Source organism: Theropithecus gelada, chromosome 7b, assembly GCF_003255815.1.
Source record: "Theropithecus gelada isolate Dixy chromosome 7b, Tgel_1.0, whole genome shotgun sequence".
Classification (NCBI taxonomy): domain Eukaryota; kingdom Metazoa; phylum Chordata; class Mammalia; order Primates; family Cercopithecidae; genus Theropithecus; species Theropithecus gelada.
In genome coordinates, this window is record NC_037675.1 from 70,641,704 (window position 1) to 70,756,447 (window position 114,744).

The window sequence follows — 114,744 nt, forward strand, 5'->3', positions numbered from 1 at the left end:
GAAATAGATGGGGAGAGGCTGGTACTTGGGTTGTGGTAATAGTCAGGCTTGCCACAAGAGGGCACTCATAGATTTGTTTTTATATTCATTCTTGCGAAAAAAAGCGACTGGTTACTGAACATAACCCATGACTTATGTTTCAAATTTTGTATACCTGATTTTAAGTCATTTTGATAGCTTTGCAAGAAAAATTTTTCCTTTGAAACAAGGGAGTAGGGCGGTTTCATTTTCTTTCCTTCTAATCCTTGTGCTAAGAGGTAAGAAACACTTAGGTCATTTAAGGTGCTAAGGAATGGGTTTTCCCATGGAGCTTTCTGTAAGGCGCAGTAAAATAGAGCCAGCAGCAAAGTAGAGGAAAAAGCCAGACTGCGTCACACAAGATTTCTCATCCTTTTCAGGAGAGAGTTACTGTGTAGATTTGAATCTTTTTTCTTTGAGTCTGCTTTGAACTTCAGCAGGCTTTTCCTAAGACTGACAATTGTCATCGTAAATGAGAGATTTGAGGGTAGACTTATTTTATGGTAAATATCTATTTTTCTGATATAAAAGTAACAATGCTCATTACAGAAGAGTCTAAACAAAGAATAAAAATTAGCCATCTTCTCTCCATCTAGAACAGAGCTAAACTTTGCTGATATGTTTATGAATTTCCTTTCAGTATTAAAAAGTGCATATAAGGTGTATAATATTTAAACAAAATTGAAGGTCATACATATATACAGGTTGGTATCCTAACTTTATCCTCTGATTAACATGGTATTACGAGTAACTTCCTATGTTTTTAAATCTTTGAAAATAGATTTCTAGTGGTTCTACCTTATCCATCCCCATACTGTTGAAAATTTTGGTTGTTTCAGATACTTTTATTATCAGTGATGATGTGATAAAGTTTCTTGTGTATATCTCTTTGGCTCTATCTTTGGTAATTTCTTAAAACTAGAATCTTAGAATTGGATTGTGAAGAGGGGAACTCATATTGCCAGGGTTGAGTACAAATTGACATCACCTTTTAGGAATGAAATGCTTCTCTTTGACCCTTTAGCTGCAGTGTCCCAGCATAGTCACTGAGCTCCATATGAGTAGCAGTGAGAGGACGGTGCCACAGCCAGGGCTTCTCTGCATGCTCCCTGATCTTGTGTTTGCAGATTCAGCATCTCTTCTTGAGTCCTTCCCGTCTTCCAACCTTATTGCCTCATTTCCCCCTTGTAGTCAATGTTTTTTGGAAATACTGTTTATATTTATTTTAAAATAAAAATGTAAAAAAGTAAAAAAATAAAATTTTAAATTTTAAAATAAAGGCTATAGGCAGATGTTTTTTTCCTGCTACGTAAACAATTAGTGATTTGCCATCCCAAAGTGAATGAGGCACAATATTCAGGGCTTTGTTACCGCTTAAGAGCACAGCCGTAAGTTACTTATTCTTATCCATGTCACGGATAGAGATGAGATGACAAAATGTATTCTGTTGAAATAAAGCCATTTTAATCCTGGATTTTAGACTCTCAAGAATCCAGCAGACAGAAAGAGGTTTTGTTCACCTTCCTATTCTGCCTGTTAGTTTGGGGCCCTAACATTTGACTGTGAGTTAAGTTCTTAGTTTACCCTGCCTCTCAATTTTTCATTCATTCATTTATCCTTTCTTCCTTTTTTCCCCTTCCTTATGTCTCAGCCTTATAAGAAGTATCATTTTTTTCTTTTAAAGGAGATATTTTCTCAGTTTGCTAGTTTACTAATTATTATGTATTTTAAATGAATCTTTTTTTCTGGTCTTTTATGTTTTCTATTATAAGATGGTCATTTTTCGAGCGTACCTAATCCCCTCAGGAGTACACTAAGCATCAGTTTTTGTGGAAGAGATAAACTAAAAGAGGGCATAAGAATGATTCTTGTTTTGATTAACTATTGATTGATCTGAATAACATAAAAATAATACATAATCTCCCCAATACTTTTTTTTTTGACAGGGTCTCACTCCAGACTGGAGTGCAATGGTGCAATTATGGCCCACTGCTGCTTCAACCTCCAGCGCTCAGGCAGTCCTCCCATCTCAGCTTCCCAAGTAATTGGGACTACAGCCTGTGGCACCATGCCTGGCTAATTTTTTTTTTTTTTTTTTTTTGTAGAGAGAGGGTCTTGCTTTGTTGCACAAGCTGGTCTCAAGCTCCTGGCCTCAAGCTGTCCTCTCACCTTAGCCTCCCAAAGTACTGGGATTACAGGTATGAGCCACTGTGCCCAGCCCCCAAATACTTTTGTTTCGGAATTCAGATACAATTTTCAGGCATTCACCAAGATGTCCCTTGTGCAGAAGCCCAGCGACTTCTTCCTGTCCCAGTCCTGGAGCAGTTTTGCATCAGGCGATGGAGCAGGGATGACATGCAGCCACACAGCCTATGTGTTCAAAAGTACCTATTCCACCAGCCTGCTAGAAAGTGTGTTAGTCACTCCCTTTGCTTGAGGAAGCAAGGCCTTGCTTAAATGCTAACATGTTATTTGGAAAGGTGGGAAGTACATTAGATCATTGGTTTTTTTTCTAACCAGCTTTATCTGTGGCCAATTCTGGTTGGGGGGCCTTAGAAACTGGGTAACTGGCCGGGCGCGGTGGCTCAAGCCTGTAATCCCAGCACTTTGGGAGGCTGAGACAGGCGGATCACGAGGTCAGGAGATCGAGACCATCCTGGCTAACACAGTGAAACCCCGTCTCTACTAAAAAAAATACAAAAAACTAGCTGGGCGAAGTGGCGGGCACCTGTAGTCGCAGCTACTCGGGAGGCTGAGGCAGGAGAATGGCATAAACCCGGGAGGCGGAGCTTGCAGTGAGCTGAGATCTGGCCACTGCACTCCAGCCTGGGCGACAGAGCGAGACTCCATCTCCAAAAAAAAAAAAAAAAAGAAACTGGGTAACTGGACCAAATGGTTAATCATTTGAGAGAGAATCAAGAACGGCCTTTGCAGAGGAATAGAGTTGTCAAAGGACCTAGTTCATGCATCCTGGGTTGTACCCCCTTCTGATATGGTGCAGGCTGCCTCAAAGGTCATTTTGTGTTGTGACTGAATGGAGATAATGTCATACCCTCCAGACTGAACTCAAAGCATTTGCTTTCTGTTATTTGTTATTCTCAAATTTTTTCTCTCTTGCTGGATGGGTAGCCTGTTGCCTTTCTCTCAGCATAAGCTTCAAAAGCTGCCGAATTTATAGGCAGCATTATTATAAGCATGATGTTTGGGTTCAGAATATTCCTGAGTTGAAATGGCTACTTAGAATCTACTGCTGCTGCTGCCTTTTTTTTTTTTTTTTTTTTTTTTTGAGACAGAGTTTTGCTCATGTCACCCAGGCTGGAGTGCAGTGGCACGATCTTGGCTCCCTGCCACCTCTGCCTCCTGGGTTCAAGTGATTCTCCTGCCTCAGCCTCCCAAGTAGCTGGGATTACAGGCGTGCGCTACCACGCCCAGATAATTTTTGTATTTTTAGTAGGGATGGGGTTTCGCCATGTTGGTCAGGCTGGTCTTGAACTCCTGACCTTAGGTGATCCACCCGCCTCGGCCTCCCAAAGTGCCGGAATAACAGGTGTGAGCCATAGCGCCTGGCCCCTACTTTTGCTTCCTAAAGATCTCCCTTCTCAGGCTGCAGCATGCCAAAGTGGAGTTAAGATTCTAGCTACTCAGGCCACCAGGGTATCTATTAAGTCCTGGATAAGAAACAGAATTTTGAGCTTAGTAAGCTACAGGGGGCGAAAAGGAATGAGATTGAAACATGGATAATTTTAAAGGAGGTACATTTATTTGTTTAGTGGGGATGGAGTGGGCTGGGAGCTTGTTCATGAACTGAACTTTAAATTTTTCTCTTTCCTGTACCTAGTTCTGTCATGTATTGGAGGATCAGAGAAAAGTGTGCTGGTGACTGAGGTTCTGGTTCCAGCCACCAGCTGTGTGCCTTTGGACAGATCACTCTTCTGGGCTCCTTTCTGTATCTATAGAGGTTTGAATTAGATGTGCCGTAAGGGCCCTCCTAGCTGTAGCATTCTGTAATCCACCCCACTGTTACCTTATGTGGCCCTTTCCCTTGAGTACTGTGTACTTTCTGCTTTGTTGCACACTCTCGTCCTACCCCCAGCACTGGGAATGGAGACTGCATGGAAAGAAGGGTAATGAGGGAAGCAGGATGCCACACCATGGCCTCATTGGCTAGGGAGAAGCCTGCTCTCTCCATCTGGTGTCAGAATACCTGTCTCACCGGAGATGTGTGGCTCTAGGGAACTCACATTTCCCTGTCGCCCAGTCGACTGAATAATCAGAAAGAGAGAAGGGAAATCTGTATGTTTAACCATATTGCCAGTGCTGTAGGATTTAATAGGAGATAAGTGTAAAAGGGAAATGAGGCAGGTGTGCCAGGTGTTGTAGATGGGAGGATATTGAGTGGGGAAAGACTTTCTCATTTTAAGGGTAAATAAATTAAGATTATATGTATATATGTATATACACACATATATGTATATATACATATATAACATACATATGTACACATACATACACATGTATACATATATACACACATATACATACATATATACACATATACACATATATACTCCATTACATATATACACATATATACACACATACATGTATGTATATATGTGTGTATATATGTATGTAATGGAGAATTGAATTGGGTACTTAAAAAAAAAAAAACTTTAAACCAGTAAGTAAAAATACTCTTTCTGTGTTTTGTGTGCAGTGTTGTGACAGCCCAAGAACATTGGAGGCATCCATAGTGTTAACACGTTCTTATCCATCCGTGAGTCCTAAGACATGAAGAACTCACAGGGAGACAGGGAAGCATCTCTGGAGCCTGTCTTGTATAACCCTGACTTGCCTTGGACTTTGTCCCGCTTGCCTTTGCCTTTGCCTGGGCATCAGCTAGACAGACATGTGCAAAATCTAAAGTTTGCATTTTATAAGCTGCTGAAGACATTTATCTCTATATATCCATCCCCTATGACCTGACAGAAAATACAATTTCTAGTCCATCCTTGTGCTTAGTTTCAGTCCCAAAGTGGATTGGCTTTTCATTGTGTAACACAGATTTGTACCAAGTGTGTTCATCTTGGAGCTCTTTTCACAATAGTCACCTAGATCTAGACATGAGCCCCTGCTTTCTACCAAATTGGGGTCCTTTTGTTGTTTGTTTCAGAAAAAGTAGGCAGCTAGCCAAACAGGAAGCTCAACTACATTTCTCTGCCCTCTCCTCGATGGACCCTAACTTTATCTAAAATTCTGAAATTTCTCCTTATATCCCATGGAATCAACTAAAGCCCTGTTGGCTGGCTTCATTTCTTAATCAAGATATGTATGTTTGGCCCTGGAGGTTTGGTAAGCCTGAGCTGTTGCACATATGGCTCCCTCTGAGTTCTTGGACACAATGAGCAGGACAAAAGTTGGCTACGAAAAGGAACAGAAGATGACTTAGGTTAGTTTTTCTTTTTTCAATGTTATACAAGTGCAGAGCACTTGGCTGCCATCCCCCTCTCACACCATCAGCAGAGCTTGACCTTGGCCAAGATTTTGCCTCATCCTCTCGGCATTTCAGCAAAGAGTTGCATTTCAGTCATGGAATGCTTAACCAAAAGCACATGCTGTCGTGGTGGTTTCCAAAGAGTAAGTTTTTGCAAAAAGTCCACATAATGTTTCCTCATAACAGCAGCTTTCTCTGAACCACCAACCCAACAAACCTCTTAAGTGGTGAGTTTTTGGCTTCTTTGTCCACAAGGACTGGGATTTTTTTTTTTTTTTTTTTTTAGCAATACTTTATAAAGTGCAGTATAAGTAACATATGATAAAGTGCACAACTCTGAAGAACCCAACTCAATGAATTTTGACAAATGCATATATCCGTATAACCACCAGGGGCTGGTAGTGGTAATATTATGTGAAACACCTATTCTAATGATGTACATTTTGGGATTGGAAGGTTGTGCATTCATCTAGCTGAGAAAATTACTATGAAACAGTAAATCCAGATCAAAATGTGATGAAGATCCACCTGCCACAGAGAAAGTATTAATAAAATATAAGGCTAGGGTCTAGGAGAAGTGGCCCAGGAAAGCCATCCATTCAAATTTTGTTTCCTTCCTACTTGAGAGGGTTGGGGATGAGAGGTCCGCCCTTCCCTGGCTCATAAGCCCATGAGTTGTGTAAAACACTGTTCAATAAGGCAGAATATAAGTGCTCTTATATATTGAGTCCAGGCAGTTTTCCCTTTTGTCACATCTAGTGGATTTGGTTATTGCAAAGCTTCATGTTTGATTTTAATACGTTGATTTTTTAAAATAGGTAAAACGTACACATAGTATGAAATTTTAAAAAAATATATAATGAAAGGAAAATCGCTCCAGTCTTTCCGCCCTCCTTGAAAGCAACCAGTGTTACTATTAATTTGTATCCTTCAGAGAGATTGTATGTATGTGCAGTTTTGTTTTGTGTTTTAATTCCCAGGTTTCTTATTTGGTCGCGAACGAATAATATTCTTCACCCCTTTGTTTCATACTTTAGACTCTAGGGCATTTATACAGAAACGTTTTGGATACTGCAGCCTCAGTAGGACTAATTCTTTTTGTTCTGTACCATGAAGTTCATCCTCTGTATCTGTCAGCTGGTTCAAAAGTCCATGTTTCTCACAGGATTGGCCATGGGTTGAGAATCATTGAAGCTGTGTATGTTGGGCCCTCTCTCTCTCTCTCTCTCTCTCTCTCTCTCTCTCTCTATATATATATATATATATATATATATATATATATATATTTGAAATTTTCCATTAAAAATGTTTTTTTTAAAAAAAACTCAGTCTTCTGTTTGTTTTAAAATAATGCTTAGTTGCAACCTAGAAGCAAACTATAGATTAATCTCTAGACAGAACCCCCTGCCCCACCATCCAAGTCAGACATTCAGAGTTCCCAGTTTGCAAATGTGACCTAGGATGGTTATTCACCTTCACAAGCCATCCTTCTATTTAAACATAGGATTGACTCCCAATTTAGTTTGAAAAGCCAGCTTCTCTGGCAGGTAAAATTTGATTTATACACTAATTCTTTCAAGAATATGAATCTCATGCAGAAGAGGGCTTATATTCTGCCTTCTTGAACAGGTTTTACACAACTCATGGGCTTATGAGCCAGGGAAGGGCGGACCTCTCATCCCCAGCCCTCTCAAGTAGGAAGGAAACAAAATTTGAATGGATGGCTTTCCTGGGCCACTTCTCCTAGACCCTAGCCTTATATTTTATTAATACTTTCTCTGTGGCAGGTGGATAAGGAGTCAGATCTTCTCCAAATTAGAACTTCCCGAAGATACACAGTTCAGAGAAAGGAGCGAGGCTCTTGGTGTTTTCCAATTCAAGTCCCGTATGGTTTCCCTAGGGCCATTTTACCCTTGGTGCCCTTTCATGCTCGCTCCTTGGTCTTGCCATAGTCTTAACACCCAAGGCCTCTCAGTCATCATTAAGAATATTCCCACTGGTCAGGGAGTGCCCTTTGAGTGTGCCCTTAAGAGCAGCTATCAGATTTGAGCAGTATCTGCTTTCTGACAAGTTTGAAGACAGGATGAAGGAAGCCATTGAGTCTTTCCCAGTGGAAATGGATACCACAAGCTGCCTTTGGGACTGTGTTCGATATGCGAGGAGTTTAGTGGCCTGGCAGCTTGGGTAGGGGTGGGGATGTAAGTGTGGGTCATTCAGGATGGGGCAGGGATCTTCGTGGTCTCAGCCATGTCATCCATTCAGGGTCCTGATGCTGGAATCCTTCCCTCAGCCTTTGGCTCCAGCCTTTTCTGGGCAGGGAAACAGAACGAGGCAAGATGCCTGGTGTGTTTTAAATAGATTCTGCTTGTGGCAGCCAATGAATCCAACAGCTTGGAGGGTGAGTGACCCTTCCCGACACTTACGTTGTGCCATTTCTCTTGCCCCTAGCCCCTGGAATACTGACCACCCTGGCCCCTCCTGCTGTCCTCCCCTCCGACCTAAAGTCCAGTGATGTTAGCCATCCCCCTGCTGCTCCCTAGATGGACTCTCTTCAGGCTTTTCTGGTTTTAGTATTTATTACACTTTCCACTTGGCTTTTTCTGTCCGCAAAGCTGATTTTCCTCGTGCTATTTGTTCACTCCACCCAGTGCACATCCCCATCTGCTGCTGCTTGTCTGACTCTCATGGCTTCTCGATTATCTTCTTGCCTCCACCTTCCCGTGGCCTGCTAGGGGACAGCCCAGCCCCATCTGGGCCTGTGTGCAGTTGGACAGGCAGGGGAGTCTGCTCATTGCAGTGACAAACATTGGGGCCTGCAATGTGAGGTCAGCAGTCAGTGCTAAAGTACAGCCAGGATACCCCAGATTGAGCATAGGCAGCATGTAAAGCCGTTTTCAGAAGAGTATCTTTTAGCAGAGAGAGGACTTCAGAGGACCAATGTGGCCTCTTCCCACCCTATCACGGAGACCACTTACAAGACCTAAGCATCATGATCTCTGGTTTCCCAGTAAGGGGTCATACAAAGGAAGGACATGAATATTTTTTACTTACTAAGGGGAGATTGGCTATGTTGATTCCGGAAAGAGGTAGGGTGTGGGGAAAGTGAATGGAGGGTAGAGGCTCCTACCTCGAACAATCTCGGTTTTGGGGAGAGGGAGAGCTCCAGACTAGGAAGCAGACCTCAGTGATGACGGCTATTTCTTGGCAGTGTGGCAGTGCCATAAGTTGGCCAAACAGGTAATGGGGGAATCAGAAATCTGAGGAGGGGCATAGGGAAGTAGGACACACAAGTGATGGGCCAGCACCCATTCAAGGTTAGAATCAGAAAAGGAAAGTCAGGTGGAGGCTGGATGTCATGAGGGAAAGCTGATGAGGAGCCAGCACTGGGGAGACCAGGGCAGTGGGACCCTGCCAGAGACCCTGCAGCCCAGCTCTGCCACATGGAGGCAAGCAGTTTGGGGATGAGGCGAGGAGCAAAGGGATCTGTGAGGACCCTGTCTCCTACTCATCTCTCGCCCTTTTATTCTTTTTTATGAGCCTGTCCTCATGTTATATTAGTAGTAGAAAACAAACAAAGGCAGTCTGCCTTTGAAAGAGGGTGGCACAGCCTGGAGAATTTAAGGCTGGATGTATTTCCCCCTTTGCTGAATTCTTAGGCCTCTTTGCCCATCTGGTGCTGGAGCTATGGGGCCGGCCCCTTACTGGAGCACTCTGTGGAGTCCCTACACAGCTTGACAGCTCAGATAAGTGCCGGTGGCAGGGGTAGCCAGCAGTGGGTGTGCACACACAGAACCCCTCCAGGCCCACGGGGCAGCCAGGGGAGCAAGGCTGTTGGCCAGCCTGGCTAGAGAGGGGTGTTTGCCTTAGGGAGGGCCTGGTCTGAAGGCAGCTTCTAGTGTGTGAGTCCAGCTCAGTCACTGGGCTCCTATTCCCCTAGGCACTGAGCTGCAGAGAGACATGTGGTAGAAGAAAGAGGAAGGAAAACTTTTTTCTTGCTGGAAAAAAATTTTAGGTAAAGTGGTAAAAAAATTGAAAAGGCACAAAAGGGTATACAATGAAGGTCTCTCTCCTACTCCTGTTCCCCTCAAATTCCCCTCATCAGAGGCATCCCCGGATGTACCAATTTCTTGTACATTCTTCCAATTTCTCCTTTTTTAGTCTGCTGTAATCCAGAAGTTTCCAGATTCTTGATCAAATGGACTATTTTAAGTTGTTGGGGTGTGTGTGTGTGTGTGTGTGTGTGTGTGTGTGTAAGATGTAGGGGGGGAAATCAAATGATAATAAAGAAAATTGTATCCTAGTTGATTGCCCATTATTCTTGCTGAGGCAGGGGATGGTTTAAAACATTAAAACAAGTAAATAGAATTCTAAAATGCTAGCACTTGAAAGGACCTTCCAAGTACCTCTCCTCTCCTCTCCCCTCCCCTCGCCTCCCTTCCCATCCCCTCCCCTCCCCTGCCTTCCCCTCCCCTCCCCTCCTCTCCTCTCTTCTTTCTTCTGTTTTTTTTTTTTCCCAAAGCCCTCCCTATAAACATGAGGAAGAGGCCCAGATAAGTGACTTTTTCAGGGTCACCGTGCTAGCTGACAGCACATCAGCTACTAAAGTGGACATTAAAGCAATGTTCCTGGGATTGGTATATATTTTGAAGCTCTCAGCAAGGCTGAAGATATTCATTGATACATTCTGAAGTATAATTTCTAAAACCCAGGTTTCCCAACTCCCAATTGTCCCAGTTGCCCAAGAAAATACTGAGTGCTCCATCTTTAGGTAGTGGTCTTTGTAAAGATAAGTGATGACTCAGAGGTGGAAGGAAAGACAAATGATCAGACATGGATTTAGAAATTTCCTCTGGTGGACACAAATAGGAGAAAAGAAATTAGTAATTCCAGGAAAAGCCCGAAGTCAAATGCCAATTGAAAACAGAGCATGCGCACACATGCACCCACCCGCCCACCCATACACAAGTACTGGCAGAAGACAGAAGATGACTGCCGGCAAAGTCTATTGTCTGTCTATCCTGCTGGGCTCCGGGCTGAGATTCAGGGTCCAGGCAGAGGCTGTGAGAGGCAGCATAGTGCCATCCCTCTGCCAAAAAACCTGCAGCCCTCTGGCTTACTGTCACTGGGCAGGTATTTTCTTGTTGGGCGAAAGGGAGAAATGTCAACTTAGACTAGACAACGAAGAAGACAAGCTGTGCGTGGGGAGGATGTGCCTGGCCATGCCACCATGGAGCTCTGCCACCACTGGCTCCATGAGCACTGACAGACAGCCCCAGCTGTTTCCTACCACCTACCAGGAGGAAACACCATAAGATTTACATGCTGATAAAATGGCAGGATGATATTTTAAAATCCTCCCTGTTTTGGCATCAGCTCCAGACACTGTGAGCAATTTCAGTGTCCAAGCCAGACTGATGGGCCTTTTGATGGCTTCAGAGGGTGGCTTCAGTGAGAAGGGGACATGTAGGACTGTAAACATCGGCTGTAAAAGCCTTCAATTGCTTTGAAATGGTAAATTTCCAGGCAATGTGGATCTGATGTTATATGCCTCCTGCATTAACAGCTTTTTCTTCCCGTTCAATTATTTTGACTGGTAAGGGAGTAGAAATTACACTTCAAAATATATCGATGGATATTTTCAGCCTTGCTGAGAGCTTCAAAATATGTACCAATCCCGGGAACATTGCTTTAATTTCTACTTCCCAGTTTCACAAGGAAAATGGAGATATCAATTATAAGCACCATTAGACTGAGGGAAATGCAGGACCAGGACTATGGATCTCTCTTCAAATTCTCTTTGGTCTTGTCACCTGACCTTTTTGATATTGAGCCAAATCTTATTCAAACCCTAGGTCAAGGGGTCCATCCTGATATGTACCAGATGAGATGCCCAATAAAGCAATGAGTATTCCTAAGAGCCTGGGTCCAGGGACTTGAATTAAGGCATTTGACAGAGGCAGAAAAAAATGCCAGTTTTCTGTCTCTCCATCTTCACACGAGGCATCCGGAAGCCCTCATCTCTGACAACATGGCCTTTCTGCCATGCCTAGGTGCTGGGTACATAGGCAGCCACCCAGCAACATATTCGCCCCAGCTGTGTTTCTGGCTTTCTCATCTCTACCTGACTGGCGCCATCTAGTCTCCCTGAGCTCCAGATCTGGATTTATAGATGCCTTCCTGGACCGACCACAGAGAACTCAAGTTCACTGAACACACCTCCCCAATTGGCTCCTCATCCTATATTCCCCATTTCAGTTAATGGTTACATTACACCAAAGCACTAGTCTCCTAAGCAAGAAACTTACATGCTATTCTCAAATCCTTTCTCTCAATCCACCTCCAACGCACCACCAAATCTTACCCTCTTTCTCTTCTGCTTCAGCGTTACTGCTCTAATCTGTACTTCTGTGGAGCTCTATTATATCATCTTGTGATTTTTTTTTTCTTCTGAGGCAGGGTCTTGGTCTGTCACCCAGGCTGGAGTGCAGTGGCATGATCATAGCTCACTGCAACCTCAGACTCCTAGGCTCAAGCTATCCTCCCAACTAACCCTCGTGAATAGCTAAAACTACAGGCATGCACCACCATGCCCAGATAATTTTTAAATTTTTAGTGGAGATGAGAGTTCACTATGTCACCCAGGCTGGTCTTGAACTCCTGGTCTCAAGCATTCCTCCCGCCTTGGCCTCCCAAAGTGCTGGGATTACAGGCACGAGCCACCACACCCGGACTCATCTTGTGATTATCTGTGTTTATTTCCCCATTGTCAATTACTGGACTCTTCAGAGGCTACAACCAGATTCTATTAATTTTTGTATCCCCAGTACCTAGAATTGCCTGGCATGGTAGGTGTTCAAGAAGGAAAGGAAAGGCAGGGAGTGAAAATTCCACGCCAATGGGCAATCAGGCACTGGCTTTACAGTCTGAGTGGGCTATTTGGCATTTTCATGGGACAGAATGGGGAGTAGCAGCAGCTGCCACCCTCAATATTCATTCATTCATTTACTCTGCCTAGATATTTAGTGAGTGCTGCCAAGATGCCCAACACTGTGCTAGAAACTCATGATACATAAAAGGAGGCTGCCAGGCTCTGCTCAGAGGAGCTCCCATTCAAGGGAGAGACAGGCATGTGGCAGGCACTAACCTGGCCTCTTGGGTCATGTAGTCTGATCTGAGGACCTTGGCCACTCAGCTCTGCAGAGGCGACGGAGAAGGGGAAGGGGCTCAGGAGAAGGTAGTGGAGACAGGAAGGTCAGAGAGGCCTTGGAAAGGGCTCTGCCTCTGGGATCAGTTCTGCTGAGGAGTGGTTTTATTTATTATTTCTCCTTTGTACAAATTCCTTGCTTGTTAATGAAAATCATTTGACACATTTCTAATTAGCCTGCAGCCTCTGCAATGCTATTATTCTCAAATGCAACACCTGGGTTATTTCATGATCCCTAGTAACATTTATGGTTCTTGCAGTTGTCCACCAGAATTGGGGTCATTCCTTCTGCTACTTCTGATGGGACCACAAAGGACTTTCTCTCCCCACTTATCCTGGGGCAGGAGGGCTTGGCCCTGGCTCCATGACTTGGGGAGGAAGCACTGGCAGGGGACTCACTACACTGGTCCGTCCTGGTCCTAGATGAGTCACCCGCTTTGTCTGTGCTCTAGTCCTGTACTCATTTCTCAAGTGCTTGGCTTAAGAGAGAAGTGCATTTTTCATGAAGCTACCCTGCCTTTTCTCCTCCCTCCCTCTTCCTCTCCCTTCCTTCCATCAACAAATACCTATGAGATCGCATTCCAAGGGCTTTAGACAAACAAACAAAAACCAAATACTGCACACTAACAAGCATGTACTATTTGCCACTACTATAAGCACCGGGAAAACAGTGGTAAACAAAATATACAAGAACCCCAGTCCTCTTGGAACACATACTCCAGTGGCAGAAACTAATAAGTAATAAACCACGGTTATCAGATAAATAGGAGGAGGAAGATTGACAATAAGAAAGCTGCCAAGTTCCTTTCAAAGAGCTCAGTCCTTTCCTCCATATATAATGGTTTGTAGAAACTCACCTTATAAATATCTTTTCCTTAGAGACGATGGGTGCGTTGAGTGCGCTCAGCTGGCAGTGGGCAGCGGGCAGCGCATGCTCCACTTTATGCTGGCACCTCCGTGGGCATCAGTATCCTCCCCTGTGGAAAGGGGATGATTGCACCTTCTTCACAGGGTCGTTGTGAGTATTCTGAGATCCTGTGTCAGCACATTGTCTGTTGCATGGTAACATACATTCTGTCCACCATCCCTGCCTTCTTTCCTGCTTAGAGCAGATATGGGCCCGTGAGGGTATCCAGTCAGGTCCCTTCCCTACCTTCTGGGCCCTACTGCTGCAGACAGAGCAAGAGCTTCTGAGCTGGCCCAGCATCTCAAAGGTAATGAATGGGAGGCTGGGGCCCTGCTCTGTGCCTGTCCCCTGCCTTGCCTCCAGCCTGCTGAGCAGAGGCTCTGGAAGGGGCAGCCACCACCCACGGGCAGGACAGTCTATGAATGCTGGACATTAGCCATGGCCAAAGAGGCTCACGTCAGATCTGTTCTTGGCAGCAATAGTGAGCAATCCCTTTCAGGAGGCCCCTTTCACCTCCAGCAGCCAGCAACAGCCTGCGGGAAAGAGCCCCAGGGGACTGGGGTGCTTACTAGGCACTGGATTTTATATGACTTTATTTCATCCTATCTTTCCCAACAAAGTTGTGAGGTAAGAGCTGTCAGTGCCCCATTTTGCAGTTGAGGAAACTGAGGTTAAGAATTTGCCTAAGCCACTCTCTTAATTTGTGACAGGATCAGCATTCAAGTTCAGGTTGTCCAGCCCCAGAGCCAGGGCCTTACACTGAGCTGTACCCTTTCCCCCTCGGTTATCCACTCCTCTACAACCCCCACACCAAAGGCACGGAGGCGGAGGCGGAGGCGGAGAGCTCCCTGGGGCATCTGGGAGCCCCAGGGGCTTGTGGAACTTTGCCCAGCTTACCCTGAGTGCTGGCTTTGACAGCTTTAAAACAATGTGCCTAAGAGAAATCCTGTGCCTAAGAGAAATCCTGAAAGGGAGGAAATGCAAGTTCTAAGTGGCACAGTTGGTGGGACCCCCGCTTCCCCCAGGACATCTCGTATCCCTCCTTTTATGGATGAGAAAACGGAGAACTGTGGGCAGGGGAAGTGAGGCTCCTGCATACAGAAATTCAGACCACACTGCAGATTTCCCAGTGGCGTCAGAAGCCCTGCACTCGTACCCAGACACAAGCGTTGAAAATGGCACGGAACTTAAACTGAGCTTCACCACTTATTTGCTGTAGAATTCCAGGCAAGTTGAGTAGCCTTTGGGCTTCAGTGTCATCGTCTGCAGTTGGGGATATGATCATCCTTAGCTCAGGGTTGTATGGGCTTTAGAGACAGTATAGGTGAAGTGGTGGCACAGTGACTGGCATCTGGTAGGTACTGAGTGAACTGTAGCTATTATGATGACTCTTGTTTTCAAAGTTCAAAGTACGTGAAGAAACAGTGAATTCCTTAGGTGTTGCTTTGAGTCTATGATGCTGCTGGAATCCATTCCTAGTACCGGAAAGGAAACAATACTCATGGTCATTTCTGAGCATTGAAACCTATCCCAGGGAGGGCCAGCTGTGCACCCACTTGGGATTAGAATCTGAAACAAAGACCACAGACTGTGGCCAAGGTGGCAATTCCTGGTCTCTAGCTCTGCCAGAGTGCCTATGGCTTCAGGCACATTACTCCACCTCTGTCTATGTGGAATTCCTGTAAGTCAAATGAGCACGGTAATTACTTGCTGTCTTACCCCCACCCCACCCCTGTCATCCCCCAGGGAAGTGCCCAACTAAGGAAGAGCTGTGGTAAAGTCATCTAGAGAGGCTACACTTCACTTCTGTGCAGTCTTTCTGGTGGTGGGGGCCAAGGAAACCTTCTGTCAGGGACAGAACTACCAGGAGTGACCATTTGGGGCAGAAATATAGCATCCTCACCACTGAGCCCTGGGCAGTAAGTGGTGAGATGTGAGAAACCCTGCCACATTCTAGCCCATCCTTCCCCTCCCTCCTTCTCCCCATGGAGCCTTCCTTTTGGAGTCACTAGAAGCCCCATCCGCCTGGTCTCAGTCAGCATGGTCCAGCTTCATCCCCATGCTGAGGGGTGAGTTTGGAGCCTTTCACCAGGAAGTGATAGGTGATATGATGTCTTCGGATCCCACATCCAAAGGCAACTAGATATGCACACACCAGGCTGGGATGAGGGGAGCAGCCTATGACAACAGGGCTACTCCCCAAGTCTTTTACCTGGCTCACCTGAGAGATGTGTGAAAATGGGGGCACCAGGAGATTACGTAGTTCCCTTACATTTTCTTGGTTGACCTGAGAGGCCTGTGGAGCCTAATTACCAAGGAGCAAGGTCTTTCCTGGCCTCCCACAGATGGCATGACCACTGGATCTGCCCCATGATTCCTGCAGAAACCAGATGGTGGCTTGGCATTGGTTTTCTCCATCTATGCAAACGAGCCCTGGCCCCTGGCGCACTATTAAACTCCCCAGGGGAGAGACACCACCTGGGAGAGCATCTGGTGTCTCCACACCCCTGCCCCTGTTGCTTGTGACTGCCACACCTTATGCCTGAAACTCCCTGCTACTTGTGTAGACCCTTTTGGGGCCCTCTTTGGTGCATTCTCTTCTTTCTAGGCCCATTCCCACTTGGGTCACTTTTGGACTTATCTCAGTGTCCTCGTAACTAGTCTTCTGAGTGAGGATATCGTATTGCAGCGATGACCCTGGGTTTTCCGCGGCAAAAACCCAACTAGGGGTTTCTTCACCTCAACAGAAATGTATTGAGCATCTATTATGTGTGCAGTTTAGTCTCGAGTGCTGGAGAAATGGAGAAAAGCCATCTGATTTTACCTCTATCTGTCAGGGTGGTGCTCATGGGATGCTTGTGGGGGGCATGATGCTGTGACCTCAGTTTGCCTGATTCCCCAGGTGGCTTCATTTAGAGGCTGGACCCTATGTGGGTCTTTGGAGAAGCCATGGTGTCCAGCAGTGCCAGCAGGAAGCAGACTCCTCACCAACTCTGCCCCGGCATTCAAGGACCTCCTGAGTTCAGACCCACCCAGCCTGGCCAACCTCAACTCCCATCAAATCCTAGGCCTCCTGCAACGCCCTGCAGCTCTCTCTCTTGAACACATCAAGCTCTTCCATCCTCTGGATCTTTGCAAGGCCTATTCCTGCATTCCCTCCCCTTTCCTCACCTCCCCCTTCCTTGCCTCTTAAGTGATTCATCCACCTTTCTGGGAGCTTTCCCAAAGACCACTTTACAATAAATTATTTCTTCCTCTGTTGGATCCCTACTTTGTTGTTACACATCTATTCATTGAGCGTTCTGTGCCCGACACTGTGCTAGTCTCCTAAAACTCATCTAAGTCACTTGCTTTCTGCCTGAAGAGTAGTTCACGCCTGATTCCCAGTGCCTCTAGGGCTGGAGCGGAATCTCAGCGTCTGTGTCCTCGTCTCTCACCACCACGTTTTGCACTTTGTCGAAAGGTGTCAGATGGAGAGATGGCTTCCATACTGGGCTCTGCCCACTAATTAGCCGTGTGGCCTTGGGAGAATCATCCGGCCTCTCTTGCTTCCCTTCTTTCCGATGAAATAATGCTGACGATGATATTTCAGGGTTGTCCAGGGTCTATGGGGCGGGATAGGGGGAAGCATCGTGAAATCTGGGAGCCCCAGGCCAGTGAAAAATGTGGAATGGCTGTACCCCCACTCTCCTAGCACTGGTTGTGAGGCAGCGTCGTTTCCCCTTCGCTCTCCTCGAATGTCAAGTGCACCAGCTTCCAATCCCTCCTCTGGGCGGGCCCTGTCTGGCTAATCTTGGCTGCAGATTCCAGTACAAACTCAGGACTCTCCCCCGCCCAGCCGCCCCTACCCAAGGACTCGCCGAACACACCTTGAATCGCGCGCCAAAGCGCAGCCCGGAACTGCAGCTCCGCGGCGCTGGCCCAGGTCGGGGGTCGCGCGTCTCCAGTCGGTGACTCAGGGCCGCTCGGTCCGGGGGTGGGTGTGGGTAGGCAGGACCGACCAGGGCCGCGCGGGGGCAGCTGCCGGGCGTTCGGTCATCTAGCGGTGGGAGCCGAGGCTGGCTCTGGCCAGTCGCCATTCCGCCGCGGGCGTCTGTCTCGCCGGGTTCCCGGGCGCGGGAGGAAGGCCCGCGCCGCTTCCCACCCGGCGCGCTCCTCTCCCAGTGCGCAGTGGCCGGGTGGGTCAGCCGGCGGCGGCTGGAGCGCGGGGCCGGCCCTGCGCGCGAATGAATGGGCGCCCGGGGGACGCGCGCGCTCGGGGCTGAAGGGCATTAGGACCGTGAGGATCGCTCCGCGATCCTGTCTCTCCCTATCACCCCCCCGCCCCCCCGCCACCTCTCTCCTTTTTCTGCTCTGCAGGACTGAGCAGCTAGGCGCGAGCGAAAACAAACAGCTGGGGCTGCGAGCGCCCCCGCCCCGGCCCCGAGAGCACGCCGGCCCCGGCCCCCACCCAGGGCGCCCGTCTGCCCACCATGAGGAAGATCCGCGCCAATGCCATCGCCATCCTGACCGTAGCCTGGATCCTGGGCACTTTCTACTACTTATGGCAGGACAACCGAGCCCACGCAGCATCCTCAGGCGGCCGGGGCGCGCAGAGGGCCGGCCGCGGGCCGGAGCAGCTCCGCGAGGACCGCACCATCCCGCTCATTGTGAGTACGCCCCGAGCGTCGGGCGGCCGGCTAGGGAGCCGCGGCGCGCGTCCAGCCCCTGCGCGGCGGCCGGGGGCGCGGGGCCCGGCCAGGGGCTGAGTGCCCGCTGCGCCGGGCCGGCTTTGTATATGTTGGAGCATTCCTGCCCGTTGTTATGGCAACCTCTGCTGGGCGGCGGGGCTGGGGCGCACCGACTAAGGGAGGGTGACAGAGGGTGGGGGCTGGGAGAAAGTGCTGCAAGTTTGGTGGGCCCGGCGTGCGCGCGCGGCTGGGAACGTGGCGGCTTTCCCGGCTCTGCGCTACCGGGGCCGGGGTCCTGGGGGCTGCAGGAGCCTCGTGTGCCCCGGAAGGCTGCCGGGCCCAGCGCGCAGCGAGCGGGCTGTGGGAGCCACTCGCAGCCGAGCGCGTAGGTGGCAGTGCGCAGCCCCTCTCCAGCCTTCTGGGGGCAAAGGACATCGGGTGGGGGCGTGCGTAGGGAAGGCTCTCTAGGCGCTGCGCCTAGCTTCGAGGGCCCTTCTGAGCCCGGGTCAACTTGAACCCGCTTCTTCGGCGCGGACACTCAGCTCCCTTAGAGTTCTCTGGGTTGGGGAGAGGTCTCTCACTGTACGCGTCCCTCACTCCCAACATTAGGGTCTGCCACCACGGGTGGGCGGGCAGTGTCAGCGCCCCAGCTTGGCGATACCCTTGCATGAAGTCAGCCTCGCGACATCTAAGCGGGCGGGGAAACAAAGGCGGTGTGGCACAGCGGGGGCGGCGGCGGGGCTGCGGGGGCCCTTGGCGCTCTGGGGACCCGGGCGGGGGCGTGCGGAGCCGCAGCCGCCCTGCAGGGGGCGATCCTGTCGCTGTCTCCGTCCGAGCCCCAGGTGACAGAGCTGTGTGTGGTCAGGCAGGGGCACCTGTTGAGGCGGGAGGCTTTGGCACCCGCCGAGAGCGCGCTCGAGCGGGCGCGTTCTTCCAGACGGGGGCGGTTGGTGGACGGGAGCCTCGGGCGACCCTCGGGACCTACCAGGGCGGGGCAGCCTGGCCGGATGAGGACCAGGAAGAGGAGAGCCGAGTGGGGCGGGGGTAAGGGAGGGAGAGAGCGTGGCGATTCCGACAAGGAAAGATCTGGGCCTGGGAGCGGGGGAGTGAGGAGCTCTGCAGGGGAGGTGCAAGGTCCGGAGGGTTGAGGCTTGTATGGAGCCGAATCCGAGAAACGCATCCAGACGCGGATCTGAACCCCAGGAATATCGGGAAGTTCACTGGAGAGTGTCCCCTCATATTCCCATCCTACCCCAGATTCCGAGTCCCCTGCAAAGGAACCATTATTTCAGGGCTTTGCCTGAGGAGACCTGGGGGGTGGGGGGGTGAGGTTGTGGGTTTTGTCCTAGTTACCAGTCTGGGTGAATTCTCTGGGGGCAAGCCTGATTAGGTTCCCTTCTGGGCTGTCCTCCCAGGACAAAAAGCTGATGAGGAAAAGCCTCCTGTGCTGAGACCCCAGAGTGTTATGATCTGAGCAGAGGAACAGGTTGGAGCTGGAACTGTCCAAACCAGCAGTGGCCTCCAGACCCCAGGGAGCTTCCTCCCCAGGAGCCCAAGCTGCCACATTCATACTCTGTGACAGAAACAGCCCTAGTGCTGTGTCCCTCTTTCTGGTGAGGTGATGGGAGGAGGGTCTGAGTTGGAAGGGGAGGAGAAAGAGGCTGGGCAGGGAGGAGAAGAAGGAAGAGAGCACAGGGGACTGCTGCTCAGAGCCTCTGCTTCGGAACCCGGAACCTAAACCCTGACCTGGCCCATGCATCTCTCTCCCGCTCCTTCCAGAGTCCTGCAAGATCCATTGGGAGGGCCGCTCACATTTCTCAAGAGTCCCAGAATGGTGTAGGGGACCTGCTGGAAGGATTCAGCACTGATTTTGAGGGATGGGAATTGGAGGTCATGAGAATCACCAGTAAATATCCTCTTGTCCATGCTTATTCCCACAGGGTTTGACTTGCTGCAGGTAAGAAAAGGTCTCAGAGCGGGAAGCTAAGTTTAAAGTATGAAGGAGTATCAGGGAGATACTTGGGAGCTGGGAAGTGAAGGTGCAGGAAGAAAGGGAGGATGGAAGTCCCTGGGAGTGGCAGAGCCTTCTGTGGCCACTTAGGGGCACAGCCAGCTCCCTCTTTGTTCTTAAGCTTTAGATGCCTGTTCCACCAGCACTGACCCCCTAGTCATGCACCACTTTTGACAACTGCCTTGCATTGTATCATTGTACTCCTCTCTTCCAGTTATTTCACTTCCATGTGATTCACAGCTGAATGTAAGTAACGCATGCAGGAACTATGCTGGAAGCTCCTTGCATCTCCACATTGATGCACACAGCAAGACTTCTTTTATTTTTTGAGATGGAGTCTCTCTCTGTCACCCAGGCTGGAGTGAGGTGGCATGATCTTTGCTCACTGTAACCTCCACCTCCCGGGTTCAAGCAATTCTCATGTCTCAGCCTCTTGAGCAGCTGGGACTACAGGCATGCGCCACCACTCTCAGCTAATTTTTGTAGTTTTAGTAGAGACAGAGTTTCATCATGTTGCCCAGGCTGGTCTTGAACTCCTGACCTCATGTGATCCATTCGCCTCAGCCTCCCAAAGTGCACAGCAAGGCTTCTTAAAGGAGTGAAATAGGATTCTCACCCATTTCTGGGAGCAGTCAATGCTTCACATGCCCTTAATATTATTATATTGTATTCATATCACCTTAATATTTTATTATCAACTGTAACCTGGCTCTAAGTAAGGAGGTAGGGGGATGTATGCTCAAGCTTCTGCAGGCATTGAACCCTTTATTCAACTTAAAAGGGGCAGGTGCAGCTGAGAATTTACTTTCTCCCTGCAGTTTGTGGTAACTACTTATTCAGAAACATTTCTCTGTCTAGTTGGGCCAGGACGCTGCATGTGGATTTTCAGATTCTTAGAGAATGATGTGGCTAGCCCTGCTGTCAGAGACTGGCAAATTCAGACAGGCGTCATCCTCACTCCCTTGGGGAGTCAGAGAGCTGAGCTGGGAAAGGGAGGGTCTGCAGAAGCGCCTGGACCTGGAGGCAGCTCTGCTTTCACAATGTCTGGACTATTCGAAGCCAGCCAAGTTGCTTCTGGACCTTGGCAATGCCTGTTTGGCATTATAGGGTGTCGGCATGGCAACCGTATGGCCAGATTTCTCAAGGAGGTCTTGATTTTTAATATTCTGTCCTGCTGTCAGCCCATGTGTCACCAATTTTGATGTGAAAAATTTGGCTATGGAATCTGTAAAGCTAAAGGGAGATACTGATTCCATCCCTATATGGCTGCTTACGATGTGGCAAGGTTTGTGATTTTTCTATGCTGTACTTGATGGGCAAGGCAGTAGATCTGGGGACACCCCCTTGAATCTACACTGATGCACGCTGGGACAGGACCGCAGCCAAACTGGGAGGCAGGGCAGACACAGCTGGCCTTGAGTCTTCAGTCCTCACAGTTGGGAAGAACATTTGTGGTTGTTTTGGTTTGGGACTTAGGTTTTCCATATGCCAGTTCGCTAACAGGCATGGGTGGGAGGCTAAGGTGTTACATGGAATTTCACTTTACAATTTTTAAAAAGGCTATTCATTTTCGGTATAGGTGCACTCATTTGCGTCAACAGTCTCCTATTTAGAATTGTGAAAGATTTAGGCAAGAGTTTTCTTAAACTGGAGTTTCTTAGCCTGAAATTGGGATACTGCTGAATAACCATGGACACAATACTTAACATCTCTGGACCTTGGTTATTTTGTCTGCTGAAGATGAGTTAATGATGTGCAAGGTTTGTTGATCCTGAGATAAGCAGATGATAGCTCCATTTCTAGATGTAAATACATGGCTTTAAGGGAGTTCTCCTGAAAGGTGTTGTGAAGTTTCTGCTTATGGAGGGACATGCTCCTGTCAGGGGAAGTTCCCACAGGAACTCTTGGGGCCTTGTAGGAAGCCCCCGCTTACCTAGCAGAAGGGGATACAAATGATGGCTTTTCTGGTAGTGTTCTCAGAGAGCAGATGCTTTAATAAGATCTAGAAGAATTTGTATTTTATTTATAATGTGTGCATTTTGGAACTGTGGGAATATGATTTGCCTAAATATAATAACAGAACGTGATTTCGTATTTAATTGGTTTAGGTACCACACTCGAGAAAGACAGTGAGGAGGAAGAAGCACAAACACCCACAATTCCCTTTGTCAAAATGTTCGGATTTTTTTCTTTTCTTTTTTTTCCTCTTTTCTTTTTTTTTCTTTTTTTTGGACACAGGGTCTCACTCTGTCACCTAGGCCGGAGTGCCGTGGGGCACAGTCATGATTCACTGAAACCTTCTGGGCTCAAGCGATTCCCCTGCTCAGCATCCTGAATAGCTAGGACTACAAGTGTGTGCCACCACACCTGGCAAATTTTTATAATTTTTGTAGAGACAGCGTCTTTCCATGTTGTTCAGGCTGGTCTCGAACTCCTGGACTCAAGGGGATCCTCCCACCTTGGCCTCCCAAAGTGCTGGGATTACAGGCATGAGCCACCGTGCCCAGCCAAAAATGTTCAGATACAAAGGGCCTGATTTCCTGTCAATGGGGTCTGTTCCTGGGCCCTTTTGAGACCTGCCTCTGGGACACGGGGTCAGCCCAGAGGCAACAAAGACTGGGGGTGGGGAGGTCTTTGTTGGTAACTCTCGGCTGCCAGCCCGAGAGTTACCTTCCTGGAAGGCCAGAGATCCAAGGGTGCAGGACTAGTTTTAGGGTGCTGCTCATTCTTCTGCAGGTCTTCTACTTCTGTGCTGTAACAGCATTTCGCCCCCACCCGCTGCTCTAAGAGCTTTGGGAGCATGGCTTCCTTCCCTGGTGGCTGTGTTTGTCCTCTCTGCAGGCAGAGGAAACCCTTAGGCCTGGAAATGCCATTTAAGGTAGAGGTAGGGGGACCCTGGTAGACCAGGACCAGGCTGAGTTGCCCACGGGACTGTCTCACTGTAGTGGAGGAAGCTTGCCTGAGGTTAGAGGGGAGCCTATAGCCAAGTCGTCATTACAGTTACAAGATTGAAGATTTATACCCTGTCTGCTTCTTGAGACCTTAAGCACCTTCCCCATGAACAGTAAAGCAAAGACACAGGAGGCTAAACAGACGTGGAGAGAAACAGAGGAGCCAAGCTTTCAGACATAAGTCAACGCTGATTATACTTGGGCAGTAAATTCGGTTCAGTTAATCAGTGTGCCTGCCTGGTATGGTCACCGACTGTGTGTAGCCCGCTCTGAAAATGGTGTCAAGTGGTTTAGTCCCTCTTCTCTGAAAGCTTACCTGTCTAGCCTCCATAGTCACTGTATACTCTGTTATGTTGATAGTGACAACATTCATTGGAGACCTGGATGCTGTGTGTTTTACAAGCTTACCTCTCTGAATCCCCTCAACAACCTAATGAGATAGGTGCCATTGTTAAGTTCTCATACGAGTAAACACACTTACTCATGCTCTGACAACTAGTAAGTGTGCCTGACACTAGGTGTTTCTGACTCCAAAGCCCGGGCTCATGTCTTCCTTCCCCTGGAGCATCTTCTGGGCAAGATCCAAGCCTGGTCTATCAGTGCATCTTTTCTGGGGCACCTGAATCAGCACCTTGCTTTGTATTCACTCCACAAACATCTGTTGGGGAAAAAAATGCAAAAACCATACAGAACAAAATGTTGGCAGTAGGGAGGCAGGATTATGGGCAATCCCTCCTTCCATCTTTTGGGTTTTTACCCCCACATTTTCTGTAATAAGCACCCATTGACATGACAGTGTTCAAACCAACAAAGATAATTATTTTAAAAACATATTTGATGACTGTTTAAGATCACTCTTGACTCCAAAATCAAAGTATAACCTTCTTAACCACATCTCACACTTCTGACTCCCCATCAAAACTTAGCATTGAGCCAACTTTCAGAAAAGGCAAGAGACTTTATTTGAATTATTCTGTAGGGTTCCAAGGAATAGAATTGGAGCCAGGAGGTGAAAGATGCAGGGAGAGAAATTTCTTTGCAGCAGAAGGAAAACATTCTCACAGAACCATCCAACATCGGAGCAGTCCAAAGGCCAGCCAGGGTTTCTCTCCACGCTCCCCGTTGGCCCTTAAGTGCACCCAACAGCAGCGGGAAAGGGAGAAAAAAGACTCTCTGTCATGAAATAGGGCCCAATTATTGCACAGCAAGAGCCCTGCACCCTGGGAAATAGGCGGGCCCCATGCACTGAGGCCAGCCCAGGACAGGGTAACGACCAGAAATGCATAACTTCTGCTGTACTCCTCTCTGCCCTGTTCCTTTGGAGCTGCCAAGCAAGGACAGAGAGAGGAAGCCAAGGCTGGTCAGAGGCAAAGCTGCAAAGTTGGAGGCACTGGTCTTTAGCATCTTTCCTCTCCCAGGACTGAGGCCTGCATACGTGTTTCTGCCTGGTGGAGGCACCTTGAGTCTGACCTTCCCATATTCCACTTCTATTTTCCCAATCCAACCCAGGTGTGATTTCCAGGTTACCTGTCCTGTCTCCCAGGACCCTGACTGTTGCTGCCTGGGGTGGCGCTGGCTGGCAGTGCCCCTGAACTGTGTGCTTATGGAGAAGCCACAGCCCTGGCCTGCCTGTCTCCCCATACCCCTAAACTTCAGCTGCACCCTTGAACTGTATCTGGCTAGAGAGAGTATGGTCATCCAGGGGACTTTTGTGAACATTTCACACCAGACAGGAGTGGCAGGCCAGAGGTACTTTGGGAAAGAGGGGGCGACTGGAAGAAGCTTATTGATCATATTATGTAGGGAAGATAAGGCTCAGGCAAAATTTGAGGCGGCATTGGGGCAGGTCTGCCCAGGTACTGCCTTCCCACTTTTCCAGACCCATTAGGAATAACTTCGCATTTCGCTGAGGAGCACCAGCTCCTCTTTCTTGCTGTTTCACAAAGTGAGGTGTAGCTCTCTGTAGAGCAGGGACAACATTGTCTCAGAGTTAGAGGCGGGTGACATGCCTTCATGTGAATTGTGCTGTTGCAGGATTTTCCTAGGCCCCCTAGGTGGGCCAGGCAGAATGGAGTGGCTCAGGATGGAAACAGATGTTGGCTGTCAGCAGGGGATGGAGAGAGGGAATGGAGAGAGGATGTGAATGAAGGCCAAGGGATCCCATTTCTAGGCTCAGCCCTGCCCTCAAGGGACTGTGTTTCCTTAGGTGAGTCACTTCCACTCTGTGGACCGTAGTTTCCTCATCTGTCAGGTGAGGGTTGAACTACAGGATGTCGGAGGTCCCTATCAGCTGAAATCATCTTGGACTTTGTTGAACTTCTCACACAAAAGTGAGGTGGCCTTCAGCCAGGGCTTAAGTCCTGATAGTGCTTGAATTAAGGAGACTAAGACCAGAGAGTGAGGTGTACAGAGACCTCGACCACATGTGTTGAGAAGGGCTGTAACCTTTAAATTCTCATAAGGAATAAACTGGCCCTCCTCCTTCCCCTTTCTCTTCCCTTGAAACACTGTCTGATGGAGTTACGCAGCTCCCTGCCTGCTGTACTAGAAGCCTAAGATATTTGTGAGTGTGTCTGAGAACACACAGGCATGTATACAGAAGTGTCTACAAGTAGACTTCAGATATCTTAACAATCTTGGAAGACCAGAAGGAAGCTACAAAGACCCCTTTGCAGAGCATAAATAGCCACAACACCCGTGGACTTTACTCAGAAGACAGGCATGGAATCGCCCATAGGCCACAGTCTGGAAATTAACATTGTTTATAACAATTGATTTCAGTAGTTCAGGGGGTTGGTCATCTCCTGGCAACTTTCAGTTTTCCTAGGTTACAAATATAGTAGATTGGATGAAGCAAGATGAGGGAATTACTAGGAGCTGCTGACACACTGAGAAGTGACAGCTGACAGCAAAGGCCTAGCCAGGAAGGGCTGTGTGAGGTAGGAGTGGCCCTGGCCCCTGCTGCCTCCACATACACACAAGATCAGAATGCTGAAGGCAGCATCTATTCATTCTCTTGACAATTATTTACTGAGCACGTACTATGTTCTAGGACTGTTACAGGCCTGGAAATAACAAACCAGGTAAAATCCAAGCTCTCAAGGGGCTCATATTCTAGCAGGGAGAGGCAGAAAATAAACAGAGAAAGATATATTAGGTGGTGGCAAATACTATGAAAGTAAAGCAGCATAAGGGGGCAGAAAGATGGCAAAAGGATGGCCAGGAAAGGCCTCTGGTAAGACTTCATTGGAGATGGTATTGGCATGCAAAGAGAGTGAGCCATGCGGACCTCTAGGAAGATAGTGTTCCAGACAGCCTAGGCCAGGGCGCCATCCCTGGAGAGTGTGTGCTTAGAGGGGCAGCTGGAGCAGGAGGAAAAGTGCCCACAGCAGAGGCCAGACCATTAGGGCTTGCAGACTGTGGTAAAGATAGGCTCAGAAATCCGTCCCTGAATCATCAGGAAGTGATAAATTCCACTCGGTGCACAGGCTTGGTAAATCAGGGAACTGTGTCATTCATTTCAGAAAATTTTCCAGCAAGATGCTCAAATTTAGTTGTTAGTGTTGGTTCTTTTTTCTTTTTTTAAGACTTTTTTCCCTTCCAGGATATGTGTGTGTATAAAAGTGTTGGTTCTTAAGGAGGTAAGTGTAAGTTCGTTGGAAAATGTTCTGTGTCTTGGAACACTTCATTTCCTTATAATGTGGGATCAATGTGTGTTGTGTGTGGTATGTGTGGGGTGTGGTGTGTGGTGTTTGTGGTATGTGTATGTGTAGTGTGTATGTTGTGTTGTATGGGTATGTGTGGAATGTGTGATGTGTGTGTGATATATGGGGCTTGTGTGTGTGTGTGTGGTGTAGTGTGTGTGTGGTATGTGTATGTGTGGTATGTCTGGTGTGTGTGATGTGTGGGGTTTGTGTTTGTGTATGTAGTATGTGGTGTGTGGTATTTGATGTGTGGGGTTTGTGTGCGTGTGGTGTGTGTGATGTGAGGTTTGTGTGTATGTAGTGTGTGTGTGTGATTTGTGAGGTTTGTATGTATGTGTGTTATATGTTTGTGGGGTGTGGGTTGTGTGTGTGGTATGTGTGGTGTATATACGATGTGTGGGGTTTGTGTGTTTGATGTGAGGTTTGTGTGTATGTAGTGTGTGGGTGTGATTTGTGGGGTTTGTATGTATGTGTGTTATATGTTGTGTGTGTGTGGGTGTATGGTATGTGTGGTATGTATATAGTGTGGGGTTTGTGTGTGTGTGTGGTGTGTGTGATGTAGAGTTTGTGTGTATGTAGTGTGTGTGTGATGTGTGAGGTGTGTGTATATGTGTGGTGTGTGAGATGTGGGGTTTCTGTGTATGTAGGGTGTGTGTGTGTGTGTGTGTGTGTGTGTATGATGTATGCGTGGGGGGCGTAGTGTGTGATGTGAGGCTGGTGGAGGGTGCTGGTGCCCTAAGCGATGTAAAAGGGAACAGATAATGGAGGCCTTGTTGAAATATCGGAGTGGGGCAGGCTGGGGAGGACTCTGTCTGGAGGGAGAGTTTTGTGTGGGATGGAGAATTCCTCTGAATGGTGGTACCTGATCAAACCCGCCTTTGCTCCTTGTCTGGTTCGTGGTGTTCTCTTCTGGTACAGTTGGGACTCTGGAAATTGTTTTCTGGCAATGCAGGAACTTGGAATCCCTGCCCCTCCCCACAGCTTTTCCTCTGTTCAAGCAGACCCCCTGCAGGCTGAATTTTTCTGGGGCCTTCCCTGAGACACGGAGCAGGCACTCGTGTGGGGCGGGTAGTCACTGCTGGGTGGGAGTGGGCACTGTGCAGCTGTTTTTCGGGCAGGCAGTGGATAAAAGGGGCTGCCCTCAGGAGGCAGACAGCTCTGCCGGGCCCTTCTGAGGTGTGTCCTCTGAGGTTCAGTGGCTCACCCAGTGCCCAGGTGACTGGTATGACACAGCGTCATGTGTCTCTGGCAAGCTGCAGGCAGCTTTTTTCTGTGGTTTGGGTCACACACAGTTCCAATCCCCTGGCAGTCGCACCCTGTGAGATGCTGCTTGTCAAAGTTCAGATTTTCATCCCTTCATCTTCTCACAGCAGCTCTGCCTGTAGCTTCTTTAAACAAACTGTAGGGGAGGGCTTCTGTTACTTCAAGGTCTTTCATGTCAAGTAAGGGAAGCTGGCCTTGGGCTGCCACAGCCCACTGAGGCAACCTGAGTTGCCTTCCAAAGTTGCCAGGTGAGCGGTCTGCTCCAGGGGGCTCCGCTTCTGACGCCTCACACGTCTGTGACCTGATTATTTGCTTGGAAGTCATCTTTTCCCCTCCCTGTGGAAGTTCTCACTCGATAGGGAAATGCAGGGAGTGTGGGAGGCCTGGGGTACTATCCCAGGGATGCGGGGCAGGGCAGCCTAGGGCTCAGGGAGAAAGAACATGTGATCGCCTAGTGATGGCTTGCTGGGGATCTGGTGGTTTGAAGGGGCGAAGCAGTCAGGACTGAGCACAGCCCCCACAAATACCGCACCAACCTGGAGGCCGGATGAAGAAGGAGAACCAAAGGTCAGGGTAAACACACCGCAAGGACCAGGGAAGGCAAGGGAGCAGCAGGCCAAAGCGCGTCTCCAAGTGGAAAGCAGAGGCTACCCACGGTGATGGGTGAGTGCAGTCTTGGTGGTGCCTTGTGGGGGCATGAACACGGCAGAGGCCTTCTCCCAAAACAACAATGGGAAATGGCTCATCGCTGGATGTACCCCAAGACTGCCGACTACAGTTTGGTTTTTTTTTTTTTTGTATACCAGAGAACACAGCATCACCCAACTACCTCTTCCAGACAATGCAGGGTGCCTGAACCACACCGGGGCCAGAGCTCTGGGGCTGGGACTCACAGCGAGGTAAGGATGGGCTAGCTCAAGGCCTATGGAGCTTGGAGATCTGAAGGCCAGTGCTGGGGCAAAGCTGAGGGCAGGCCAACCAGAGATCCCAAGAAAGATCCCTGGCAGAGAGGAAAACTGGGCATAAAGTGACAGGTCTGAAAGAGTGCTCAGAGGAGCCAGTCCCTGGGATCCCCGAAACCAAGCCGAGTCATAGGAGCTCCAATGGGAGGCTGGCATCTGCCCAAGGCTGGGGAGAGCCCTCCTCGGCACAGGGTCCAGACTGTGCTCACCAATGCAGTGGTCGCCAGCCACAGGTGGCCACCGAGTGCTTGGAATGTGGTTAGTGCAACTGAGGAACTGAACTTTTCATTTTGATTCTCATTGATTTAAGTTTTGAAACAACTCTCATTTTAGCTGTGGGAAAATATTTGGGAATGTTTAGAACTTCGGTGTGTGGAATCTATACTTTCAACTGTAAATTTTTGTGAAATCTCAATACAGATCAAGTATCTGTACTGAAAATTTAGTATCTGAATTGAAATCTGCTGTAAAATAGATATCGGATTTCAAAGACAGAAAAAGAACTAAAATGCCTTGCTAGTATTTTTTACATATTGAAATGATAATTGGATATATTAGGTGAAATAACATATTATTCAAGTTAACTTCATCTATTTCTTTGTATGTTATGTGGCTACTAGAAAATTTTAACCTGCATACACAGCTTGCAGTCTATTTCCACTGGGCAGTGCTGGCACTCACATTCATGCATATGCCCTCTCTTAAGTGCTAGGAGGGACCAGGTGCTGTGGCTCATGCCTGTAATCCCAGCACTTTGGGAGGCCGAGGAGGGCAGATCGTCTGAGGTCAGGAGTTCAAGACCAGGCTGGCTAACATGGTGAAGCCCCATCTCTACAAAAATATTAACCGGGCCTGGCGGCATGCACTTGTAATCCCAGCTGCTCAAGAAGGGGAGTCACAAGAATTGCTTGAAGCTGGGAGGTGGAGCTTGCAGTGAGCCAAGAGCGCACCACTGCATTCCAACCTGGGCAACAGAGTGAGACTCCATCTCAAATAAATAAATAATCAAAAAATGCTAGGAGATTATCCAAGGAAGGTTATACAGTCATGTGCTGCAACGATGTTTTAGTCAACCATGGACTACATACACGACAGTGGTCCCATGGGATTATAATGGAACTGCAATAGTCTTCACCTACTGACCCTATAGCCATTGTAATGTTGCAGCACCATTAACTTTATTTCAAAAAATCAATTTAGTGTAGACTACATATACAGTGTTTATAAAGTCTACAGTCATGTAACATCCTAGACCTTCCCATTCACTCATCACGGACTCATTGACTCACCCACAGCAATTCCCAGTCCTGCAAGCTCCGTTCATGGTATGTGGCCTGTACAAGTCTACCATTTTTTGTCTTCTGTACTGTATTTTTACTCTACTTTTTCTAGGTTTAGATACCTACAGATATAAAAATACTTACTGTGTTACCGTTGCCTACCATTCAGGACAGTAACATGCTATCCAGGTTTGTAGCCTAGGAGCAACAGGGTATCCCATATAGCCTAGTTGTGCTGGAGGTTATATATACCATCTAGGTTTGTGTAAGTGCACTCTGACGTTTGCACAGTGATGAACTTGCCTAATTACGCATTTCTCAGAATGGATAAGGAATGCATGACCATATATAAAGTGAAGAATCTGGCTGTGCATCCTAGTTTACCTTGACTTCAGGATTAGATCTTTCCAGTCCAGCTGCTGCTGAGCTATTGGTTCCTAATTCACCATTATCTGTGAGCATGGGATACCTCCCAGCATGGGCCCTAGTCCTCATATCATCATTAAAAACAAGGTCAATATTTTTTGCAGTGTCTTCTCTTTTAGAAATCCCTTCTAAGCTCTTGCTGTGATGAAAATGGGTTTTGGAGGAGGGGTAGGAGCAGTGGAGGCGAGAAGCCTTTTACTCCCCTGGAAGGTAGAGGGATTAGTTCCAGTCTGTTGCTTTTGGTGTTTTGTCTTTGTCCTGTTAGAGCCAGAATGACAAGTAGGTCTCAGCTCTAATGCCAACTCAGAACCTGTGGAAGTGGCAGCCTGGAGCACTGCGATGAGGATTCTGGAGCTGCCTCCAGGCCGAGCGGGAAAGAGGCTATGATCGATTCGCCATGTCTGTAAAGGGCTTGGAAAGGGACCCTAGGACATGCACCTTGTATTTACTAATCCTGCATTAGGTGAGGATGTCTTCTTGGAGTGATTTTTCTCCACTTTAGAGATCTGATATGCTTTAAGACATCGGCCACTTTGAAGAAGCAGAGATGAGGCTTACATTGAGCCAGAACATGTGCAGAAGACACATTCTCATCTCCTTGGGCCAGAATCCTAGCTAAGGAGATGTGTGACATTTTAGTAAGCATTCCTATCAGGAAAATCTCAATACCCCCTTCACCTACTTGGTGAGGGTGAGCTTGGCTCTGATCCGGGGTCAGCTTACTGGCAACATAGGACATCGTTAGAGCCATAAACCCAAGAAGGGTAGGAATCTGCAGGGTCTGGGAGAAATGGGAGGGGGTGGCTCTTTTTCTGTCTTTCCTCTTCTTCACTTAAAAACAGGAGCTGTGGATTTGAGAACATGTCCTGCTTCTTGGTGCTAAATTTCTGATGATGGCTTTGTTCAGGATGCAGCATAGCATAGTGGACATTGGAGCCATAGACATTGGAGCCAAAGTGTCGGGGTTCTAGTTCTGCCACTTACTAGCAAGTTACTTAAGCATTCTGTGCCTCTGGCTTCTCGTCTGTAAAATGGGGATACTAGTAATCCTCATTTTAGAGGGTTACTCTGAAGATTGAGTTAATTCCCATCTAGAGTCTGGAATTGTGCCTAACTCATAGTAAATGCTGTACAAGCATTTTTTTTTTGGAGATGGAGTATACAAATACAAATTGTTATACAAATTAATATACAAATTTGTACTATAAGTTATTATTTGTTAATTTGTGTATTAGTTACCTAATTCTATGTAACAAATCACCCCAAAACTTAATGACTTAAAACAATAATTATTTATTCTCTCTCATTGGGTCAAGGAATTTGGGAGTGGCTTGGCTAAATGGTTCTGGGTTTTCTCATGTGGTTGCAAACAGATGTCAGCCAGGGCTGTCGTTATCTAAAGGATTGAAGGTGTTTCTCTCATATGATTGGCAAGTTGGCGTTCGCTGTTGGCAGAAGACCTCAGTTCTCCACGTGGGTCTCCACAGGCCTCCTTGTGTGTCTTGTGTGTCTTCATAGTATGGTGGTTGGCTTCCTCCTGAGTAAGCAATCTGGGAGACCAAGGCAAATATTGCAGAGCCTTGTATATGTGTGAATGTAGTCTTGGAAATCTCATAAACAGAAGAGTAATATGATTTTGAGAGATTACTGCAGCTGCTGGTTTGATAATAGATCAGAAGACAGCAGGGATAGAAGCACTTTTTGACTGTCCGGTTTGTTCTGGTACTTTCCCCCTTGACCAGCACAGCAGGCCTCGAGCTGATTATTACTGTCCTCATTTTACACATCAGAACCTGACTCAGAGATGGTAGGTTACTTGCCAACAGAGCCAGGATTCTACCAGGACTGCCCGGCTTCAAAGCCGTGGACACACCTACTTGTCAGGATACCCACCACCCACAGCTTACAAGGGGAAAACAGATTCTGCGAAGGATCTTAGTTCCCATATACCTTCAAGTCCAGATGGGGAGCCTCAGAGGGCCGAGAGGTACTCATGGGTCAGACAAAGGATTGGAGTGAGGAAGGGGTGACCGTAGCAGCTGCCATAGCTGTGGGAAGATAGAGGGACGGGGGCAGAGTTTGGAAGGTGTTAGGGAGTAGAAGGATGCAGCCTGGGGAGAGCCCCTGCAATTGACTTAGGCTTTCCAAATTAGAACCTCTGAGGTCAGGGAAATTCTTGGTGTTATTTATTATACCCTAGAGAGCTCCATGCAAAGGAAGCGGGACCACCCACTTGGGCTGGAGTACCTTGCAGGAGTAAAATAAATGAAATCGATCAGTATATATATCAGTATGAATGGAGCTAAAAAATATGATGTTGGGGGGAAAAGAACTGCATTGCAGAATTGATTGTTTAGTATGATACCATTTATGTAAATTAAAATAATACAAAACAGTTCCGTATATAGTCCTTGGGTGTGTCTGTGTGTGTGTGTGTGTGTGCACGCACGCACATAAACATCTCAAAGTATAAAAGTGGAACTGGCCAGGCACAGTTGCTCATGCCTGTAATCCCAGCACTTGGGGAGACTGAGGCAGGAGGATTGCTTGAGCTCAGGAGTTTGAAACCAGCTTGGGTATCATAGTAAGCCTCTGTCTCTACAAAAATTTGTTTTTCATTAACCAGGCATGGAGGCATGCACCAGAGTAGTCCCAGCTACTCTGGAGGCTGAAGTGGGAAGATTGCTTGAGTCTGGGAGGTCATGAGGCTGCAGTGAGCTGCGATCATGCCACTGCACTCCAGACTGGGCTACAAAGTGAGACATGTTGTATTAGTCTGTTTTCACGTTGCTAACAAAGACATACCCGAGACTGGGCAGTTTACAAAAGAAAGAGGTTTATTTGGACTTACAGTTCTACATGGCTGGGGAAGCCTCACAATCATGGCAGAGGATGAAAGGTGGTGGCAAGAGAGAATGAGGAGGAAGCAAAAGTGGAGACCCCTGATAAATCCATCAGATCTCGTGAGACTTATTCACTATCACAAGAATAGCACAGGAAAGATGATTCAGTTACCCACACTGATTCAGGTACCTCCCATTGGGTCCCTCCCACAACATGTGGGAATTCTGGGAGATACAATTGAAGGTGAGATTTGGGTGGGGACACAGCCAAACCATATCACCTGTTTCCAAAAAAAGAAAAAAAAGAGGACCAAAGAAGATACACAGCACACTTATGACAGTGAGTGTCGTGGAGAGAGATGGGAGAGAGGATCAAAAGCGAGTAGGACTTTATCTGTAATGTTTTGTTTCTGTTGTTTTTGTAGTTTTGTTTGCTGTGGTTTTTTTTTATAAGAAAGAAGCTTGAAGGCCGGGCATGGTGGCTCATGCCTGTAATCCCAGCACTTTGGGAGTCCGAGGCGGGCGGATCACAAGGTCAAGAGATCAAGACCATCCTGGCCAACATGGTGAAACCCTGTATCTGCCAAAAATACAAAAATTAGCTGGGTGTGGTGGCGGGTGCCTGTAATCCCAGCTACTCAGTAGGCTGAGGCAGGAGAATCGCTTGTACTTAGGAGGTGGAGGTTGCAGTGAGCCGAGATCGCACCACTGCACTCCAGCCTGGGCGACAGAGTGACTCCGTCTCAAAAAAGAAAAAAAAGAAAGAAGCTTGAAGCAAATCTAACAAAATAGAAACAGTTATTAATTCTGGTGGCAGTACAAGTAATTGTATTCTTTGTCTTTGTCCTTTCTGGAATAAAAAAACCTCTAATTTAAAAACATGTTTAAAGTAAAAGGAAAGAAAGAGTTTGTGACTAAGGTTGCTGGATCTCAGCTGTATGAAGGTTGAGAAGGAGGATGCAGTGGAGGACTGAAGGCAAAATTCCTGTTCCCCCAAGCCTGTCACCCATGTGGCACTGTGGTCACCTGCCTGGAGGACAATCAAAGTGATTCTTGATTCTTCTGAACCTGAAGATCAACCCTGATGGACTGTCGTTGAAGGCACTGGTCATGGAGAAAGGACTTCCCTGCTGAGAGCCAAGGCAAGAGAGACGAGATCCCAGGACCTGAAGGCCAATCTGTAAAAGGGCTGAATTGTCAAAATTGGGTGTGTCTTCACAAAGGACAAGTGACAAATCCTTTTGATAGAAAGGTATGAGGTCAAAGACAAAAAGCCTTTATTATTATATTTTCTCCTTTTTTTTTTTTTTTTTTTTTTTAAGAGACAAGGCCTCCCTCTCTCACCCAGGCTGGAGTGCTATGGTGCTATCAAAGCTCACTAACCTCCAACTCCTGGGTTCAAGCAATCCACCCACCTCACCCTCAGCCTGTAGCTAGGACTAGGTGCACACCACCATGCCCGGCTAATTTTTAAAATTTTTTGGGAAGACAGGGTCTCACTACGTTGCCCAGGCTGGTCTTGAACTCCTGGGCTCAAGCAGGCCTTCCACTTTGGCCCCCCAAAGTGCTAGGATTATGGGTGTGAGCCACCACACTGGTCATGTTCTGTCCCTTTAGACATAATATGTGTTTAATACACAAGACAGGAAATCAAAAGGAAGGAAATAAAAATCACCCCAAATCCTATCATTCAGGGTTACTGCTATTAATGTTTTGGCAAATAATTGATTCAGATCTTTTTTGATTGATTTTTTTAAAAAGGAAATTATAGGTTCCATACTGTTTGTAACTTGTTCTTTTTATTTAACACTATATCATGAATACTCTTCTGTATCATACTCTTCTTTCAAATATTTTTAAATGACTGTCTGGAATTTCACTGTTGTCTACTGTTCCATAGACTATATAATCACAGTTCATAAATGATGAATGTTTAGATTAGGTTGGACTATATGACGTTGTATTTTAGGTAAAAAATTGTCAAATTGGCAGTTTCATATGGTCTAACCAAATATGTTGTCCAGTGTTTCACTGTTATAAACAACACAATGAGCATTCCTGAAGGCAAATCTTTGCACGTAGCCTTGATTAATTCCTTAGATAAATACCTCGAAATGAATTGTTGAACAAAATAACAAATTTCAAATAAAGACAGGATCTGACAGGGTCGGAATTAGGGTGAGGCAAATTATCTATGCACAGAGCCAAATCCTGTCTTTATCTTAATTTTTTTTTTTTTTTTTTTTTTTTTTTGAGACAAGTCTTGCTCTTGTCACCCAGGCTGGAGTGCAATGGCGCGATCTCGGCTCACTGCAACCTTCACTTCCCGGGTTCAAGTGATTCTCCTGCCTCAGCCTCCCGAGTACCTGGGATTACAGGCGCCCGCCACCACGCCCGGCTAAATTTTGTATTTTTAGTAGAGATGGGGTTTCACCATGTTGTCCAGGCTGGTCTCGAACCCCTGACCTCAGGTGATCCGCCCACCTTGGCCTCCCAAAGTGCTGAGATTACAAGGGTGAGCCACCACACCTGGCCATTTATCTTAAATTTTAATATTTTGTTCATTAAGAATTTTTTGCATTAATTTTGATTTGTAAAAATACTTCATTAAGATATTATGTACTTAATTACTGAGTTTTTGAGGGTCCCTTTACATTTGCACCTGAGGTGACTGCCTCACTTGCATTACCCTGAAGGTAACGATAGCACTACCTTTTAGAGTCGTTAAGATGAGTCAATCTTTTGTAAATCTCAGAACACTGTCCATAGTAAGTGTGTTCAATAAATGTTATGTACATCTCCTAAAACAGCATTGATTTTCTTTTTTTTTTCTTTTATTTTGAGACGGGGTCTCGCTCTGTCGCCCAGGCTGGAGTGCAGTGGCGCGATCTCAGCTCACTGCAAGCTCCGCCTCCTGGGTTCATGCCATTCTCCTGCCTCAGCCTCCCGAGTAGCTGGGACTACAGGCGCCCGCCACCTCGCCCGGCTAGTTTTTTTGTATTTTTTAGTAGATACGGGGTTTCACCGTGTTAGCCAGGATGGTCTCGATCTCCTGACCTCATGATCCGCCCGTCTCGGCCTTCCAAAGTGCTGGGATTACAGGCTTGAGCCACCGTGCCCGGCCAACAGCATTGATTTTCTTGTGTGCAACAAGCACTAAGCTAGAAGCTGGTTTATAAGGATGAGTAAGATGCAGTTCCTGCCCTCAAGTTGCTCAGCCCTGTAAGGGACCGAGTGAGTGTGGGAAGGGCTGTGGGAGCCATGGCAGGGCGTATGCCGAGTATAGCATAGTCTTGGTCAGCTTCACTGAGGGCTGAATCTTTGAAGATGAGCACGTGCTTGGTGGACAGGGGAAGGAACATCAGGTAAGGGGTGTGGCCTAAGCAAAGGCTTGGCATAGTAACCCCAATTACATCTTGTAGGGTCGTCTCATAGGGTCATCTCATGGGGTCATAGCCTGAATGGAGGGGGAGTAGGCCGAGAAATAAAACTGGGCTGTTGGGGAAAGAGACTGCAGCTTCACCCTGAAGCTGGTATTTATTCTGTTCCCAAGCCACGCAGACTACAGGACAGTCCAGCCTAGAATAACCTACTCATGTTCCCAGGGGCGCCCCCCCGCCATGCAACAGAAATAATGGTGCCTAGTATTGATTTATTTTTCTTATTTTTAAAATTTTGTATTGTAGTAAAATACATATAAGATAAACTTTACCATCTTAACCATTTTTAAATGTACAAGTCAGTGGCATTAAAGACATTCACGTTGTTGTGTGACCATCACTACCATTCATCTACAGAGCTCTTTCATCTTCCCAAACTCGAACTCCATGCCCATTAAACACTAACTCCCCATTTCCCCTCTCCCTAGCCCTTGGAGGCCACTATCCCACTTTCTGTCTCTATGACCGTGACTACTCTAGGTACCTCAGATAAGTGGAATCCTGTAAGGGGTGTCTTTTGTGATGGCTCGTTTCATGTAGCGTCGTGTCCTCAGTGTTCATCCATGTTGTAGTGTGTGTCAGAATTTCCTTTTTTTAAGGCTGAATAATAAATACTCCTATGTATGTCTATACTGTATTTTGTTTATCCATTCATCCATCAGTGAACCTCCTGGGCTGCTTCAACCTTTTGGCTAATGTACATAACGGTGCTGCAAACACGGTGTACAAATATCTGTGCAAGACACTGCTTTCGGTTCTTTTGGGTGTATATGCAGAAGTGGAATTCCTGGATTGTATGGTAATTCTATTTTTAATTTGTTGAGGAATCACCGTACCTTTTTCTTACCATTTTTTGCTGGATAAGGGAGCTGAGGCATCCAGCACAGTGCCCACACCTAGAAAGTGTACAATGAACATTGTTGACTGGATGAGGCACATGGAAGTTGAGTCACTTGCCCAAGGTCCCAGAGTTGGTGCCAGATTCGGGGAACAGCCAGATTAGAATCCAGAGGGCAACTCTAGGGCCCAAAGGCTCTTTACCTCCAGGTTGTACAGCTCCCTGAGAGGGCCTGACTCCATCAGTTTCATGATGTCTTCTCTTCCCTTTCCTCCCCTTGGGGAAGAAACTGAGGTTACAGCCCTTAGGGGAGCCCCCACTGCCTTCGCTGCAATGAATTGCAAAGGTGGCCAAACTGCTCATGGCTAATAAAAACACGGAGTCTTCACCACATGCCCACAGCAACGCCCAAGACCAGGGCAGCAGCTGCTGTGCACCAACCCAACTGTGCTGCAGATTGCTTTTCGTTAGCTGTTCCTTGTATACCCAGTGGACAGAGTCTGTGATTGTACTTGACCTCCACAGTGCCTGGTCCATGGTGAGCACTTGGGGACTCTGCAATGATTGAACCTACAGGGCCTACTGTGTGTCATACCCAGAGCAAAAAGCTTGACACATTCTCTGATTTAATGCAGTGAACTAGGAACTGTCAGTATCTCCATTTTGCAGATGAAAAAACTGAGACTCAGAGAGGGTGTGACAGCTAATCAGTCACAGTGCTAGGATATAGAGCAGGCTTCTGGGTTCCTAACCACACAGGCATATTAAACAGGAGGAGGACCTCATTCAGCTCCAGACCTTGTTAGGTGTGCAGGATCCCACTCAAAGCCCCTAAAGAACCCTGGATTGGGATGGAGGAAAAGGATGAGAGGAAAAGAGGGACAATTGCAAAGCTGGTGGACCCAGTGCTCTGCTTGTCTGCCCTCCCCGCTTTCAATGTTCTGTGAGCCTGGTGGTGGAAATCTCTCTCCTTTGTTGCCAGCAGGGCTGGAGGCTGCATCCCTATGTAGTCATGACACCAGCCGAACCCTCCACTCCTGGGTTTCATGTGCTCACGTGACCCCAACGAGAAGTGGCTTGTTAAAGAACTCTGACGTCAGCCTTTCTCCATCCCAGCACACAGGCATGTGCCATTTCTGAGACCTAATATTTTACAAGCCTGTATTGAAGGACCCAATACAGTCTCCCATTACTCCAAACACAGTCCTCTGCCCAAGGGTGGGCGCTGGGTAGGAGCTGAGACTGTCCCCAGGGCCTGTCTAAACCCCAAGTAACCAGGATGGTCATTAAAGAAACAACACTCATTTTGAAATTGCCTCCTGCTGGTATTTGCATGCACAGAGCACTTCAAAGACTAAGTGTTAGGATTATGAATTTTCATATGTTTCGTTGTGGGGTTCGTCCCAAAGAACCTATGAGAAACGTCAGACTTGATGAAGAGGATGTCTGCACTAGCTGGACTTTGTTTTCTTTATGTGAAGACAACTCAAGTTGCATGGTGAGGTTTCATCACTTTCAGAGGGGCTTGTAACCTGGGACCACCCGCGTCCCCTGGAGGCGATTCCTTGCATAGTTCCCTTGCACGCTGCCTGCGTGGACACCGTGTTGAGTGGCACTGGAGTGCACAGGCCTGGAGTCAACCAGATCTGGATTCGAGTCCTCGACTTTCCTCATCTCCTATTGTTCCCTCCAGTCACTGTGCTCCTTCCACACTGCTCTCCTTTCTTTCCAACAGGACCAACAGGACCTCAAGTTGTCCTGCCCTGGGCCCTTTGCACAGGCCATCCTCTCTGCCTACAATACAACACCCCCAGCTCCTCAGATCTGACCAAGGTTGGCTCCTCTCCCCAATCCTCTCCAGCCTGTACTTTGCTGTATTGCCTTCCCCACAGTGATCACCCTCGGAAATGATTTTTTTAGGGTTCCCTTTTATAAAGGTAATATGAACGTGAGCCCTGTATCTGCTCTAAGTGCAGGCTTAAGAATTTGTCCTATTTATTTATTTGAGACAGAGGCTCCCCCTGTTGCCCAGGCTGGAGTGCAGTGGTGCTATCTTGGCTCACTGCAACCTCCGCCTCCCGGGTTCAAGCAATACTCCTGCCTCAGCCTCCTGAGTAGCTAGGATTACAGGTGCACACCACCACACCCGGCTAATTCTTGTATTTTCGGTAGAGACGGGGCTTCACCATGTTGGCCAGGCTGGTCTCAAACTCCTGACCTCAAGTGATTCTCCCACCTTTGTCTCCCAAAGTGCTGGGATTACAGGCTTGAGCCACCGCGCCTGACCAAAATGATTTTTATGTGTTCTTTACTGCTCTCCATCCCACCTCTTCCACTAGCATTACAGCCTATGAGGGGCAAAGCCATCTGTGGTGTTCACTTCTGTACCACCAGATCAGCCCCTGCCATGCAGACACCTGTAAATTTGTGCATTTACCATGGAGCAAGTGATCTCACTTTTCTCAGACTTGGTTTCTTCATCAATAAAATGAGCATGATTATAGTCACAGAATTACATGAAAAGAGACACTGTGCACACATTAGTACATCTTGGAACAGAACAAGCACATCACAAATGATGGATCATTAATGTCATTCACCTGAGTTCCTTGAGCACATCAGGGAGTGCACCTGTTTAGCTGCATCAGGGCCTGGACAGTGCCTGGCACTTGGTGGGCACACAGTAAATGTTGCCTGAATCGGAGGGAGGCCAATATTGATATGGCTGCAGTTTCTTTGCTCACTTGGCCCTTCATAGTCTGCATCACCCATGTCATGGTTGCTAGGATGTTGGTTTGTCTGCCATGGTCACACTTGGCCTATTACAAGTCCTGACTCTTGGGCTCAGGCTGGCGAGTAGCTTTGCGTAATGTGCCAGGGAGCTTTTCCAAGGTAGGAAAGATAGGATGGTAGTTATCACAACGATGAAGACCACCAATGCTGGAATCTAGCTGTCTGGGTTCAAATTTAGCTCTACCACTTACTAGCTGTGTGACCTCAGGCAAGTTACTTAACCTCTCTATGCCTCATACCTACATCACAGGGTAGTTAAGAAGATTTGATTATTTACTCTAAGTGGTGCTGTTAGAATGGTGCCCAACACTTAGTAAGTGCTGCATTCATTTTGTTTGTATTATTATTCCTCTGCTTTCTCAGCTTCCCTGTGTCATGTATTCATTCATTTAAGATATATTCATTATGCACCTACTATGTATCAGGAACTGTACAAGGGACTGGCAAATCAAAGATGAACAAGAACAACATTCTGGCTCCTGTCTTCAAGTTGCTTACAGTAAGGTGGGAATTGGTGATAACAGAGGTGTGGATAAATACCAGGAGAGGGTGTGCTTAAGAATGATGTGGCACATCCTTACCCATCCTGATTTGGAAAAATGGATTCCTGCCTTTTGGTGCTCACACTTGCCCTGCTATACAATCTTTGACCCTCTCCTGAGACTAGACTCGACTTCTCAGGGCTGGACATCCTCCTTATCTTCCCCCAAACACCTGCTGCAGTTCCTCGAGAAGGGGATGCCTGCTCTTCAGGCACAAAGAAGCAGAGGCACCACCTCAATGCCAGCAGCCAGGCCATCCTGCCACCCTCCAGACTCCAGAGGCAAGTGGGCCCATCAGCAGCAGCAAGGAGAGAGAGATCAATGCACCTGTCTCAGGAGCTGCACACAGGAGCTCCCAGCAGCGGGTCAGCTTTGGGGCTGTAACTTCCAGTTAACTCACCCCATGTGGCATGTGCAGATGAAGGTGACATTGGGGAGCCAGAGCCAGGAGGCTTTTACACGTGGCTGCTCACTCATGACAAATAATGCTCCTGGGCAGAAAACTTGCCACCCACCCTCGGCAGGACTCTGGGGCCTCCACTGAGCACCCGTTTAGGTACAGGAGCCTCTCATTCAGCAAAATGCTATGACTTGCGGCTTCATAATATGGTGAATTCTGGTTCCACAACTTACTAGCTGTGTGAACTTGGGCAAAGTATACCTCTGTTCTGTTTCCTCAGTCGCAAAATGGGGACTGATATGGTTTGGCTGTGTCTTCACCCAAATCTCTTCTTGAATTGTAGTTCGCATAATCCCTATGTGTCATGGGAGGGGCCAGCTGGGAGGTAATTGAATCATGGTGGTGGTTCCCCCATGCTGTTTTCTTGATAGCGAGAGAGTTCTCATGAGATCCAATGGTTTTATAAGGGGCTTTTGACCCCCTTCGCTTGGCACTTCTCTCTCCTGCCGCCATGTAAAGGACGTGTTTGCTTCCCCTTCTGCCATGATTGTAAGTTTCCTGAGGCCTCCCCAGCCATGCACAACTGTGAGTCAATTAAACTTCTTTCCTTTATGTTACCCAGTCTTGGGCAGTTATTTATAGCAGCATGAGAATGGACTAATACAGGGACTATAAAAGTGCCTGCTGTGGGACTAGGATTGTTGGGAGGATCAAATGAGATTACACCTCTGAAATGTGTAGTATTGTGTGTGCCTTTCTCATCATTACTGTTGTCATTATTGTCATCTTCCAGGAGCAGTGAGGTCGTGCCGATAAACCACACATGGAAGTAGGATGACTTCCATTTAAGAAAGATACTTTAATTTTCATGCCACACTGTCAATTTTGCACCTGCACAATGTACCGCCGTCTACATTTCCATTGTAGGCACCACTGTAGCTGGGGCTGTGGCAGTCACATGGAGGAAGGGCCTGTTTGACCCTCAGAGAAAGAGGGTTTTGTGAGGACACCAGAGAACTGGAACTGCAGTTGAAAGGGGAGGAAGCTGAGCCCCCATCTCCATCTGTCCCTCAGGGATGGTGCCATCTCTCACACAGAGTCTCTTCGTCTTCTGGGTACACACCCCCTACCCCTCACTAGCCCTGGCTTTCCCACACTTCTGCTGGCACATGGCATGCAATCATAGTGACCCCAACCCAGATCTGCCTCATGGCCCCTCAGCTCAGCATCCTGGTCTGACTCCCGCACCCGCCCCAGTGCAACCAGTTTCCCACTTCTTGAAAGAGCCTCTGGTGGCTGTGGCCTACCCTGCTGAGCCAGGCCAAAGAGGTTAAAGATCGCTCTTTAACCAGCACCTGGCTGGGTTGCCTTTGGGTCAGGTGCCCAGCCTGGGCAACTCGCTCTGGCCAGGTACTCAGAACCACAGGGCACAGAACTCATAGGGTAGGATAGCAAAGAGTAGGGCATGGGGGACAAGTGCAGAATCCTTTAAGAAGGGATAGATGAGGGAACTTTCTGGAGTGATATTACTGCTCCATTTCTTGGTAGGGATTTGGACTACACAGGTGTATGCACTTACCAAAATTCATCCAAAGGCACTCTTTTTTTTTTTTAGACGAAGTCTCACTCTTGTAGCTCAGGCTGGAGTGCAATGGCGTGATCTCAGCTCACTGCAACCTCTGGCTCCCAGGTTTCAAGTGATTCTCCTGCCTCAGCCTCTGGAGTAGCTGCAGGCACCTGCCACCACGCCCGGCTAATTTTTGTATTTTTAGTAGAGATGGGGTTTCACCATGTCAGGGGTCTCAAACTCCTGACATAAGGCAATCCGCCTGCCTCGGCCTCTCAAAGGGCTGGGATTACAGGCATGAGCCACTGTGCCTGGCCAAAGACACTCTTAAGATTTGTTCATTTTACACACACATATTATAACTCCTACTTAATAATATGCATGCGAAGTGTTTAAGTGAAATATACTGAGATCTACAGCTTCCTTTGAAGTGCACCAAAAAATCAAGATGGGTTGATTGACAGATGAAAGGGTGGATAGAGGAGAGTTGTATGATCAAGCAAATATAGCAAAATGTTAACAGTGGAATCCAGATGGATGTTCACTATACAACTCTTTCAACCTCAGAATGTTTGAAAAATTTTATAATAAGATATAAATGTTTTAATAAAAATGAAAGGGAGTGTGAGCAGACAGGTCTTGACTGGCATCTCCACACGATTTGCCCTTTTTCCAGTCAAAAACATAGGACCCTTCTGCCCCAGGCCTGCCACAGAACACTCTGCATCTTCTTGACCAGTGTAGCTCCCATCAGTGAATCAAGAGACTTTCCAGGACATATGAGTCACTCACCATTCCTGGTTTTCCAGATCAAGTCCCCACACACCTCACCATGGTTTGTGGCTCTGCCCACTGTTGGTCCATCTTTGTGCAATTACAACTCTGCACCACAACCTTCACTTTCATAGGGCCCCTTTGAGCATCTTTTGTACAATTGCCATTGACATCATTGTATCTCCACTGTGTGAAATACATCCCAGAGATAAAATCCCTGTTGGTTCCCTGGGCACAAGAGCCTCAGGTCTGGTGGTTGTTGCAGGCCCAGCACAGTGGCCTAGCCAGATGCTCAGTAAGCGTTTACTGGCTAAATGCAAGGATGAGTGAATTGTAGAATTCAGTGCAAGAAAGAAGCGTTTCTCTCCTGGCGGATGGGTAATCTTTCTTTTTAGCAAACAGAACTGAGCAGCACACAGTGTTTCCCTTTTGGTGCAATATAGCAATTACAACTGCTCCGGTAGCCTGAGCTCCCTCACTGGAAGTGGGAGGGGTACCTGCTCCCTCCCTTACACGTCTCTGGATTTTTGTCTCCCTGTGACTAATGCTCCAGGGAATACATAATAAGTGAACAGAAATCAAGTCCAACCTCCAGAGAGGTTAAGTGACTTGTCCAAAGGCAAACAGCCATCTGCTGGCCAGCACAGCCAACACAGAGTCCACCTTTCCTACCCGCACTTCTTTCTCCTGGACCACACTGCCTCTTGTGTTCAGATTTGAGGTGAAAACACAGCTTGGAAATGATGCAGCTGCCTCTGAGTGAGATATGCTAACCAAAAATCCCAACTGCAGGACTTAAAACCTGTAGAAAATTCTCCTCTTGATCCTCGTCTGGGTATTTGGTGACTAATTCTGAGGACTCAGAGAAAACCCTCCATAGCACCAGGAGCTCTGAATTCTCCCTCAAGCTTCTCAAGTCCTCAGAAACTGATGTGCTAAGAACTGAAAGTGTTTCTTGGGATCAGTGACCCTCCAAGTCCAAAGCAAACTAACAGTGTCTGCCACTGCCTAGCTTAATTCTTTGTGCACTGCTTTCCAGCAGGGACTGAAAGAAGGGCCAGTCAAATCTAGGAAGTGACCTGGACAGCCGCCTGGTGGCCTAATTTACAGGGGAGGAAGTGAAGGTCAGGAGAGAGTATCATTTGTTTAAAGTTGCACAGCTTGTTTGGACAGACTAGGGCTGGAATCCAGGCCTCCTGGCTTCCAGCATCCCGGCAGGACTCTTTCCACTACCCTCTGCTGCCTCTTTAAAAAACCACAGGGCACTTGTTCTGCATTAAGGCAAACCAGAAGGCAGTTGGAATAGGCTGACAGCCCACAGCAAAGAAACCTCTGATGCAATTGGTGGTGAATGAATTTTAGTGGGGATGCTATCAAACCCGACCCCCGCTGACACAGGAGGCCCATGTGAAACAGCGGCTCTCCCACCAGTAACCCTGGCCCCCATGCTTCCCCAACACCCAGCAGGCTGGCCACGTTTCCTTCATTCATTTTGCATTGACTGAGCACCTAGCCAGTCCTGGTGAGTTGCAGCCCCAGACCTCACTAGTTTACCACCTGGAATTACTCAGAGAAAATGAAATTAATGGGCCCTTCCTAGGCTATCTCTTCAAGCATCAGAACTTCCAGTCAGTTTCAATCAACCCAGCACTCTGTAGATTGGAAAATAGTTTCCACAGTGTCAGAAACTTCAAAACTCAATATGAGGTCTGGAAAAGCCAACGCCTAGAGAATGAGAGAAGCCACATGTGGACCAGGGCCATATTTGGGTCTGATGTTGGCATGGTCTGTCATCCTAGTGAGTGGATAGAGGTTTTTTTCTTTTTTTTTTTTTTTTTAGAGACGAGGTCTCACTCTGCCACCCAGGCTGGAGTGCAGTTGTGTGATCATAGCTCACTGCAGCCTCAACCTCCTGAGCTCAAGTGATCCTCCTGCCTCAGCCTCCTGAGTAGCTAGGACTATAGGCACACACTCCCATGCCTGGCTAATTTTTTAATTTTTTGTAGAGACAGGGTCTCGCCCTGTTGCCCAGGCTGGTCTCAAACGCCTGGCCTGAAGCCATCCTCCTACCTCAACCTCCCAAAGTTCTAGGATTATAGACATGGGTCACCACACTCAGTCAAATAGAAATCTCACTGTTTTCCCTTCTGGGGCCTCTGAGGGATGCTGAGGTGCTGGAGAGTCTTGAGAGTGGCAGATCCATGTGGAAGTCATCATGTAACACTTGAACTTGTATGAGGCTCAGTGAATCCATTCTGAAGTCTCTGGTTTTAAGTTTACACAACTAACAAGTCATCAGGGAATGTGATGCAGGGGAGACTGGAAACCAGGATGCTTCAGAAGGTCTCTGTGGCCAAACTTCTGAAGGCTTCAGCTCACTGGAAGGTTCAGACTCTACAAATCTCAGTTGCTGGTCTCAGGCCTAAGGCTTGAGAGGGTCTTGTTGGCTCAGCCTACGTCCTGTGGTTGCCCTTTGGTGGGAAGAAGTGGGCAGTCTCCACAGAGGCCTGCAAGGCCTGCCCCAGCTGCCATGGTGGTGATAGTGGTAGTGGGCCAGACTCCTGCATTCACCCTCCTGGTGACGTTACCCTCAGAAACAAGAGGCAATTCCCCGGAGTGAAACCCGGGTGCTCTTAGGAAGAGGAAATGGATACTAGGCTTCCCAGAACAAATGCTGTCCCCAGAACCCATTGTAGACATTGTTCTGAGTTATTTATTTATTTGGAGACAGAGTCTCACTCTGTCGCCCAGCCTGGAGTGCAGTGGCACGGTCTCACTGCAACCTCCACCTCCGAGGTTCAAGCAGTTCTTGCAATTCTCATGCCTCAACTTCCTGAATAGTTGGGACTACAGGCGCCACCACCAGGCCCGGCTACTTTTTTTTTTTTTTTTTTTTTTTTTGTATTTTAATAGAGACAGGGTTTCACTGTGTTGCCCAGGGTAGCCTCGTACTCCTGAGCTCAGGCGATCCACTCGCCTCAGCCTCCCAAAGTGCTAGGATTATAGGCATGAGCCACCACACCCGGCCTGTTCTGAGTTATTTTTGTTAATGAATGTCATATGAACTATGCTTTGTTGGTCAATATCAATGATCTAATGTGTAAGGTTTTAAAAAGCAAGGGACAGTGCCACGGTGGTAGTTACTGTCGCACGCCACGTATTCATCTTTCTCACCGGAACTGCAATTTGGAGATGCTCTCAAGTTTGCACTTTGACCCACACAATCTTGCCAGATCTTTGCAAGGTTCCTAGGAGGCAGCTGTTGTTTTACTGAATATGTGTTCCCAGGAGAAGGACCCTTTGCCTCAGGAAACCAGCATCTTGGATGGCCTTGCAAGCAAACAGGAAGGCGGGGGAAGAAAAAGCTGTCCCAAGACATCGGAATTGAACCCAGGCTGCCTGCGGCTGGGAACAGCACAGCAGGGACAGACTCCCTGAATCATCTGTGTTTGGTGCCCCTGCAGAGGAGCTGAGACAAGATGTTAGCAGGGGCTTTGCCCTTCGGTTTCACTGTTGATGGTTTTAAACTGACAAAAGCAGTTGAAAAGGTTGCAAAAATAGTAAGGCTCTCATTGACCCCAAGATGCTATGGCAGAGAGTGATTGAAAGATTCACGTTAAGAATGTGACTCTTGAAAGTGCCTCCCAGAATTCAGACTGGCTTAGGAAAATAACTCGTGTACTTCATTCACCTCTGGGCTTGGAACCATCTCAGCCCAAATGGTAATGGTCTCGGAAAATTACCAGCCCTCGAAAATGAGGTTGGAGAATGGAAATGCTATTTCAGCCTTAAATGGGAAGAATTAAGTGCCAAAACCTTCCATCCAGGTTCCATGACTGACAAGAGTTAAACTGTGTTAGAAGAAGGTAACATCGCCAGAGAAGGTTCCCTGAAGCTTCAGGACCCACAGAGCTCCCTTGAGAGACATGGTTCTGGGGTGCGGCAGCCCACTGGCCAGGAGACAGGGTTTGAAGCTCAAGTGTCAAGTACACTTCTTCCAGGCTGGGCGTGGTGGTTCACGCTTATAATCCCAACAGTTTGGGAGGCCAAGGCAGGAGAATTGCTTGAGGCCAGGAGTTCAAAACCATAATGGGCAACATAGTAAAACCCCGTTTCTACGACAAATTTTAAAAAGTTAACTGGGCATAGTGGCATATGCCTGTAGTTCCAGCTAACTTGGGAGACTGAAGCAGGAGGATTGCTTGAGCCTAGGAAGCAGAGGTTGCAGTGAGCCGAGATCACGCCACTGCACTCCAGTCTGGGTAACAGAATGAAACCCTGTCTCAAAAAATAAAGTAAAATAAAATTTTATGTGGGAACATTTGAAGTTTGTCCCCAAAACTCTTATCTAATAAGCGCCCCTCCCCGGCTTATTAGATAAGAGGGAGACTTGGCTCTGACTTTCCGAGTCTCTAGGCTGAGTGGCTCCCAGTAGACCAGCTATTCGTACAGCTGACTTGACAAGGACACAACCCAGTGAGGCCAGGGTCTGTCGCCACCCACCCTGCTCTTGGTCAGAACAGTGGGAAAGGCACCTTCTTCCACAGACATGCGCCAAGCCCTGACCTTGAGCCAGCCTGCCAGGCCTCTCTGCTGCCCTCAGCGACCACCAGGCACAGGCACTCAGGAGGAGAGTGAGTGGGGTGGGGAAAGACAATCCTCACCTCTGCCAGGAAGGGCTCGAAGTCACGTGGAACGGGAGTTCTACCCCCTGGACTTCAGTCCTTCTTCACTGGCTGTGTTGCCTCCCTTGACTGCCCCCATTTCTTCATCTGTAAAATGGCTACCATGAGAATGCTCACAGGCTTATTAGATAAGAGCTCAACTGAGCAAGCGTGTGAAATTGCTTTGCAAACTGTTCAGTGCCATAAAAGCAGTCATTACTATAGTAGGCACCCCAAGCCCTGTAATGGGTGTGACCCCACAGGCACTGCTAACTTGGGAGGGGTTCAGATACCCCTCCTGGGCACAGGCCTGATGGCATCCTGAGTCCTTCCTCAAGACAAGAACCTCAGGTGGGAAAGGGGACCTGTGGGTGGCTTTGTCTTAATTTCAACACAAGCTTAACAGTAGCTGCTAATTATGGAGCATTAACTCTGTCCCCAGGCGTGCTAAGTCATTTTCCTCTCCCCATATCCATGTGGGGTAGGGCCTGGGGCACAGAGGAAATGGGCACAGAGAGGTGAAGTACTTTGTACAAGGTCACACAGCTGGTGAGTGGCAGAGCCGGGACTCCCGTCCAGGTCCCCTCATTCCCAATTTAGTGCTCTTAGCTAGCATGCTGGACCACATCTTTGTTTCCCATTATGAACTCTGCCCTGAGACAGAGGGGAAAAGGTGAGTCAGCTGCTTAATGCTGCTGCCCCTGCTGGGCCCTGCTTCTTCTAGGAGAGGAGCCTGAGGCCAACGCAGGCAGGGCAGGGAATGGGAGTGCCATCCCAGAGCCCTGGGGAAGGAGCACAGCTGACTGCTCCTGAGCGCATCTCCGCCCTAATGACACCAAGGCGGGTCTCCTTCCATACCCTTGCTGGTTTAATGGCCCATGGAAAGTCCTTTAAGGCTAACCTAGCCAGCCTCCTGCCCCAGTCTAGACCCAGTGGCTCTTTCTCCGTTCTCTGGGGAGACGGAGAATCATTCCTTCTACCCACAATAACCTTTCTTATACCAAACTCACAGATCTACTTAAAGCACCTTATCCTTTTCTCGTTAGTCTAGTGATGGTGGCGTCCCCCTACCAGTTTGATTTGCAGTACTCAGGAGCTAAAGTTCCTGTCGTCCCTCCAGGATGATGACAGGGTTGGCCCATTGGGCAGCCTTTTCCCAGTGTGGAGAGTCGGATCACAGTGCTGAGAGCACAAGACCTTTTGTTAACCTTCCTCGATAAAGTGCTACACTTCCTTAATGAGCTGTAATGAGAAATGCATCTGTGGTGACAAGAAAATTAGGTGGAAGATCATTGACTGAACTTGTTAATCCCTCAATATGTGCCATGGCCTATGCTGAGCACTCTGCACGTATTACAATATGTCATCCTTGCAACCTCCAAGCAGGTTTTTTCTTCTTCTTTTTTTTATTTTTCCCAACCCATTTTACAGCCAAGGAGGCTGAGACTGAACAGAAGTTAAGTATCTTGTCACTGATCAGATGGCCATGTTGGTAGAGGGGCCAGGACAAAACGCTGTTCTGTCCTGCCCCAAAGCCTGGGCTTTAAACTCCTCAGCACACCGCCTCACTGCTGCAAAGAAACCCAGGTGCGGTAGGAACTGCACTGACTTCTTACTCCACCTCTTAACATCTAAACCAGATAGAAAAGGGATTTCTTTACAGAGGCTCTGTAGATTTAAGCACTTTTCTTTCAGACAAACTACCTCTTAAACAGGTTTGGCTTTTTTCTCCCCAATCACTTCAAAATACAACTGGACCGATTCAAACCATTTGAGTCAGTTAAGTAGTAGTTTCTTCCCTGACTAGCATTTATTGAGCACTTATTGTATGTCAAGTACTTTGTATTCATTGTTTTTATTTAATTCTCATAACAACCTGAAATAGGTGATGTCATTGTGAGGTGGTGCAGTATGGTGCTTAAGCATTTGGCCCTTAAAATCTGGCTACCGCTTGCCCTACTGCCTGCTAGCTGTGTGACCGCAGGCAAGTCACTTAACCTCTCTGTGCCCAGTTTTCTTATTTGTAAAATGATGATGATCATAGGAAAGTTATGAGGCTTAAGCGCATTAATATATGTAAAGTGCTGGAACCAATGCCTGGCTTTACAGTAAGCATTAGTTATTCCCAGGACCACGTTACTGATAAGGGAACAGGAAGATAAAGGAGCAGCTACACTGGGAGAGCTGGCATTTTCACCCAGTGAGGCCAATGCCAGAACCCACACTTTTTTTTTTTTTTGAGACGGAGTCTTGCTCTGTCACCAGGCAAGAGTGCAGTGGCATGATCTTGGCTCACTGCAACCTCTGTCTCCCTGGTTCAAGCGATTCTCCTGCCTCAGCCTCCTGAGTACTTGGGACTACAGGCGTGCACCACCATGCCTGGCTAATTTTTGTATTTTTAGTAGAGACGGTTTGACCACGTTGGCCAGTATGGTCTGGAACTCCTGACCTTGTGATCCACCCCCTTGGCCTCCCATCTCGCTCTGTTACCCAGGCTGGAGTGCAATGGCACGATCTCGGCTCACTGCAACCTCCACCCCCTGGGTTCAAGCAATTCTCCTGCCTCAGCCTCCCAAGTAGCTGGGATTACAGGTGCATGCCACTGTGCCTGGCCAATTTTTGTATTTTTTAGTAGAGGTAGGGTTTCACCATGTTGGTCAGGCTGGTCTTGAACTCCTGACCTCAAATGATCTATCCACTTCGGCCTCCCAAAGTGCTGGATTACAGGCATGACCCACCATGCCCAGCCCTCTTTTACCTTTTTAAAAAGCCACTTTACTGAGGTACAATTTACATACCAAAAAATTCACTAGTTCTAACTGCAATTCGAGGACTTGTACTAAATTTACACTTGTGCAACTATCACCATAATCAAGTTTGGAACGTTTCTGTTATCCCAAAAGGATCCCGCATGCCCATATACAGTCACTTCCCCTTCCCACCCCCAGCCCTAGGGAACTACTAATTTACTCTCTGTCTCTATGGATTTGCTTTTTAGGGGAGACATTTTATATAAATGGAACCTACAATATGCAGTCTTTCGTGACTAGCTTCTTTCACGTCACCTGATTTTTTTTATGTTTATTTACTTTTAAAGAGGGGGGTCTCATCTTGTTGCCCAGACTGGATTTGAACTCCTAGGCTCAAGGGATCCTCCTGCTTCAGCTTTCCAAGGAACTGGGATTTCAGGCACAGGACACCACGCTGGCTCACATGATATTTTTGAGGTTCACCCGCGTTGTAGTTTATATTAGTAGTCTGTTCATTTTTATTGATGAATAACATTCCATGGTATAGATATGCCTCATATTTTTTCATTCACCAGATGATAGACATTTGGATTTTTTCCACCTTTTGATCTTTATGAATACCTTTTAAAATTTTAATAATCTATTATAAAAAAATTTAAACATACAATGAACCCCCATGGGCCCATCAACCACCTCAACATTTAACATTGGCTGGGTGCCATGGCTCACGCCTGTAATCCTAGCACTTTGGGAGGCTGAGGCGGGTGGATTGCTTGAGCTCAGGAGTTTGAGACCAGCCTGGGCAACATGGTGAAACCCTACCTCTACCAAAAATACAAAAATTAGCTGGGTGTGGTGGTGCATGCCTGTAATACCAACTACTTGGGAGGCTGAGGCAGGAGGCTCACTTGAGCTGGGGTGGTTGAGACTGCAGTGAGCTGAGACTGTGCCCCTGCACTTCAGCCTGAGGGGCAAAGTGAAATTGAGACTCTGTCTCAAAAAAAAGAAAAAAAAAATTAGGCTGGGCACGATGGCTAACGCCTGTAATCCTAGCACTCTGGGAGGCCAAGGTGGGCGGATCACCTGAGGTCAGGAGTTCAAGACCAGCCTGGCCAACACAGCAAAACCCTGTCTCTACTAAAAATACAAAAATTAGCCAGGTATGGTGGCACGTGCCTGTAGTCCCAGCTACATGGGAGACTGGGGCAGGAGAATTGCTTGAACACAGGAGTGGGAGGTTGCAGTGAGCCAAGATCACACCACTACACTCCAGCCTGGGCATCAGAGCAAGATTCCGTCTCAAAAAAAAAAAAAAAAAAAAAAAAAAAAAAATTAACATTAACATTTTGCTATTGTTCTTTCGTTGAAACCACTCGTTTTTTTCTGGAGTATTTAATTTCTCATAGGTAATATATTAATCAGGTTCTAAGTCCAAGGAGTAAAAGAAGGTATTCCTTTCACTCTGGAAAGTCCTATCCCCCATCTGCTTAGTTCTCAGTTCCCTCCAACCACAGTTTTGTTCATGGAAACTTCCAAAATTTCTTTATGCATATTATTACCAGTCCATTCTTGGATTGCTGTAAAGAAATACCTGATGTTAGGTAATGTATAAAGAAAAGAGGTTTCACTGGCTCTCGGTTCTCCAGGCTGTACAGGAAGCATAAAGGCGTCTGCTTCTGGAGAGGCCTCAGGAAACTTCCACTCATGGGAGAAGGTAAAGGTGGTGTGTGCCACTTCACATGGCCAGCATAGGAGGAAGAGAGAAGAGGGAGGAGGTGCTACACACTTTTAGACAACCAGATCTCATGAGAACTCACTATTATGAGAACAGCACAAAGGGGGATGGTGTTAAACTATTTGTAAGAAATCTCCCGCATGATCCGATCACCTCCCTCCAGGCCCCATCTCCAACACTGGGGATTACAATTCAACATGAGATTTGGGTGGGAACACAAAGCCAAACCATATCACGTATGCAAGAAAATATAAATATATAGTCTTGGTCAGGTGTGTTGGCTCATGCCTGTAATCCCAGCACTTTGGGAAGCTGAGGTGGGCAGATTACTTAAGTTCAGGAGTTCAAAACCAGCCTGGGTAACATGGCAAAAACACATCGCTACAAAAAATATAAAAATTAGCCTGGCATGGTGGCACACACCTGTAGTCCTAGCTACTCAGGAGGCTGAGGTGAGAGGATTGCTTGGACCTGGGAGGCAGAGGTTGCAGTGAGCCAAGATTACACCACTGCACTCCAGCCTGTGTGGCAGAGCCAGACTCTGTCTCAACACAAAATAAAACTAGATAGATAGATACATAGATAGATAGATAGATAGATAGATAGATAGATAGATAGATAATAGATAGATAGATAATAGATAGATAGATAGATTGATAGATGTCTTTTCTCACCTTTTATACAAAAGGTAGCATATTACATATAGTATTTTGCACCTTGATTTCTTTTTCACTTAATAGTATAGCTTGGAAATCTTTCCATATCAGAAGACAGTCTTTTATTTGCATTCTTTTATTTACCTTTTACAGCTACATATTATTTCATTGTGTAGCTATACCATAACTTATTCAATCAGCCACCTACTGATGGACATTTGGACTATTTCCAGTCTTTTACTCTTAACAGGCAATGCTGTGGTTCATTGCCTTGTACATACGTCATTTATCATGCAAAACATCTCTAGGATACATTTCCTAAAAAGGAATTGCTGGGTGAGAGAGTATGTCCATTTGTAGCATTTGTAATTTTCACTGATTTGCCCTCTTTGGCAGTTATATCAGTTGACACTCCCAGCAGCTGTACACACTTGCAAGTTCTTGATTTCCTATTGCCTCACCAATAGAGTGAGTTATCGAACCTTTTAACTGTTACATAATAGTTCTGTTTTTCAGCTTTTGCCTCATTTTGTTTCTTTCTTTTACTTTCTTTTCTTTATACATTTTTATGTTAAGAATTTTTGAATGGGCTATTCTTGTACACCTTGACTCATGTTTTAAGGCTTTTTAAAATAACAGCTTTAATGAAGCATGATTCACATACTATACAATTCACCCATTAAAGTGTACCAGTCCATGGTTTTCAGTACTTAACTCACTTTTAATGCTCATCCTCAACCTTTAAGAGTATTTTTTCTAATTACGTTAGTATTATGTGTTCAGAAAAGCTGAAAAAACAAACTACAAAGAAAAACATAACACTGTCACTTAGAGATATCCACTGTTAACATTTTTTTAAAACAAAAATAATACCATATTATAGATCATATGCTGAAGTTTGCTTTTATCATTCTCAGTTCTTCTGTCTCTCAATTATGTGTTCAGCCTCTAGGTCTTCTAGTGACATAATCATCAGTGATGATAACAATAGCAGTAATAGCAAAAATAGTACCGACTTACTGAGAGCTGATTATGTGCCAGGCACTGTATCTTACATACTTTATGTGCTCTACCTCAATTAATCCTTGAAACTGTTTGTTGGTAAGTACTGTACTCATCCCTGTTTTACAGCTACAAAAACTGAGGCTCAGAGAGGTTAAGTAATTTGCCTTATGTTAAACAGGTAGCAAGTGAAAGAACTAAGGTTTGAACACTCATCTATGCAACTTCAAAATCTCTAGTCACTCAGCTACAAATTCAGATTAGAGACATTCAGGACTGGTTAAAGAAAGCAGCCCCTCGCTCAGGAAGAGTCAGGAGGGCAGTGGAGTTACAGCCTCTCAACAGCAACGTTGGGGCCCGCCAATGCCAGTTCCTGATGCCCCCCTCTTTCTCAGGGCTGGTGAGTGCCCAGCGCCCTTCACCTGCACTGGCAGGATTCTGTCCTAGCTGTGTGTGGCCCTCTCTCCGTCCCTGGAGGGCCCTCCCTCCTTCAGCTTGTAGATGGGGAGTGGAGTGGGGAAGGAGGTGTTGCTGGAGAAGTGGCCTGCATTGCGAGGTGTGGGAACCCCTCTGGCAGGAGTCATCTCATAGCTCTTCCAACCTGTTGGTAGCGAATGACAGAACAATTCCAAATCTCTACACTGCACAGCCTCCCGTTCCCTGTCCCACACTTCCCACGTCCTCCACCGTGTTCCAGCCTCACAGACACTCTGGGGGCATCTTCTGCAGTTGCCTAAGCCAAGTAGTCAGCAGGAGGTTCATGGCTGTTAGCTGGAGCGGAAGGCTGACTGCCTGGTTGCCACAGCAACAGCTGTTGTAAGTAAGTGGTCCTTGTGACAGGAGACAATTTAATAAGCCAGATCTGGGGGCCTAGTGGGAAGGTTGCTAGTGGCTTTACTGGGTATCTTCTGTGGTGCTGGAGCTGTAGGCAGGGGTGTGTAACTGAAGAGAGTTGGAGTCGGGGGAGGCCAGGCATCTGCCTTTACCCGAGGGCTGGAGGCTTTTGTCCTGCAGAGGTAGGCGCAGCCAAGAGGGAGCTGCCTCCTGTGTCTTCAGAAGTCCCGACACTCAGCTCTGGACATCACCCAAGGCCGAGGCCTTGCACTTCTGCTCCCAGCTGGAATGAACTAGCTTGTATCAGAGCAGTTCTTCTGCTGAAGACTGCTAAGAAACATCTGTGTGCAGTTGAGACTGAGGCAGATGGGACAGGTGTCCATATCTAGGGCCCGATTTCAGCACGTGCAGTAGCCCTGGGGAAATGGCTTGCTGTTTCTGCATCTCTGTGCTCCTAGTAAAACAGCAAAACTCCTGGAAAGAGTTGCCTACACTTGCTGTGCTGTTTCTCTCCTTTCGTTCTTTCTTGAATCCACTCCAGGGAGGTTTTTGTCCCCACTGTTCCTCCAAAATTGCTTGTCAAGGCTGTTCTCACTTCATTTGCTCCCTAAGGGATCTCACCTCAAGTCTTAGGTTCCCAGGAAGCTGACTCTGAGATGGAGGTTTACGTGCAGCAGGTTTGTTGGGCAGCACTTTGGAATGCATACTTACAAGGCACACAGGATGGCGCAGAGGGAGATGCTCCCCTGCGATGGTGTTGCAGCAAAGGCTGTGGCTGACCTCCAAGGGTGCTCCAGAGCCAGGGCAGCCTCATCCATAAGGTGGGGTGGGGAGTGCTGAGCAGTGTACTGTGGAGGCATTACCTTGAGTCTTCCTAATATCCTTAAGGAAGAGGTTCTGTCATTGTCCCCATTTTGCAGGTGCAGAGGTGGAGGCTGAGTGAATAATACATCTTGCCCATTGTGGGGATCTGAGACTCAAACCCAGTCTTCCTGCCTCCCAGAGCCCTAGCTACGCTTCTGCTTCATAAAGCCTCCAAGAAGCGTGTTGAGGAAACTCCTGGGCCAGGTCTCTGGGAGGCCTGTGACTGTCACTCCCCTGGGCTGGCTGCTGGGAATCTCATCTTCACCATGGAACTGTCAGGCTACAGTGGAGGCTTCCCACAGATTCTGTCCCTATCTCCTTCTAAGACACCAAGGCTTCTGTGTTACAGGGTCTGATGGAGCGACTCTGAGATGTTGCAAGAGTTCGAGCAGCCTCAGAAGCAGGATGAAGGGATGAGGCCCCAGAGCGCCAGGCCTCTCTTCCCTAGCCCCTCAGCGGCTGCATTTGGCACATGTGTATGCACATTTTAGGAAGGGATGTTTCCTAGGGTGCTGCCTGCTTTCCCCACAAATGGCTCTGAAACTTGAAAAAAAAAGTCAATTCCAAAATAAGCAAATCTCTAACCACTGGGTGAACCCCTCTGTGCCCCCTTGAAGAACTTTTGTATTGAAAGTATGTGTGTGCTACACCCGCACACATGCATATGCTCTGATACACACAGACACATCCCTGTCCACAGCAAAGCTTGTGCCTGTGTACACACATAAGCACACTCACATATTCACACAAATATGCAGACCCAGAAATGGAAACACTGAGCAGCATCAACACTGGGGTGATGCCACTCCTGTCCTTGCTGTCACTGGGGCTGTGGCTGGTGATGCTTCTGCTGCTGCCAGGGCCACCTCTAAGAGCTGCTGCCCCCTAGGGAGCCCAGGCAGCATTCTCTGACCTCAGAAAACCATGCTTGCTCTTGCCTATCAGGGTCTGGGGTGATGTTTGAAGCCTGCAGGAATGGTTTTAAATGTTGATTTGAGTCATCTGCAGAATCTTCCGTTTCACTTGGGGTGTGCCCATTTAACCTCTGGAGAGCTACTGCCAAATCGCCCACCCCTCCTGCAGGCCCTCCTCCCAGGTCCTAGCAGTCCCCTTTGCCATGACAGTTGGTAGAGGTCTTGGGGTTTGGTTCTTGGTACAGCTGCTTGAGAGATCTTTCAAAGCAAGAGGACATCCAACTCAGAATTAAAACAAGACTCCTGTTCCTACCCCCACACTCCCCTCCTCGCCCCATCCCAAAGGCATGGGACATAGGAAGTAAGAGGTACCAACTTGGGATTTACCTTCTGGTTCTTCTTCCTGTCCGTGGAGCCCTCCCAAATTGAATGCTTTTCAGCGGTACTCAGAGTACAAGAAATTTTTCCTCTGCATCGTATTCTCTCACACACACTTTGAAAGTGCTTGCTGTGAGGCAGCTCCCTGGGAGTGCTGAGCTAATTCTATCCCTGGCTTTGTTTCTTTTTTCAAAACTCACGTTTAACCAGTTTGGCCCAAAAGGAAGTTGGGCATTTCAGGGCTCCAGGGAGTGCCAAAGGCTTGGGATTGCGCCAGGGATTCTGAATCTGGACTCCAAGCATGGACCTCAGGGGTTTGTGAGCCTCTGAAACCACCTGCAGCTGCGTGCGAGTTTATGTGTTCATGTGTGCTTTTTTCCTGAGGAAAGAGTTCATAGCTTTTAACAGGGTCTCAGCAGGTGTGCGATCACCATTCCCCATATCCCCCAGAAAAACTTAAGAACCATTGCCTCAGGGACAGAGTATTGCCGTGGTGCCATCTCTGTTCACTGCAACCTCCACCTCCTGGGTTCAAGTGATTCTCCTGCCTCAGCCTCCCTAATAGCTGGGATTACAGGTTCATGCCACCACACCCGGCTAATTTTTGTATTTTCAGTAGAGACGGGTTTTCACGATGTTGGCCAGGGTGATCTCAAGAGACTCGCCTGCCTCAGCCTCCCAAGTGCTGGGATTACAGGCGTGAACTACTGCACCCAGCCCAGAGTATGTAGCTTTATAAACAGGCAGAGTTAAGTAATTGCATTCTAGAATCAAGAATCTAGGGAGGCGCCAGGCGTGGTGACTCACTCCTGTAATCCCAGCACTTTGGGAGGCAAAGGCAGGTGGATGATTTGAGCTCAGGAGTTTGAGACCAGCCTGGGCAACATGGTGAAACCTGATCTCTCCAAAAAGTACAAAAAAATTAGCTGGACATGGTGGTGTGTGCCTGTAGTCCCAGCTACTCAGGAGGCTGAGGCAGGAGAATCGCTTGAACCCAAGAGGCAGAGGTTGCAGTGAGCCGAGATGGTGCCAGCTTGGGTGACAGTGAGACCTCATCTAAAACAAACAAACAAACAAACAAACAAAAAGAAAACAGAATCTCAAGACAGATTCTTAACAAGAAGTTTAGCTTGGGGGGCTGTATGCAAAGTTTTGTGTGAATCTGCCTTCTGAGAATAGGATACAGATTTCATTAGATCCCCAGAGCGTTCATAACTCCCTGATTTAATAATCACATATATAAAGAATTAAGGATGTTAAAGTATTAATGTCATCTGAGAAGGTAGATATTTTTAATAGCGATTCTTTTTCAAAATGTGAATGCATTTATTCATTGAAGAAAACTTGAAAAAAATCTTCTGGAAATCTTCCAAAAATCACCTATAATTCCAACACCCAGAAATAATAACTTTTTTTAAAAAAAAAAAGATTTTTCCAGTGTGTCTGATGTCTGTCTGTCTCTCATTCTCTTTCTCTGTGTGTGTATGTGCATGTACACACAAACCTAGAATCATACTGATTTTAACATGATTTTTATCTATGTAGTATCTATTTTATGAGCACTGTTTCCTGTTGTTAGTTTTGTAAAACAGTGTTTTTCAAACTTTGTTTAGTAATGGAACTCTTATTTTTAAACCAAATCTCGCACAGAAGTCTAAAATATAAAAGAGATAAAAGGTGAGACATTCTAGTTAAAGTGCAGGAAGAGAAGAAACACAATTTGAAAGCTACTGCGCTAAAAATATGAATTTTAATGGCTATATTATATTCCATCATATGGATGTATAGGGTGACCAGATTTAGCACATGAAAATACAAGACATCCAGATAAATTAGAGTTTCAGATAAAAATGAATAAAGGTTTTTTTTATTTTTTTTTTTATTTTGAGACGGAGTCTCGCTCTGTTGCCCGGGCTGGAGTGCAGTGGCCGGATCTCAGCTCACTGCAAGCTCCGCCTCCCGGGTTTACGCCATTCTCCTGCCTCAGCCTCCCAAGTAACTGGGACTACAGGCACCCGCCACCTCGCCCGGCTAGTGTTTTGTATTTTTTAGTAGAGACGGGGTTTCACCGGGTTAGCCAGGATGGTCTCGATCTCCTGACCTCGTGATCCGCCCGTCTCGGCCTCCCAAAGTGCTGGGATTACAGGCTTGAGCCACCGCGCCCGGCCAAAAATGAATAAATTTTTAGTATAACTCTATCCCAACTTGAATTTTAGATAAACAAATACTATAAAAAAGAATAATTTTTTAGAATAAATGTATCTTACAGCAATATTTGAGACATACTTATACCAAAAAAATTATTTGTTGCTTATCTGAAATTTTAATTTAACCGGGTATCCTGTATTTTACATGGCAACCTTATGATATGCCATAATGTAACCACTCTCCCATTATTGGACATTTAGATTATTTCTAATATCTTACTATTATAAAAAATATTAAGCCTGTGTCTTTGTACCTACATCTTCATTACTTATTATTTTATAACACCCTAGAATCAAAATTACTAGACCAGAGGTTGTGAACATTTTAAAGGCTTTTGATGCATTTGCCAAGTTGTTTTCTTCAAAGAAATGTACCTTCCACAGCTATGTGTGAGGGCACCCTGACCCGTTGTTAGTGGTTCACATTTGCTCGCCGTTCTGCCCCAGCAAGGTCCTGAGCCTTCAGGTGGGATCCAAGATAGCCAAAATGGGTGGGGGCCTGAAGGTGCTGAAGAACCCAAAGGGAGGGGCTGGTTAGCCCAACAGCATCTGCTGCTTGGGGTCAGGGATCAGGGCTGATAAGAAATAGGGTAGAGATGGCAGAGACTTCACCCAGGGAAAGTCAGCTCCAACCATGTGTTGCAGAGACCATCCTTTCTCCATGAAAGTAACAGTAAGCTGTACACTAGGCCCATGGAATGCGTTATATTTAGTAAGCAGCCTTACTTACCATAAAGACAACCATTCCAAGGAGAGGAGAGGCTACAGAGGAAAAAGTCTGAAAAGATCTGAAAAAAAAATAACAATTACATAAACATAGTAACAACCGAAAGGATGGAAAATCACCCATAATCTTCCCATCCTAACAAATCACAGTTTTTAGTTTTCAGTATACCCTTCTTGTCAAGGTCCGTAATTTTTACATAACTGCAATCACACAGTGTATACAATTTTATCCTGCCCTTTCCTCCCTTTATTGTGCAAGCGTTTTTTTGTACTGCTACAGAGCTTTTATAGCTAATATTATTATTGTTATTTTTTCTTGATTTCAGAGGTATAATTATTCAGCAAGATAAATGAGAACATTCAGATAAACAAAAATGGGATCAAAATGCACATATTAATTTGTAGCTTATTTTTTCCCATTTAACTATGTCTAGTGAACATCTTTCCATGTTAAAAAATGTTGATTTCTGCATCATTTTTATAACTGGAGTATGTTCTATTTAAGGAGTCTTCTATCACTTTTTTTCCAGGCTCTTTTTAGGGGTGGGGGTGAGGGATCAGCTCATATTTAATGATGACATTTTTAAATTGTACAAGTGTTTTCCCATTTGCCCACTACAAATTTAGTCTGTTAAAATGACAGGAAAACACCAACCAATCACAGGTTTAATAAGTTTACCCCTTCAGTTCCAATTTGCAACACCCAATATTCTTTTGAAATATAAAACAGACCAGTAAAGGCCAACAGTAAATTTCTGCCCTCTTGAAAGAGTTGGAGAGTTCAGTCCAGGTTCTATTATGGTTTAATTTTATAAATGAAGAGATGGAGATTCAGAAAATGTAAATAACTTCTAATAGATCATATGTCAATGAGTGAGAAATGTAGGCCTTTTAATTCCATATGTAGTTTTTTTCTTTTTTCTTTTGTATTATTGCAGTAAGAACACATAACATGAGACCTACCTTCTTAGCAAATTTTGAAGTGTACAATCCAATATCATTGACTACAGGGACGATGTTGTACAGCAGACTCTAGAGCTCATTCATTTTGCTTGGCTGAAACTTCATAGCTGTTGATTAGTAATTCCCTGTTTCCTCTACACCTCTTCCCAATAGCCCCTGGCAACCATGAATCTGACATTTTGATGTCTATGAATTTGACATCATTATATTTTAGATACTTCATATAAGTGGAATCATGCAGTATTTGTCTTTCTGGGACTGGCTTATTTCACTTGGCATAGTGTCCCCAAGGTTCATCCGCATTATTGCAAATGGCAGGATTTCCTTCTTTCTGAAGGCTGAATAGTTTCATTGTATGCATCTACCACATTTTCTTTATCTGTTCATCTGTCATGGACATTTGGATTGTTCCCGCATCTTGGCTATTGTGAACAATGCTGCATTGAACACAGGAGTGCTAATATCCCTTCAAAGTCTTGATTTCAATTCTTTTGGATAAATAGCCAGAGTGGTCTTGCTGGATGTTATGGAAGTTCTATACTTATTTTTTTTTAAGAGCTTCCATCCATACTGTTTCTGTAGCAGCCGTGCCATTTCACATGCCCACCAACAACATGCAGGAGTTCCAGTTTCTCCACATCCTCACCAATACTTGTCTGTCTTGTTTTTTGTTTTTGTTTTAATAATAACCATCCTGACAAGTATCTTTTTTTTTTCTTTTTTTTTGGAGACAAAGTCTCATACTCTTGCCTAGACTGGAGTGCAGTGGTGTGATCTCGGCTCACTGAAACCTCTGCTTCCCTGGTTCAAGTGATTCTCCTGCCTCAGCCTCCCAAGTAGCTGTGATTACAGACATGTGCCACCATGCCTGGCTGATTTTGTATTTTTAGTAGAGATGGGATGTCACCATGTTGGCCAGGCTGGTCTTGAACTCCTGACCTCAGGTGATCCACCTGCCTCGGCCTCTCAAAGTGCTGGGATTACAGGTGTGAGCCACCGCGCCCAGCCCTGAGAAGTATTTTATTGTGGTTTTGATATGCATTTCTCGATGATTAGTGATACTGAGCACTTTTTCATATACCTGTTGGCTGTTTGTGTATATTCTTTGGAGAAATGTCTATTCAAGTTCTGAGCCCAATTTTTAAATCAGGTTACTAGTTTTCTGTTTGTTTGTTTGTTTGTTTTTTGTTTTTTTACTGTTGAGTTGTAGGAGTTCCTTATTTTTTTTGGAAATTAACCTCTTATAAGAAATATGATTTGCAAATATTTTCTGTCAGTCTTTTCACTCTGTTGATTGTGTACCTTGCTGTGCAGAAGCTTTTTCAGTTTGATTCAGTCCGGCTTTATTTTTGTTTCTGTTGCCTCTGTTTTTGACGTCATGTCCATGAAATCATTGCAAGACCAATGGTATGAAGATTTTCCCCTGTGTTTTCTTCTAGAGTTTTACAATTTCCAGTCTTATATTTGTCTTTAATCCATTTTTAGTTGATTTTTGTGTATGGCATAAGATAGGGGTCCAATTCCATTATTTTGCATGTGGATATCATGTTTTCCCAGCACTATTTGTAGAAGAGACTATCCTTTCATCAGTGTGTATTCTTGGCACCCTTGTTGGACATCACTTGACCATATATGGATGGGTTTATTGGGGTATCTATTCATTTCCAGTGGTCTCTTTGTGTCTATACCAATTCCATATTGTTGTTTGATGACTGTAGGTCTGTAATACATTTTGAAATCAGGAAGTGTGATGCCTCCAGCTTCGTTTTTCCTTTTCAAAATTAATTTGGCTGTTTGTTGTTACATAATAACTTACTGAGCCAATTCCCTACAGTTGGAACTAGGGTTTTTTCCTACAATCATTTGCTATTATAAGTGAAACCAAATTTTAATCATTTCCTTAGGGAAAATCCCCATAATTGAATCACGTGCCCTTTTTTTTTTACTTTTGATCATACTGTTAAATTTACCTCTAAAAGATTTGTACCAGTTTATACTCCCACTAATAATGTATTAAAGAGTACCTACTTCCCCACAGCCTATATCAAATATTGTAAATCATTGCTAAATATTCTATTCAGTTGAGAGAACGTAATTTATTTACTCTTTTTCCTGCTGTTAACATTTAGATTATTTTCAAATTTTCATTCTTGTAAGACCATTGTGAACATCTTTCTGCCTAATATTTGTCTATAAGTTGAATCATGATTAAAATAGTAATCCTGGGTGAGAGGGCCTATTTACACATGTCGCTTGTACTTTCCAAAGGTTAAATTGAAATCTTCTGGGTAGATGGGAGATTTGGGGCACCCTGCCATGCCTAGGGGAAGGTAATGGACAGAATGAAATAGAAGAGGCCATGTGCCAAAGGATAAAGCACTAGAAATGTACTGCCAGACTGTTTTCCAAAAGGGTACTAATTTAATAATCATTCCGGTGGCTTAAAAACAATTTAATGCAGTATTCAAAGATATTAAGTAAGGAAGAAAAGCACTATCCACCATTAACCTGCAATTATGTCATTCCTCACAGAGCACCCTTCGACCTCAATAAAACACACATCTCTGTCCCTCCCAGACCTACAGCTAGCATGCACATCTGCCTAGCTCATGCACTTGGCAGGAACCACCTGTGGAACTCACAGGGTAGCTCATCTCCTGGGGCTGCTCTGTTCTAGAATCCTTTGTATTTTTATCTCCTGTCCAAAGCTCGAGATCCCCAAGGGAGCAAGTCCCATTTTAGTGACACCTAATCAGAACTGCTGAAACTCCTTCAGCTCCTGTGGAGCCTAGGTCTCTGGGGCACAATGAACACACTTTTTCACGTGACAAACATACCTCAAGCAGCTACTGTGTGCCAAGCAAAGCGACAGGTCACAAAGAAGCTCTCAGCTCTTCAGCTGGCTTGTCCAGAGACCTAGTCCTCACTGTTTCGGCATTTGCTCCATGATCTGCAATAAATATGTATTGAACAATGATAGGATGAGTGGGTATTGTTCCAGCTCATTTGATATTTGAGGTGGAAGAAGACTCAGAGATCATCTTGCTGAAACCCCTCCTTTTATACAGTCATTTAGTGACGGCCTCCCATGACCCAAGGTGCTTGACACCCCGAGGAAGTACCATTACCTTCTTTTCGCAGCTGTGGAAACTGCTTCACTCAGAGGTTAACTCTACTGCCGCTGTGGAGTGGCTGTGATCTAGCTGGAGGAACTTGACCGATACCCCTTTTCAGCTCTCCTTGCCCTGCCTGCCCCCTTCAACTAAGTGACTAAGTTAAGCACTCAACACCAGGCACTTTAGAAAAAGATGGGTTTTTTTGTTTGTTTTTTGTTTGTTTGTTTGTTTGTTTGTTTGAGACGAAGTCTCGCTCTGTCACCCAGGCTGAAGCGCAGTGGCGCGATCTCAGCTCACTGCAAGCTCGGCCTCCCGGGTTCACGCCATTCTCCTGCCTCAGCCTCCTGACTAGCTGGGACTACAGGCGCCCGCCACCGCAACCGGCTAATTTTTTGTATTTTTTAGTAGAGACGGAGTTTCACCGTGTTAGCCAGCATGGTCTCCATCTCCTGACCTCGTGATCCGCCTGCCTCGGCCTCCCAAGGTGCTTTTAATGGTCAAGATGGAAAAGGAAATGGCACCAATTGCCCATGTGCCTAAGTACCTAAGTACCAGCCTCTTGGGAGTGTTCTGTGGTTGATGTCTGCAGTACAGGTGAGGAAAGGCTTGGCTTCTCGGCCCCCACCCCCAGTCCACCCTGTTTTCAGTTGTTAGGCTTGTGCTTTGGGGAGATATTAGGCAAAGTCAAGTTGGGTTGCCAACCATCACATGAATGATGAATTCACCTGCAAAAGCACCTCCCGCCCTGACACTGCAGTTCAGCCTCTATGTCCTGCTCCCCTCCCTCCTCCACTTTCCTCTCCTTCCTGTCCATCGGGACTAAGCTACTCCGGATGTACCTCGGCCCTCAGATGTTACAGCTGAGGAGGGGCTTACTTTTCATCAATGTATTTATCCCTGAGTTTCACTCTGAGGATGATGATGATAATGATGACAGTAATTAGCTCAATCCTTTATCTTAGGTAGAGAAGAATTAAGGTTCACCTGTTTCTTAAAAATTTTATTATAAAAAATAAATCCTGGCAGGGCGCGGTGGCTCACGCCTGTAATCCCAGCACTTTGGGAGGCCGAGGTGGGCGGATCACGAGGTCAGGAGATCGAGACCATCCTGGCTAACACACGGTGAAACCCTGTCTCTACTAAAAATACAAAAAAATTAGCCAGGCGAGGTGGCGGGCGCCTATAGTCCCAGCACTTTGGGAGGCCGAGGCGGGCGGATCAGGAGGTCAGGAGATCGAGACCATCCTGGCTAACACGGTGAAACCCCATCTCTACTAAAAATACAAAAACATTAGCCGGGCGTGGTGGCGGGCGCCTGTAGTCCCAGCTACTCGGGAGGCTGAGGCAGGAGAATGGCGTGAACCCGGGAGGTGGAGCTTGCAGTGAGCCGAGATGGCGCCACTGCACTCCAGCCTGGGCGACAAAGTGAGGCTCCGTCTCAAAAACAAACAAACAAACAAAAATCCTTATTTATATTTTAAAAAGCTGACATATATGAAGGAAACGGTTAAATGCTTCAGTTTTCTTTTTTATTTATTTACTTATTTATTTATTTTTTTTGAGACGGAGTCTCACTCTGTCGCCCAGGCTGGAGTGCAGTGGCGCCATCTCGGCTCACTACAAGCTCCGCCTCCCGGGTTCACGCCATTCTCCTGCCTCAGCCTCCCGAGTAGCTGGGACTACAGGCGCCCGGCACCACCCCCGGCTAATTTTTTTGTATTTTTAGTAGAGACGGGGTTTCACCATGTTAGCCAGGATGGTCTCGATCTCCTGACCTCCTGATCCGCCTGCCTCGGCCTCCCAAAGTGCTGGAATTACTGGAGTGAGCCACCACGCCTGGCCAATTCTTCAGTTTTCTATCTCACCCCCCTGCCATTTTCCAGAGATGACCACTGTTGAGCGGTTTCCTGTGTATTTTTCCAGGTATACCTATGCATTTACACATACATATGTTTATAAACTATATAAAATTAATCATACTGTATATACTTAACTTTTTCCTTCTAACACTCCTTTAGAATTCTAGTATAAGGATAAACTATAGTTTAATCAGTTGTCTACTGATAGACATCTATTTCCACCATTTTTATTAAAAATAATGCAGTAATTAATATATTTGTACATTTCACACATTTACATGAGTTTAATTGTAGGGTTAATGCCTAGAAATATAAGGTGATCATATAATCTATTGCCTAAACCAGGACAAGTGCTCATTGAGAAGGGCTCCACAGACAGCACAGGAATGTACACTGGAATTGTCTCAGGAAATCAAATGTATTTTTGCCTAAAAATGAAACTTCTGCTAAGTCGAAGAGTGAGATTTTTAAACGCTGATGTTGACAAATAGCCTTCCATCATGGTTATACCAATGTATCATTCACCAATGTATAAAAGCTTCTATTTGTTCGAACTGTCAAAATACTGAGCATTAATAATTATTCTTGAACTTTGCCAGATGAATTAGCAAGACATTATGTCTCATTTTAGTTTTTGACTTTTGTTTTTTCAACCAGAATCAACCAGATATGTCTTGCTTTAATTTGCATTTTTATTTAGTCATTAATGAAGTTGAACATCTTTTCATTTATTAATGGCCATTTGCATTTTATTTTTATTTTTTTTCCTTTTTTAACATGTACTTATGTTTATTATAAAAGGATGTAACTCAGGAAAAGCCAGATGGAAGAAATGCATAAGGCAAGATATGGGGAAAGGGGCACAAAGCTTTCATGACCTCTTGAGATGTGCCACCTACATTTCATTTTTCTTTCTTTTTCCTTTCTTTCTTTCTTTTCTTTTCTTTTTTTTTTTTTTTTTTTTGAGACAGGGTCTCACTCTGTCACCCAAGCTGGAGTACAGTGGTACGATCATAGCTGATTGCAACCTTGAATTCCTGGGCTCCAGTGATCCTCCTGCTTCAACCTCCCGAGTAGCTGGGACTATAGCATGCACCATCATACCTGGATTATTTTTATTATTTTTTTGTGTTTATAGAGATGAGGTCTTGCTATGTTGCCCAGACTGGTCTTGAACTCCTGGCCTCAAGTGATCCTCCTGCCTTGGCCTCCCAAAGTGCTGGGATTATGGGCATGAGCCACTACCCAGCCACACATTTTTCTATGAACTTCTTCATATCCTTTACGCTTACATTCCTTTTTAAGTATTGGTTCATTTCTTATTGATTAATAAGAGCTCTTTGTGTATTAAAGAAGTTAGTTCTTTGTCATATTTTTATTTAATATTTTTTCCCAATGTAATGTTTGTATTTTGATTTTATGACATTTTTGACATATAAAAATGTTAAGTCTTTGTATAGTGCTTTATTTTATGACATATGGGCTTTATGGCCAAGATTGAAAATAAGTGAAAAGTGACCAATTTTTTTCTTTATATTTTTAAGTTTCTTTTTCAGTTTAAATATTTGAGCTACCTGAAATTTATTTTTGTTGAAGAAATTAGTCCAGCTTTACTGATTTCCACATTGCCTAGTCACTTTTCCTAACGTCATTCACTGAATGGCAAAGCTCTCCCTCCCCGCTGCCATTTGAAGTACAAATGTATCTTACGCCAATCCTCCACGTGTATTTGGGTCTATTTCTGATCTCTCCTCTGTTGATCTGTTTGGCCTTATACTAGTTAGACATGCTATAAGACTGCCGGTACTACTAGTATAGTAGTATTCTACTATATGCTACTATATAGGATATAGATTTTAGCATCTGTAGTCTTATGGTATGTCTTAAAACCTGGTAGGTAGTTTTTTTCAGATTTTCTCTAATTGTTCTCTCATGTTTAAACTCTTCCAGCTGAACCTCCCTTCCCCCAACACAATTGTTATTTTATCCGAGTTGCATTAAATTCATAGATTAAGTCAAGGAGAATGTATGTCTTTATATCACTGAACCTTTTTCAAGCATGAGCTGTGTCTTCCCTTTAAGGTCTGTTTAACTACAGGGTGGGTGGCCCATAAAGGGAAACATGGACAAACATACCTAATCAGTGGTTTATTTCTATCACATTACAATACATGAAACTGTTGTTTTTACTAACAACGTATTGTTCAGTGTACTGTGCAAAATTGCAATAAATGCCCCATTTCTATTGATCCCTGCACATGCATCTAAAATGTGCTATGATCAGAACGTTTGTGTCTGTTTTCTAATGGAATAAAACTGCCCTTGTGGTATCCCAGAAGTAATCAAAAGGGTTTTTTCTGTCTAAAAAAAATTAGGGCTGGATGCAGTGGCTCACACCTGTAACCTCAAGACTTTGGGAGGCTGAGGCAGGAGGATCACTTGAGCCTAGGAAGTTGAGGCTGCGGTGAGCTATGGTGGCACCACTGCACTCCAGCCTGGGTGACAGAATGAGACCCTAGCTCAATAAATCAATAAAATTTTAATAAATAGTATTATCCCTCTTTCCAAAATTTATGGGTACTTTGTGCGTTGATAAAATACTGGGCTACAGGGGTAGACGCAGTCCAGGGGCATGGTCCTATTGAGGGGACAGGTCACACCTGCTCCAGCAGCGGTCCTGTCTTTGTGCTGCTGTAACAGAATATCATAGACGGGGTGGCTTGTAAACAACAGAAATTGATTTCTCACAGTTTCGGAGGCTGGAAACCCAAGATCAAGGCACCAGCAGGTTTGGTGTCTGTTGAGGGCTGTTCTCTCTGTTTCCAAGATGGTACCTTGTTGCTGTGTATTCCAGAGGGGATGAATGCTGTGTCCTCACATGGCAGAAGGTGACAGGGCATAAAGGTGTGAACTCTCTCTGAAGCCTCTTTTATAAAGGCATTAATCCATTCATGAGGGCGGAGCCTTTCTGACTTAATCACTTCCCAAAAGGCCTTACTTCTTAATACCACGACAATGGGGATTAAGTTTCAACAGGAATTTTGGAGGGGACATATTCGAACCACAGCAGAGCCTCAAAGAAAGTCACATGAGAGGCAGGCTGATTTTTTCCCAAGTTCTCCTTCCCCTCTCCCTTTTCCTTATGTTTAATCTGACTCAAAAAATCTGCCTTTGTCATGCTGTGTCCTATTGGTGGACATTATTGTGAGAGTATAGCCTAACCAATTAATTACAAGTCACAAACCACAGGTAACATGTTTCTAAATTTGACCCACCGTGCCAATAATGTGCCACATCGACCACTACTCTGTTTTTGGCTCTCTCTTCTGAAAAGTGTTATAAACCGAGACACTCAGCTGGCAATCAAAGCCTTGCTGAGTTCTAATGTGTTGAATTGGATTCTGGCCCCCACTGGTCCTGATCTCAGTCAGTGGTGCAGAAGGCTGTCACCATCTTTGCAATAGTCACACTGTACGTGTTCTATATGTTATATGGCCCATTATTACTTTTTCCCCCCTTAATATGTTGGGGTGGCTCACGCCTCTAATCCCAGCACTTTCAGAGGCCAAGGCAGGAGGATGACTTGAGGCCAGGAACTTGAGACCCGCCTGGGGTAACATAGCAAGATCCTATTTCTAAAAATAAAAAAAATAATAATAAAATTATCTATCTATCTATCTATCTATCTGTCTATCTATCTACCTACCTATCTATCTATCTATCTATAATATATATAGTCCTGCTACTATGGGAGACTGAGGTAGGAGGATCACTTGAACCTAGGAGTTTGAGGTTGCAATGAGCTAGAATCATGCCACTGCACTCCAGGCTGGGCAACAGAGCAAGACCCCATCTCTAAAAAACATTTTTTTTAACTTCAAGTGTGATCAGTCCGTGTTGCATAGATACTGACTGTGAAATAGCTGAAGTACAATGGTGGCATGCAGACCTTGACGCTTTATGCTTGTGACTATAGCCGAAGTGGCACCGACCTGAACCCCATGTTGGCCCAGAGGGTGTTTATTGGGGCCTCAGTTGCCTTGAGGTTGTCCTGTCTTAGCAATTCATGCTGCTCATGTCCTTTTCCTCAGCCACAGAGCAGGACCAGGTTGTTTAGGGGACTGGTACCCTGAGCAAGAACGACCGTCTCCCATTAGATGTGACTGCTGCTGAGGGTCATCAGGACCCTGAGAGTGTCGCTGGCTGAGATGACCCAGGAAATCTGGTGGTGTGCTGATTTGGTCTGAGTACACAAACTCTTGTATTTTTCTGTTTTTCCATGTTCTTTTGAGCCATGGTCGAGAAGCGCATGTCCAGGCCAAGAAGTGACAGCACTGGGCAAGTCCCTATCTGAGTCAGGAGCTGATGCCCTGATCCTTGAGCCAAGGAGGGAAGCAACCTCCAGCCTGAGCTTGTCAGGACCCAGCTGTATGCCGGGCACCAGAGGCCAGCCTGCTTTGGAGCTCAGGACTCAGTATTGGCAAGGGGGGATGCCAAGGACATCTGAGCCACGAGCTGGTCTGAAGACACACAGAGAAGGCTTTGTGCTTAGGCTCTGTGGCCAGACAGCCTCAATTTTGGTCCCGGCTAAGCCACTCAGCAGCTATTTGACCTTGGGCATACTATTGTACCTCTTTAGGCCTCAGTTTCCACCTCTGTAAAATAAGGAAAAGAGGAGCATTTGGAGATAGAAATAAGCCCTTGGCATAGCACCCACTGCACAGTAGAGCCTCAACGAGCCGTCAGCATCAGCTGATTCCTGTTGAAGACGCCCAGTCTTCCCTCACACCCTGGGCTACAGCAGCTGTGGCTGGAAGGATCAGGCAAGGCTTTTATACCCCTCACAGACCCAGGGATGCTCGACTTGCACTGGCGAAACTGATAAGCAGGTGCAAGCTGAGCATCACATATCTCTAGCATGGACCAGCCTCACACTCCCTCCATCCCCAGATGGCCTCTGGGCTGGGCAGAGTGTGGGAAATGGAGACATGGGGAGCCTGGTGGGCCTGGAGGGGACCCTGGGGTCTGAGCAGAGACTGCCTGGAATGGCGGGCCTGCTGCCTTGGCCCAGCCTTAGGTAGAGGACGCTGGTTGGCTCATATCCCTAGGGGAATAAGCAATGGGCCTCCCTCCACTTTCTTGGTGAGATCACTGGAACCACAAGCACTCGTAAGGTCACAGGAGCTCTTTCTCAGTGAAACCACTAGTGTTGGAAAGCTTTGCAGTCCTCAGTACCGCTGGAGGAGTCGTATTAGAATGTGTTGGGAAATCTAACTGGAGGCCTTAGGTGGGTTTCCCCAGGTAGCTCCTATCTCGTGTTCTGGATACGTAACTAAACTAGGGCCTCCCAGGCCTGTGGGACAGAAGTGTTGCAAGGTAGTGGATTTCCATAGTAACCATAGTGGCTCTAGCTGAGTTTCAGTTGGCTCTGCTGATGGTGAAGTTTCTGGTCAATACAAAGAGAGGCCAAAAACCAGACTCACGGTTAGTCTTCCTGGGAACGGGGTCAGAGGAGACAGCCTTTAAGGTCCCTTGTAGTTCCAAGATCCTATGATTTCACCAGCCCATGATTAGCCCCTCACCATCATGAGTTTGTATAAAGCAGTGGCTCTCAACTTGGTATCACACTGGAACTGCCTGGAGGGCTTTAGAAACATCTGCTGCTTTCGTCCCACCTCCAGAGATTCTGGTTTAGCTGGTCTTGGGTATGACCTGGATATCAGGCTTTTTGCCATCTTCCCACGTGATTCTAATGCGTGGCCAAGGTTGAGAACTACTGATAAAAAGGCAGATAACATAATATTATAATGATAGTTAATAATAATTCATTAGTTAATAATAATTAATCATAATTCATGTGCCAGGCACTGTGCAAAGCACATTATATACATTGCATTCTTGATAATTTCCATTCTCCAGATGAAGAAGAAACATGTTCAGAAAGGGTAAGTGACTTTCCAAGGCCAGAGAGCAGTAAGAACTGCCATGCTACTCCAGGGCCATAAGAGTTCAAAGCCCTGGCCAGTCGCTACAGTAATTGCCACTTTTGAGGCAATGTGCAGCCAAAGATGGGGACATGTCTGGAGCAGACTCCTGAGGGACCCCTGATACCCCACTCAGCCCACAGCACCTTGTCTGGTTGGATGAGACCACTGGCAGCCCAGTGGGGTTGGCTACTTCCTGAGGCAGGCTCAGGGAGGCCCTGTGGAACCCTCCTTTTCATTTGGAAGAGCTGGAACCTGAGACCTTGGGCTCAGAGTTGTTGAATTGTGTGTTTAGCTTCCCAGCTCTCATAATGAATGGCAGTCTTTCAACTTGGTACAGAGAATCAGGTAAGATTTTACTCCCAGGGGAGAGGGGAGTGGTTGGAAATCACATTTTATTCACCAGGTGTTTTTGGTTTATAGTAGACTCAGGAAAAAAGTCAGGGGCCATCCATAAAATAGGGCCAGATCCTTTTCACTTGCAGTTTCATTGAAATTTAGTGAAAGGCAAACCCAGCAGGTACCTGTTTTACTGGCAGTAAAAGAACACTGGGCAACAATTATTTAAAATGAGTCAGAGCTGTTTAAATCTAAAACTTAGGGGCATGTGTATGTTTTAAAAGAAAGTTTACAAGGCTTGGAGATTTGGACTGAACTGTTTTTGATGAAAATGACATGGAAAATATTTTCCTTTCTTATTTTAAACCTTCTTCTTTGCTGTTTGTTTCCTAAATTTAGCAGGAAGCAATAAGCAAAAAAATAAGCTGGAAAAAAAAAAACTGAAACAAGTCAGGGAAGTTTCAAGGTCTAATTGAAATGATAGACTGAAAATAAAGCTGTCCAAGGTGAGATAGTAATTCTTCCCATTTTATAGAAAAAAGTCATTATTTCAACTTAAACCATTTCAGATGTGATTGACCTACTGGACACGGAAGTGCTGGATTTGGCACTCCCTAAAAGTACAAAGACTGGGGAGGGAGGCAACTGTCTAAACATCAGCCAAGAACTCTCAGCGGGAGGCTGGAAGGATGTGGGAGGCTCATCAGCCTGTCACTCACCATCTCCCCAACCTTCCTTCCTCACCATGGCAACACCAGGGCTTCTGGAGCCATGGTCCAGATGGAACCCCCAGTCTCAAAGCCTGAACACAGCCCTGCCTGCTGGGGAAGGCTGGGAATGCCCCACCCAACTCTGGACTTAAGCCACTGGCCAAATGCCAAAGACGGGCCTGATATTTTGGAATGGAACGTTGCCACCAATGACTGTGATTGTTGTCAGTGACTCACTTGTTGAGATTTGGGTTTGATTTTGCTTTTTACTTGTGGAGAATGATTTTCTATTTATTGAAATAACTGAAGGACTGATATCTCTGAACTTTTGGTCACTAGAGAAGAACATCCAACTCAAATTAGTTTTTTTTAAAAAAATATGTAGGTAGGTAGGTAGATAGATACTTTACATCTCCTGGTTCTGATTGTTTCTTCTTGGTTAATTTTTCAGACAAGGTTTCTCCATGTGATGGACAAGAAGATTCTCATTTTGCACGCTTGGCAGTGCTGGCAAAAAAAAAGTTCATTGTATAGAAAAGTCTCAGGGAAGATTCTGATTGGCCCAGATCAAATCAAATGACCATTCCTGAACCAATCACTGTGTCTAGAGGTGCAGCAATAAGATTGGCCTAGCCAGGGTCTTGTGCTCACCCTTGTGGTGGTGCTTGGGGTGTTGGTGGGGCAGGGGACAGCGAATGACAGTCCTTCCAGTAGCCTATGAATGAGGAAGAAGATCTCTAAGATGGGCAAAAACTACCCTATGTCAGCTTGGCCCACCTCAGTTTCAAGTGTTGTGTTTGGCCAAGGGTGCAGGTGGGGAAAGGAGGAAGGAGAGGCTTGAGATCACAAATGTATTCAGTAGCTATTGTTTTTGAGTGCCTACAATCACCAAGGTTCTGCTCTGGGCTTTGGGATTCAGCACTGGACAAAACAGAAAACCCCTGCCCTGGTGAAGCTTATAATCTTATCAGGAGAAGTAGCCAAAAACCTAAAATAAATAAGTCAAGCACATACAGACTGTGAGATTGCGATGAGTGCCATAGGAGAAGTAAAACAGTGCAAGAGGGCAGGGAATGTGAGGTCGGGTTGGGATCATAGAGTTACATATGGTGGTGGGGGAAGGCTCACAGAGGAGGCGAGGTTTGAGCAGGGCTCTGCAGGAGGTGAAGGAGAAAGACACACAGAAGAGCCTTTCACAGAAAGAAAGTGTGGCTGGAGCCGAGCACATAAGGGGCAATAGTGAAAGCAAGCTCAGCAAGGTGACACCTGCCCAGAGAGTGCCTCAGGCCATTGTGAGCTTGGGGGCTCGTGGTCTGTGAGACAGCGGGTGGGGGTGGGGGTCGGGGGGGGCACTGAAGGTCACGTGATGTATCACAGGGTCCCATTTGTTTGCTGTTGTTTTCTCTCCAGTTGATTACAGGTCCTTTGAGAGCAGGGACAATATTTAGGTATTCATTCATTTACTCATCTATTCCTTGATGCAGCAAACACCTATTGAGTACCTACTATGTGCCAGGTGCGGGGAGCCCCGTGAGGAAGAGCTCACCGTCTAGTGGAAAAGAAAGAGAAGTAAAGCACAGATGTCAGTGTCATGTGACATGTGCCCCTGCCTGACATAAGAATTCCACCAACAACCCAAAATACTCTCACCACCCCCACCAGAGAGGGCAGCCAAGCCAGTCCCATCCAGTGGCTCCAAGCCCAGGATCTCCAGTCTCTTGAACTGGTCCAGATATAGCTCCTCATGGTCCTGCAGCCAAGTGCCAAATGATGCATTTACTCCCTCGCCAATACGCGCTTAGTGAGCAATGTGGATGGAATGCAGGCTAGCAGCAGCACAGTTCCCCTTTAGAAGAGGGGAGGAGGGAAACAGCATCCACTGGTCACATGACATCTGCAGACTCCTGCTCCAGTGGGAGTCGGGGTGGGGGGAGGTTCTGTGGTCAGTTCCCCAGCTGCCCCCGCTCTGAGCTTGGGATTGGAGGTTTCTTCTTCCTGATCCGACATGGCCAAGCCTGGCATGGGATGGGGCATGAAAGGGACCAGATGCTTGGATTCCTGTTCTAGGGGTCATGTTGCCTTTTGTTTATTTCCACATTCCCAGCCTTTTACCCAGTGTATGTACACAGTAGGTTTTCAATCAGTGTTTGCTGAGTTCATACCAGTGGTGTTAAGTACACTGCCTATGAATACACAGGGCAGACGTTGAATCAGGCTATGGAGCATGGGAGGGCATCAAGGATGACTTGGTGAATTCATGACTTGGGTGGAACTGCCCATCTCTGCAACAGGGAATGCAGGAGAAGCAGCAACTTTGGGATAAGTGGGGAATTTGTTTTGAGATGCCAAGTTAGGGGCACCCATGGGACATTCAAAGACCTGAAGTCTCAAGATCAAAGAATGGGACTAAAGGCAAAAGGAGGAGTTCAAGAGCTGGGAGGAAGTGATTACGGTCTAGGCATGGGAACTGGGGTTACATATTAGAAGTAGAACAGCTCTGGGTGGTGACCCGGGTGAGGCCGGAGAGAGCTGAGGAGAGAGGAAATGAAAGCCCTTCAGAGGTCATGGAATTGCCAGGAGCCACAACCTACCCTTCCTCAGGATCCCCTCCACTTCACTGGCTCAGGGCCACTGACATTTCAGCTCCAACCCCAAGGGACAGCAGGGTCATCCTGAAAGGAGAGCTAAGGCCTCTGGGCCTACTGTTTCCATGATACCTGTCTCACAAGCTGTCTCACAGATGAAGAGTCAAACCCCAAACCCTGATGCCACCCGGAGCGGGGTTGGACCACCCAGAGAGTATGGCTTGTGGAAGGGAACAGCAGACTTTTCCAATAGCATCTTTGAGGATGTGTAACTCAATTTCAAGGGTTTGGGAGGAACTCTCTAGAGAAGCCTGGGCCTGAGCAGACATTCTTCCACAACCGTCTCCATGGCCCTGAGGAAGCCTTGAATGAGGTGGGGAAGGCAGCAGGCTGGGGCAGGGGGAACCATCTCAGAAACCTTACTTCTGCTTCCTGGCACATAGGAAGTGCTCGGTGGAGCTTTGTGGAATGAATGCATTAATGAATGGATGAGTGAATGCAAGCATTCATAAACAAATGAATGCATGTTTAGGTGATTCAGGAGGGTGCCCCAGTGTCTGGTAGATGAGTGACTGTCAGTGTTCACTGGGCAATGAATGAGTGTGGGATGAGGACTCAGAGCTTTCCTGAGCCCACAGAGCGGCCATTAGTCCTAAATAAACAAACATGGCTATTTCCCACCGCTGACCTGGAGGATAATGAAGTGCACACTCTCCCTTTGGGAGCCTCAGCAAATCATCCCTCTGCAGTTTTTCTTTAATTATAGCTCCTTTGCCATCAACTGGAGGCTCCATTCCATTTCCCTGACCCAGAGCGAAGAGGGCCTCCATTGCTCTCCCAGGTGGGAAGGACACAAAGAATCACTCTCCCTTTCACTCTCACTTTCAGAGTTGGATGGCTTGGATCCTTCTGGCGATCCTCAAGCCAAAACAATCCTTTTCTCTCTCCTTCCTTCCTTCTATCCTTCCGTCTTTCCTGAAATGGATTTTGAGTTCACCCGGGGCTCTGCCACATCTGTTCAGTCTCTGGCATGGCACCACCTCAACATTCCAGCACAGTCGCCACAGCCGTGTTACCATCATGAGCATCTTTGTCTAGCATAGGGTGGGCCCAGCGGACACGAGGACATCTCCCTCACTGTTCTGCCCTCAGGGAGCCTCCAACTGGCTCCTAGGACAGGAGGCAACCTGAGAAGGTAGCATCGCTACAGAGTGGCAGCAGTTCCAGAGATCAGAGCTCCCTGGACCCTGGACATGCCTGTCCAGTGAGGTTGGGGGCTAGGCTCTCAGGGGAAGGTAGAGACCCTGAGCTGCTGGTGATAGTCCCAGTGTCATACCACACAGCGGTCCACTCCCCACAGGTCCAGCTGCCTTGCTGGGAGCATCCCTCTAGGACTAGCCTGTGATAGCATCCTCAGGCAAGAGTTTTGTGAGTGGGCAATTCTCACCCTCCTTTCTGCTTCCTCTGGGGCTACAGCTTCAGCCCAGGGCTGATGGTTGGGTGGAAAGTTGGAGTTGGGATGTACCCCCAGTTGGTGATATTTCATGGCACTCTGGAGAATATCTAGCCAGCAGTTTGGTTCAAGTAATGAGATGTCAGGTGTGTGCATCCATCCGTGCATTTCAGATGTGTCCTTCCCCAGTGTCTGTTGATGGGGACTCCGGGAGCACAGGGTAGGGTGTGGCTGTGAAGGAAGGGGATGGGCGATGGCATCTACCATCCATCACTGCCCAGTACTTAGTGCCTGGGGACCAGTGGATCTTACAGGGGGCCATTTCAGGAGCAAGCAAAAGTCCCAGAGAAGATGCACCACTGTCTGAGCACTTGAGTTCTAGTAGCTCTGGCTTCAGCCTGCAGGGGTTTGCTGTCCTTACAGGTAGTTCTTTCTGTAGCAGCTTGTCCAAGCCCTGGTGTTTTACTGATTGGTGCCTCATATAATGCCTAGCCCAAGGCTAGGCCCAGGTTTCTCCCTAGGAGACTGTCAATCTGCAGGTGCTTAGAAGGGTCCATTCTGGTTTGTAGTCCCCTCAGGACACCTTGACTTAGAGGTCTAGTGCACTCCAGGACTCACCCTCCCCGTATCCTGCCAAGAGCATTGGTTAAGAGCATGGGCTTTGGAGTCAGAATAACCAGTTTAAATCCAGACCTTGTGACTTACTAGCTCTGACCCTGGATGGTTTTTAAGAAGCCTCTTGATGACTGGGTGCAGTGGTGCATGCCTGTAATCCCAGCACTTTGGGAGTCCGAGGCAGGCGGATCACTTGAGGTCAGGAGTTCAAGGCCAACCTAGCCAACACCACGAAACTCCATCTCTACCAAAATTATGAAAATTAGCTAGGTGTGGTGGTGCGCACATGTAATCTCAGCTACTCAGGAGCTGAGACAGAAGAATCGCTTGAACCTGGGAGGCGGAGGTTGCAGTGAGCCAAGATCTGCACTCCAGCCTGGGTGACAGAATGAGACCCTGTGTCAACAAAAAAAAAAAGAGAGAAAAGAAAAAAAGCCTCTTGAGCCTCAGTTTTCTCACCTGTACAATGGGGGAGATAACGGTCTCCTCCTCATAGAGTTGGCGTAAGGCACAAATGAGGCCACGCGGCTGGCTCCCGCCTGGTGTGTGCTGAGTGCTCGCCATACGGTAGGGTCCTCCTGCCTGTGGTCCTCTCTGACACTGACCTTCATCTCAGGTGACAGGAACTCCCTCGAAAGGCTTTGATGAGAAGGCCTACCTGTCAGCCAAGCAGCTGAAGGCCGGAGAGGACCCCTACAGGCAGCACGCCTTCAACCAGCTGGAGAGTGACAAGTTGAGCCCGGACCGGCCCATCCGGGACACCCGCCATTACAGGTACAGCCTCCATCGTGTCGGTGGAGGAAGAAAGTCTGAGAAAAGGCCAACATTGTTTAGTCTGCCTTATTTTACATGTATCTAAGAAATCAGGATGATTTCCTCAGACTGTGTCCAGTGATTTAGACATTCAAAAACCCTCACCCTCTGTTGTTTTTTTATCTGACCTACTGAGGCCCTGCCAAGACCAAGGAAACTGCTTAGCTGAGGCCAAGGAGGCCCGGAGGCACTTCAGTCTGGCGTCCCAGCAAAAGTGACCTGGGAGGGGACCAAAGGAGGTCCGTGGGGGTGGGTGAGCCAGGCGCTCTTGGGGCCTTACTGGTGGTGCCTAAAGTGGAAAGAGTCACAGCCCTGCCCATTGCAAACAGTGGGGTGCTGTGCCCCACCCCATTGACCTACCTTTCCTCCTGCACCACAGCCCCACCTCCTCAGCAACTCCCAGAAATGCTTCCCAGTCTTGTTCTTAGTTCTCCCCGTGTAGTGAGGTGGGAGAGGCCTTAGACCAGGACCAAGGAAGCCTCCACTCTCATCCCAGCTCAGTGTGAGTGACCGGCCTTAAGCAAGGCATTAGCCCCTCTCCAGGTTTAGGCCTTTGTGTGTTCTGTCTAGAGTATGAAAGTCACCATCTGCAGTCTTTCCTCTTCCTGCTGTCACCTGCAGGAACAGTCTGAGTTCCTGATGCTGAAGCACCACCCTCCCCTCCCCGTGACCTGGCCTTACCCACCTTTCCCCCAGCACTTGATGGTCCAGCAGTCACGGACTCCTCCCTCCTTCCTTCCTTGCTTTCACATGTGCTGTTTCCTCTGCCCAAACACACGTCCTCTGCCCCACCTACCCTTTGAGCTACTTGGCTCACTTCAAGGACACTTGGCTCACTGTCCTCCCTTCCATGGAAGGCTCCTTCCCAACCCCGGCTAGGTTGGGCCCCTCTTCTGCGCTCTATGCAGACATCTCACAGAATGACCAGGGCGCTGTTGGAGCTGACCCACCGCTGTGCCTGCAGCTATGTGCTCAGAGCTAGGCTGGGCCTCCATCTGGTCCTGGTTTGAGGGTAGGAACAATGACTTGGATCAAGGTTGCTTTTAATTCTGAAGCAGCTACTCCACAGCACAAAGGGTATAGGTGAGGTGAGGGTACGAGAGGGCCTGGTTCTAGCACTTTCCTTGTCACTCACAGACGCATGCCTGAAGTCCAGGGTGCTTGGTAGCCCGTGCAAGGTGAGATGAACACAGGGCTGGAGGAGCCCCAGACCTCAGCCTTGCTGTCCTGTAACACCAGCACTGTCAGCCTCCAGAAACCACTCATGCAGCCAAGTAAGGCAGTACTCCTGGTATGCGGCAAGGCCAACACCAGGTCTGCTGGCCGTTTCTGGGCCTCAGAAGTTCTTTCTCACCTAGTCGTGGGCAGTGTCCCCTCCTGTCTGCCTGTGCCACAGAAGAGGTTACGTCCACGTAGCTCCACTTGGAGGCCTTTCGTGGGCAGCCCTAGCCATGGCCGACCTAGTCCCAGGGTCTGGAGGATCTGCTGGCCCCGATCTGTAAATTGAGGGCTTGTCCTGGGTAATCTCTGTTCACCCTTTAGCTTACCTGACTCTGAACCTTCTCAGGTGCTCACTGAGAAACTTAAAGGGGGAATTGCCCTGGGGACTACATAGATTTTTAAATGAGACGCTTTAAATCCAAGGTAGTGGTGGGTGGATGAGGTCCGTATGCTGCTGCCGGGCCCTCTCAGAAAGCTGAGGTGGGCCGGGCACGGTGGCTCACGCCTGTAATCCCAGCAATTTGGGAGGCCGAGGCGGGCGGATCATTTGAGGTCAGGAGTTCAAGACCAGCCTGGCCATCATAGTGAAACCCCATCTCTACTAAAAATACAAAAATTAGCCAGGTGTGGTTGTGGGCACCTGTAATCTCAGCTACTCAGGAGGCTGAGGCAGGAGAATCTCTCGAACTCAGGAGGCAGAGGTTGCAGTGAGCCAAGATCACAGTACCACACTCTAGCCTGGGTGCCACAGTAAGACTCCGTCTCAAAAAAAAAAAAAAAAAAAAAGAAAGCTGAGGTGGCTCACGGTGGGGGGGTGTGTGTGTGCATGTGTGTGCACATGTGTAGGGAAGCAAAGGATGTGCTGGCTTTGGTGGGCAGGCCTCCCACCATGATGGGGCCAGTTCACTGGTAGGAGCTGCTCTTCCTTGCAGCCCTGCAGGCTGTAGTGTCTGCTGGACTCCAAATTGTCAGGTTCATTTCTGGTCCAGTCCTCAATCTAGGGAGCCCCCTCCAGGGAAGCAAAGGGACATAAACCACATAAGACAGCCCAAGGAGGATCACAGAGAAAACCCCACCAGCTCCAAACTCAAAACTCAGGGCTGGGACAAACCCCTTTAGAGACTCCTGGCTCCTGGGAGCCAGATAAACCCCCATCCTCAGGGACATCAATACATCAATCCCAGAGGCATACATGGTGGAAAGGGTTGGAGGGGGCCAGTGGGGAGGGGAGGTCAAGTTCACCCTTCAGATGGGGTGTGGGTGGGTTTGCCCCCTCCAGGGAGACGTTGCTGTCCCGATTCCCTCCTTCCTGGGCACCGGATGGTTGGGGGATCAGGACAGAACGACTGGGGCCCTAGAGGTTAGCACTGGGAGGGTACACACTTAGGAGGCATCTGCTGCTCCCAGCACACCCCAGCTCAGCCAGCCAAGCTCACTCCCACCCCCACAATTCGTAGGCCCTTGAGCAGCATGGTTTCTCAAGGGGCAGAAGGCAAATTTCCCTCAGCCACCACTACCCCACACCCCCTCTCCAGGAGAATTATTGCACAGCCTCTCAAGATTTCCCCCAGGGGGGTCCCAGGCTAGTGGGGCTCCCGCCTGTCTGACCCGGTCTGCTCTGCAGGGCAGGAAACGGGCCTGGGAATTCGGGCTGTAAGCTGCTGTCAGTAGAATGAATGCCATAATGAAAAAATGGTCACTGCTGGAATAGTCAGAGAGCAATTGTAATAAAGAAGATTGCTATGAAAACCAGCCATGGAGGCCGCCTTCCAGCGCCCCAGGAGCGCAAATAAATGCATGCACAGAAACAACAGGGATGAAGTCTGGCAGGAATGAATTGTTTTCACTCCCTTTCTAGAGGAGAGGGAGCCAGTAGGCCAGAAAATGTGGTGTATATGGATGGCTGGGGAGGGAGGGGGTGGCGGGATAGGCCTTTGGTGTCTTATCAGAGGCTTGTTTCTTCCAGGGGACCCAGGACCCCGGGAGGAGCGAGACTGCTCCCCAGTCCATTGTCTGCAGCAGGGCTGTCAGTATTGGGCAGTGAGAGGGAGGAATCCCCTGGCAGCCAGGGTAGGGGTGATTCCTCTGCAGATGCTACCAAATGTCCTGAGGTGGGAGGAGAGAAGGAAGAAGCTCCAGGGTATCGGGACAAACAAAGAGGTGGTTTTCCCTTTCGCATATCCCCCCCATCATAGGACAGAGAGTTCTGTCTGTGTGGTCAGGGCTGTATCCTGGGGCCTGGTGCTGTACCCTCTGGGGGCTCTGGATCCCTGGTAAAGAGCCCTCAGGCTTTGGAAGGTCTCCCAACCTGCTGCTTCCCTTCCAGGACCCCAGGATGGGTGGCATCTGGGCTCTGGGCCAGTGTGGGATACAGCATGGGGGTGGAGGGGCGGGGCCTCTGGCCTGGCTTTGGGTGTGCCTTCTCTGCCTCGCAGAAGTATTCTCGGGTGCAATAAACTGGACAAAGAAAAACCTTGGCCTGCCCTGAGGATGCCCTCATGGCTGGCTCTGACCTCTGCTCCCTGCTCAGCTGCCCGTCTGTGTCCTACTCCTCGGACCTGCCGGCCACCAGCGTCATCATCACCTTCCACAATGAGGCCCGCTCCACCCTGCTGCGCACGGTGAAGAGGTAAGTCCAGCCACAGGACTGTCATCTCAGTGGTGCTGGCAGGGGAGGATATTGGGATCGGGCGCTGTGGCCAGACAGCATGAAGCTCAGCAGGTGCTGGAGGCTGAGTCCTGTACTTCTGAGAAGGTGAAACTGGTGAATCAGGGCCAGGAAGACCCCAGAAGTCCAACTGTTAGAGGAATGTGATAGTCAAACACCAGGTCAGGTGTCCAGGACAAGGACAGAAATGTAGGTGTCAGGAGCTGAGGGAGGCCGGGCTAGACAGGAGACCTCAGGAGGGTGATGGAAGCCCAGCAGTGTCTGTCGGTGTCACAGAGCGGCAGATTGGAGGTGGATTCTTCCTGCTAAGCCTGGGCTTGTGGTCAAGTTGAACTCCCATCTCCCCTTTTCCTTAATGAACTTAGACAAGAATGGGATTCAGGTAGGAGCACCCAGGGTGCTGGCCCTGGAGCTGGGCGGCTGGGGAGTCCCACGGCCCAGGGAGGGGTAAAAATGGGAGGTGGTTCCTAAATCCAGGCTCTTTCTGTTTCCACTGCTACTCTAGTGTCCTGAACCGAACTCCTGCCAACTTGATCCAGGAGATCATTTTAGTGGATGACTTCAGTTCAGATCGTGAGTAGTCACCTTCCTTTTTGCAGCCCTGCATTCCACCCTCGTCTCTGTTTCCCCAGAACACCAAGGCAAGGTTGGTGTTGTCCTGACCATCACAGACACCTTTCTGTCCCCGGCAGGGATCCTGTCTTTTCTAGGACCCTTCCCTGGTCCTGTTTCCTGGTGTCAAAGGAGGGGAAAGAAGGGTGGGTGTTGCTTTGGATGGGACACTTGTGAGATGATTTTTTTTTAAAGTAAAGAAACTCAACAGCATCCTTCATTATTACAACTGCCAAATGCAGATGCTAGCTGGGCTGGTAACCACCTCCAAACGTGCTCTCTGGTGCTCCCTGAGGTGGATTGGAGTACTGCCGTAGGTACAGGCACTCTTCAATCTGGCCTGAGAGTGGGGCAGGGCAACCCTTCGGCCAGTAATGATGACCATACCCCTTCCCCATTCCCATCCCCAGCCCTTTCCTGGGCTTAGTATGGGGCAATTTTCATGGCAGCCAAACCACTAGTGGCCTGATGCCCATGTCTAAATGAGCTTGCCTTCCTCTCTACGTCCTCAGCGGAAGACTGTCTACTCCTGACCAGGATCCCCAAGGTCAAGTGCCTGCGCAATGACCGGCGAGAAGGTGAGTCCTTGCACCCTGGTTCCTGCCGAGGGCCCATCTTGGTGTCATCCTCTGCACCTCCGCACTCTCTCTTGGTGCTGTGGCACACCAAGCCACCAGGGCCCTGCTGCATTCCTGATGGCTGGGACCAGGCTCTGCAGAAGACTCTCCTGCTTCCCAGATCAGCCCCATCAAGGCACAACTGGAGGCAAGTTGCTCCATCTCTGACTGCCTTAGCTGTCTCTCCTGAGAAATGGGATAAGACAGTCCCTTTCAGCCTTGCAAGGTGATTGTAAGGATTACATGAGACTGGCTGTGTGGAAAGGCTTTGAGAAAAATTCAGAAAAATCTAGAAGCATAAAGCAGATGTGACCTCACTTCCAATCCAGACGTGTTTTGGAGTAGCAACTATAGCATGGCACTCTAGGGGACACGAAGGAAATACAAAGTGTGGTCCCTGCCCTCGGAGGGCTACTACATAGCCAAGGGGTCAGAATCCACTGCAGCCACAGGTTGGTTGTGGTTGTGTATGAATAGCATGGAGATCGGAGGAGAGCTGGAGTGAGCAGGGAAGGCTTCCGTGGAGGAATGGGCCTCAACGGGGTGTGGGGGCGTCATGAGACAGGTAAAAGGTAGCAAGGGAGGGCATGCCGGCTTGTGCACTCCGCAAGCAAAGGCATCAGTCAGGGGTATGGGCATGTGCAATACTAACAGCCCCTTTCCTGAGGGCTCCTCCCCTGCGGGCATCCATTTTGTTGCTTTCAGTCCTTGTACTAAGCCCATTGTGCCCGTTGTACAGACAAGGGAACTGGGGTTTAAGGAGCTTCAGCGATTTGCCCAGGGTGATGAATAAAGCAGCCATGGTTCCAACCTGTGGGGCCCAACCCAAAGGCCAGCCTCCTAACCTCCCTCTACTCATACTCCCTTCCTGCGAGACCCCAGGCCTGGTCAGCAAGGGGAATGGGTGGAGTGAATTGAGATGATAGAAGACCTTGGAAGCCAGAAGAAAGCATCGACTTCATAAGGCAGAGGTAGCACGGAGCTACTGAAGGTTTTAGAGTGAGAGAAGGATGTGATAGATATGTTTAAGATAATCCCAGCACTTTGGGAGGCCGAGGAGAGCAGGCCACTTGAGGTCAGGAGTTCAAGACCAGCCTGGCCAATGTGCTAAAACCCAGTCTCTACTAAACATACGAAAATACCTGGGTGTGGTGGTGCATGCCTCTAGCCCCAACTACTCAGGAGGCTGAGGCAGGAGAATCACTTCAACACTTGAACCCAGGAGGCAGAGATTGCAGTGAGTCAAGATTACGCCACTGCACTCCAGCCTGGGTGACAGAGCGACACCGTCTCGGAAAAAAAAAAAGAGAGAGAAAGAAAGACCAGTCAGGCTAAGGGGCCACAAGGATATCAGTGACGGAGACCTTCAAACCGGAATGGAAGTGGCCAAAGTTAAATGCTTCCCAAGCCACTAGGCTGTAGGTACCATCAGGTCTGGGAATATGCTGTCCCTGGATTTGACAACAGTAAATGTAAATTTATGACTAGAGGCTTTGTAGACACTTTTGGGGTGGAAACTGATGGGCTTTTGGCTGGAGGGCGGGCTGGTAGGCAGCTAGAGGCAGAGTGTGGGGCAGAGGCATGACTAGGGAAATGTCTCCAAGGAGCTGCTTATACTCAGAGCTCTAAGAGTAAGGTCCTTCCCTCCCACAGCTCACAGGGCTGCATGGCCACTCTGGCAGGGGCAGGAGAAGCTGGGCCTCCTCCCTCCTGACCAGGCGGGTCCCAGCCCGGGGCACAGTGCTGCCCAAAATGAGGCTGGTGAGGCTGTTGGAGGACAGGCATAGAAGAACAGAATCTGACGTGTGTGGGTCCCCCAGGCACAAGCTCTATCCCTGTCGTCTTGTTTGATCCTGACAGTCAGGGATTATTATCTCTCTGCATCTTATAGATAAGAAAACTGAGGCTCAGAGCGGTTAAATAACATGCTGAAGGGAAGGGAAGGGGCTGACATACAGACTTCAGCCTATCTTAGTCTCGAAGATTATCTCCATGCTACACATAGGGGTATGGCTGGAGGGGACCACCCACAGGTTCTCATGGGAAAAAGTTTTGTTTTCCGGTTCTCCTTTAGGATCAAACTATACTTTATTGCCCTTTCCATGCTCTAAACTGTGACTGTTCATCAGTGTGTCCCTAGAGCCCAGACAGTGACTGGCACATAGAGGGCACTCGGGGTGTGACCCTGGAGTGATGGTGGTTGATGGGTGGATAAGAAGAAGCAAGGGAGGGAGGCAGGAAACAAGCAGAAGTACAAAGACAAATCTAATCACAATAACTCAGGAAACCTCAGCCCCTGAAGGGGAGGAGAGCCCTGGGACTTTGGGGGACAGGTGGGAAGCCAGTTGGCCCAGTCCCAGCACCGAGCCCTGTCTACTCCCCTTGCAGGGCTGATCCGGTCCCGAGTGCGTGGGGCGGATGTGGCTGCAGCTACCGTCCTCACATTTCTGGATAGTCACTGCGAAGTGAACACCGAGTGGCTGCCGCCCATGCTGCAGCGGGTGAAGGAGGTGAGCCGCCGTCTCTGGGGAGCTGGGCGTCCTTGGGGACTCAGCCGCTACATTCCCAGCACCGAGGCCTGTGGGACAGTCTTCGAAGCTGGGCAGGCATCGTAGGAAGCCCAAATAGTCTACTTCCCCCGAGTGACTTCACCTTATTGAGTTTTCTCATCTGAAAATGGGGATAATTGTAATAATTATCCCATTGGGTTATTGTGAGAATGAAATTGGATGAAAGCCTGGGTGAGCTACAAAGCTCCTACTATAAATGGGTGTTGTTTTTCTCCTGAGAGAGTGAGGGTCCTGTGCTGGGAGAGCTTTTGTTCAGGCTGGGAAGCCCTTGCAGGAGGGAGGAGAGGATGCTGTTCTCAAAGAGAGGGGAGGGTAGGAGGGCCCCTGCCACATACCTACTGCTCTCCAGAACGGGGAGGATTGTGGACAGATGGCAGAAAAGGATGAGATGATTACAACCCGACCATAAAAAGACAAATAACCCAATTTAACACTTGGCAAAGGGACCTGGAGCGGTGGCTCACCCCTGTAATCCCAGCACTTTGGGACGCCAACGCAGGCAGATCACCTGAGGTCGGGAGTTCAAGACCAGCCTGGTCAACATGGTGAAACCCCGTCTCTACAAAAATACAAAAAGTAGCCGGGCATGACGGCGGGTGCCTATGCTCCCACCTACTTGGGAGGCTGAGGCGGGAGAATCACCTGGTCCTGAGAGGCAGAAGTTGCAGTGAGCCAAGATCACACCACTGACTCCAGCCTGGGCAACTGAGCGAGACTCCATCTCAAGAAAAAAAAAGTTGGTGAAGGATTTGAGTAGACATTTTTCCAAGGAAGATATAGAAATGGCCAATAATCCTAGGAAAATATGCTCAGCATCATTAGTCATTAGGGAAATGCAACTCAAACACATAATGAGATGCCACTTCACACCTGCCAGGATGGCTAGAATCAAAAAGATGGACAATAACATGTGCTGGCAAGGACATGGAGAAATAGGAGCTGTATCAGGCCATTCTTGCACTGCTGTAGGGAAATACCTGAGACTGGATAACTTATAAAGAAAAGAGGTTTAAGTGGCTCACATTGTACAAGCATGGCACTGGCGTCTGCTTGGCTTCTGAGGAGGTCTCAGGGAGCTTTATTCATGGCAGAAGATGAAGGGGGAGTAGGTACCTCACATGGCAAGAGTGAGGGCAAGAGAGAGTTGGCTGGAGGTACTACATACTTCTAAACTAACCAGATCTCATGAGAAGTCACTCACTATCACGAAGACAACACCAAGCCATGAGCGATCCACCCCCATGACCCAGACACCCCTAACTAGGCCCCATCTCCAACCTTGGGGATTACATTTCAACATGAGATTTGGGTGGGATAAATACCCAAACCATATCAGGAGCCTTCATATATTGCCGGCAGGAAAGTAAAGTAGGGCAGCCACGTTGGAAGGCAGTCTGGCAGTTCCGCGAAAGTTTGAACATAAGTTAGTTACCATATGACCCAGCAGTGGAGCTGCTAGGTGTATACCCTAGAGAAATAAAACATATGCTCACACAGTAACTTCAGAGCAGCACTATTCAGAATAACTGAAAGGTATGAAAAATCCAAATGCCTGTCGACTGACGAATGGGTAAATAAAATGTAACGTATCCATACAACAGAATTATCCCGTCATTACAAAAATGAAGAACTGATTCATGCTACAACATGGATGAACTTTGAAAACCTATGTGAAGTGAAAGCCAATCACGAAAAGCCATACATTATATGATTCGATTCATAGGAAATGTCCAGAATAAGCAAATCTATAGAAATAGCAAGTAGATTGGGTTTCTTATTGGGGTGGTGAGAATGTTCTGGAACAAGATAGTGGTGATAGTTGTATAATCTTGTGAATATACTAAAAACCATCAATTGTGCACTTTAAACCTGTGATTTTATATCTCAGCACAAAAAAGTCTATAAAAAGGATGAGGTGAGGCCCTCCACAGAGCATTGAAAAACCATCAAAGGTCTCCGCTGTTCAGCCCCATCTCAGGCTTCCGTTATCTTGATCTAGGGTGCGAACTGAGGGGTAGAGCTGGATTCCAAGTTCCAGACAAGAGGATTTGGGGGGTGAAAGCAGAGTGGAGAAAGAGAAGAAAGAAGGGGCTCTGTTCCCTGTCCCCCATGGAGGGCGAAAGACGAGAAGGCTCATGAAGGGTGATGAAGTTTTGCATGTGGTATATGACGTAATCTACCACCCAAAAAAAGAGACCAGCAAAATCAACATTATTCCTCAAGGTTTTGGATTTGGATTTGTGTTCTGGGAGGTGATGCAGGGAGTGGTGAGTCTGACCTTGTAACAGTGGATGTGGTATGAGAGAGATAGCACCCAGATTACGTGGGGACCACAGAGCCCCTGCCCTCCAGCCGCTAGTAGTCCTGTTGGGAAGACTCAAACAACTATTATACAAAGGTAAATGATATTAATAAAACAACAGTTCAGACCAGAAATAGAAAAGCCACCTCAGGCAGCACAGTGAGTCACTGTCCCAGGAATCATCTAGGCTGTCATTGTAAGAGCAGTTTAAAAGAGGAAAAAATCCTTCAGCCTGCAGCAGTCAGGGAAGACTTCATGGAGTAGGTGAGATTCTAGCAGGGCTCAAAATGATGTGTGAGGAAGAGGCTGGGAGAGTACATGGGACCCAAATAGGAACATCCAGGAGCTTGGGTGTGGTGATGTGGGACAGCTGCCAGGAGCCTGCCAGGGTTGAGGGGCAGCCCTGGGCATACCCTGCAGGAAGTGCTGAGCGCCCCATGTCTCAGAGAGGCCTTCTCCCCAGAGCAGGCAGCTAGGCCTTTTTCTGCAGAGGAGTCCCAGGCCTCACACCATCTCGCATCTCTCTCCTAGGACCACACGCGTGTAGTGAGTCCCATCATTGATGTCATCAGTCTGGATAATTTTGCCTACCTTGCAGCATCTGCTGACCTTCGTGGAGGTGAGTCCTACTCACAGAGATGGGGCTGTAGACATGAAAGGAGGTAAGTGAGGCTAGGCAGGCAAAAACCCTTGCTTGCTGCTCTTTCCGGCTGTGCCAGAGAGCCTCATGCACACCCCTTCCACCACCTCCAAAGAGAAAATGAAGAGGGATTGGGCGCAGCCCTGGGACTGGGGACAAAGGAGCAGCACTGGCAGTTGCAGGCTTCTGGTTCAATCAATATCAGAGCCAGACTAGTCTCTCATCTTTCCCTCCCTCCAAATATTGACACTTTCTTCCCAAATGCTTCAAGCCTAGGGATCATGGTCACAAGTCCTGGCAGAAGGCCATGATGTGACAGCTGTCTTGAGGATGAGGATGTCTTGAGTGGGGATCCCTTGGCCTTGCATGACTTCCTAACACGTGTGCCCCAGAGATGGTCAAGACCTGTGCTGTGTATGGCAATTATCAGCCACATTTGGCTGTTGAACTCTTGAAATGTGACTAGTCTTGAAAAGTGACTAGTCTTGAAAAGTGACTAGTTGGAACTGAGAGTGCTGTGGGCATAGAAAACCCACCAGGTTTCCCAGACTTAATGTGAAAGAATGTAAGATACCTCATTAGTAATTTTTTGTATTGATTACATGTTGAAATGACAATATTTTTGATATATTACATTAAAAAATTTCATCCAAATTAATTTCATATATTCTTTTTCTGATGTGATTACTAGAGCATTTGAATTACGTATTTGGCTTACATCTGTGGCTTGTATTATATTTCTTTTGGACTGTGCCAGGTTATTCAGTACAGTAGATAATAGCCACCTTTGGCTACTTAAACTTACATTAATTCAAATCAAATAAAACTTAAAAGGCAGTTCCTTAACTGTACTAGCCACATTTCAAGGCTCAGTAGCCACATGAAGTTAGTGGCTACGGTATTCGACAATGCAGATATAGAACATTTCACCGTTGCAGAGAGTTCTATGGAACTGTGCTGCTCTAGAGAGTCTGGTGCTGGGAGCTAGTGGGCACAGCGGATTCCCCGTTTGGGATCTGGACTCCGAGTATATGGACCCAGCCATTAGTTAGATCGCGAGTCTGGGTGGGATTCTGAAGGGAGCCAGGCATTTCCCCTTTGGGAAATCACCTCAGGGCTTTGGCACTGGCAGCTGCCCCTGCCTGGAATTCCCTTTTTCCAGGTATCTGCATGGATCTATCCTTCATTCAGGTCTCTACTCCAAAGTCACCAGAGAGCCTTTCCTGACTATTCTAACTATAATATTAATAGTATGGGTACTCCTCCTTTTTTTTTTTTTTTTTAGTGCTTTCATCCCAGCAGACATAGCCTCCGTTGATTTATTTATCTTTGTAGTTTCTGTCTTACCCAGTAGATGGTACACTTCCTGAGAGGAGGGGCTTGGCTCATTCCGCATGAAGGAGGGGCTGCACGAATGGCCAGGGCTCTGATCAGGGGAGACTCCGAGGGGTGGTGGAGTGAAGGGGCTCAGCAGCCCGCAGCTCTGCCCTGAGCTCTGTCCTCACCTTGCTCTGTCCCTTAGGGTTCGACTGGAGCCTGCATTTCAAGTGGGAGCAGATCCCTCTTGAGCAGAAGATGACCCGGACAGACCCCACCAGGCCCATAAGGTCAGGGCTGCTGTGGGCTCTGGGGGACCCCTTCCTTCCCTGGGTCAGGGGCCTGGGAGGCTCTTCAGAGGCTACATCGGTCGCTTGGGCTCCTGAGGTGCACTGTCAAGTGCCGACTCAGTTCTGGGCCCTCAGAGCCTGTCTGTAGGGACGGTGCAGACAGAGCCATGGGAACAGATGTGGGGGGCCAGGGAGCTGGCCAGACATCCTGCCCCAGTGACTCTGCAGGGAGGGATCTAGAGGCTGGCGGTCTTGGGTCCTGGGGCCATCTAAAGGGCCTCCTTGCTTCTTCAGCTCATGTGTTGCCTCTTCCCTCTCCTTGCTCCCAGGACGCCTGTCATAGCTGGAGGAATCTTCGTGATTGACAAGTCCTGGTTTAACCACCTGGGAAAGTATGATGCCCAGATGGACATCTGGGGAGGAGAGAATTTTGGTGAGTTGGGAAATAGTGACAGTGAAAATAACAGAAGTGGTAAGAACCATAGCTAACCCTGACAGAGCACTTTCTATGCGTGAGGACCTGATCTAAGGACTTCACACACATGAGGTCATTTAATTCTCTCAAGGACCCTCTGAGGTAAGTATCATGATCTCCATTTTACTGATTTTAAAATCCAAGGCACAGAGAAGTTAAGCAATTTGTCCTAAGCCACACAGCTAGTAAACAAAGAGGTTCTATTCAGAGGAGCCCGTGGTCACATGGCTGGACATGTGTGTGGAAGAACACACAACTGTATCACAGACCACAGATTACACACGTGGCTGCTTCCCTACCAGCAAGGCTGGGAGGTGTGTGGTAGAGGGTGGTGGTGAGATGCTAAGTAATGGAGTCAGATGGCCTGGGTACAAACCCTGGCCCTACCACCTGCATGCTGTTTGGCCCTGGGCAAGTTAAAGCCCTTTAAAGTCTGACTTTCCTCAAGAGGTTGTTATGAGTACTAAATGAGGTGATGAGTTAAAGGCAGGTCACAGTGCTGGTGGTCACTGTCATTAGGCGGTCTCTAGACTCAGAAGGCACAGGAAGCTGCCCCTCCCTGCCCTGAAGCAGCAGCGAAGGAGACAGAGGTGGGGGCGAACTGTTCCAGGAGGGAGCTGGAGGGGCTGGGCCCTCATACACTTGCTTCTCAGCTCATGGTGTTGGGACCACAGAGTACCAGGAAGGGTTACCAAGTGGGATCGGAGCCCAAACTCTGGACTCCATTATGTGTGGGCTGGCAAGCCAGTCAACTCTTTGAATCTCAGTTCCTTCATTTGCAAAACAGGGTTGCATGTGAGATGGAAGTTAGATAAGGGTGAGCATCATCAGTTAAGGTCCTGGCAGAATACGGAAGGCGCACCCAACGTGCGTGTTTATTAAAGGCCTTATTTACACAGTGCAGGCAGGATAGAGGGAACCGCAGGGACAGCGCAGTACTGGGCAGGACTGTGAATTCTGGGAGCTGTAACCACCCCGATGTCTGAAAGACAGGGTAAGGGAGCAGCACCCCACGATGGAGCTGTGGTCATGGAGCACATGCAGCCAGCCCATGGCACCAGGTAGAGAGTGTCCCCCTCACTCTACCCCAACCCCATCATCTCCTGCTGGTGCCTCCCTGTCCGCCTAAGGAAGGGAACTCCATGGTGCAGCCCTCAGGGGCAGTCTCACAAACAGCGATGTGGAGATGGGGGCGGTGGGGAGCACCATTCTGGGGTCTCCAGGAGCAGGGGCATGTACTTGGTGGCCTGTTCTTGCCCTCTTGGTGGACCCAGCCCTTCACAGAGCCCTGTCCCACTGCTTCCTTCTTCTTCCTGACCAGGTGTTCTATGCAGTAACTAGGGCTGGTGGTGTCTCACCCATCTGACAGGTGGAAAGACTGAGGCGGATGCTGCCTTCCACATTGCAGTCCGGAAACTCCACGTGTAACGGGCATATGCAGCTCCTTTACCAGAGCCACTTACGTGTTTGTGGGATGTTGGCAAAGTCACAGTCTATGTCTCTGAGATGTGAGGAGCAGGGATTCTTTAAGTCTTTCTCCCTGATCAGGAAAATAGCAGCAAGGGGGCTTGCAACAGGCCTGATCCCGAATCAAAACCAGCTGGAGTGGGAATGGGCATGGGACTGCCCCTGCTTTGTAACTTGCTTTTGGAGGCTGTTTCCAGGCAGAGTTTGGAGGAGTAAATTCTGGGAACTGGGGTGCAGTGACCCCTCCATTCTGACCCCTTTCATGTGTTTTGGGTCCAAGTGACCTGTTTTGTGTCCTCAATCTCGGCCTGAAGGGCTTTGGCAAAACCAGTTTCCTGTGAAGACTTGGAAAGCTGGGAAACCCACAGTCTCCTTGCTCTGCCTCCAGAGGCCTTTTTTTCTTTTTCTTTTTCTTTTTCTTTTTCTTTTGAGGCTAGAGACAGAGAAACAAGTGAATGATCAAATAGCTCACTTCAAACTCTGCCTGAGGCAAGGGCTCCGTGGTTGGAGAACTTGAAAGGTGAACCACAGAGTGGTTCTGGCGAGGGTTTTGTTTCTTAGAAGAAATTCAAAGAAATGTCTAGGCTCGCTGCAGTGCTCAGACGTTCAGTCGCTGGGACGGGTTTTGAGCTGTGAGACTCCTGTCGCCGGCGAGTTTGAGCCTTTTCTTTTGTTCCTGTATTGAAGGAAGGGAGATTCCCACACCAAGATGTGTTCTTTCGTGCCCAAAGAATTCCAACTCGGGAGCCCAGAGGCCACCTTGAGTGTGGCTGGCAGATGTGCAAACTTTGGGATTCATGTTGGGGATCCTTTTCAAACATAAATTATGTTGCTCCTGTGCTCAAAAATCTTGCAAGGATTCTCATGTCACTCAGAGGAAAACCCAAACTCCTTACTGGCTACGAGGCCCTAAGGTATCTGCCTGTCCCTGCAGCCACACACCTGCCCTCACTTCCCACTTACCCCACCTGCCTCACTCCACGTGGGCTGCATGGCCTCCTTTCTTTTTTTGTTTTTTAGATGGAGTCTTGCTCTTGTTCCCCAGGCTGGAGTGCAGTGGCTCAATCTCAGCTCATTGCACTCTCTGCCTCCCGGATTCAAGCGGTTCTCCTGCCTCAGCCTCCTGAGAAGCTGGGATTACAGGCACACACCACCAGGCCTGGCTAATTTTTGTATTAGTAGTAGAGACAGGGTTTCACCATGTTGGCCAGGCTTCTCTCGAACTCCTGACCTCTCAAGTGATCCGCCCGCCTCGGCCTCCCAAAGTGCTGGGGTTATAGGCATGAGCAACCGTGCCCCCGCCAGCACAGCCTCCTTGAACCTGCCAGCTATGCCCTTACCACTAGGGACCTGCCCTTGCCGGCTCCTCTGCCTGGAGTGCTCTTCTCCTGCCAGCCACAGGACTTGCTCCCTCACCTGTTTCAGGTCTTTGCTCAAATGTCCCTTTTACAGTGACAACTCTCCTTATCAGCTGAATTTAAAACACAGTCATAGTCCTCCCCCAGCACCATCCACTGGCCCTCTTCAATTCCCAGCTTGGGTCATTTTTCTCCATGGCCCTGACTACCATCTGATATGCTCTATTTATTTTATTTTATTTTATTTTTTATTTTTATTTTTTTCATTTTATTTATTTATTATTTATTTAGTTTTAGAGACGGAGTCTCGCTCTGTCGCCCAGGCTGGAGTGCAGTGGCGTGATCTCAGCTCACTGAAACCTCTGCTTCCCGGGTCCAAACAATTCTCCTGCCTCAGCCTCCCGAGTGGCTGGGACTACAGGTGCATGCTGCCACACCTGGATAATTTCTTTTGTATTTTAGTAGAGACGGGGTTTCACCATGTTGCCCAGGCTGGTCTCGAACTCCTGAGCTCGGGCAATCCGCCGCCCTCAGCCTCCCAAAGTGCTAAGATTACAGACGTGAGCTACCGTGCCCAGCCGATATGCTACATTTTTATGCATTTTCTTGTTTACTTGTATTTTTTTGCTTCTTATTTTACGGAGTTCCTTTCTCCCTGCTTCGCTGCTAGAGTACAAGGGAATCTAGAGCAGTGTCTGACATATAATGAAAATTTGCTGAGTGAGCTAAAGAATCTGGCTGTGTGGCTTGCTGGACACAGTGTGAACTTGATGCTGCATTTCTGCAACTGAATATTTGAGTGACCTTGGAGAGGTTATTTAACATCTTTGAGCTTCAAAGTTCTCATTAAAAAAAAATAAGGGTAATAGTCCTGACTTCACATGGTTGTAATGAGAATTAGACATTGGATAGAAAGAGCATGGTGTGTAGTAAGTACTCAATAAATGGATGGTTACTGCTATTGTTATGGCCATTGTTGATAATAATAAAAATAGTTAATAATATTATAGACAATCTGGGCTGAGTGGGATGAAGTGACTTAACTAGCATAACAAAGTTGGGATAGCAGAAATGGAACCAGAATGCAGATCTTCTGTCCCCCAGGACTGTCCCCAGTTCTAAACCTTAGTTACTGAGGCCAACACAGACCTCTGACCAGGAGAAGGGATGGATGCCTGGCAGTTTATAGGCAGACCTAGGGAAGCCCATTGATACAGCCATCCTTACATGTAGGTCCAGGTATGCCAAGTGTCCAGTCCTGGCCCTGAACCACATCTGGATGTTGCTTGGTGCACATAGGCTGGCCAGAGGTGGGCTTTAGTCCTGCTTCCTCCACTCTGCTCTTTGCTAGTCACTGGGAGGTTCCTGACCAGCTACACCAGGTGAGAGCCCCCAGGCCTGGCTGGAGACCATGAGTGTCCTTACAGCCAACTGAGGAGTGGGAAGAGACTATAGGGTTAATATGAAGGAAGGTAGGAAATCAAAAGAGATTATGTGAGATTCAGCCAGCTGTCAAGGTGGGTCCTTACCATAAATGGCAACTGGTGAGTGGAGATCAGAGTGGTAACTTTTGAGGTCCCCTTCTGGGCAGCAGGATGGCCACTGCTCTCCCGACACCACTGGGGACCACAGTCATCCACAAAAGCTGGTTCAGCTCCATCGCCACCGTCAAAAGGAGGCATGGCTCAAGAGGGCCAGTGAGAGCCTGTACAAGGAGACCAGCTGGGCCAAGAGGGAGGTTGGGGCCAGCCCAAGAGGTGCCAGCTGGAGCAGCCTGTGGTTTGGTTGGCAGCTGGTTTTCCGACCTCGCGGGTGCACAGAGCTGGCTGATGAGCAGATGTGTTTTTCCTTAGCTCATGTCTGGCCGGGGCTTTCTAGACAGAGCCTGGAAATGATGCTGCTGTTCGGTTGTTTTCCTCCTATTTATGTTCTTGCTGTTCCTTCAAGCTTTTTCCACTGCTCTTCCCGGAATGGGCCACAGGGATCATGTGTATATGTGTGTGTGCGTGTGCACATGCACACGTAGAGTGGGCAGTCAGGAACATTGGCAAGAAGTGGAAGCACTCCATTTGAGCAGGCCCAGGAGCCCCGACTCCAGCATGTACCTCCAGTGAGACACCAAAGGGAAGGGAAGTCAGCCCCTTCCCACCCTCACTTGCCAAGGAGCCCCTTCCTCCTCCTGACGGCTACCATTTCCTGCAGAGCTCTCCTTCAGGGTGTGGATGTGTGGTGGCAGTCTGGAGATCGTCCCCTGCAGCCGGGTGGGCCATGTCTTCAGGAAACGACACCCCTACAACTTCCCTGAGGGTAATGCCCTCACCTACATCAGGTAGGTCACCGAGGAAGGAGCACGGGACTCGGAGCAGGACACCAAGGCCCAAGCCCCCAGCCCTGCCAGTTATCGCTATGTGACTGTGGGCAGCCACTTCACTTCTTGGGCCTCAGTTTCCCCATTTGCCCCCTCTGGTAACCTCCTGGGATTGCAGGTACCTTCAGGGGTGGAGGGATGAAGTTATGGGAGTTGCCACCAGGTCTCTCTTGCCTTGACTTCCTTTGTCCATATGAGTCTCGGAAAATTGGCCAAATCGCCAACTAAGCCATGCTCTCCACTCATTGAGCCCCGAGTGCTGGTCATGGATGCCAGTGTCTCAACCCTGACTTGATCAACCATCTGTCCATCCCTATCCCCAGCTACAGGGTGCACTAGTCTCAAGGGAGAGTGGGTAATGTCCTAGAAGACCACTCCATGGTCTGCTGTCCTGAGGAGGTTGGCAGGGGAGGATGAAGGGCTTGTCATGAGCACCCTCTTACATGTGGATGGTTCTTCACCTTGTCAAGCTCATGCTTATTTGTACAGGGTTTGGAGCAGCAGCTGCCCAAGTCTAGCTGCATACCTACAAAGTCGATGGGTATTGACAGACTGTCTTCCAAAAGGATTGTGCTCATCTATACCATCCAAGTGTCACCTTGCTCCTGAGATTCTCATCGCCCTGCGTTCATGGATCAATTCATCTTGACCCTGACCACTAACCCTGTGGCTTCCCTGGTGACCTTATTTTGCTCTTTCCTCTCCTTTTAGGAACACCAAGCGCACTGCAGAAGTGTGGATGGATGAATACAAGCAGTACTACTATGAGGCCCGGCCCTCGGCCATCGGGAAAGCTTTCGGCAGGTAGGCCCCTCCAACTCCACTGTCTGACTCTCTCTACCCACATTAGCACAACCCCAGCAAAATATGAAGTGGTGTGTACGCCAGGGAACCACCCACAACCTCCCCAGCCACTGAGCTCCCACTCTAATGGGCTTCTTTGGGTCCTGGGAGGGAATGCAATGCAGAGACAAGACTTAGGCTTTGAGGAGCATGAAATCGCATGGGGAGAGAAGGCTCACTTATGAAAAAGAGCTGCCTGTCCACAGCTGCCTGCAGGAAAACAGGCATCTGTGGGAGTGCTTAGGAAGAGGCTGCCTGCAGAAAGCATCTGGGGTTCTGCCTCCACCCCCTGTTCAAAATTGAGATCTGTTAGCCTATTTTCCTGTCACGGACTGTTATGACTACGGTCTAGTTAAGCATTTTCAAAATGCAGCTGGGTTGTGAAATCAATTTAGTGGGTTGTGACCAGCATTTAAAAAGAGAGAGAGAAGTAGAACACTATAGATTAGATTAGCACAGAGCAGGATAGAAAATGAGAGTTGATTGCAGTTAAGGGTTAGTATTGTCCTTATGAAACTCTTATTTCAGTTGTGGGTGCATGTGTGTGCATGCATGTACCTACACATGTACAGTCGCCCCTCTGCATCCACAAGGGATTGGTTCCCGGACCCCCCATGGATACCAGAATCCACAGATGCTCAAGTCTCTGATATAAAATAGTGTAGTATTTGGATACCCTATGCACAACCTCCTGAATATTTTAAATCATCTCTAAATTACTTATAGTACCTAATACAATGCCTACACGTCACTTCATTTGTGTGGATTCAATGTACTACTCAATGCATGGTGAATTCAAGTTTGGCTTTGGAACCTTGTGGAATTTTTTTTGTTTGTTTGATGGAGTCTCATTCTGTCACCCAGGCTAGAGTGCAGTGGCGCAATCTAGGCTCACTGCAGCCTCCACCTCCTGGGTTCAAGCAATTCTCCTGCCTCATCCTCTAGAGTAGCTGGGATTAGAGGCATGTGCCACCATGCCTAGCTGATTTTTTGTGTTTTTAATAGAGATGGGGTTTTACCATGTTGGCCAGTCTGGTCTTGAACTCCTGATCTCAAGCAATCTGGCTACCTTGGCCTCCCAAAGTACTGCAATTACAGACGTGAGCCACTGTACCTGGCCTGGATTTTTTTCCTGAGTATTTCTGATCCAAGGTTGGTTGAATCCATGGATGCGGAACCCACAGATACTGAGGGATACTGAGGGCCGACTGTACATGGGGCATGTTAGATTACAATGTAAGATATTTATCTCCTACTTAAACTTGTGGTCAGAACAGTTTGAAAACACAATTAATGATCATCAAGGAATCGTCTCCCTATTTATTCATATCTATCTACCTTTTTTTGAAAAAAAAAAGTTATGTCACTAAATATTTTTTGTAATGAGGAACTGACATTTACTTAGCACCTGCCCTGTGCTAAGTGCTTCATGTCCCCTTAATTCGCTTGATTCTCACAAAAGCCTTCTCAGACGAGTGGTTGTGTCCCCAGATGAATGTAGAGGACACTGAGGCTCAGATAGCTGGTGACGAGGGTGTCAACCAGTGGCCATTGTGGTGGGTGTACCTGAGGAAGGTGAGGGTGGCAGTGTCCCAAGGACACATCTAATGGTTTTATTTGCCAGCACACCTGAAAGATGTTTAAAGCTTGCTCTTCCTGCTGTTAGACCTTTCTCCTGTACTTCTCGTTAACTCTGCACAGATAAAGACCAATTCATGGTCTGCTAACTGAGGTCTCAAGGAGTGAGACGCTGAGAGAAAGACGTGGTCCCGTATAGTCTGTGCTCACCCTGAAAGGTGAGCTCCAGGCAGGAATTTAAGGAGTGAGGAATAGCCAGGAGACCTGACTTGAGCTTGCAGGTCAGAGAATGACATCAGACAAGTGGCCAGGGCTGGACATGGCAGGCTGGAAGGCTCCTCGTCCTTGCCTGCCTGAGACAGATGGGAAGAGGGGGCTGACTCCTGGGGTTGGGGGACGGGCCTCTGGCGTCCTCCCTGGGGCTGCCTTCCACACTGGCAGGCCAAATCCCGAGCCCTGCCTCCTCCTACAGTGTGGCAACGCGGATAGAGCAGAGGAAGAAGATGAACTGCAAGTCCTTCCGCTGGTACCTGGAGAACGTCTACCCAGAGCTCACGTAAGTGCACCCCTTCTTCTCATCCCCCAGGCAGGTAGGGGGTGGTTGGGGCCAGCACCCTGGTCCCCACCCCACCCTTAGATCTCCTCAACACCGGTGGTCTGGCGCTTTCTAGTTGCCAGGTTTTATCTTCATGTGAAGGCTCTGGGGGAACTGAGAGGGCATTACTAGGAGTTATAAATTAGGTGTGGTGGGAACCAAATTTTTAATGGTCTCAGACCTAGAAATGGACATTATCCCCTTAGGAAACAACATTCATTGCATTACATAGCAAAGGCTGCAGGACATTCGTCCCCTTTAGCCCTGCTCTCTCCCTTCTGGGAGCTTATCCTAAGGAAATAAAGCAACCAAAGCAGAAGCTGTTAACCAGTAGATCAACAGTTGCCGTGAAAAAATGAGAAACTGCCAGGCACAGTGGGTTATGCCTGTAATTCCAGCACTTTCGGAGGCCAAGGCAGGAGGATTGCTTGAGTCCAGGAGTTTGAGACCAGCCTGGGCAACATAATGAGACTTTGTCTCTACTAAAAATCAAAAAATTAGCTAGGCATGGTGGGACACACCTGTGAGTGGGAGGATCACTTGAGCCCGAAAGATAGGGCTGCAGTGAACCCTGATTATGCCACTGCACTCCAGCCTAGGTGTTAGAGTGAGGAAGAGGAAAGGTGCGGGGAGGTGAGGGGAGGTGAGGGGAGGTGAGGGGAGGTGAGGGGAGGGAGAGAAGAAGGAAGGAAGGAAGGAAGGAAGGAAGGAAGGAAGGAAGGAAGGAAGGAAGGAAGGAAGGAAGGAAGGAAGGAAGGAAGGAGAGAGGAGGGGAGGGGAGGGGAGGGGAGGGGAAGGGAAGGGAAGGGAAAAGAAAAAGAAAAGAAAGAGAGAGAATCAACAATAGGGGTTGGGTTCAGTGAATCACCATACATAGATCTAAACAAATATTATGCACCAATTAATATTATAATCATAGAAACTGTGAAGAAAACACAGGGAAATGTTTGCTCTGGCAAATGAGAAAACAAAATGCAAATGGTATGTGCACTCAGGCTGTACTTACCCAGGAATATGTGTCCACTCTCACAGGACTGTGGGCAATAAGCTACGATGGCCTTTTCAGTGTCTTGGTTACATCCACGTGGTTCGTTTCCTTACCTTCCTCAGGTCTTGACTCAAACGTCCTCTTCCCAGGGAGACTTTCCCTGAACACTCTGAGTTTGCAGCTCCACCTCCCTCCGCAGCATCGTCTTCTTCATGTTCCTTGTAGCCGTTATTATCATCGGCATTATCTGGTCAATTAATTTTGTTGTATCTCCCTGAACTTGCCTGTAAGTTCCATGAGGGTGGAGGCTTTGATCTGCTTGTTCACTGCTTTATCTCCAGCACCTGGAACAGTGCCTGTCATAAAATGGGCACTCAGTAAATATTTTTAATGGAATAGATTGCACAGTCCGTACACCTCAGTCATGTATAAAAGCCACATGCTCCCTCTATAGCTGTCACCTTGGGGAACACGTTTCCCACCACTGCCAGCTTTCTCTCAAGGACGCTGCCGTGGCTTTCCGGAACACTTCACCCCTCAGAGCTTGCATATCCTTGAAAGAGGCAAATCTTTGTCCCTTTGAGGACAGGTTTGATTTTTGGCCAACAGCCACCATTAAGTTGTAGCCAAGTGCAGTGAATAAGCTAGATGATTAACCCAGATAATTATAATCCCAGGTCCCAAATACAGCATGACTGTAAAGGAACGAGATTAAACTGACCCTGAGAGCAATTTCCAAGAAGTTCCAGAACAATGTGAGCAATGGCAGTGTCACTGGGAGAAAGTCAGTGGCCTAGATAACCCCAGTTCCCTGGACACTAGCTGTGATGGGAAGAACATTAATTTATGAAAATGCAACTTCCTGAAGTGATCACTTGTAGGGGACAGTGCTCATTCAGATGCATCATTTCTGAGGCGCTGAAGAAAAAAGAGCAGTCACTTCTTTATGCTGTGTCAGCGTTCATACAACATTTGGGTGAAGCCCACTAGTTCCAGTCCTAGGGCATGAGCTGGGCAGCCTGTGGGAAGAGTGGGGGAGGCCTGGGAATGCCGTTCCTCTCCAACCCCAGTGCCCTTCCACAGGGTCTGATGACACCCCCAAGGACCAAGGGGAAGAAATGTCTCATAACTCTCAGAAACCTGGCTCGATCACAAGGCAGGAGAGTAGATGAACCAGCTACGCCGATGAGGAGCAGAAGTCTTCTTCTGTTTGTTCTGCCACTGTGTGAAAGTTAAAATAATTTTTTGTCGCTAAAATGGAAACCCCAGACCTCATTCCTATCTGGATTACTCACCCCCAGTTCCCAGGGTGAGGGGCCAGGAGTGGATCAATTTGTTGATTAGAAAGGGGACCCATAGGCCTGAGTGATACCAACTTTCCTCCAAATAGGGGGTCCCTAAATAGTTGCCTAAACAGTCAGTGGGGAGACTGAGGAGGCTGAAAGAAGAGGCTTTTGCTCTCCTATGCCTGCCATGGCTCTGCCCCTTCTCCAGGTTAGAGCTCTGCAGCTGGCCTCAACAACTGCTAATTTATTACTTGCATTAGGACTGTCAGGAACTGTTGTTCAGGCTGTGCATTGCACAAGCACATCATGTTTGTGAGGGTGCTAGTTGCATAGTAGACATGGCATGTCCATGACAGTAATTCCAAGCAAATGGCAGTAAGCATTCTTCTTCTAACAAAACCAGTATGTCAATTTTCTGTCAAACAGAAAGAAGTAGTGTCTTGGGGAATGGACCTAATGGCAGCCTGTGTACACGGAAGAGACCCATAGAGAAGAAAGTGGATGCAGAGTTTAGAGGTCTGCTGACAAACAGGACAGCTTAGCCTGGCACTGCCGGGGAGCTGGGGAAGGGTGGCGATGACTGCTATCCCAGCTGTTCCACAACTGCTGCCACAGAGCTGCGTCTGATCTTGAGATTGTTCCCAAGCCTAGGGTATCTTCCGTAAGCATCACTGGGCATTACCAACCTTGGTCAGTGTCCACCTCACCTCTGAAAGCTGATCAGCTTGCACAACACCCTAAGCAACAGGGGAGTAGCAGGGTCTGGAACAACCCCTGGCCCTCGTGCTGTATTCCCCCTGAGCAGTTATAAAAGAGGTCTCAGTACCCGTCTTGTCGCTACAGAGAAGGGAAATGTAACACATTGCTCCTAGATGAGGCCGAGAGTGTGGAGCTCCTGCCCTTCAACATGCTTGCACGTGGCAGGGTTTGCGAACTCAAATTCTTACAGTGGTCAGGCAGGTGATGTCAATAAGTCAAATGGGTAGGGATGAGACAATGGAGAGTTGTGGGGACTGTGGCAAACTGTGATGCAAAAGCCCCACTCAGAGGGGCAGTGGCTACTCACCGCGGCGGATTAGTGCCATGCTGGAATGCAAGCTCCTTGTGGCCTGATCTTCCATTTTTCTCAAGAGAAGCTAGATTCAGATTTGAAGGTTTCTATGTAACCTTAAAATCATTCAATATTGCCAACTAATTAAAAGCAACAACCACCACGCTATGCAGGCCAGACCATGTCCAGGGTCCAGGTTCAGCTTGGCAGTCGGCGGTTTGCCACCTCTGCTAGAAAGTTGCACGGCCTCCCAAAGGGAGTCTGGAGAGGCACAGGCTGCTGCCAGGGGTGTGGGAGAGGAATCGAAAGGGTCTCTCTGAGCCTTTTGTGAGCAGATCAGTTCTGGAACTTTGCGGCTTCTAGCCAGCCCTGAGGAAGGAAGACCTGGTTCGGTCTAGATCCTACAGATGTCCACATCAAAGAATACCAAACATAGTATAATGGCCCAACCCCCCAGGCCCAGATTATTTCACCGACAGAGGTAACAGGAGGCAGAGAAGGCACACAGTTAGACTGTAACCCCTCCTGCTTTCCCATAACTCCCAGGCCTGGTGAGTCCTTAATCCAAGAACGAACATAACCTGAACTCAGGTATGCAAGCCTGCAGCAGCTGGGGCCAGCAGCGTCCTCAGGTTTATTACCTATAAGGTGTGTGTGTGTGTGTGTGTGTGTGTGTGTGTGTGTGTGTAAGCATATTTTCCTGTGCATATGTGAGGCAGGCAGGGGAGGGAGCCCCTTATTTTATAAGTGAGGAGACTGAGTGAAGGGAGAGGGAGGAAAGACTGAGCTGGGGCCTGCTGACTCCATCACACCAGGTCTGAGACACAGGAGCCTCTTGGATACAGGAAACTCAGCTTGCCTTGGAAACAGGACCAGCAGGGGACCAAGAAGGACGGCCGGATTTATATTATTAAAACCAATGTTTTAATAATATAATATTGGCCGGGCGCGGTGGCTCAAGCCTGTAATCCCAGCACTTTGGGAGGCCGAGACGGGTGGATCACGAGGTCAGGAGATCGAGACCATCCTGGCTAACACGGTGAAACCCCGTCTCCACTAAAAAATACAAAAAACTAGCTGGGCGAAGTGGCGGGCGCCTGTAGTCCCAGCTACTCGGGAGGCTGAGGCGGGAGAATGGCGTGAACCTGGGAGGCGGAGCTTGCAGTGAGCTGAGATCCGACCACGGCACTCCAGCCTGGGCGACAGAGCAAGACTCCGTCTCAAAAAAAAAAAAAAATAATAATAATAATAATAATATAATATTTTGGCCGGGTGCAGTGACTCATGCCTGTAATCCCAGCACTTTGGGAGGCCGAGGCGGGTGGATCACGAGGTCAGGAGATTGAGACCATCCCCGCTAACACAGTGAAACTCCGTCTCTACTAAAAATACAAAAAAAATTAGCCAGGCGTGGTGGCGGGCGCCTGTAGTCCCAGCTACTCAGGAGGCTGAGGCAGGAGAATGGTGTGAACCTGGAAGGCGGAGCTTGCAGTAAGCTGAGATCGTGCCACTGCACTCCAGCCTGGGTGACAGAACGAGACTCCATCTAAAAATAAATAAATAAAATAATAATAATTATAATGTTTTAAAACTTGCCTGTTTTACTTAATAGTGTGCTGTGAACATTTTTACATACTGGCAAGTATTATTTCACAAAGTCATTTTTTAAAATTGTATTTTATTTATGTACTTTGAGACAGGGTCTCACTCTGAAGCCCAGACTGAAGTGCAGTGGTGGCATTACGGCTCACTGCAGCGTCAACCACCTGTGCTCAAGTGACCCTCCAACCTTAGCCCCACAAGTACTTGGGACTACAGGCATGTGCCACTGTGCCTGGATACTTTTTTTTTTACTTTTGTAGAGATGGGGTCTTTCTGTATTGCCCAGGTTGGTCTTGAACTCCTGGCCTCAAGTGATCCTCCTGCTTTGGCCTTCCAAAGTGCTGGGATTACAGGTGTGAGCCACCATGCCCAGCCATAAGTCATTTTTAATGGCTACAGGGTTTTCCATCCTATGGATGAATCCAAATTTATTTAGCCCAGCTCCTGTTGTTAGATATCTAGAAATTTCTGGTGTTTTCAATATAATCAATCACTCTGAGTTGAATATCTTTTACAACATTTATAATTATTTCTGTAGCATATGTTTCTACAAGGGGCAGTATTGGTCCAAGGTGTTTGCATTTTAAGGGCTCTGAGACGTAATAGCACACTGCCCTCCTGAGAAGCTGTGCTAATCAACACTCTTACCAGGAAGGTGTGAGAAGATTCAATCTCACAGCTGTTTCCAACACTGGGCATTGTCATTAAGAGTGTGTGTGTGTGTGTGTGTGTACAAATGTACATGCATGGTAAATAAACATTGCTGACTCTGATATGTAGCTCTTTAATCATTACTGAGATTAAACACATTTTCATATTTGTGTTTAATTTGCCTCTTCGAAGCGCCCCCTTCCCTGTCATTTTGGGATTGATTATTGAGCATACATTTTGGCCCCAGGCTCTCCTGAGGCTTTCCTTTTTCTGGACTGAGGGGCTCTGTTTTTCCAGCCTGAGCTCCACCCATGGCTCCCCCATCCTCTGTCTCAGGCCCAGCCTCCAGGGCAGAGGCTCCCAGAGCCACTTGGAAGAATTCCTGGGGCCCAGGCCCAGCCTTCCCAGAGGCCACTCCTGCTCCTCCCCTCCCCTGCTGGCCAGGCTGCTCCCAGGCCCCTTCTCGCAGACACCTCGGCGCTTCCAGAGCTGATGGGATGCTGGCGTCTGGCGGAGGGTGAAGGTAAGCCTCGGGGCGCAGAGAACAAGCCTGACTGCTGTCTTTTCTCTCAGGATCCCTGTGAAGGAAGCACTCCCTGGCATCATTAAGCAGGGGCCGAACTGCTTAGAATCTCAGGGCCAGAACACAGCTGGTGACTTCCTGCTTGGAATGGGGATCTGCAGAGGGTCTGCCAAGAACCCCCAGCCCGCCCAGGTAAGCTGCTTAGGACCTCAGGTAGGAATGGGAGTGGGAGAGAGCTGGGGACATTGCCCAGGCGTGGGGTGAGGGACTTCCCCCTACTCATTCTCCTCTGTCTACACCTTACACAAACCCACTTTGCCAGGGGCCCCTAGACTCTGGTCCTACACATTCGTATCCCCTTTCCAGCCTGTCACTCGTGTGCACCACCTGCTTTGTGCTTGCCGAGGGAGAAGTGCTGCCCAGATAGTGCCCAGTTCTCTCCTGAGATCCAGCTGGGTTCAGCTCATGCGACAAGCAATGTTCAAGATTTCTGTGCACACATGGGTCCAACATATGAGTGTTGCACCCACATCGAAACTAAAGCAGGTCATGGAGACTCCAGTGAGGAGCAGCTCTCGGCTGCCCTGGTTCCATGTCTTGTCATTCTCTCTCATCCCCCGCAGTCCCTTGGCACAGCCCTGATTGCCCTCTGGCCAGCTCCAGCTAAGCTCCCCCAACCCAATATTTTATCAAAAAATTCAAACATATAGAAAAATAATAAGAATTGTACAGTGAATACCCATACAACCACCCTAGCTCCTACAATTATTTGTAGAAATCTTACAAAAATATGCCATGTGTTTAATTTATTCCCTATCTACCCATCTCCCCACCCATCGCTGTACTTTTTGACTTGGCCTTTCTGCTCCCTGCCTTGCAGGCATGGCTGTTCAGTGACCACCTTATCCAGCAGCAGGGGAAGTGCCTGGCTGCCACCTCCACCTTAATGTCTTCCCCCGGATCCCCGGTCATACTGCAGATGTGCAACCCTAGAGAAGGCAAGCAGGTGAGTCTCCTTGCCTGCAGCACAGAGGCCCAGCAGCCCCAGGGGACCGTGCTTCAGGGTGGCAGACCTTGGCAGGGGAGCCCCTGGTTGACTCAAATAAGCCCTTCAGAGGAGGATCTGCGGGGAGGGGAGCAAAGTCAGCGTCTAGGTCAAGCCAATTATTCTGCCCATGAGGAAATACTTCTTTGGGTACTTATTCGTTTAATGCCATCCTGCCAGGCTGTGAGCTCCATGAAGGCAGGGACCACTTGTCTTGTTAACACTGTATGCCTGGCTCCTGACAACCACCACAGTTCAAATAAGTGTTAGCTTTTACTGACAGCCTGTGCTAGAAATTTGAAATAGATCATCTCATCTAATCCTCCCAGCCACCCAGTGACGTGGGTTCTAGTACTACCTCCATTTTATACGTGAGTAAGTTGAGGCTCACTGAATCTAAAGAATATAAGTCGGATCACACTGCTGAGAAGGGGTGGAGCTGGGATTCAAACCCAGGTCAGTGTGACTTCTAGGCACATAGTCTTAACCCAGCACATAGTAGATGTTCAATAAGTATTTCTTGACTGCTGGCAGACTAGGGAAACTGAGATCCAGACACAGTGATGTCCAAGCTGGCATGACCAGCCTCACGTGAGCACTGCCTTTTCCATTCATCCGATACTCTCACGCACACTGTCACCACTAATCCTGGGAGACAGGTCAGGGTCAGGGAAGAAACTGATGCACAGAGAGGTGAAGTCACTCGCTCAGGGTACACAGCAACCAGTGACAGTGGAACCAAAGGCTGGATTTCCAGAGCCAGCCAGCTCCCTTCTGTGCTGCTCCCTTCCTGTCTTGGAGGGCTCCCTTGCCACCCAGGGAATGGGACCCAAGGCTCAGAGGCTGCTCCAGCGCTTCCCCTGCTCACGCTCCTCGGAAGCCCTCCCTGTGCCCGCCTCCGTCGGTGCAGGCAGTGAGGACGGTGCTCCCTCTCTGATTTGGCCTGCAGGGTTTTCCACCTACCCCCCTGTTCTTTGCTTGAGTCGGCACGTTTTTTAAAGGATGAACAGCAGTTTGCTGTGCCATTCTGGAAAGCAGCCACATCCTCTCCCTCCAGCCTGTGTGTGTCTGAGGGATCTGTGTGCCTAGCCCACTTGCTGGACCTGTGGGACACTTGAAGCACATTTGGATGGTGGGGGGATGCAGTCCACCCTCGGCCCTGCCCTGCAGTGGGGCTGTTGCAGTGTCCCTTGCATCTAGAGCACCCACCTCTCTGAGGGCAAATCCTTGAGCCCACGCCCACCCTCTCCCACTGAGGAATTATCTCCGAGCAAACCTCCACTCAATTGCCCCTCTGGGGCTGAATCACCCATTTCCCCCCTTGTGCTGACGCAGCCTATGGGGTGTGTAGGAATCTCCCTGGCCCCATTCATTCTGCCCCTGCAAGTCCTGCCAGGCTCCTGATGGCACTCTGGGTACCTGTGCCCCTCTTCTCCCAGGAGGCCAGGATGAGCAGCTATCCCACTGCCAATGCCTTCTGGAATCCGGCCGTCCTTCTTGGTCCCCTGCTGGTCCTGTTTCCAAGGCTAGGTGGGTTTCCTGTATCCGAGAGGCTCCTGTACCTCAGACCTGGTGTGATGGAGCAGCAGGCCCCAGCTCAGTCTTCCCTTCCCCTCCCTTCACTCAGTCTCCTCACTTACAAAATAAGAGGCTCCCTCCCCTGCCTACCTCACAACGAATCTGTAAGAACCAAGATGTGGAGATGGGACAGTGGGTGATGTGATATTGTTTCTCAGACAAGCCCAGAATTGAGCGGCCTGGAGAGTCAGGAAACCCTGAGATTGTGCCTAATAGCACTGATAGTAAGTGAGAATGAGAATCCTGCTGTTTAGGGAGCACTTCCTAATGATTGGGTGATTCAGTCATTCATTCATCTTAAAACAAAATGACAGCCAGGTGCGGTGGCTCACACCTGTAATCCCAGCACTTTGGGAGGCTCAGGTGGGCAGATCATGAGGTCAGGAGTTCGAGACCAGCCTGACCAAAATGGTGAAACCCCGTCTCTACTAAAAACACAAAAATTAGCCGGGCGTGGTAGCATGCATCTGTAATCCCAGCTACTCAGGAGGCTGAGGCAGGAGAATCGCTTGAACCCAGGAGGCGGAGCTTGCAGCGAGCCAATATCGTGCCACTGCACTCCAGCCTGGGCGACAGAGCGAGACTTGGTCTCAAACAAACAAACAAACAAACAAAAACAAAATGACGTTGGGTGCCTACCTTGTACCAGAGAATGTACAGATCATATTGGCCACAAGGATGAAAGGACATGGTCCTTGACCCCCAGAGAATTTGCACTTTAGTGGAAGAGAAAGAAGGGAGTGAGCCACTATATTACAGAAGGCTAGATGCTGAGGTGGCACTAAGCACCAAGACTCCTTGGGGTGAGGATGGCCATACTCTCTCCAGCTGGGCGTTGCTGGAGGTTTGGCCTACGTGAGGTAAATGTCAAGGACTAGAAGAGCATGAAGAAATAGGAGGGGGGATCCAAAGGCCCTTGACCTTTAGGCTTCCTGCGGAGACCATGTGGGCCCAGAGAGGCTGAGTCTTGGCCCTACCCCTCACATCCCTGCATTCCCACTGGGAGCCCAGGCTCCACACCTGCCTTCCACCCTGTGTGCACAACCCCCTGCAGCCCTAGCCCTATCCCTGCAGCCAGGTGGGTTCATCTCTCTCCCCCCAGCTGCTCCCTGTCCACCCACTGCCCTCAGAGCCCTCTGGGCTTCCTCCACATGGTCACGAGCACTCCTGCCTCTAATCAAAGACACAGTGAATGAGAGGAGAAGGAAGAGGGGAGGTGGTTGCATGGGAGGCAAATAGGAGAGAAACCCAAAATGGACCTATCTTACTATTATTTTTCCCTGAGCCTTGAAACCTAGGTCTCTGCCTCTCATCCCTTCTCATAAATGTTCCAAGCAACACTCCATCCTCCACCCGGGCACTTCCCTAATGTTCTACAGGAGCAACTCTTCTCCCCCTTGTCAAACCCGGGGACGGGGAGGCACCAGGAGGTGAAGGCACTGACCAGGAGCCCCTGCATGACTCTGATGCGAGACGTCCAGTCTCCCACCACCCTGCTGGCCCCACACTTCATCCCTACAAAGAAGGCAGCTTCCCACTAGGGGGTGTAGATAACTGGCCTCACAGGTCAGAAGCTTAGGACTGTAGGAAGAAGAAATCATGTTTGCAGAAGTAAAAGATTTACCTAGGCCAGGACTGACAAGCTCGAGTGCCTACAGGGAGCTGGTGGGAAAACCCCAATAGGAGAAAAGTCGGGACCAGGCAGGATCTATGGTGACCTGAAGAACAAGAGCCCATCTAAAGCAGAGGGCAAATCCTCAGCCCCAGCAACTGATGCCATGTAAGAAACTGGGCCCAATAACTACACAGAAGCTAGAAATGCAGATTTGCACGTGGCAACCAAGCTACATTGTAAATAAACACAGGGGACTTCTGCTTTGCCTCATCTGATCTGGACAGGAACTTCTGCAAACTACAGAAGCAAGACCCCTGCTGGGAAGGGCAGGGCTTAAATCTGGTGTTAGGGTAGGATGGGGGCAGCCTCTTACATAGGAATACACAGCCTGATTTAAATGAGGGGCATGACTGGGCATGGTAGCTCATGCCTGTAATCCCAGTGCTTTGGAAGGCCAAGACAGGTGGATCTATCTAGACCAGCCTGGGCAACATAGCGAGACCCGGTCTCTGCAAAAAATTAAAAATTAGCTGGGTATGGTGGTGTGCATGTATCGTCCTAGCTACTCAGAGGCTGAGGCAAGAGGATTGCTTGAGCCCAGGAGTTCGAGGCTGCAGTGAGCTATGGTGGCACCACTGCAAGAACAAGATCATGCCTGAAAAAAAAAAGGAGGGGGATGTGTCCTAGTTATATACAAGGGTTGAGTACATGCATGTGAAATGAAAGTACAACATTATTTTTTTAAATCATTGTTTTTTCCTTCCTCTCTTAACCCATCTCCGTTCCTCCTAGAAATGGAGGAGAAAAGGATCTTTCATCCAGCATTCAGTCAGTGGCCTCTGCCTGGAGACGAAGCCTGCCCAGCTGGTGACCAGCAAGTGTCAGGCTGACGCCCAGGCCCAGCAGTGGCAGCTGTTGCCACACACATGACGGTAGCCCCGGGGCCTCCTGTACCTTTTGCATGAGACTTTGGGACCGGAAGGGGGTTAGGGTGGGGGAGTGCAAAGCAGGCTGTTCCCATCTCCCACATTTCCGCCGGGACCATCAGCAAATACCCACCACAACACACGTTCTCCAAAGCTTGTTCCAGGAGGGCGCAGGCGGGCACGCCCCGATGCCCTCAGCGCTGTCCTGGCCGTACCCCGGGAGAGGAGATGGTCAGGGTGCTGGACTGTTGCTGGGTAGAGACTGAGTAGGTGCCCCTGGCTCTTTGTCCTCTCCCTTGGCGCTTCTTGGGGCCAGGACAATAGTGTGTGGTCTCTCCCCTTGTTGCCTGGAGAGAGCAAGGACAGAAGCCCACACAGGGGTCTGTTGGGTCATGAGGCCCAGCTGTGTGGGCAGGCAGGGCTGGGGGAATTGGGCAGTGTGGATGGAGAGGCTGAAGGGAGAGGGGCAGCCTGCAGGAGCAGGTAAAGAACAGGAAGGAGGTGAGAAGCCTGGTGACCTGTCAGTGATGCCAAGCCCAGGGTGGCACTGGGTTGGGTGGGGACGGATGGTATCTTGGCAGCAAAGGATGGGTAATTTGCAAATGAACATGGATAGAAGAGCAGCAAAGCACCAAAAGAACAAGTTCTCTTACCCAGGGCGCAGTCCCTTCCACACTTTACCAGCCCCGGGGTCTGAGCCCGGCACTGTGCCTCCGGTCCTGTGCCTGAGGGTGCCCACATTCTTAGCAAAAGGCTGCAGAGGGATCTCTAGGGGAAGATTCGGGCATAGTTTATTAAACAGACTCCGCTTCTGTTTGGCCATGTGTCAGGCTGAGACCTCTCTCTTGGAATAGCTAGTGCCCTGTCCCTGCGGGCAGGACCCACTGAAAGGACGGGTAGCCACACACACCCCTGAGTAGCCCCAGCCTTGTTTGTCGTTTTTGACTCCTGCTTTCTCAAAGGTTTTGGCCTCTGTCAATACAGCATCATGGGTCAGGGTGGTTGGAAAGAAGGGAACCTCCTTTCTGGACCATGAACAGCCCCTAAGTCATTAGGGCTCAACATCACCCTTATTCCCCTCCCTGCTACAGGAGGGATTTTCTTGAAGTGTCAGCTATTGCACTGGGCTGGGAGCCTGGCTGTGGCTCCTGTTTGTGTAGAGAACTCCCAGTTCCTTTTCACAGCCGCTGAGAACACATTCACACATCTACCCCAAGGCCTAGTCTTGGAACTGCTCCTGCTATCCCTGCGCCCTGCTTCCCTTGCCCCACTGGCTCTTGGGCAAAGGATTGTTGGTACCAGGACCCTGGGGGTCTCCCCTACAAAGCAGACCAGCCTGGGGCAGATATACCTACCACAGGAGCCCCCTGTCTTTCATAGGCCAAGGATCCACACACCTGTAGAGTTCATGGATTCCAGAAGGTCTAGGAATTTCCTGAAATTGTCCCTAAAATACTGCATGTGTGTGCATACATGCATTTTCCTGGGGAAAGAGTCCATGGCTTCTAAAAGAGGTCCCTGATCCCCAAAGGGCCTGAACCTCTGCTCTGGATTGAAGCCACTGCCTGCCCAAGCTGCCACCCCCTAATCTTCCTCCCTGGTGTGCTCAAACTGCCATCGCCTGCTCCCTCCACGCGGCCCTTGGGGTCGGCAGCCGAGTGTGTGTGGTCCGCAGCACCTGCTCTGGAGGGCTCTCCAGCAGTTTCGCCTCCTGACTCTCACCAGCGCTCCCATGCCCAAGTGCACACCCCTGGACTTGCCAGTGCAGGGCCCTTCGCCCCCAGGGCCACGCTTTGCCCGTCCTCTGTTGTGATGTTTCTTCCACAGCCAGGTGCAGCCTCAGATCCCCTGTTCATCTGGGAAGCCTCCAGCCACAGCTTAGGACAGAACCGGGCCCAGGGCAAAGGCCTCTCCCCAGAGGATGGACTAGAAGGCCTGGGCCACACTCGGGCATGGACCTTTGGGGCTGGGGAGCGGGGGCTTCTCCTCTTGAATATAAGAGGACTGCTGGCCAGGGGGCCTTCAAAAGGGTCTCTCCTTTGCTGTGGTCAGATCAGGCTCTGCACTTATCAGCCAGTCCCTTGTGGCAACTCAGCCCTATTCTGTTTTTGCTTTTCCTCTTCTTGACCAAAGCATGTGCCACTAGCTGTCCTTGAGGACCTCGTCTTTATGAAACACACACCTGGAATAAAACCACTTCTTACATGTCCACACGCACCAGCGCCTTCCTTTCTGCCTCCAGGCCTAGCCCTTCAGCACCACCCTCCGCCGCCTCCTGGGGGAAGTCAGGGCCTCCTTTCTGTAAAAGTGAAACTGTGCGTGCTCAAGTCTAGCCCTCTGCTGCACCTGGTAGCTTGCTCGTCGGCCTCCATGCCCTGTGGTGCCCCAGGAACTCCTGACTGCTCCTGTTGGTGGGGGCCAACAGGTGGCCCTACTGCAAGGGCAGGCCTTGGACCAAAACCAGGAACCAGCTCAGGTCGGGCAGAGTCCAGGCTCCTGTGGCCTCATCACAGGATCCTACTTGGGGCTTAGAAATGGAAAGCAAGGCCAGGCACGGTGGCTCACGCCTGTAATCCCAGCACTTCGGGAGGCCGAGACGGGCGGATCACGAGGTCAGGAGATCGAGACCATCCTGGCTAACGCTGTGAAACCCCATCTCTACTTAAAAAATACAAAAAATTAGCCGGGCGCGGTGGCGGGCGCCTGTAGTCCCAGCTACTCAGGAGGCTGAGGCGGGAGAATGGCGTGAACCCAGGGGGCGGAGTTTGCAGTGAGTGGAGATCGCGCCACTGCACTCCAGCTTGGGGGACAGAGCAAGACTCCGTCTCAAAAAAAAAAAAAAAAAAAAAAAGAAATGGAAAGCAAATTGCTTCTCCAAATAGGTATGGCCCTGCCGCCATGCTTGCCTTTAGCCAGCCCTCTCTCCTTCCCTGAGAGCCAGCCCTGTCCCCTTGGAGCTGCCCTCCCCTGCTCTACCACACAAGAAGGCAGTGGTACAAATTCAGGCAGGACACACTTCCTGGGTAAAAACAGCAAAATAATTCTGAAAAGAGTCTTACCAGACCAGCTTTGCTTGATTGGGTAGCAGATGCTCTGCCTAATGTTCCCATGGAAACCAATGGAAAACCCCCACCATATCTGTGATCAGAAGCTGAACCTACCCAGGTAAAAATAAACGCTGCTTCAACACACATATGAACTGCGGTCGGCAGGCCAGCACACCACTAGCTTCTCCTGGACGCAGCCATTTCTGCCTTCAGCCCCACTTTGCCGTAGGGCTGCTGATCTGGAGTTACCCAGAACT

At 48.2% G+C, this 114,744-nt stretch overlaps 1 protein-coding gene across 2 annotated transcripts; it reads left to right on the plus strand.

Annotated features, from left to right (window-relative positions):
- The first annotated feature begins 17,078 nt into the window (after positions 1-17,078).
- On the plus strand, positions 17,079-113,653 carry GALNT16 (polypeptide N-acetylgalactosaminyltransferase 16). Of its 2 annotated transcripts, none has more exons than XM_025392891.1 (16): positions 17,079-17,548; positions 17,983-18,272; positions 79,058-79,215; positions 83,006-83,104; positions 83,649-83,716; positions 84,268-84,333; positions 86,761-86,882; positions 89,776-89,863; positions 91,407-91,491; positions 91,821-91,924; positions 96,994-97,120; positions 97,871-97,963; positions 100,053-100,136; positions 106,327-106,468; positions 107,157-107,282; positions 111,307-113,653. In XM_025392891.1, the coding sequence occupies exons 2-16, from the start codon at positions 18,096-18,098 to the stop codon at positions 111,442-111,444; spliced, it is 1,677 nt and encodes a 558-aa protein (XP_025248676.1). In that variant the 5' UTR covers positions 17,079-17,548; positions 17,983-18,095; the 3' UTR covers positions 111,445-113,653. The 2 variants fall into 2 exon arrangements, with proteins under 2 accessions (XP_025248676.1, XP_025248675.1); XM_025392890.1 differs by lacking the exon at positions 17,079-17,548 and having other exon boundaries at positions 17,575-18,272; positions 111,307-111,446; positions 112,532-113,653.
- The last annotated feature ends 1,091 nt before the right edge of the window (positions 113,654-114,744 follow it).

What these genes read in the sequence shown, in the direction of transcription:
- GALNT16 (XM_025392891.1), top strand. Translation starts at nt 18,096, where the DNA reads ATGAGGAAGATCCGCGCCAATGCCATCGCCATCCTGACCGTAGCCTGG. An exon ending in ACCGCACCATCCCGCTCATT is followed by an intron (nt 18,273 to 79,057) that starts GTGAGTACGCCC and finishes CCTTCATCTCAG; the next exon opens with GTGACAGGAACTCCCTCGAA. An exon ending in GCGCAATGACCGGCGAGAAG is followed by an intron (nt 84,334 to 86,760) that starts GTGAGTCCTTGC and finishes CTCCCCTTGCAG; the next exon opens with GGCTGATCCGGTCCCGAGTG.